This window comes from Betta splendens, chromosome 9 (genome assembly GCF_900634795.4).
Source record: "Betta splendens chromosome 9, fBetSpl5.4, whole genome shotgun sequence".
Taxonomy (NCBI): domain Eukaryota; kingdom Metazoa; phylum Chordata; class Actinopteri; order Anabantiformes; family Osphronemidae; genus Betta; species Betta splendens.
Genome location: NC_040889.2, coordinates 6,856,171 through 6,992,813, shown reverse-complemented (window position 1 = coordinate 6,992,813; position 136,643 = coordinate 6,856,171). Strand labels below are relative to the sequence as shown.

Below are 136,643 nucleotides of genomic sequence, written 5' to 3'. Positions count from 1 at the left end.
CTGAACTGTTGGGCATAAAATAAGCAGCTTTTATTTATACAGAGAAATTGCTCGCTTTAATTAGTTTGAACCTCAAATGTTTCTTTATGAAAACGAGCCTGTGAGCTAAAGTGTTTGTCGCTCGTGCATAAAGAGAAATAGATTAGTTTTGTTTGAAAGTGCCTCGTGCAGAGAAAAGGGAAGTGTTGCATATAATAAACATAGTTTGCTGTAAGTGAGCTAACATGGGAAGCTAAACACAGCAATGGTGACCTTTGCAGTAATAATCCGTGTGTCTGTGAAGATTCCCATCAGTCCTTCTATAAACACAACTTAAAATGTTATTCTAGATTTTCATGTCTGCTTTAATTCATTCCCTTTAATTCTGAGCATCGCTTCTGATTCCATCCAATGAGACCTTTCCACAGTAAAGCAAATCGTGTTTGCTCATGAATTCTCCCCCAATTTCACACATTTGATCAAACCGGGCAAGTTGCCAACACTCTAACAGGAATATGGAGACATACATTCCCCCAGAAGCAATTATCGGTGCCGATAAATATGCAGAACTCTCCCGTTCTCCTTCGGGGTTAATGGAGGTGACAGTCGGCTCGCTGGAGCCAAGATGGCGGCCGCCGCCTCCTGAGTCTGACCCAGTGACACATTTCCTGTCCCATCTGTCTGTGGGAGCAGGCGGAGGCGAGGGTCCCCCGGTGTGTGTGTGTGTGTGTGTGTGTGTGTGTGTGTGTGTGTGTGTGTGTGTGTGTGTGTGTGTGTGTGTGTGTGTGTGTGTGTGTGTGTGAGGCTGCATCTCGATGTGGACTTAGTGTTTGCTCAGCTCGTCTGAATAATTCAGCCTCCTTCGTTCCCCCCCGCACGCATTCGCACACTCTGCCGTCCCGCCGGCGTGGAGGGTGTGCCGTCGGCCCCTGCTGCTGATTCGTAACAGGCGCGAAAGGAGAACATCCAAATCTCCCTCTTTTCTTCATCACAATCGCTCATCATCTTTCGCCGCCGTGTCTTTGACCCTTGCGATCTCTCCCCCTCTCCCCATTTTCTGCTTTATCGCTCTTCTCATCTTTCTTCCTTTCTTCTCCTCTCTGGCCGCCATCCGACTTCCCCTCTGTGTCTCATACATAAGTCAATTAAAAGCAGGGAAACATATCGTGCTAAAGTTCTGCCTCTGAGCATTTAAAGATGCATAATTAAGTAGTCTGGACCGTGAGGGGAACAATAAAGGTCCCGTCCCACCAGAGAGCGGTGCAGTGAGATGCATTCCCAATATTCGGTTATGGAGAGTAACTGGGGTCGTTAGCGTGCACGTTGCTAACAGCCTAATGCTGCTGCTTTCTTTTCTGTGTTCATCTTTGTCTCTTTTATTCCCCCTCCTGCTCCATTCAGTTCAATGCAAAGTTAGTAAAGTCGATATGTGGCTGGGTAAACTTGGAAAGAGTTCCTCAGAGGCAGCCGGATAAAAGATTTGTGCAAAAGTGTAAAAGATCCATAATATGCATGCCTCGAGCTGACGTGGGGCTGGATAGTGGAGATTGCTAATGTGGGTAATATTTATGGCTAGAATCCAGAAAAAAGATTGTATAAAATAGACATATATATATATTTCTATATCTTTACATTTGTTTGCTTATGCACCACTGCTGCAATTAAATGGGCTTCAATGTGGTTCCTTCAATGTGCATATCTATTGCTCCACTATTGCATGTCCATACAGTACATAGGCAGCAGTACCAATACAAGTCGTGACTCAAAGTTGTTTTAAATGCTCGTGCTTCCAATGCTGTCTGTGTGGGGTTCATCCGCTAAATGTTGCTGCCATATTGCAGAATCTTTAAAGAATGTTATCCCACACAGAGTAAATCTGCATAAAGAAGGAGAAGGATGTAAATAGTACAAATATATATTTATATACAGTATATAGTAGGTGCAGACACAAGGTGAGAGCACAAACACTCCCTGACACAGTGATTTTCTGTGATCCCCATTTTAGAGCATCTTCAGCCAGAAATCCTTATAATCTCTCAATCCTCAAATCTGACTCGGGCTCAAAGTCTCTCTTCTTCAAACCTCAGTACTGATGGAATACAACAAGGCTAAAGTATGAATCAGTGTATGTGTGTGTGTGTGTGTGTGTGTGTGTGTGTGTGTGTGTGTGTGTGTGTGTGTGTGTGTGTGTGTGTGTGTGTGTGTGTGTGTGTGTGTGTGTGTGTGTGTCCTGATTGTAGCCTGATACAGCAAAAATGCAAAAGCATCAGCACCTTGCACTTTCCTTCCACTCTGAAGCTCGCTGCAGACATCAAACAAAGGTTTTGTGCGTTTAAGAACATACATCTCACCCCTCTGCTCCAAACCTCATTGCTTCGCCTCCTTTCTCCATTCACTTCCACCTTCCCCCTCCGTCCCTCTCTCCTCCGTCCACCCCCTTTTTCTGCCTTGCAACAGGGAAACTCTGCAAACGGTCCTGCAAATTGATTCAGAACTCTAATGTTTGCAGAATGCTATTTTTAAGCGCTGGCACGTGGTCTGCTGTACGTCTGGCCGCCCAGAAGTGGAGTGCATATGTTCTGACTGCGTGCATGTATGGGGGCACAATCAAAACGAGCTGATGAGCCCTTGAATGTGTGTGTGGGTGTGTGCCAGATGCATGTGCATGCGTAATGAATGGTTCTTGTCTGAGCTCCCCCACTGTGAGTATAATTGATTAAATGGTTATTATGAGCTAATCCACAGTTACACATACTGTCTATAAAGTGCTGCATTGGTTTCTTCAGGTGTTATCGGTGTTTGAGTTCTGTCCAGCACTCTATAATAACCTTGAAGTGAACGTACTCCAGGAGCATTAAATATGTATTCATGCAGGTCTGAATGTGTGCCAGCTGTGTGTGTGTGTGTGTGTGTGTGTGTGTGTGTGTGTGTGTGTGTGTGTGTGTGTGTGTGTGTACATGTAGGGCGGGTTGATGTATTTCTGTCCAATTAGCCACTGACCCAATTCTCTCTGGCTGTCTGAGAGTTATTCAGTGGTCGTAATGGATTCACTCTATCATCATATCCAATCTCCGTGTCCACATTACCGTTGAACACCACTCGATTTAACTCACACATGATGTTCCTCTTACCAGAGACGGTTCAATCAATATCTGTGAGCTCGATCCCCCTTCACACGTCTGTAGCAAAGCTTACATTTAAAAAGATACCAGTTTGGGATTTTGGTGGCATCTGAAAGTTGGACACTGCAAACCTGTTGTTATGTGCACAATTAAACTGCAGCAACAAGTATATTTGCACAGAAGGTTAATTACCAGCGTTACGTCATGATGAGCTTGTGAATTTCCATCCAAACGTGCCTCATATAGGTTTTGTATTTGTATTTACCATACTTCCTTTTTGCTCTTCTATCTTCTGCATTGGATTTCTGCTTTGTTTAATTAGCTGGAGGGTCCATAGTAATGCAGGGACTAAACTGTTACGTCTCCTTTCAATAGTTTCATTCACAACAGTGTGAAATGAAATGGAAACATAGAAAACAAATTTCCCAAACAGCACTGTCTAACAAAATGACTGCATGAGCGAAGTGGAAATATGTGCTCTACATAGGTTTTTCTAAAGGGATTAAACAGGCTTTTTCTTACACCACTCTCTGTTATCTGCAGGAAGTGAGGGAGTCAGCTGAAGGTGAGCTGAAGTCAGCATCACTGCCTTTCTCACAGACTCCTCCTTTACTCCGTTGGCAAGTCTTGCATTTATTTTATTTTCTCACGACACACAGTGAGCTGCACTTTTTCCTACGTAGTAGCTTCTGGAAAAGACCTGGAGTTTATTAATGGACAGAATCTGTGGCATCTGAGAGTCTTTTAATTCTCTTTAATATGATGATCTTGCATAGAAACACAAAGCCCTGTACTATTAGGATTATTGATGCATTAATCGCATTAAGACACGCTGCCTTGTACGGTTTGTCGCTGCCTCTCCTCCTGTATAGTTGTGCATATTCATGTGTGTGTGCACGTGTGTTATCTGTTCATGCACCTGTGTCAGCGACTGCATCCTGCTGCCCTACTCTCCTGTTGCCATGGTGAACTCCCCCTGGCCTAAAGCGAGCGCCGGTGTGTGACGGTGCGTGTGTGCATGACCATGAGTGTGCACCTGCGCAGGTGTGCGCGCGTACGAGTGCACGTGCACGTGCACGCACAGCACTTACAGTGATACTGGAGCGTGTTGCACTGGGCGCTTGCTCCTCTGGGATCAAGCATTGAGGCAGGTGTGGGAGGAGGGTGTGATGAGTCAGAGAGGTAGTAGGTGGAAGAGGTCCTTGTCGTGCTTTAGTCCGTTCCTCGTCCAGATGCTTCTCCTCAAATTCATTTCTTGCACCGTGGCTTGAAATATGAAGAAGCCACAAATCGTAAAAACGTGGGTCAGTGAAGTCCCAGGAATCTGTCAGCCAATCAATGGACAACTGAACTGAGCACGTGTGCTGTTTGTTTGGTGACGCTCAGGCCGTCACAAGGAGCCTGGGCGGCGTCTGTACTGGTGATGATCAGCATCACTGGGCTCCGGTGGTGGAGGAACACACACACTGACGTCCGACACGTTCACTGACTTTACTGACTTTGTGACGTTCGCTGGCTGTTTTTAGACAGAGACTCTGTGTCTTTTTCTTTTCTGTCACCATTTATCTCCTACCTGTGTTTTATTTTCTCCACCTGTCTGTGATCATCTGTGTCTGCAGTTCATCCTCCACGCCCGCTCCTCTACTGAGCTTCCCGTCCTTTTGTTTTATCTGCCTCTAACATCGTGTCCTCCTATTTTCTCGCCTCTCTGCTTTTCTGTCTTTTTTCTGTCTTTCTCTGGTTTTTATTCTAACCTCGCTCTCCGGCTCCCTGTGTCTCCTGTGCTGCGTGGGCTCCGACCTCAAGACTGCAGGTTGAGTCACACAGCCACAGAGTGTGTTATTCACTTCTGTGTGTGTGTGTGTGAGATGATGCTGTTGCAAATTTAATATTGAGGATATGCTAATAGGTGGGAATTTTTCTGAGTACGTCTTGCAAGTGAGAGAGTGAGTGAGGTTACAAACATCTCTGCTTCAAAGCATCAGCTCTGCTCCACCCAGCAACAGCCTACACTCCTGCACAGTGCACACGCTCCCTTTCTTCTCTCACTCGCCCCCCCTCGCCTCTCTCTCTCTCCCTCTCTCTCTCTCGTTCCTTCTCCCTTTCAACCCGACTCATGCTGAGACTGGGAGGACTGGAGCAGAATTTACATGCTCGCATGCAGATACCTGGCACACACTCCGCTCCCTCACTGGTCTTTAAGCAGATCTGGTGACGTTGGATTCGGCAGAGTGAGAGCTTCAAAAGAATGATATTCAAAAGGAGACCTTTTGGTTACTATGGCAATGACAGCAATACTGTACGACTGTGACACGTTCCCCATAAATGCAGTCAGATTGAGCACATCTCCATGTAATTATACCTGGGTTGAGAGCTCGCTTCACATCCGTGCACGGGCACACGCGTGCACTTCTCCATCGCACGCTGCTTTGTGACGAACGCACGAGTGCCGGCGCTCTGAGAGCGTAGGTGTTGTGACCTTCATTTTTATGATGTTGTGTCTCACCGTCTCCATCTCTTTGGTCTGAATATGAAAGAACGTGCAGCACGCAGACACGCCCCGCTAAAGTGGGACAGTCTAAATATAAAGGCTGATAGTGGGCGTTCAGGTGATGCTGTTATTTTTGGTTTTTGACATATAATCAGGATGAAATAAGCCAAATACACTCGCTGCACAGTGAAATGTGACATTGTGAGAGTGGAAGCAAGTGAGAGGTTTTCCTCTCGTCTGCTCGTATGCTCCTGTGCACAGCTCATGGTACAGAGCACTCAGCTACAGCAGAAACAGCTGCTTTTTTAAATCACTCTTTAGGTTTTGTTCTATTATCTCCTCTCCAGTGCTGAACAACTTCCATAAGAACACTCAGAGAACGGGCCGCCCGTGGTTTACTTCATATTCATGATTCCAGGATTGTTGCTTCACGTCTGAAGGGTTTTTGTTTGAGGAGCCTCTCTCTGTGCAGTTATATACAGTGATGGGTGGAGGCTGATTGGAGGGCGCTTGAGATAAGTTGTCGTCTATCTTGAAAGGCGTCCCCGTAATTACAGAGATGAGAATGTGATGAACTTGAGGCAACTCAGCGTCCCCTCAGTGAAGTGCCCTCCATGTGGAGCCCTGTGGTCTTCTCAGGACATAGACTGGACATGCTCGACTGAAGGTGATGAATTTAACACTTTTGAAATAAATTGGATTATGTGAAGAGATTATTAAAATACTGGAATCAGCCAAGTAGCAGAATTTGTGTGTCGCTTTTTTCAAATGTAATGTTCATGGGAATAGAAACAGCACAGGTTTCTATCAATAATATCATCATGATAGAGGTGGCCTCCATATTAGTGGTTGCTTATAAATTTGTCAAAATTTGAAAAGATGAAAGTCATCTCTAGTCTTACTCCTGCTACTAAATCAGATTTTAAAGTTACAATCATTAAAATTGACTACACATTGTCTCTTTAATGGGAAAAAGAACTTTCACTAATTAATTTGACCGGCCAAATATGTGTTAAACGTGTTTGTCTCTCACCTTGAGGAGTGAGACTGAGGGACCATCTGGGACGACCATATGTCCTCACACGTCCACGGGTTCAATGAGAGCGGGACATAGAAGTGGTGGAGGGAAATCTGCATCGCTGGGTACAAAGAGAAGGACTTGTTCCGTCCGTGTGTGTGACACTGACGTTAATGAGTTCAAGAACACTTGAGTCCATCTGCTTTTCCACTTGTTTCCATATTCGTGAGCAGCGTGCATGAGGTTGAGCTCACGTGTCGAATGTCTCCAGGCTCTGCATGTTCTAGGTGTGGTCTTCAGCCATTTGCAGCCCCAGCGGCGGTAAAAGGGTGTGTGTGACCACAAAGCGGGTCACAGCACGACACACAGAGGGAGTGAAAGGACAGAGGAATAAATGAACACGTCTAAGTTGAGGAACTCTTCTGAAGAACGGAGGCAGACTGGCAAAATGAGACGGAGCGGAGGTGGAACGCAGCGACCAGACAGCGGTGTCTGCGCTGTCAGATGCCTCCCACTGTGACCTTGGCTGCACCTCTTCCATTCCTCCGTTCACTGACGCACTCAGCACGCGAAGCAGCAACACACAAACACACACACGCAGGACAATGCATGCACGCTGGGTGCCAAGTCTCTGTGAATGGCCCAACTTTCCTTCCTTCCGCTCCCGATTGTGTGTGTGTGTGTGTGTGTGTGTGTGTGTGTGTGTGTGTGTGTGTGTGTGTGTGTGTGTGTGTGAGACTTTGGACCACAGAGCCTACATTTGTGCGACCTCCTGACGTATGGCCTGCTCGCACTCAGCAGCAGGAATGCCTGCATGCGTGTGTGTGGAGGAACGGCCGGCCGCTCGGGTCACTCCCACACGCCGTCGCACCACTGAGGTAACACAAACACACACAGCCACTATTGTTCCAGCTCGGTCATGTGACTGGAGGCCGCAGCTGTTTTTTCTTTTTTCACCTTCCACACTCACATTTGCTCACATACAATTGAACTGAAAAGCTAAATATTCCTACAGGCCCTGAATTGTCTTTCGTCATTGTTGCGATGTGTCCTTGCGCGTCACCCTGCACTCGGTTGCAGCGGCTGCTGATAGACATCACTTCAAAAGAGAGCAAGGATCTGCGTCCGTGTGTGGCACCACTCCAGTGCCAGTGAATCCCATCATGCGCATGCAGAAGGGCAGAAAATGTGATATTTGTCTATTAATATGTTCACATCTGATCCCTCTCTACTTCCAGGCACCGATCTCCATCTGCCCGTTTGTTGTGCGCTGCCGAGGCCAGCCTCACAGACGGAGCACACAATGAGATTAGCGGGATTTTCACTTTCGGAGCATGTTAGTTCTTGCTTTTCAAATCGCTTTTCGCCCCAGGAGTGGCGGAGTCACTTTAAAGGAAATATGTCTTGACAGCTACTAGACGGATTTCCATGAAATTTGTGACATTCGACGTCCCCAGAGGTCGAAACCCATTAGCCTGATACTTCGTGGACAATATTTACTACAAGCTAGAGAGCAGGAGTTATTCATGTCATTGTTGATTAGCATATTTTGATTAGCTTTGCTTTTGTTCGTAGCTATTAATCCATTAAACTAAACCAGGACTGGCTGACAATTATTATTATAGATTCATGGGAAGTTTGATTGAAGACAAAGCAGTCCATCAAACCATTATACTTGTTTTATTGTATTACTTATCTATTTGAATTCTCTAATTCTACTTCACAATAATTTGCACAATTTCATTCATCATTATTTAGTGTCATTTTACTGTATGTGAATGAAAAGGCCTCTTTGAGGTTGTGTGTAACTTCTGTGTTTCATCCCATTGTGACGCGTCCTTTTCTTCCTGTTGAACCCTTAGACTGTGGCCACGCCCCCCGATTCTTCCCATTCACACACACACACACACACACACACACACACACACACACACACACACACACACACACACACACACACACACACACACACACACAGCAGGGATCCAGTGATCCTCCCATTCTGTCCACAGCGATGACGCCCTCCGTCCCTTTTCCCCTGCGAGTCTGTCTGCACAAACACCTCACACACAGCGACACAGTGTCTCTCTGTGGTGGAAGGAAGCCCATGTCAGGCTTTGTCTGGTCTCGTCTCACTGTGTGGCTGTGTGTCCATCCCCTGGGTGCTGCTTAGACCTATGAGGTTGACAAAGACTTCTTGAACTACAGTTGTGCAAAAAAGGCCGAGGAGGAGGAATTATATGCACATGATTGTTAATATTGAGTTTTGAAGCTGCAGCCGTGTTTTGTCCACTGTACCGTTGTTTGTGAATACTGTTTCCCAGAACAGACTGCTCCCTTTTTGTATCACTGCTCATTTCTCTTCATCTGACATCTATGCTCCTATCAAAATGGATAACAATGAACTCTTTCTCTCTCCGTCGCCAGCTTTGTTCTCCTCCTCCTCTTTGTGTGTTATCTTTCTCCCTGATCAATGTTCTCATAAAATCACATGCTCACATTTCTCCCATTTCGGCGGCTCACGTGGACTTATTTGATTCAAAGTGGATAGAAACGTGTCTCTAGATCTTGAAAATTCAATGTGTGAGTTTGAAATGAAACTCTTTTAATTATAAATGCAGATCTTTCTTGTAACAATGATTTTAGTTAGTATCTCAGTACTGTGTACTGCTTTGTATGGGTGGTGCATGTGAGAGGCACAAAACGAACGGTCTCCTAGAAATCTGAGCGCTCGTGTGTGTCTGCGTCTGCAGATTGCTTCGGTTTGTTTGGTTTGTGCTGAGCGCATCTCTAAATACCTGGCACAGATGCTGCTGCTGTGTTTAAATGACTATGGTATTTCTATTTATTCCCCTTTGGAAGCTCACGTTCTGATTTTTGCTTTTGGAACAGTTTGTTCCCAGCACATAAATGCAGGTTTACATACTGCAGTGGAGTAGCTTTATTGTGCAGTTGTTTGATTAATTGATCAATCAGTCAATGTTCAGAACTTATTGCTATGTAATCACGGCCCAAATTTTACATTGTTTAATGATGTTTATAACAATTCAGTTCAGATTTGCAAATTTGCATGGCATTTTTAGTCATTTATAATCATTAATGAGGGGTGAGATATCCCAGTGACCTGGTGGAGCTGGTAGAGAGGAGAACTCCACACTTTACACTGGGAGTGCCGCTCAGAAAAGTGGATAACTGTTTGGATAAGTGGTTCCCCCTAAAATGTATGTTCTCTCATTTGCATAGTATTTGCATATGAAAGGAATTTTGAAGTGTTTGCGCCTGCATTACTTATGGATATATTACAGGGATTACAGCACCACGAAGACCGTGTTTGCTGCAACACACTGTTTAACTTCAAGTTATCAAAAGATGAAGGGATTTCTCAAATCTGATGAAAAGGCTGTGTTAATACTAGACTAGTTTGCTGACAGGGAAGTCAATTAAATAACGTAAGACCTCATATGTCGTTATGAGATCTGCACCCACATGTGGTCCACAGAGAAGCTGAGAGACCAGCGCCGGCCCAGAGGGAGCAGACAGAGGTCACACAGAGGATGACAGTGGTGCAGCATCTGTGTGTGTGTGTGTGTGTGTGTGTGTGTGTGTGTGTGTGTGTGTGTGTGTGTGTGTGTGTGTGTGTGTGTGTGTGTGTGTGTGTGTGTGTGTACATATATGGACGATGACCACTGTGCTGTATATACATGAGACCTTTACCGAGACGCGACGCAGGTGGTGGAGCACCCAATTACTCCAGCTGCAGTGAGAGTCCTTAAAGTGAAGGTGATGCGTGTATGTGCGATTATTTAGGCTAACTCCCTCCATGTTTGGCCCACTGGTGCGTGTTTAATGGTATGTGACTGTGTGAGCTGACAGGAAGTGACTCATTTTAAAATGGCTTTTGCAAACCACACACGCTATTTAGGACACACACCAACACATGCTTTGCGTGACCACACACACGCTCAGTCTGCCACACACGACCCACAGAGACCAGCAATACTAGGTCAAGCTGTCTGTGTGATTAAAAATGGATAACTTTGACTTTTGGAGTTTGTGTGTGTGTGTGTGTGTGTGTGTGTGTGTGTGTGTGTGTGTGTGTGTGTGTGTGTGTGTGTGTGTGTGTGTGTGTGTGTGTGTGTGTGTGTGTGTGTGTGTGTGTGTTTTCATTGTCCTGCCTCTGAGGAAATAAGACAGTCCCACATTCCCTCATCCATTTTCAGTGAATCATTGGCAGGTATGAAGAGGAGATTAGAGTAATGTGTGTGTGTGTGTGTGTGTGTGTGTGTGTGTGTGTGTGTGTGTGTGTGTGTGTGTGTGTGTGTGTGTGTGTGTGTGTGTGTGTGTGTGTGTGCGCGCCCGTACGCATCTGTGCGTAAGATGATGCTTTGAAGTGTGGTGGGTTGGCGAGTGTGTGGATTAAACTAATCTGTTCATCTGGTGTGTTAAAGGTAGAGGAGGAAGAAAACCTGAAAGTTAAACAGGGATGGAGGAGGAGCAGTGCCTGAATCTAACATGGAGGTAAAGCAAACCCACAATACAATGAATCATTTTGAATCCTTTAGTTATTTTTTCATCATGATTGCAGTTATTGCATTACTCCACCACTGTATGTCATCTTACGACCTACAGTACTACCTGGAAATATAAGAGTAGTAAGACAAGTGTTGCAGCAAGACACAGTTAGTGAAAAGGAAGCAGATGAAATCCCAGTCTGGGCCGAACAGTGTCTGCAGGCAGGGTCATGCATCTCTCAGCTAAATTTAAATCAAACAGACGCGCTGGAGTAGAAATCACTGTCTAAGTCAGGACGAGGAACGAGGATCCGCGGCGCAGCCTGCGCTGAAAGGATGTGGACGAGATGCTAGCAAAGAGAGAACCGACGAGGGAGGGAGCGTTCTCCATTTGCTGTCATAACAAGCCAGATTCTTCAAGATTTATGAAAAACATAACAGAAATAAACATTCATCACCATCTGAAGGAAAAATCAATCACGGGTGATACGGCAAACACACATCACTGTTTAAAGTCATTGTGTTCAGTACGAGCTTTTATAAATCAAGATGTAGTTGACGACATATAATGACTTATTTCTGGGTCTTGCTGTAGAATTGTTCTAGTGTTCCAGTGTTTTAAATGAAGTTCAGCTGTGTTGCTCGAATCAAGGAAAAAAACACATCAATACGTATCATACTGTGTTTGTGTAAGTTTCTTTGTTCATTGCCTCGGAGAAAAGTGAGAGAATAAGAGAAAGTATGAGAATGTCTTTTTAAATGTCTGAAGTAGATGTCAGAGACTCTGAGAGGAGGATGACATGTGATATAAAAAAGCACAGGCCAGTCATCAATTTAATTTCCCCACATAGTGAAAGATAAATTTTAGCCTAGCCGCCGAAATCGATTTTCATTTTCTGAAGTAATGCTTTATTATCTAATGTGACCCCAACATCAGTTACAATGCCCTGGTTTCTTATGCTCGACGAGCAGACGAGCAAAAGTCCAGAAATACATCAATGATCAGGTATATTTAACTTTTATGCCTGACTTAAGTCACCCCAGGAATACTCAGCCCGTGACCCAGAGCCTGCGAAATGTCAGGCAGCAACAACAGATTGAGGTGGGATGCGAGCAGGCGGCGCCGGCTTTGTCCACGACACTGACATTTTAGGGAGGAGAATGTGAAATATTGGCTGACATTTCTGGTCGGGGGAGTGTGTGTGTGTGTGTGTGTGTGTGTGTGTGTGTGTGTGTGTGTGTGTGTGCGTGTGTGTGTGTGTGTGTGCGTGTGTGCGTGTGTGTGTGTGTGTGTGTGTGTGTGTGCGTGTGTGTGTGTGTGTGTGTGTGTGTGTGGGTAGACAGAGGCGCGAGCCTTGAAGCGATGAGGAATAAAGAGCAAGGAGGGAGGAGACGCTGCAGATTAGCCTTAAAACCTAAACGCACACAGGCTGTCGCAGCGACGTGGACGTTGCTCCACTTTATGTGGACAGTGGACAATTTATGGGCTCAGCTACTTCTGTGCAGTGTTTGTCCTTTATTGTACCCATTGTCTCATACAGTCACCTCGTATCATATCAGGGGCGAGATACAGTGGAGAGATTGTGGCGATAAGATACGAGAATTGATTTCCTCTTTAGCTTTTATATCAGGGACGTTTGAATAAGAATGGTTATTGTTTTTTAATTCTGTTATTAAAATGTCCTGGTAGGACCTCGTTTTCATCAGACGGCCGCGTTCGATCGCAGCATTGATTTCAGCCGCGTCTGCAGCGCGGGGATAGAAATAGCAAAGCAATCTCTGGGCACTTCAGGTGATATCGACGTCCGTTCAGTCGGGCCGATAAACGTCTTAATCACCGGCGCTATCAGAGCTCCATCATCGTCGGCGATGACACCAGCAGATGTCAATAAAGAGCGTCAGGCGTGATGTCAGAGGAGGCGGAGGACTGGTTGAATTAGCCAAACGCTGAGACGCTCAGCGTGACAGAAAAGCAGCGAAGCGAGAGCCAGTCACAGCCTCTGAAGCACTTTTACGTTTAAGTGGATTAAAAAGCACTCACTAAAATTGAGGTTGAGCTTGACTCCGTGTCCAATAATGTGCAGTGTGACACTACATGTAGGACACACTACGCTGCTGCAGAGGTGCTGCAAGGCATTCTGGGACACGGTTGACAACAGCCGGCAGGTCTTTATAGTATAACACTTGAAATCTAAAACACAAAAGCCAAATAAACCTTGAGACACGGTTGATGAGATCGTTGCAGTAATAGAAGAAACCCGTGCAGCAGCAAAACGTCTTTAACCTGTTCCAACCCCGAAGGCCGGTGTTGGAACCGACAGTCAAGGACAATCCGATGCAACGCTCCAAGAACGACTGCTACGCGAGCTGACAGAGAAGCGTGTGGTGCAGTGGGAAACGGAGCTGCAGCGAAACACAGCCAGTCTGTCGGATGCATCGACACTGTTCTGGAGAGCTTGTTTTCATGCCTTTTGGCAGGTTAGCCTTTTTTTAAGACATAGTGTGTCTGCCAAGAAAAAAAAACAAAGTGTGTGTGTGTTTAACAGAGAGAGAGAGAAATAAAGGATGGGAAGATATGGGAAGAAGAAGTGAGACAAAGTGTTGTGAGGAGAAGGAAGAGGTGATGCCAATGCGCCCTGCTGCTTTCTGACTGACTAGAGGGCACAGTTTCTCTGTATGATTCTTTATCGCTCTCACACACACACACACACACACACACACACACACACACACACACACACACACACACAAACACGCACACACACACACACACACACACACACACACACACACACACACACACACACGCACACACACACACACACACACACACACACACACGTGCACGCACACATACAAACACACACAAACACGCACACACACAAACACACACACACACGCACGCACACGCACACACAGGCTTTGAACATTGCTTTCCTGGAAGCTGCACTAACCTGAATTGTTGCCTGCAAATCAACACAGCTAAAAAAATAAGAAATACAAGTTTTCATACCTTAACTGAAGTAAATGTTTTCAATGCTGGGACAGAAAACAGTGAGTCCAGGTTAGAAACATCGTTTAAAAACAGGTTTCCAACTTATTTTCCTGTCATTTCAAAAGCAGCCAAGCAAGCGCGATAGCAACTTGATGCACTTTCAGTTCGGCTTTATTCATAGTTTTAAAACGGCAACACTTCATTTTTGGTCGTAGGCTGCACAGTTTGAGCTGAAATCTAAACAGTTCCTGAGGGAACAATTTCCTTGAACGCAACCCTGCATAATAATGACTGTTTGTGGCTCAGTTATTGTCACAGAAAGCTCCTTCTGCAGCTAAAACAATGCTGATGAGCTCAATCAAAATGGTAAAGCTGCTTCTCTAAAGCAAACAAACATGGGGGATTGTAAGTCTGTATCCCATAATAGTCATTTAAAGTGTAATTAATATACTTTGAGCTATAGCAGCGTCTCGTGTTGCATAATGCAAGTTTATATAAGTGTTGCATTAAAAGTCTTTTCTTTCACAAAGGGAAGTGGAGGAAGGAACGTCTTTACCTACAGCAGCGCGTTGAAGCCGGTGCAGCGGCGGCGCGGCTTCAGGAATGCAGGCGCTGAAATGGAAGGACGGAAACGTCCCTTCCCATTTGTGAGCCCACCTGTTTGCATTAAGGGCGGAGGGACGGGGAGGAGGGAATAGTGGTGTCAGACCATCACTCAGGCAGGCGTCTCCCTCATCATGCATCATGTCCTGGAGGTTAGCTTTGCTCATTAGCTTTGCCTATTAGCTTTGCTCATTAGCTTTGCTCATTAGCTTTGCTCATCTTTTGCTTTATTCATCGTTGCATCTCTTCGTCACACTGAAACCAAGTAAAGGTGTCAGACGGCGGTGACAGCGGGTGTGGGCTGCCAGCCACTCCATACTGACTCTATGATGCCCGGGGGGGTTCTGGTGCCTTTCTGTGACCTTTGCCCTCTGCAGCAGGTAGCATCTCTCCAGGAGGATTCTGCTGCAGCAGAGCGGTCGCGGAGCAGAAAAAGCCGCTCCTTCTGTTGCGAGCGTCGCTGCACAGCCGGTTGCTGCACAGCCGGTTGCTGCACCAAATGCTATTTAACAAGATGGAGGACGTGAGGGGGACTGTGTCTTATTTGACGTCTCTCGCTGACTACAGCTGTATAGTTTTATGCATTGTGTTGTGATTGGGCGGATGCTAGAGTTGAGGTTTGCTGTGTAACACATTTAACCTCTAACCCTGAGGATGCTGAACCTTCTCTGCCTCCACACCCGCCACTTTATTATTCATCCTAGTATTTTGCTGTAGGTCATCTGATTCTCTTTCCAGCTCTCTTTTAATAGGTTTTCCAGCTCCCATTGCGTGTCTGTCTGTGTGCATGGGTCCGATGAGCTGTCCGTCAGCCCGCTTCTTTCTGTTTTTGTCTCTGCTGGGGTAAAATCGTTGCATTATCAGGTCCATTTATGCATTTCTCTCCCCCTTCCTGTCTTTCTTTAGCTCTTTCAGTCTCTTCAGCCGTCGCTGCCCAAACAATTCAGCCTCCTGCTTAGTCTTGATTTGTTCACTTTTGTCATTGTAGATTTTGTTTCTTTTCCATCACCCTCATGTCTGTTTCCATTCTCCCTGATTTCTTTTAGTCTCGTCGTGTGTGTATGTGTGTGTGTATGTGTGTGTGTGTGTGTGTGTGTGTGCGTGCGTGCGTGCGTGCGTGCGTGCGTGCGTGCGTGCGTGCGTGCGTGCGTGTGTGCGTGCGTGTGTGTGTGTGTGTGCGTGTGTGTGTGTATAGAGAGAGAGAAAGAAGAGGCGACAATGCGTTGAGCCTTTCAGCCAGTCTGAAGCCAATCAATGGGAGCTTATCAGGATGTGCTCTGTGGCTGTCTGCAGCTGAATCCAGAGGCAGATAGGACTGAGCTGGGTCTGTCTGAGCTGGACTCAACAGGGGGTGGAAGAGGGAAGACTTAACAAGTGTGTGTGTGTGTGTGTGTGTGTGTGTGTGTGTGTGTGTGTGTGTGTGTGTGTGTGTGTGTGTGTGTGTGTGTGTGTGTGTGTGTGTGTGTGTGTGCGTGCGTGCGTGCGTGTGTGTGTGTGTGTGTGTGTTTTGATGAGAGCATACTGGATGCCACAGACACATGCTGTGATGGAGGGAGGAGTGCGTTTTAAGGGTTTAATGATGATCCATGGTTGTATTTTTGTGCTCGGTGGAGAAGGTGTTCATGTGTTACTTGTAGCTGTACCTGTCATTGAATTTCACGTACGGGTAATTTCTTTATGACTCACAACACAGCTAGATTGCATAATCTGGTTAAAACACTTTACCCCATGGAGACATGGTTATACTGTATGTCCATCTTGTTTTGTTTTCAATCAGGAACCATGAGCTGTAACAGGCTTTTTAAAATGCTCTGCATGAGACTCTGAGACTCTGAGGTCTAAGGAAAAGAAGCAGCTTCCTCTCAGCGGGAAAATGCAGCTCTAAACGTGTGATGATAAAACGAAGCTATGACCCATTTAATTATCGACATGTGGAGGCGCCAACTCATTCTGACAGGTTTTTGGAACGTGCACGCTCACGTGTTGTCGCGTCGTGGGTTATTGGCATCGCTGGTGAGTGGCGGCACAGACGGACGCGTCAGGACGTCAGTCATCCTGATTGAACCATTCGCTCCAACGCGTGTTTTTAGTTTTGGATAATGCTGGAACGCAGATTTAGTTTGGACTAGACAACTAGAGTTTGTTGTCTAGTCCACAACCGTGTGCTGACCTTTCTGACGTTGTGTAACGGCTAAAGACTTCAACCTTTCACTTATCTGTTCATATATGTTAGACCAAATATTGTTCAACATGTTGAACGTCTCCTGGACGGACTTTTAATTAAATCAAGGGGAGGCTGAAATCCCTCCCTACAGTCTCACACTTTAGGCTCAACATAGAGTTTTGTTTCTGCGCTGAGCCTTTAATCCTTTGTGGTTTCTGGTCAAGTGGTCATTGGGTAGAGTTATTACTGGGTGACTGGTGGAAAGGATGAATGAATGTGTGTGGAGGCTCCCGGCCAGCTATGGCTAATTGTAAATCCAAACCATGCTGAGTGGGTTAGTTGTGTTACCCCCCTACAAACACACTCACACACACACACACACACACACACACACACACACACACACACACACACACACACACACACACACACACACACACACACACAAACCATTTTCAATCTCTGCATTTGTAAAAGAAAGAAACTGGAGCGGCTGCCTCTCTTGCGTCTTTGCCATCACTATGGTAATCACCAAGGCAACAAGTTACCTTAGTGACTTTTTTGTTGTTGTGTTTGTCTCGCTCAATTGCCGCCGCTTCCTGCTGGTAACTCCCAGACCAGATTGGGCCAGATTGGCTGAGGCAATTACACACTAAACCAAAACGGGGGAGGGTTCGGTTTTCGATTTACAACCCAAATTCATTTTATTAAAAGTCAAAGTAATCACCTCAGAAATGCATCACCTCATGAAAATATGATTTCTGGAGAATCCCTCGGCACCGACAGCCAGAGGAGACTAATTGGGGTTTCAATTATGACTCCACACCAGACGGCTCCTCCTCTCCCTCTAAATAAAACATCCAACGGGGTAATTATTGGGGGGGTGCATATACTGTAGGAGGTGAACTGCAGAATTAATGTAGGCTGTAGAAAGCTGTAGAAGAGGCGATAGACAGATAGAGAATTACAGTTGAAAGGAATGTGTGGAACAGAAGTGTGAAAGATAAGAATGCGGATGAAATGAAAAGCGGGAGGGAGGAGACGGAGGCGTTGGGCTGATGAAGTAATGGAAGGATGGGGTGGGGTGGGGGGGGGGGGTGAAGGAGGGGCGCGATGGGGAAAAGGACACAGAGGAGAAAGATCACTAGCCAAATGATCATCCTGCAGAATGGGGGTGGTCTGGGATGGTTGCCATGGTGATGAGTGGCACTTGATAGAACGGGGCCATGAAGTGGTGAGCAGCAGGTGTCCATCTGTGGCCTAGTGTGTGTCACATACTCAATATTTTATTAAATACTAGTATTTAAGAAAGGACTGAGATCAAGGAGATAGAAAATACCAACCTCATACACATGGTGTGTGTTTCTCCCTAATCCCTCCATCAGTAGCAGGAACAACTGCTGAGGACCTGAGGTAAACACTGAGCATTCACCACGTTTGCTGCCTCTTCGAGTCCTGTGTTTCTGTGGCTCCTGTGTGATTTAAGGCCGTTGCGATTCCAGGCTGTGGCTCCACGTGGTGGGTGCAGATTATCCCTCTGCCTCCTCACAGTACGTCTGCTGACTCGACAGCATCCAACCTGTTTGAGGATGTGCTGCAGGCGGAGCCGCCGCCTTCCCTGCAGCGGCAGCGGGGACAGATTAAGGTAAAGTCACGAGCCAAGATTTTCATAACCTCTATGGATGCTGTTGTTAAAGCAGTATTTTCTCTCAACAGAAAGTCTGGCATCTTCATTTCAAACAAACTCTGGCCCAAACATAAATAAGCAGATTTATTTTTTTGAATATAATTATAGTATTTTTACTGTTTGTGACGACCTGCCCATTTTCTTAATGGCAGCACTTGCAGAAAAGTGCCATTCACACACAAGTTCCCCCCTTTTTTGGCATCTACACATGCTATTACTTTGGCAGTCATTCAGTGAGGAGACTAATTATTTCCATACAAGCGCCCTTATCAAACAAGAGCCCAAACAAATGAGAGAACCTCCCATGCTGTGTTACTGCACATAAAAGACTTTCTTAGCAATGAAGTTGCAGTATTTATATCTCCAGACCCGCTGGAGAGACCCGTTAAAGCGTAATGCCGTTACCCATTGTTCCAAGCCTGTACTGTGCGTGCAGCTCTCTATGACTGAGCTGAGGCGTCCTGAACAATAAACGCAGCAGTTTGTCACAGTGTGAAGTTTCATGTTAAGGTTTAAAGGCTAGGATGACTGTGGTGAGTAAAGTAATTACCGCTCCACCATGAGCGTGTGCAGACCTGACAGTGTTTGTGATTGTAATTCCTGGAGCTCGCTGTAGTGCGTGCGCCGTAATCTCCCTGCGCCTCCATGCGCGCGTCGACTTTAATGCATCCCCGTGGGTTTCGCTCCTTAGCGTCAGTGCAGTCGGAGGCGTAGTGGATGCTGCACCGAGTTACCAGACGTCTGCAAGTTGTGTGAGGGTTGGGCCGGAGCCAACAAAAGCAGACTAACTACTAGAAGTGACTGTGTGTAGATCTGCAACCAGCCTTCTACATGTTCCATATAATAAAGGCAGTTTATCTTTAAGGGTCACGGATGCTATCATTAATTTCCCAGGAGACTGGCTCTAATGGTGAATTAAAGAATCTTGGCTCTGCCCGCTGCTGCTGTATCTGCTGGTGTGCGCTAGTTAAATGCGGAGATAATGAGGTAAACACTAAACGTTTGGCTTCTGGGTGCAGGACTTTGCTTCGAGACGTATCTTGCTATAAAAGCGGTTTCGTTTACCAGCGCTCGCCTTTCTGCGACTTGACCAGCGAATCGCAAAGGCTGCGGGGGATTTGGGTGATGGACGTGATCAGGTTTACGGTGACATCATCAACCGGCGGCAGGTGGCGAGCTGTCGACTCATCAGGTGGAGTCCTGCTGCCGAACGGCTGCACGGGGAGTTGTGGCTCAGCACCTTTTGGGCATGTTAGTAAATGGTATCACGCCTTAAACCGAACGCATGGCCTGTTATTATGGTTGGAACAGATGTGACGGCATGCAGCAGGAACAAAACCTGACTGTCGCTTATTTCTAAGAGGCTTTCCCGAACATTCTTCCTTTGTCTGGGGCGTCTTCATGTACAACTTAAAGAGCTTTTGACATAAAACCTGGGGATATTGGGGGAGTCTCTCCTCTGATCTCCTAATCTCACATAGAACAGCCTAATTGGAGCTAAACCCAGACAAAGCCCTCATCGAGCCTGTCCTCAGAGCTAAACAAGCATAATCTGCAGGAGGAATGAGCATTTCCTCTCTAGGTGCCTTGTAGTGGGAAAGCTTGTGTCCAGCTGTCCCAGGTATCAACTAGAGGTAACTTCATACAGTCTGTGAATGTATTGAATGGAAACATCAGCGAACATTATGTTTGAAAGCCAGTTGACATCATATGTGTGTGTGTTTGTGTATGTGTGTATGTGATGTAGGGCAATAACAGTTTAAGAGGATTTATTGCGGTTTGTCTGTGGTTTCATCAGTTGTTATGTAGAAAAAATACCTTTTGCCAATCCACAATTGAGTTAGAAACCCCTCCATGGTGTCTGTTCTGAGCCAAGCCATTCCAACCTGCTGAAGGGTTGCATTGTTAACTTGTTTGGTGGTTTTCCATCACTTCTAGATGAAATTTAAATGTGGTTTTGTGTTTGGCTGGAGGACTGAAACACGTTAAGAAGCACATTTTAACGAACGAGGCAAATATCTTCTTTATGCACTGTGTAAAGTTATTTTAAAACTATATTAGGTGAGACCCCAGTGGACTTCCTTCTGAGCGCTTATGTAAAGTTGATCGGTTCATCTTGTCTGATGTGCTCTTTATTGATTTGTGGCAACTTTCACAGACCTCAATAACAAAGTTGCAGTTGTTTTAGAACTTGCACTGCTTTTTTGCAGGTTTTGCAGCAGTATTCTCCACTTATCTTTAATAGATCCATCCACGTTAACGCCTGCACACTCACAGTTATAAAAGGGACCATGTTTTCTAGACTTTGCTTTGCTCCTAGGTTTTAAAAAACAGCCTTTTAGCTGATAGTTTACACTCAAGTGCTCAAGTGTGAGTTTGAGGCATAAACAGAGACTGGTGTGTGTGTGTGTGTGTGTGTGTGTGTGTGTGTGGGTGTGTGTGTGTGTGTGTGTGTGTGTGTGTGTGTGTGTGTGTGTGTGTGTGTGTGTGTGTGTGTGTGTGTGCCTTTTGGGTTCAGTGTGAAGGTCCTTTTGCTTAACTGCACCTGAGTACACATGGGAATGGTGATGTGGAGATCCTTCATTGAGCACGTCTCAAGGCCAGTCAAGCGTTCAGCTCCCCCGGTGACCCAGAAATGAATGGCAAGGCCAGCAAACGCTAAAATAGACCACCCTTTTTTGTAGGCTCACAATTTTGAGCAGAGTCTCCTCAAAAAGCATGTTTTCCTGGTGTGGGCAACCAAAGAGAATTATAAATTTCGCCTTTATTTTACATTTTGACCTCTGTACCACCTAAACACTGGAAGATGCTGAGCTAGAGCGCAGGCTGATCAGGTTAAGAATCACTGGGCAGTAGATGAGGCTGCTTTTCATACCTCCACATCATCATCAGACGTGAGTGAGAGAATAAAGAAGTAGTCTAGTTTGAGCATTATCGCAGTAAAAAGGTTCGTTTGGGTCTGAAAACGCTGAGCTCATCTACCGAAAGCTTGGGGGTTTGGTTCTTCAAGTGAATCTCTGACTGTTAACTCAATGCATGAGGCGTGTGGTGAGCAGCCACAACAACAGCGGTTCTCTGTTGCATTTACGCGAAACCAGAAACTGTAAAACACTTCTTAAATAAGAGCTGGCAGCCGCACACAGCTCAGTGTCTCATCTTTGATTAAATCCCATTCTACCCACTCCTCGGAAAGTGAAATATTTATCTTTTTTTTCCACAACGCTGAGCAGAAGTTGACTTGTGTTGCTGAATTATGTATTTATTCAACACCAGCGGACACATTTGGATGTTTCCCTGACCAACCGGATCAAACTGCTGGTATTAAAATGTATGAGAGGGTAGAACGGAGCTCAGACAGGATGAGGAATGAAGGCATGGTGAGACAGAGGGAGCCAGAAAGGTGTAAAAAAGAGATGGGGAGATGGAGGAGACGTTATTGAGCAGTTCCCAGTGGACAGGTGCAGGATATCTGTGTAAATATCCAAAAAACTGTATTACCTTAAAACTACAGCTCCTGAGTCGTGTGGAAACATACTCTAGGTTATACACAGCTGTTATCACTGTTATATTTATAAATTAATATAAGAGATAAGTGAGATAAATCCCTATATTATAGCTGAGAAACACAGCAACATTGATTTGTGACTTGTCCCAACTGTTTTAGCATAAGGCTTATTGTATTGCCAACATAAAGCTATTGCTAACATTAACGACAGCTTCACAGTTCATACAGTAGTTATTAATAATGTAAATTAATGTATCCTCTATGAAAAGCTGGTTTAATACAAGCTAAGCAACAGAGAATAACATGATTAGAAAAAGCTCATTTAGAGAGATGGTAACTTTACTCCCTGGTTACCAGGCAACCGTTTATAAAGCCCAGCCAGATTGCTTGGCTGCAACTTCCTGTTTTAATCGATGCCCAGTCGCACTTGGTGAAACAGAAAGGTGGTAGGAGAAGGGAAATCGCTAAACAGCCGTCTGAAAATAGCCTTTATGTGCCGTTTCTACGTGGATCGTTATTTATATAGCACACAGGCAGGGAACGATAAGTGCACGACACAGTTCAGTGCTATTAAGGTGTTCACAGCAGATCTGAGTAGATGCACTAAAAGCATGGTGTCAGGATCTGTGGCAGTCGCCGTTTTGACTCGTGGTCTCTGTCGAGCCTTTGGATTCTGTGTGATTCAAGGATGAAGTGCTCAGACGTTCAGCCTCAGTTTCGTTTTGTTTTCAACCTGGCTTAACTTGTAACTGGAGGCAAATAACAATGATCTTTTTAAATGATGTAACTTGGCAGGTTGAATACTAAGATAAGACCATGACTGATGTTCACAGCCAATAATAAAATGCTTCTTATTTTCATCCAAACTAATCCTGGAAGCAGCTGATGCTTACATTAAGTCTGTTTAGAGTGTATATGTCTATTGTTGTGTAACCACGCAGACGCATAGAAATGATTGTGTAGAGCTGAAAATAGCAGCACAAAAAAAAGAGATTCAGAAGAGACACTGCAAAAAAAACACTGGATCAGAATTTGTTTGATCATGAGAAGGCTTTGCGACAGTGGGAAGTTGAATTAGGGAAAAAAGGCTTTTGAAGACAATCACATAATGAATCAACAAAAAGCCACATGAATAGCCACGCACGCACACACACGCACACAGTCTGGGCTGCGAACACTCCAGCAATCGGCGGCTGATTGGGGCTGATTGAGCGCGAGCGAGTGCCGTGGCAGGACGCCAACTGTTTTTGGGGAAATTACAGAGATGAGTGGCACGTTGCCTGTCAGCGCTTCTGTGACAAGATGCCCCGTAATGCACACACACACACACACACACACACACACACTGTAACTCGTCTCTGACGGAAGGGAGGAGACAGATAAGAGCTTGAAATGTGGCACATTTCAAAGTGAACTTTTTGTCAGACATTTCATGATTGGGCTTTTTCATTTTCCACACGTGATAGAGCTGATTTCATTCGAAGCGCTTCATTTGACAATATAAAAAAACAATTTAGATGCTTAAAATAGAACAATGCCATTTTAGTAAGTTTAACATATTTGATTCACTTTTTCTCACGTCTCTTCAACCTTCACTTTCTCTCTCGACGTCAAACCAAAAAGAGGATGCGTAAGAAGCCAAACACCGCCTCCTCACATCTGTGGGCGTGGGAGCGAGCGCAGCATCTCCGCTGGCTTTGCCGAGGCTCCCTGGCTCCGGCTCAGCGATCCACGCGGCGGCTCGTTCCGTTGCAGCAGGTCTGAGCTGTTGTGCAGACTTATCGCAAACACAGAGCCGGGACGTCGGCGCCATCGTCATCGTTGTATAACACTGTGAATGCAGCAGAAAGAGAGAGGGGAGAGGCTGTGTAGGATGTGTTGGGAGACAGAGCACAGTGATACATCGCTGATGAATATTTTAAAGGGTCCTCTGTTATGTGAAGAGGAAAAATGGAGAGACTTTTTGCTGTAGTACATCTGCAGTAGGATGAATGAGGATATAAATACACTCTCTGGGACTTTTTCCTCAACAAGGACCAGCTGAGAGCCCTTCCTCTCTTTTTTTTAAGTGACATTCATATTGGAAGGATAATAATAAACATTAAATGTCCTGTCTGCTTTCTACAAGACAGCTTTCCTCTGAGCCTAGTAGCGAAAGCGTGGCATGACCTCATCTGTCACAGGCGTCTGTGTCACCCATCAACCTCATTGTGTCTTCTGCCGCTCCTACTGTAACTTCACCCGCTTCTTCATTACTTCTGGAATGGTGAATTCTGAAGCTTGACACAGTCTGAATAAATCGGTCCGTGTTGCATTATTTCTGACCACTTTGCTCTATCAAGGATTATTAAATTGCCTGAGTACCCATTTAATAGTAATTGTATCCATAGCAACAGCCCTTTGGCATGGAGGAAAGAGGCTGTATAATATCTTGGCTTTGAATTTTCATTAGTGGGGGAGCTTTTTGGACTGGACTAAGGCAAGGACTCCAACACACCACATTTGGTCTCATCACAGAAATACACTTTTTGCAAAGCTCCAATGACAAACAGTTGCCTTTTACCACATATTAATCAACACCACAGTAATGGGACATTTAGGGTTTTAATACACAGTTGTCAAGATAAATTTCTTTGATAAACAAAGGGACAGGTTTTTGGCTATATAAAAAGCTATTTAGAAACTAGTGACTAGACTTGGAGACAACAGTGGCGCTGTGCTTACAGTTTCAGGTATCAAATACAGACATGTTTTGCTCAGAGTGAAGAGAATAGTCACAAAGTTCAGAATAAACGAGAGCACGAGTTATCACTTCATCAATATGTCGAACCACGGTACTACACACTGAGCCATTTAGAATGAGCTATGCTCCCAGAAATATGCAGAGAAAGTAGGGATTACAGGTCAGTTTGCACATGAGTACCATCAAAAGACAGGCGAGAAAAGGGGCCTGTGAACGCAGGCTGAGATCCCTGGTACAGTAAATGCTCCGACAGTGTAATAAAAAGAGTTGTCAGACTGGTTGCGGGGCATTGCATTGTGGAGCTGCATTGTTCTTGGCCATTTTGCTCTATTAACTTGAATAATGGCAGGCAGCAGCAACCAGAGGTTACGTCCACCTAGATCTCTTGGAGCTCATAAAGTGGAGTTCATTAGAGCCTGTGGTGTGGCCGCCTCCAGCTGTAAAAGGAAAAAGCACCATTTATCCAAAGTTTCTGCCTATACAGGCCATATATAGCTTGGTTACGACTGGCCCTGGGTGCTGGCACACCCCGCGGGGGGAGCGGTGGGCATTTGTCCCCGTTCATTGATGGAGCTGCAGGCAAACTGACCGCCATGCTGAAATAGACACCCAGAGATAGTGTGCTACTACCACACGAGCACGAGAGACGGGGAGAAGGTGTTTGGCAGTGCAGGATCATCATATCATCAAAAGAGTCATTGTAATATACAGTATACCAACAAACATCACACCTGGGTCATCACAGAATTCACCACCAGTAAGTAGCTGTCCACACTTTGTGTGTGAGCTGAAGTGTGGTTTGAACCACGCTCGGACCCAGGTCTGATTAGAGGGATTAAGAAAACAGATTTACATGACAATACACTTGTAAATGTTGACACCGTGAAAAACATTTCAATGGTTGCCTTTAAAAACTCAAGTAATAAAACTGCAGAGGGTAAAAGGTCAAGAATCGTCAGGCGAAGGCGCACCGTTTAATCGGGAATATTTGGTTTTGGGAAACATAGAAAACAACCTCCTAGATGCTGAGTTCCAAAACTCCACGAACCCACTGGTGTTTTATTGCAGTGGCTGAGCTGAAAGTGGAGACTCGATGGTCAGGGCTAAAAAAAACAGAGGTTCTGCTCTAACGTATGATTTGCTTGACACAGTGATGGTAGCACTTTATTTTAGCATTTATTAATCAATACCGTTACATGAAATCTGTGGTGAATGTTGGTACAAAAATATAATCCAGCTATAATTACAGTTTTTATTGATCCCTATTACTGTATGTGTAATGTGATTTTATATATTAACTTATTATTATGGATAGTTTTTTTGTTAATGTGACACAATAAAAGTAACAGCTTGTAATTATATTTCTGTACCAATGGAGTAGATCATAGCTAGTTATTGCATATGTTGCGCATCTGTCCTTTAAATTAAAATGCTACCACACTGTACAGTAGTTTAGCAGGCGCTAGAAATAAAGGCAGTAGTTGTACTCCAGCCTCAGTGAAGCCCCACATTGATTTCTACCGCCTCTTACTTGATAATTGAGTCCCAGATATGTCATCTGTCTTCTTGACCTGAAACACAGCACGCAGCTCCGTTACTTGCGATTCTTGGTCGAACCGATGGATTTGTTGTTTACAGCGCATTCATCATGAGAGCACCGAGGGAAGTGTACAGTACATATATGTACAGCCCAAAGTGTAAGGCGGAACACGATCCCACTGTGTAGTGCAGATATCCATTCATAGTCCATCCCATTTAGTCCCATGCCACCGTCTTATGCTTCACTGGTTTTCATTCCGTTGATATTAACACCATTCACTTTAATCTAGTGTTTCACATGATTCCATCCACTCCGTTCAAATCTAATGTGATTTCAGCAATCGGCTCCAAGGCATTTAATTCCACTCATGTCCATGTTTGTTGTCTGAGACCAGCCCAGTTGTGTCGGAATCCCCTCGAGATTTCTTAATATACAGTGAAAGTGTTCGCGTGTTCGCCTGGATTCCCTCGCGCGACATCTTAGTTTTCTTTGGCCGTTACTGCAAAGTAACGCCCTGCACTGCTTTAATTACCAGTCAGAAGCCTTGTTCCCGTGTGTGCACTCTTACAGTATGTGACCTGTACATTTACAGCAGATGTAGTCTGTGAACCTAGCACTCCTTGAGGCAGTGTGAGCCGAAAGGATGCTGTCTTTGTATTATCGTACAAGGATGCTCTGTGATTCATTAGCTGAAATGTTGCTGGGCGCACGGGACGTTCGTTGGCTTTCACAGGTTCTAATATTACAGATTATTTCTGAATACATAAATATTATTTGTGATGGCCAAACATAAAATGTTTTGAGGTTGTTGCATCATATTCTGTACAACAATTTACATGTACATTGTACAGAAACAATATATTAGCTTTAGCTGTTACTAATAGCATGAGGCTAACGCTTTTGTTTTGTTATTACCGTGACAAAGTCAAAGCTACAATATGCAAATTTTAGCAATCAAGGCATCAGGGGCACATGATGTTCAGGTAATTGATTGGTTGAGGTGGAGACTTGCTCATGATCCTCATCGCTGCTAGACTTTTTTTTAACATAAACTTGATTTGGGCAAAAATAACACTTACTTACACTTAAAGTAAAGGTCACATATTGTAGCTTTAGCTTAAATAAATTAACATCTACATGGAGGGAGGTTCGTAGGCTTTAAAGGTTTCAGACAGGAATGCTAAAAATATGTGTCGACCCTGTTTTGAGAGCACCACAGGGCACGACCAGAGTCTGCCTTCATTAGCTTTCATGGAAAAGAGGAGTTAGTGTGAATGTACAGTTTTATAAAAATGAAAGCTGACTTGAACGTGATTATTCAGTATCCAACGCGGTTCGTGCACTCATTTCAACCGTTGGACGGGCTAGATAAGGCAGGCTTCTCTAGCCGGGTCGGACAAACGCTAGCGAGCGGGCTAGCTTAGCAGTTGGAGCCGGCCGGCGTGTAGTTGCTCAGCTCCCTGCGGATGGTGCTGAACGGCGACAGCTCCAGCTCCGTGGTGCACTCGTGTTCGTTATCGTCGCTGGCCGTGGCCGAGGAGGGCGCGCGGTTGCAGCAGCAGCAGCAGCAGCAGCAGTCCAGGAAGGCCCGGCCCAGGGGCCGGCACAGCAGGAGCAGCAGCGCCGGCGTCACGGCGGCCCGGCAGAAGAGCAGCAGCTGCGACAGGAGGTGGAGCACGGCCATGGTGTGCTCGGGAACCCCCGCCGCCATGTAGGCCGACACTATGTTGCAGATGTTCTCGGGCACCACGCACGCGCCGTACACGATGGCCAGCGCCACCACGGTGCAGTTCATCTGGCTCTCCAGCCGGATCTGCTTCTTGTTGCTGCGCACGCTGGCCTGCTCCGCGTGCCGGATCTTGCGCGCCGTCACCAGCGAGCAGCCGATGGTGAAGAGCGTGGGCAGGCAGAAGTAGCAGCCGAAGCACCACCACAGCCTGGCGCCCTCGTAGGTCAGGCCCAGCACGTAGAGCATGTCGGGCAGCGAGGTGGAGATCCTGATGATGCAGCGCTCCACGGGCGGCTCGTCCAGCATGGCCGCGTCCTCCCTCACCAGCTGCCGGATGAGGAGCTCCGGCAGGGCCAGGAGCAGGGCGCCGATCCAGATCACGGCCAGCTTAGCGGTGGTGGAGGTGCAGTTCTCGATCATCTCGTAGTACATCTGGACGTTGGTGGCGGCGCGGAAGCGGTCGATGCACAGGGCGCACAGGGTGAAGGTGGTGACACCCAGAGACGCCACCTGAGGAAGCAGACGGGCAATCATTACATGCATGTGCTGACGTTCACACACCCGAGCCGTGAAACACGGCGGACGAGGCGGCGCGGCGATAGCGTAGCCGTGGCAACTGACAGACAGGCTGACGTGTGCGTAATACACTTTTTCCGCGATGTAGTCGAGGTTGTCAAGGTTCCAGTCGTTAGTGAATAAAAGGAAGTGACAAAGTGATCTCCCGCGTGGGGAGGCGTGCGCGTCACCCGTGGCCGCCACAGGTATCTTAAAGCATAAACAGCTGCGACGGCAGGGAAACCGATTCTGTCCGAGTCCAACCGGCGGCACCGCAACACAGCGCGGGACGCCCAGTAATGGCTGTGGCCCTCGGGTGCCGCTGAGACGGCTGTGATTACAAGTGGTGGAGCATCAGAAGCACAATGGAGCGCCGCAAGCCGCAATTATCTGTGTGTGGCATCGGCGAACGTGTGCGACTGTGTGTGAGGGAAGCGAACGCACAGACGCAGCGAGCGGAAGGGTTAATGACAGTCTAAATGTATGGAACACTCCCAGCTTTGCCAGAGCTCGATGCGAATGCATCTGTTGGACTGACAGTCGTTTTTGGCATAGCCGCAAAATATTCCTCTGCAGCTGGAGTGTGAGGGTGTGCGCATGTGTGCGTGTATGTCCTTACATGAACCAGCGTCTTGGCTGGATTTGCCTCCGGCGCTAAATCCACCCGAGGAGCCACTGATCCCCCCCGATCACGGCTGACCCTGTTTAACCTTTATGTCCCCTCGTCTCCACCCGCTCACCCTATGTTCCCTTCCTTCCTTCCCTCTCTCTGGACCCCTTTCATATCAAATTTAATTAAAACAGCCAGCTTTCCAGATGGCCTCGGTGATCCATGGCTCGGGCGCTCTCAACACGCACTTCCTGCGCAGATAGAGTCGTACGATGCACACGCTGACCCGCTGACACACATGGAGGACCCAACCAGCCTAATGAAGGGCGACCAAACGAAGCAGCGAGGGGTAAGCGGAGCCGACAAACCACCCACAGGCTCCAGCTCCCAACAATAACTGTGATCAATGCGACAGGCTTTTTGAGCAGGAGCCTTTATTACCTGCTGTCACGCCACAATCTTGTAACTGTAATTGTGGTGAATTGTTCGGCAATTTAGCCAAAGCAGAACGATCATTATTCATTAGCTTTTAAAGTGATGCATGGTTTTCAAAACACCGCGGAACACGTTTCAGCCAAGAGAGATTGTGTGTGCGGTTTATTCAAACCCTGCAGGGATTTAACCCTTTGGGTTGATTTGGGCTGATGTCAACATGCGCACGTGTCTGGCAGATATTACGTTACGACCAGTTATCCGTGATTGGAAAGCCAGGCACCGAAAATCAAATAAAGGCAGGAAATTGTGCAGCAGTCTTGAGCTAAGCTCATTTTCAGTGGGTCTGTGTTCTATAAATGCATATAAGCAATAGAAAAGGCGACTGTTAAGAGCTTGCAGCGGGAAAAAGTCAAACGTAGAGAAACCCAGTTAAAGTGTGGACGTGTGCTGGATCAGAGCAGCAGTCTTCATTAACGAAGGAACAATATTCACGTCATTTATCTAAGGATGTTGCCTTGTATTTGCTGTATTTATGTATTATTGTATCTGTATATCTGCAATGTCTGGTCTGCAGCTGTGATGGGACTGATGTCTGAACTGGGGTTTGACAACTTCTTGAATTCACTTGCAACGTTGTTCAATTATAGACGCAGCAGTTTCCTTGAGTCTGATTGTTCCATCAGTGTACATGTAATTACCAGTCACTAAACTCTTAGTGACTGGTAATTACTGCTCACTCACTCTCCAGTTACACAGTAAATCATTACGGCCACATCCTATGTGACTTAGAAATACTGACCTGCCTGTGTCCATCTAAAGCCACAGGTTCTATCCTTCCTGAGTTTATTAGTGAAATAAGCATCGTGCACATGAAGCATACCTGCACACACACATCCAAGGCGCCTGGACAGATGCCTGCATAGGCTGAATGCCTCACGGCTTAAACAACAGGGTTGGAATGGCTTGAAAGACTGTCATGAAGCACCAGAAAAGCCAGCTTTGATCAGCGTGTCAAGGCAGGGAGAGCAAGGCCAGGGTGAACAAGCATAGCTTTGTAGTGGAGTGGGGGGGGGCAGTCCTGGTGGGGCGATGAAGCTGTGTGTGTTTGTGGGGGGGTTATGCAAATGAGAGCATGAACAATAGGGACAGAAGAAGAATGGGAAAATAGGGAGGAACTAAGAATGACAGACAAACCCATTCAAAGCCAGAGACAAGAAGCCACAACATCTTATTCTACTGTGGCTTCTCGTAGCGTAACGCTAATGTGGCGTCTCTTCCAAACAGCTGCCGTCACCCTGTCATGTTCATTTTACCTAATGGCACGATAAGAGGACTGCTAGCCTGCGGGATGGAAATTACGCCTCTAAAATATGATCCAAGGGACCTCGAACCATGATTATGGCAGTAATGTGATCGTGTGACAAGCTTGGGTGCGTTTTTAGGATCTGATGTCCCACTCGCGGGAAACTCTGAGTCCATGGATGGCTGACGGTCATGTGCCCACCAAATGCAGGCCATGCTAGGCTAGGCTAGCTGCTTTGAGGCAAGGCGGCTTTACCAGCTTTAATGTGGGGTTCATGCTTCCAGCTGCTTCCCCCAGTTGCCAAAATCGGGCTTTATATCGCTTTTCTCTTCTCACCCTTGGACGTCAGTGGTTCAGAATAAAAGGAGATGAAAACGCCTTTCATCCGGAACACCTGCTTTTCTGTATCTGTGCAGCAGGTGACAAAGACACTTTTCCCCGGTGCTGTTTTTAATAACAGCCCATTAGCTTCCTGATTAAAGGTCCTGTGAGCTGCTGGCATAAAGGCCTTGTGCTATTAATTGGATCTTAACAAGGACTGGTGGAGCCTGTGTGGCCGTACTGTGACTACAGCCACTGTCAGCAGTAATGGGTCCTATCAGGTGATGAATGGGCCATTGGTGCGATGCAACAACACACACACACAGTCGTATAGTAATGAGTCGGGGAGACAAAGGGTTATTCCAGCTGCAGTGGCTCTTCTAGGTTGAATGTGACTCAGTGCAAGCTCTGCTAGAACATAACTCCAACCCCGAAGCCCTGACAGCCTCCATCCATCTAACAGGGGATGTGGGCCATGCATGCATTCGTGAGTCTGTTTTTGCACGTCCACATGGATGGGAGTTTATTAAAATTCATACATCACGGTGGGTTTGCATGAGCGGGGTGAGTGGTGCATGCATATGAGTATCTGTGTGTGGGATTACGGCCGACAGACTGACTAAATCCATCCTCGTTTTCTGATGATCTTAGAGGCGCTTCAACAGGCTAGCTCTTCCATTTACTCCTCCCCTACTGTATCTATTATAAGTTGACATGTCCTGTGAGGAATAGTAACAGAAACACGCTTACAGTACATTTCGTGTTAGGTCTCAGGGTGACAGGTGGTTTTGAGGTCCCAGGCAGGCGCCATAAGGCTTCTTGACAGTCTTTGTGACAGTTGACCATTTCCATCCTCAAAGAGGAACTTTGAGTCTATTCTCTTCTATTGTACGTTAAAAAGAAGCTGTCTCCACCAGTCAGGAACAAAAGATCCATAGTATTCACCAATAAGTAGGGCAAGCCTCCTTCTTCCTTTTGCTCCTTCTTTAATTAAATTAATAGCAACAATCCATTGCAGTATTCTGCTCTGTTCTGTTGCTTTATTCTGTCTCCATCTTTTTCAGCATGTTGGCGCAGTTGCTTCCAGACAATAAATTTTTCTTCCATTAAATTATTTCCTGACCTATGGCAGATTTTCCCCAGAGATTAAAAAAAACTTCTCTGTGTACAGTGGCTGCTGGAAAAGCTCGTTCCAGGTCATTGATTCCTGCCTGGAAGTGTAACGTTGGCAGCGATACAAAATGCACTGTTGTTTTCTCTTTGTATTCGGTGAAGGCTGCCTACATGCGACCTGAGATGCTGTTCATATTCATTCCACTAACACACCAAATTCATCAAGGGACCCATCCAATGAATATTTCATATTTACATGGGTAATTATCAATTTGGTTAATTGCATCCAACAGCAAATCTGATCTCTGCTTCCTGATGTTGGGTGGTTTTGTCTCATCACACAAAACACACTATCTACTCATCCATGGACAAAGACCTGACTGAACGGACTCATCGCGATGCATTATGTAGAGCGGCTAATTATATACTCTGAATAATTTACCTATCTTCCAATTAACTATAATTCCAGCACCTAATAGACAAGCTGAGTATGCACAGGGCTCGAGACCTTGTGTACCCAGCATGTGTGTGTGTGTGTGTGTGTGTGTGTGTGTGTGTGTGTGTGTGTGTGTGTGTGTGTGTGTGTGTGTGTGTGTGTGTGTGTGTGTGTGTGCCCAAATGCTTTCATACTGTGTGTGAGTGTGTGCCTTCCCTTGAGGCTTACTTCTAATCACAGATAGCTGATGCAGAGAGAGTGAAAGAAGGAGCACAGCCATGGGCAGTGATCAGTGGAGAGAAGGCCATCCCGCCCATCTGGAGGATCAGCACACCCTGCTGCCTGCATGTGTGTGTGTGTGCAGACACACATACTCATGAATGCATACAGTATAACTACCGTATAGGAGGAGAAATAAGGAGATTTAAATCTGCAAAGTGGCCCTTGCTGACTTCATGCTCCTCTCTTCTTTCTCTCTCTCGCCACCAGTCCCTCTGTCCCGCTCTGCTTCACTAGTCTGTTTCCTCCCTTCTGCCTGCTGTGGCCCACAGAGCCATAGCAAAAACAACCTACACTTATAGTGACGAGAGCACCTCAGAGGGCAGATGTGGGAAAGAACCCACATAGGATGTGTCTTTAAGTAGCCGTTAGCTGGTGATGACACAGTTATTCATGTTACATAGGTGTGTTTACTTTTTGACTATTACATAGTAAGTACCACGTTTAACTTTTGAATCCACATTGACAATAACACTTTCCACAGACTGTTTACTGGATGTTAGTTGCCCTGCTTTTCAGTCAGTGTCAGGTGTAGACCCAATTACTGCCCATTAGCTTTGCCTGGGTTTGCTGTTGTGCACCACTGCTTTGAGGGTTCATGTGCAGTGTCGCTAGCATGAAGCAGGAGCGTATCTGATATAATGCCCGCTGGCCGCAGTTCACATTTTTGTTTTGTGCCGCATTTGTAAAACTTCCCCCGCTGTGTTTGCTCACATCTCACACCTCAAATTGCTTTCTCCCCCTGTTTTAGAGAAGTCCACGCTCGATCAAACACTAAATAAAACAAGATTCACTGAAGGCGGCTCCACTGAAGGCTTCTGTCTCCGTGGACGCTATCTATACTGTACCACCGTGTCAGTACGACAACATGAACAGGTGAAGTTGTGTTCCATGTTTGGTGTGTGTGAGTCAGGCAGATGAGCATGTGTGTGCGTGTGTGCGTGTGTGCGTGTGTGCGTGTGTGCGTGCGTGCGTGTGCGTCACTCAGTCTCCTAAGACAGAATTTGGGTTAAGTGAAGAATATAGTGACTCCATAGGGTTTGTGTGCACGCGTGTGTGTGTGTGTGTGTGTGTGTGTGTGTGTGTGTGTGTGTGTGTGTGTGTGTGTGTGTGTGTGTGTGTGTGTGTGTGTGTGTTTCACTGAATGTTCCACAGGGAGAGAGTGAGCCCCAGGCTGCATTACTCACGGCCTGTTTTGACACATGCTCACGCACGTGCATGTGCGTGTTGAATCCACTGTGTACCTCATAGAAACCATACTGTATATACAGTCTGTATGCACCAGTGTGCTAAGGAGAGGTACTTATTATAAGCACTTGAAGCATGTTATTGAGGTTATTAAATAACACCCTGTGGTTCTGGAGGGGGTGGTCTTCGCTCTGATCCCTCAGTAATTAAACATATGTGCGCACAAGGTGCCTGCCACATACTGTGCAACAAATATGTAGCAAATGGTGATTTTGGATGTGAGGATGGTGATGCCGACACTGATGCTGACTCTATTTTTGTATACCTCTAGTTGTGATCTGTTTCCTTGTAGACCCAATATGTATCTAATGTTAACCGAGAGATAAATAACAACGAGCTGACCCACATTATCTACTCATAACGTAACAACCCTCCCCTCCGGCAGGCCCCGTGGTGCCCAAAGGGTGGAGTCAGACCCAAATTGCGGTCACCTGTTCTGGCTCGCTGCCAAGCTGGAGGAGCTTTTTCCCCATAAAGTCTAGCTTGAGTCGCGTAAGAGTTGGGGCGAACACAGAGATTATGAATGAGCTGGAAACACCTGTTCCACGTAAAAAGGCATCACCTTTAGATGAGCGAATCTGATACCGGTGCTGCACAAAGGGACAGCATAAAAGAAGAGAACGTGTCTGAGACCCCTATGTAAGAGTGTGTGTGTGTGTGTGTGTGTGTGTGTGTGTGTGTGTGTGTGTGTGTGTGCGTGTGCGTGTGTGTGTGTGTGTGTGTGCGTGTGCGTGTGCGTGTGCGTGTGCGTGTGCGTGTGTGTGTGTGTGTCTTGTCTACAGGCCTTTAGGTGAGGCTCTCGCGCACCGGCAGCCGGAGGTGTTCAGTTGACAGCGTGTCCTTGTTACAGGTTGAGGTGTCGTCTTATAGCTGTCTACTTTCTGTGTGGGGGCGTTACAACTGAAACTCGGCTCTTTAAGCACGGAACGAGAGTGTGAAATTTAATTTCATAGCCTAAAGTGGCACAGATTACGTCTATTGTTGCTGTAGAGGTGTGACTACACTCAGACAAGGTGGGTGACATAGTGGAACCCCATTCACCAGCTGTCATCTCTGGAGCTATATTGTCTGGGTTTCTTGCTTCATTGTAGCTCATGGGAGTCAGGATGAACCAAGCACTGGCTTACCTCCACATAGGGCACTACTTTGCAGGTGAACTCCCCCAGCAGCCAGGACTTGGTGAGCTCATGGAAAACCACCATGGGGAGGCAGAAGAAGATGAGCACAAAATCCCACACCGCCAGGTTGGCCAGCAGCGAGTTGGAGATGCTCTTCATGTAGTAGTTCTGGCACACGATGCAGAGGATGGCGATGTTCCCCGCGAGGCCCGCGAGGAAGATCACCCCGGAGACGCACGTGATGGCGTAGGCGCCGTACGTCTCGCTGGTCACCGGGTAGAACGGGTTCTTGATCTCGTCGCCGAAGTCCTGCGAGCTGGGAGGCGTGATCGGCGTGGCGTCCCAGGGGTTCTCCTCCCGGAAGGTGAAGAGCTCGCTCCTGCGGGTGAAGAGGTCGAAGGGGAGGTCGGTGGAGGTGAGGGCCACCGGCTTGGGGAGGGGTTCCCACGGCGACGAGTGCGCCTGGGCCAGGAGGACGGAGCTTTTGTTCGGGCGGGTTCTCCCCCTCTTCCACGCTTTCCTCTGCTCGTCCTTTGTGCCTCTCTTGTGCCGGTCGCCCTCGTCGGGCCCCCCCCCCTCGTCCCCCCGGCCCATTGACGGCAGCTTAAGCGCATTGTGGCGTCCACCTGCCGGCGTCCCCGTGCTACTGAGACCGCCATTCAACTTTATCCTCTTATTGTGGCGGCGCGGCGGCTCCTCCGCGGGGGTCACGCTCCCGTTCCAGTCGTGCCTGCCGTGTCCGGGTCGCCTCGCTTCTCCCGCGGCCACTCTCTTCCAGGGGTGAGTGGAGTTCAGGGTCGCTCTGAGAAGCGCCCGCTGCGGCTGCGGCTGCGCCTCCGCCGGAGACGCACCTGTGGCGCGACCCCACGAGAGCGCACGGGTGCGCGCTTTGCTTTGGTGGCTCTCCCCGAACGACGCATGGAAAGTCCTGGCGGAGGACGCGCCGGTGCTGGCCTCCTCTTGAGTTGGTAGTTCTCTATTGTTTCTCACACTCAGTAACACATGCGCATGGGCCAGTAACACAAATAGCGTCCTAGGCGGCAGAATCTGCATGGTCCACGAATTAGTTAGCGCAGTTTGAATTCTCACAAGTGCCTCCTCGTGCCCCGGTGGCAGCGCGGAGACTCTTCCATTCAGTCAGCGCCCGCACTGAGACCCGCGCGGCGACGTCGCGGCTGTAAGTCTGCACCGCAGCTCCATCCGTGGCCGCGCGCTGTGCGAACTTGGAAGTTGTATCCCGGCGTGCGCTATTCGTGCCGCAGCCGCAGCGATCTCCTCCCGCACGAGTCACTGCCGCTTCCAAAGTCTTGACATCACCGCGCAGGACGGCGAGTGCGAGTCTGGAGCCAGAGGCGAGGGAGCGGGGAGGGAGAGGTGGGGGGAGAATTGTTGCATATCGGCGCACATAATCTGCCCGCGTCCAGTCTCCAGCTGCGCTTCGAAGCGCCCCGCTACCTGCTCTTTGCGCTGTGTGGACGTGGGTGCGCTAGTTCTGTGGGTTGGGTCGGCGGAGGCAGCGGCAGCGGCAATGCGGTGCAGCCCGGGTAAAGCCCACTAGGTTGTGATGCACGGGAGAGAGGGGGAGAGAGAGAGAGTGACAGAGAGGCGAAGGGGGGAGGCGTGGAAATGAGCCGCTCCGCTCCCCGCGTGTCGCCCCTTCATCCGCTCCGCTCCACTATCTCTCCTCTCCTTTCTTCTCGAGGAGGACCGTGCGCGGCAAGAAAATGGACTCCCCCGGCGGCTAACCCCGATCTGTCACTCCCCATCCATCACGGAGCATCCTGCGGCCCCGCAGCGCGCCGCGGCTACGACACCGCCGGCAGACGAGTCAGCCACGCCCGGCGAAGCGCGCGGAGAAATCTGTTACCTCGCTTTCCATCTCTACGCACAGGCGGCGCTGTGATATCGACGCACTCGGACAACACTGAGGAAGATGCATCATCTAATCTAGACTAATCTTATGTTTAAAAGATTGAACTAGAACGATTGTGCATCTTTCAAATTAAAAGCAACTCCCAGAAAACTTTATTTTTATTATGTTATTGTGATCTCATAATTTCCACTGTCAGCTGAGAAGTTAATCTGCATAAATGCTCTCATTTTCCCTCCAGGCATATATTTATCCATGATAAACACCATATATTTTCAGACTAAGCCTCACACCCCAGATAGTTCAGATTCATTATTCATTCATTAATTAAACAACAACGCTCGGATAGATATATTTATAATCTTTGACACCCCTCAACATCCCTCTTCATCCCCAGGCCCTTGAAATCACCCAGGTCCACCCCCCACACACACACTGTGCCAGGCTGCAGGCCTCACTATTTCTGAAAGTGATCCTTATCTGGTTTCTGTTGTGATCTCGCTGTAGAGGATTTGGACATTGATTGTGGCTTATTCTATAGCTGCATGCATCAATAGCTGCACCAAGTCTCCTTAAAAGATGTGGGGAGTCACTCAATGGGCCCATCAAACTGATATTTGACCAAAAGTAGAAGAGGCTGCGAGAAGATGCTTTTATGAAGCGCCAGTCTGATTGTCTTATTCATTCCCAACAGGTGCTGGCACTGGGGGGGTGTTTTTTGATGGTGTCCATGTAAGTGATTAATATCTGATTTGACAGCTTGGTAGTAATGGTTAAAATAAATGCTGCTCAGAGGAAAAATGATTAAATGCTCCCAAACAACAGCCCACAACAGTGGCTGTAGTAAATACGTCCAGCGGGTCAGTCAATAACTTAAGAGACTCTTAGGACTAAATGAAGTGTGCATGTTATGTCTCAAGTGCGCTAAGTGCTCTGAGTGGCCCTTTCACACTGCTAGAGTCTCAGACCGCAGTCTGCAAGAATGTGTGCTGACACATGCACAACACACCCCACAATGGAAACATGCGCCTAAATACAAATATATCCATTCTAAAAATCAAACAAAACTATTATAAATAATTTAAATCTGAACATTTTCGCGGCCATGTTCCTGCATATGTTTCCCAGAATCCTGTGCAGGTACTGGGAGGGAGCGGCGCGTGAATTGGCAGACGCGCTGGAAATCTAACTGGTGACCTTCTACATCAGACAGGTGATCGCAGCCAATTCCAGCCGCGGGAGTCCACACAAACACAAACAGAATCCCCGCACACGCAAACACCGTGCGATTCCCACACAGCCAAGCTTTTCACGGGGGGCGGAACGTGAGAATAAACCGTACGGGGACGAGTTGATCCTGACAGTGCTTTCATCTAACCTTGATTTGACTTTAAAGAAAAAAAGTTCTGCATAAGAATATTCTGCAGGGTGTCTTTGGAGTCAATGAAAGTTTAATGACCCCTGAGGCAAAACCCAGTGAAATAAGGCATAGTGTTGAAACATGTTAAGGTCAAAGGTTTTGCATTTGCTGCTAAAGAACAGGATAAACATTTTCATTCACCTTTTTCATTCATATTTGCATCATGTAAACATTCGATTTGTCCTTTTCATGTGTATATTTGTCCTCTAATTGTGACAAATGCTGGCTCTTTTGATGCTCAGCATCCATCAGGCTTCACAGGTTTAATCCTTTAAATTACACTGACCTTGAAAACACCACCGCAGCAAGTTGTACTGTTTTAATAGGCTTGAAGGCAAAGGGCAACACTTCACATGTAATTATCATGTCTATTGTGCGTGTAGTCCGGGGAGGCTCGGTTAGCTGGCGTGTGTGGGTGGAGATAAAGGGGAGAAAATGCGGTCACGCGTGGAAACATGCAACGAGACAGAGACCAGGGGACATCAAGGGCACACGCCATGCGTGTACACAGGAAACAAACAAGGCAGTAAATGCAGAGGTGGAGACAAAGACCAGCACACACACACACACACACACACACACACACACACACACACACGCCTTTATGATGAGTACTTTCTTGCAGTATTTTCAGTCTGTGGTACTGGAGGCTTATTCATGATTCCTGTAGTCATCACAAATTACTGGCTCTCAATAAGTCAGCACTGAGGAAATACAGTCCAACGCTGCCATCTGGTGGTTCACACCAGCTTTTTAAATAGGGCTTCAAGTGTGATTAAGTTTCATTAGTTTTTGAATAAAGATGAAGAAAAGCTAAATTATGGGAAAGTTGTTCCCACAAAAGTGAGCAGTTTAGAACGTGCACGTCTGAAACAACTGTCTGTGTCAGACCTGAGATTGGATCTAGTGACACTAACACTCAGACAGGAGGCCGTTTGAAGAGACTGAAGTGAAACCCGTGCACCTGCGGTGAAGTGATAAAGTGGCTGCTGAGAGGAGTCTTCACAGGTGATTGTTCCCGTCTGTTGCGTGGCTGGAGGGGACGGGCCGAGCTCACAGTCGCGGGTAATGATGGCGGCTCCGTGGTTGACAGTGTGTCATTAGCCCCCGCTGCTTGAGGAGCGCCGAAGGAAACTGCTGACAAATTGAAAGTGGCCGTTAATCATATGATGCCACTGGATGGCACTGAAAGCAAATCGATGAAAGTGGTCTGTTACCGAGGGCGAGCAAGTGTTGCCCTGCATCGCCTGCCTCTTTTGTTCTCCTGTGAGTATCCTGCTTTTTAAGGTTTATTGCACTCTGTAGACATGCAGAGCACATGTTACTTTACAGACTAGATATACATTTATAAATGTATCAAGAAAACAGTTTACAGCAATGCATCCACCTAAATTCAGTCCCTGAACAATAACACATATGCAGAAAATGCCTTGGTTTACATCTCAACACAGATCACTCGTCAATCAAAAATGTCAGGTGTAACCGTAACCATTGTAATACATTACATATGTTTTGTACGACTTGAATCCCTGGGGTGAAGCAATGAATACACACTACAGGTTCTCCTGGTTGACATCATGGTCAGGTCAGCCACCCACCTGATGCTTTTCTTTCTCAGCAAGTCTCCGGTTATGATTCAATAAAACACAGAGGGGTCACATTTCACCCACAGGCCACTTAAACACAGCGTCAATACTATTTCCTGCTCTACTGTGGAGGCCAAACAGAAGCACAGGCTTCAAGAGTGTTTTTGTCTTTTGTCCATTTCACACGAAGACTCGGTTTGTTTGTGGTGATGATTATATTAAATGTTTAGATATGTTAAAACCTCACTTGCTCGGCGGGTGTTATTGTACTGTTTACGCTTGTAAACACTTGTTGAAGGAGCTACTGTGTTTTTTGAATAGGAGCTAATTATAATGAGACAGAGGCCTCATACTTCCTACAGCCTCTAGAACATACAGACTGACAGACACGACTATACAAAAAAACATCTTGTTGGCATTTTGCATCTCAACTCATGTTTTGGCAAAGCTTTTTGAGTTTCAGGCATCACTTATCATCTAGCACCTCATACAGAGATAAAAGATTAGTTACATACATCAAAAATAATGGAATAGTCAAATGTGTGGACTTCATGACCAGAGGGCCTTTGTTTCATACATGTATTTGAACGGTGCTGCGTGTGCTTTATATTCCTGTCTCTGACACCAGTAGACTTTTTGGTTCTGTGTGTGGTCGGTGCTGACTCCACAGCTCATTACAGACTACCAGTGGCCTTGAACTAGTGAGGGGGAGAAGAAGTGTCAGACATGAAGAAAGACTCTGGGCTGTAGAAGCTCACTCTGCTGATGCCGCTGGGCGCACTGTCTCCTGTCTAATGGTCTCAGATGGGCAGAAGGCTGCATTTCTCCTGCACCGCGCAGCAGTGTGGATGGTTTTACCTTCTAATCGCATTCTCTCCACTGTTACTGCATGACAGTCTTGCATCACTGAATAGTTACTTTGCCTTACTTTGCGTGACAGGTTTTAAGTGTGGCGCATTTAGCAGCTTGTTGTTTTAGGCGACGCCCTGACGAGCCCAGTTGTCATTTAATGTTAAAGTAAAGTGCAGCTCAGTCCTTTGACAGGTTCTGTCAGGTAAACCTGACCTGCAGTACTGACAGGTAAACCTCCAGCCCAGCTTCTGCAGGCGTGTGGTTCTGGACACGTATGACCCTAGAACTGTCTGGCTTTAAATGGAGATACTGACTGGAGCTGAGGCTTTTCAATGCATAATATGAGCTCAAACAACCAGTGAAAGTCGTTTTCATAATTATTGCAGAGCCATCCACTCCAGACCATGAGCAGGTATTATCATTCAGCAACAGAGGCTCCAGGATTATCTGATTGAAGCTCTTTGTCTGTGTTTGACTAACTGCTGTCACTAGTCGTGTCTTTCAGCAGTGCGGTATAAGTGTGTGGTGTGGTGTTACCTAGTATGTACACCAAAGAAACCAAACTCCTGAGTGCTGAAAAACTGCAGAAGAAACCTAAGATGTACCCAGTCTACTCAGCTGATGAGGTGTTCCAGTTTAAGCGCTGGATTTAATTATTGACGTTGGGTCAAACCCTGGGCCGCTTCATTTAGATCCTGTTCTGATCAACGCACAACAGGCCGAGTGTGAGGGAAACAGCTGCTGTTCTTTTTCTAGGCTGGACATTACTGAAGCTTCCATCAGCTCTGGGATCATCTGCCTGAGAGGCCTCCAAAGAGGGAAGGGGTTTAGGAACAACATGCACAAAGTAGATACAAGGCAGGTAGATGGATGGCTGGAGGACAGTTCCTCCCTGTTTATCACAGGCAAACCTCCCTGAGTGGTCACTGGACAGATATTAACTGTATCAGAAACCAGATTAGATTAGATTAGATTAGATTAGATTAGATTAGATTAGATTAGATTAGATTAGATTAGATTAGATTAGATTAGATTAGATTAGATTAGTAGTTATCTTTAAGGAGGATGTCACGGGGTGGGTACTGTAGTTGGCATGTAATGATTGTGTAGACTCGGTATGAGTGTAACACTGCCATCTTGTGGATACAATGTGCAATAGTACAGATTGCAGTACAATAATATAATCAATATCAATATCAGTATATTTATCCATTAAAAAGAAAGAATTCAGAGCTGGTGAAAACATTATAATATGTAAATACAAAGAACCGTGTAACATCACCTTAAACTGTAATATTATTTACATAAAGCCTTTGTGATACTCCACAAAATCCACATGGTCGAAGACACTGAGAAGAAATGGAGGGGCTACCTGTATTAAATATTCATACAGAGGCCTGTGGGGGGTGCCTTCTCCAGAATTCAAAATATAATATTAATGTTGTCCTCTTCCTTCCTTCCCTCACGTCCTTGTTTCTGGTTTGTTGTGCAAAGTGGGTCAAATGAATTTGTTTGGGGAGCTCTGGTGTGTCTGCAGCAGTGCAGAAGAGGACGGCTGTGTTTAAGGACTTGAAGCATTACTTAATGTGTGTTGCAGCACGCACGCAGTAAAATCGATCACAAACATGCACAACAAGTATCTGTCGCGTGAGTAACTGCATACCAAGCATATTAGCCCTTAGTATCGCTGTGGGTGTACTGTAGCTGTGCTCGCAGCATGTGACTTCACTTCCTTACTCTGCTAACCATATAGCTGTGTCATGACAGGCTTTGGGAATTTGGGGTTTCATGCAGGCTACAACAAGAAGTCTAAAAACCATGTTCCATCAACCAGTAGGAACTGAATCCACTGGCGTTCTCTTTTAGTGTCTCTATGTGAAGTAAGGAAGGTTGTTGGTTGTGACATTAGGAGTTGTAAAGTAATCAAACATGACACTTTCATCATCAACTCACACTACAATCATTATAATGAAAGACAAGATTTCACTGAACGTTTGTTTTCTCAGCAATCATCCCCGTGTTTCTCTTAAAACATAAACTCACTTAATACACACAGTCCAGATGAGTCATCCCTTACACTCATTTTCCTCCGTAAATACATTCTAGGTGGAGTAATGCACACTATCCTGAGGTGTTTCTCTGCCTGTCGTGCGGGTTTTTCAAGTTCTTCTAGTCTCTGTCAAAGAGTAAAGACGTTTCCAAAACCGTGTGGAAATACATGAAATTATGTGTGAAAAAGGATTTACAAGATCTGTTGTATTTTTCCTCCTTCAAATAAAGATTTGATTATGATCTTAAGTTTACATGAAGATTGGATTTCACACACAAGCCCTGTAAATAATGTAGCAGCCAAAGAAAGGAGTTCCTTTAATTCCCCGGCCTATGTGGCAACCGGCAAAACTCCAGCAATCCGCCCTTTACTGAATCACCTCACACCAGAATGAATGCACAGGTGGGATAAGCTCCACAGAAACCAAACAGTCAGAATAAATGTCACACGGCGCAGTAGTATGACATCACTCACACCCACACCTGAATAGACATTGTCTTGTCACCATATCAGCCATCTCTGCGGTGCAAAAGTGAAACAAAAAGGCCTTTTTTATCAAAACAATTGGACACGTTCTACATCTTAACCTTGAGATTCATTTAAAGACTTCAAGCTTTATGCCCATCAATTTTCAAGCGCCACCTCAAATGCTAAATTAACGTTTCTCAGCACAAATCGCTTCCAGCACCTGATATCAGACAGCTTGACGTACGAGGACTAAACAAAACAATATATTTTAAGCGCATTAGAAGAATACAACAACAAAGTAAACAAAAGTTAAAGCCCTTTAGTCTGAATCACAAATCGGAGGCCTCTACACTTTACACTTTGAGCCTGACTGAGCATGTTGCAAACACCCTTAGGACACCTGTTAAAATACGTACAACCCTTGTATTACTATAGTGTTTACTGTAAAGGTATATTTGTTATATTTACACTGTGTGTAAGACAAAATGAGCAGTCAGAGTGTCGAGGCCCACAGCACTTTGAACCATATGTCTGCGTGTTAGTGTTACCCTGCCGCCCCTGAGGCTGCGGGTAGTAACTGGAGCACTCTTAATTTTATTATTCATAGGCTGCGTATAGTTTATCTGCGATGAAAGGAAGGAGCTTTATATTAATCTAGAACCATCTCACTTCATGGGGCAAATCATTCCATATCCCACGAAGTCATAGAGGCTCTGACACAACATCTGAAGGAGGCTCTCACTTCGTTCACTGCGATGATAAAAGTGCACCTTTTCATCACTTGTATCTGGATTAAAGTTGAATATTTAACTCCAGCCATAGCGTTGCGTTCATTTCCATTTTACTAATCCCAACAAGGAGAGTTGTTATCTTGGCAGCTCGCACCTTATTCCTTATCTCCTCCCATTCTGCGCTCGCGCACATTCCTGTCATAAAAGCCACGGGCGGACGGGACGGAACCATCTGAGCGGAGGGTGCGCTGAGATATTTAATTCTCTTTATTTGACTTCACCCCGTTGCATTTTGTTTTATTTGTACACATTGAGCATGAGTATTGAGGTTCGCATACACTTCCCGCAGTTTGCCCGTATCGTTCCCTCCTCTTGTGCTCATGCGGGACACGTCCAGGAAGGGGGCGCCCCCCGCTCCCGGACAGTGGACTCGCCCGCGCTCTGCCATGTTGGATGGAGCTGGCTCCCAGCTCGCTGGCGCTTGTACTTCCCAGGAAAGTTTTTATGGTTTAGTGTCTTCGCCCAGTCGCCGCAGTTTTGCCCTCAAACCCCGGCGTTTTGATCGCGTCGGGACGCCGCACCGAACTCCTCGGGGGGCACACGGCTTTTGTCGGGCTCGCGAACCCCCGGGACGAACCGGGCCGGTGTGAGGGGGGTCGGGGCAAGGCCACGGATGACCGCGGGATTGTTGATGCACCTTTTCGGGTTCAGAGAAGCAGTTAGAGTCGGTGCATAATTACAAAGTCCTCGCCGATAATGAGCGGAACTGCGCCCGCGCGGCGGCAGACCAACGCCGCCTCGCAGCTGCTGAGCGCGCAGGAGAACGACTGCGTCTTCAACTACCTTGGCAGGAAATGCATCGTAAGTTTTCTCCATTAAATCGTTGCGGCTGCTGGCCGAGGGACGAGGCTAGCGGGGCTAACCATTTAAGCTAGCTACGGCGTGTGGCCCGCTGTGCTTAACGTGCTCCTCCGCTCTGGAGAGCCCGGCGGCTTGTTTGGACAGCGGCGGCTGCTCCTCGCGTCCCGTTCGGGAGCGTGACATCGGGGGCACGTTACCCTCCAGCCCTCGGCCTCCTCCGAGGCACCTGAGGGCAGCCCAGGACCCCCACGGCCCCCTGTCAGCTCAGGGCCCGGGGTTCGGAGCTGCTCGAGCCATCAGGAAAGCAGGGCGAGGGGACGGTCTCAAACGCTGGCATTACATAACGTAGCCGGACCTTGATTGTCGTCGGGAAGTGTGTGAGGTGCACGGTGGGAGTCTCCTGCCGTACCGGTGCGGCTGCAGCCAGCCTCGCCGGCCGTGTCACGACCGAACCTGGTGACGTAGACGCGTTTAGCATTCAGCTGACTCACATTCGATGCCCACCTCTGTCAGCAGCCAGCCCCCTACCCACCGTGTGCAGCTGCATCAGCACTACTGGGCCGTTCAGGCCCGGCGTGTGTGTTTGATTTCCACTCTTTATGACTTTGTCTGGTAGTTGTGTTCCTTTTTGCTTATTAGCCAGACACCTCTGCGCGTTTACAGAGGGAAAAGTAATATTGAAAGACTGCAGGCCAGGAGGCGTTGGCCTTTTTATTGTGGCTCTCCACAGTCAAATATGGGCTGCATTTAACTAGTGGTTAGCCATTACACACACACACACACACACATACACACAATGAACAATGTGTATAGATGTGATGCAGTAAGTTCAGGGCATACTGCTGCTTCTTCTATGCTGTTAGAGGCTTCTTATCATGACCCTTGGTCTCCTTTGACCACTGCTGTGGTACATAAATGTCACGGGCCTCCCTTAATGCACTGATTGGGTCAGCAGTAAGTAAGGCATTTCCTCATCAGTGGTTGGACAATGTGAGAGCTCGGTTAAAATGTCCTGAGCAAGACTTTCCTGATCGATTGTGAAAATGCTGTTCGCTCAGGACCTTTGCTCACCCAATGATGTCGGATGTAAAGAATGTTGCACCTGCTATAAATTGGCTTTACAATTAGGAGATGGTTTACAGTCAGAGCGTGTTAATATGTTTTGAGTGTTTGTGTAAAATAACTAAGTTTCCTGGAAAGGTCATTCTGAAAGGTGCTGCGTGTACCGTGCAGGTGAGACACGAGTGAGTGCGCGTCCATGGCGTCTTCGTACTGTCGGCTTAGGAACATCGTCTTCTCAGGTTACTTCCCCATAGCCAGAATAGTTTCCTGTATTTGTGTATGGTTGTGATGGTGTGCTTCAGGATTGTGTCTAGCTCACATAATCGCTGAACCGGCCACATTGTTTTTCTTTGACGCGTGCGCTTTGGAAAAGCATACATTTCCTGTCCCTTGATCAAATATGTCCTGTCAAAGTAGGACACAGGTTGCTGAGGCGTGACATCATCCCCAGTGATGATGTTCCTCGGGCATCTTCGCAGTTTTGTCATTCAACATGTGATCGAGACGAGGAGCATTCCTCGCAGTCCTACGCGCCTGTGTGTTCCTGCACGTCTTGGCATGCAGAGGGAGAGACAGACATTGTGTTTGTGTCCCTGACCGATCTAATTAGAAAACCCTCCGGAGATTCAGTGCCTGACTGAGCGATTGTGCGCTGCCCATGCACTGATTAGCTTAAAAATGTACACATTTCAGTCACCTTTAGGTTGTTTTTTTTTTCACTTCCTCGTTTGTGTGATGCACAGCTTTTAGACTACACAACTGAACTAGACTAAATTAAATGTAGCTGTAAAACGTCTAAATAGCAGCAGTAATTCTTTGAAAGTAACAGGGCTCTCCACATACACGCACACACACGTGTAGGTGTAGACACCATTGTCTTTCTCCTTTGGTTTTATTCTAATTGATATTCCTGGTGCCGTTTTCACCATTAGCAGCACTGTCTGACTGGGCAAAAGGTGGAAGGCATCCAATACACACTCCGTGAGTGTGTGTGCAGACTGCCTAATCAGCAGTCCTGTCCTACAGGAAGTCCCGTGGTCGGCCTCCTCTGGTGTTTTGTGCAGGAGAAGTGGAACATGACTCCTTCTCCTCCATTTCTAGTTGTCTTTCTCTCATGCCATCCATATTTCCCATGGCCCATGTTAAGCTTTCTGAATCGGTTTCTTTATTTCTTTCCTCACTCTACGTTAATTCCCTCTGTCCTTACACCTCCATATTCTTGTCAGCCATTTCTGTATCCTCCAACGACTTCCCGTCTTTTCTCCACCTTTTCCTTGCTTCCCCCCTGTGAGGTCTGGTGAAGAGGTGCAACCTGCCAAGATGGAACAGCTTGGATGACATTCAAATGTAACGTCAGCTTCAGAAACAGCATAGGACGAAGATTCATGCCTTAACAAAAGGTGTAAATATATATTTAGAACTGCGCTCAACATCCCACGTCTGTTAATGTCTCATCTAATAACTCCTACCTTAGTTCTGTCACTTTACCAAAAATAATCTTTTGTGTCTCTTTAACTTACTGTTGTTTAATGATATATTTAGGTGAGAAATAGATTTGTGTACCTATTGTCATACAGGACATATCGCTATATAGCTAAAATACTGTGTAGTAGTCCAGAGAGTCCATCTTTATATCAATAAATTGTATACTTCTGTGTGTGTTTGCTGAATGAGTGAACAGACATTGCATCGAATCAGAGCATTGTTCAGTCACTTTGGTCTGAAGCAGTTTGAGAAAAAGCACATTAGCGAGATGAATTATTATTATTATTTGTAAGGGTGAGCTAAGACTCTTGTTGGGTTGTGACGACACTGCAGACAGAGCTGCACGTCCTGCAGCCTTTGGCCCTGTCAGGAGCGATCAGCGTGCCGTGTGCGGATGCAACCCTAGGCCCTGAGAGCCTGAGCGCCGTTAAAACCACTGTCAGAGGAATTCTATCATAAAGCACAATGTGTGTTGTTCTTTACATCTTGTGGAGTTTTTATCTGGAACTTTTGTTAGCACCTTGTTAGTCAAAGTCTGTATAAACCTTAATAATGAGAAATTAGAAGGCTAAGGGGGTACATGTAGTTGGATGTGGAGTTTGATGCTTGTAATGTATTTTAACATTTCAGTGAAGGCTAATGGGGAGATGTGTTGTTCAGCTGCATCTTTCATTCATGGTGGTCTATACGCACCCTGACAACTTCACCATGCAGTGACATACTGTGCTGCATGGACTAATTTGTTATCATGGAGTGGACTTAGTATTACACAGAGGTTTATTTGAGACAGTAATGCAATTGAGAACCTGATAGTTGCCATGGCATTTCCTTAAAAGCAGGGGCTCAGTGATTTTTCTTGACTGAGCTGATTGCAGTTATCTACAGCCAGTGGCTTCATACAGTATAGCTGTTTTTTGTATTATATATATTTGTATTATTAGAAGTATAGTGTCAAAGTAAACACGTTTGGGGAAAAAACAAGATCTGTACTTGGCAAAATAAGAAATGAAACTGGAGAACAGATATGAAACAGTAGACTAAGTTCTGAAACTGAAAAATAAAATCTTTGTTGACCATCTAACCTAACCCTGAAGGTATAATGGATCATTTAGTTCAGTTTTTCAGGTTACTAACTTTTAAACTAGTGAACAGAGCTTTTAACTAACATTACTGTGATTTAATGAAAGCAACGGGACCTTTTAAACCTACTGATGTGCTTTTGTTACCAGATCCCTAGAAAACATGTACCACCAACAACAGCCTTGTGTCAGTGTTTGGAAGGGGATGTGGGAGGAAGTAGGCATGTTTTCCAGGGACCTTTCATAAGAATTAAAGAGATGTATCTAAACAGTTCAGATCATTGGGCTGAGACTCAAGCCTTGAGCTAGCTAAGGCCTCATACATAGTGTAAGCAAACACTAGTTGTTGCTAGTATCAATATTGGGACTGGGAACAGGTATATCTAGTAATGTCATCGATGTTTAAACAAAGCTGTAAAGATTAGAAACTAAAGTTGAGCAGGATGACGAGCACAAGCTTAAAACACAAGGGCCGTGTTTTGTCTCAGTAGACACAAAAATGTCTTTTAAAGATGGCGATGTAGTTCCTATACACCCAAAAATCATATCGATGTTTCATCGATACCTTTTCTTGCTTCTGTATGGGAAGTTTCCAGGAAATAGAAAGTAGGCTGCGTGTGTGATGGCAGAGTCTGGAAATGTCTTGAGACCTGGAGGGATTGTGGACTTCGTGAAGCTCAAACGCTTGCATATTAATACATCTCCATTTCATTCTTAGCAGAGGGCAGTGCTGACTTCCTGTGTGTGCAGTATTGGTGTCACCAGAGTCTAACAAGATCGGCTGTGTCTTTTCAAATTAGGATTTTCTACAAGCCTGTGCTTGAAGCCTCCTTTCCTTGAGCAAGACTGTAGATAACCTAGATGTTTACAGCTGCTGTGCTTTATTGTGGGTTGGCACGATCTCTTGCACGCTCTATCGCCCTTCAGTGTGTACTGCTGTGTGTTCAACATTGTGGCTCACATAATTAAAGTTTGGCAAACATGAGCTTCACAGGTTTAACCAGATCATTAGTTCACAGAAACCTTATGAAACAGCTGTTTATATGCTCTGTCTACTTTACTGTTCATTAAGCATCCCATCATTTGGTGACTGCCACTCTCTGCCTCCTCCTCCTCTCCAGACACTGTCTACAACCGTGGTCCAGGTGTTCCAAGCAGACCGGAACTCCAGCTGGAACAAGAAATGCTGTGGCGTGGCCTGTCTGGTCAAAGACAACCCTCAGCGATCCTATTTTATCAGGGTCTTTGACATCAAGGTATGTAAATGAATTATATTTTTATTCCCTTTATTTGTATAGCCACACATCTCAGCTTATGTTAACGGCACACCAGCCTGTTGATCATCATTCTGTTCACCGTGTGTTTCCACAGGACGGTAAGATGATGTTTGAACAGGAAGTGTACCACAACTTCCAACTCAAGTGCCCCAAACCCTACTTTGTCACATTTGCTGGAGATGTGAGTTCTCTCTCTGTAAAATGTCCACATTTCTTGTTCTTTGTGACTTGCTTTTAATTTGTTGTTGTGGTGGTCTGTGTGTGTGTTTACAGACTTGCCAAGTGGGTCTGAATTTTTCCCATGAGGGCGAGTGCAAGCATTTCTACAGCCAGTTGTCAGACGTAATGGGTAGAAGACAGAGGAAAACTGGTACCAGCCTACATCTGACTTACCTACTGACCTAACGCTGAGAAAAATGACATGTTTCACACTGTCTGCCTTTAAATGTTAATTGGCTTGACTCGTGTAACAACAAGGTCATTTTCTTTTAATACTTGTCACTTTTATATAGGGCTCAGCCTAAGTCTCTGGCAAAAAGACAAAGTTTTAGTGCATTTTCTCAGAAGCTTATGTTCTCAATGAGACATCTTCTCACCGGGAGTTTTTGGGGGTTCTCTGAACCAATACTGAAAGTTTGTCTTTTTTGCCCGGTTCTGTTTGCTTCCCCGTCCGTGCCTCCTCCTCTGGTTTCCTGTGATCTTGTCACAGTTCTCTGAACCGTTGGTAACACCATTTCTAAACCTGTCCGTCTTCCAACTCACCCACACCTCCAGGCATTCAGGTGCTGCTGTGTAGATAAATATGACCAGAGTTCAGAATTCTCCCCACCCCAACTTTAAGTTTCTGTTGATGTTTGTAGCCAAACTGGGACGCGATGCATCACAAAATAACACTCTCTCAAATTCAGATGAGCGGACCAGGGGGGCACTACAGCTTCAGTTTAAATGAGCGAAACGGCTTTGAGGTCCTTTCTGTCGCAATATTCCCAGTGTCCGTCACAATAGAAGTCAAGAGACCTAGTCATGTAGGCCTCAGAGTGTAATTTGACATTTTTTTTTTTTTGCATTTGCTATTCTCTGTGAGGAAATTGATTCTTAGCAGAGCCATACAAATGCGTTGTTAAGCATATTATTGGCTCAGTCTTTAATTCTATCATCACCTGCTTGATCTCTAACTTCTCTGTTTCCTGTCGTCTTCTTTGCGGGTCATTTCCTGATTCAAGTTCCTTCAAATTCAGATTTACTTTTCAAATAGGATTTGGTTCATCATTTCCTCTTCAGTCTTATGCATTGGGTGCCTAACCTTGTCTACGTGCTTCTTCTGTGTGACCTTCTAACGCTGGTTAAACTAAAGTCATGGTGTGATCGTGTGTGGATACGGGGGTCTGATTTTCATCTCCTAAACATACTAACTAAACACACAGCTGCATTTAAAAACCCAGTCAACCTGCTTCTCTCACTAACCCATCCTACTAGTCAGCACAAGATTGTAATGATTTCATTTGTTTGTGTTCACAGAGAAGAAACGCGACCCTCCAAATGGTATGTGTCCCATTTCCTGTTGATAAACTCCAGTAATGGCGCTAAACCAGAATCAGACTTGTGTCTCGTGGTACTTGGGAACATTTGTGTCAGTATGCTTGGTACGCTAGATAGGTGGAGTTTCAAGATCATTCACAATTTTGTACCGCAGCCCCAACCTGGCCCCGCATATATATATTTTGCCTTTGTAGCGTTTCGTAATGTGTCTGTGAAACGGTGTTCATGGGGACAGATGGAAGACATTTGCCCGCATTTGTTCCTGGACATACGGCACACAGGCTCGCTTAAGACAGAAAGGGCAGGAGATGAACCAGTTTCTGACTGACAGGCAGCATAATGTGACCCAGCTGGCTTATTAATACATCTGTCAGTCTGTGTTTCGGTGCCGTGTAGAGTTCCTGATGACACAGATGACACATTTAAGCACTCATGTGATGCTCACTTTAAAAGCTGCTTAATTAAACTGGGCCTGTGGATGTTTTGCTTCTGGTCAGATCATCAAATTTAATAAATAAATTTATATATATACTGTATATGAGTATTGAAGACCTCAGAGTACTGCCTTTCCTGTACACCACAAATTGACCATGTTTTAGAAACCACTAAGATTAATGTGGGATTACTCCCTGGCTGGGCTTTAATGGTTACGTAAAATCCAGCTGTAAATCCAGAATAACTTGGTGGGATTAGATCCATTTGAGTGTTTAGCATGGAGTGAGAGGGGACGGCAGTGGCTGCAGATGGGGGCATCGTCCCGGGGAGCCAACCCAGACATCATAATCTAACCTTGTATCCTGCTGAGATAGAAAGCCGAGGGTGCAGAAGAAAGGGATTGCTAAATGGATACACACACGCAGAGCTCGGACAGAGAGATGCAGCGGGGAAACAGTAATTTGGCGAGTCGGCACCGAGGGAAACTGCTGTGGTAATGGAAAGAATTTAGAGACCGAGCGTCTGGCTGGCTCCTCCTTCTGATGGCACTTGTGGATGTCTGCTTTCATGGCTCAGACTGTCTGCGCGTGAACTCCGCCACATGTCTGATGAGGATAACGATGCAGTAAATGCACACTGCTGCTGCTGCTGCTGGTGTTTGGGAACCTTTCAGCAAAGGAGAACCCTTCATTCGTGAAGCAAGTGGATCGTCCTTTTCCTGCTGTCAGTGAACATCTCCAGAGTTTGCATTCACATTGTTATTCGTCAGCGTCCTCTTGGTGTGAGCTGGTTCTTCTCGTCGGCACCATGATGTTCTGCACCACTTTTCTGTCTGCTCCCTCTGAGGAGCTCGGCTGTGAGGCTGCTGCAGGAAGAGCTCCGTTAGGAGGAGGGGGTCTGGGCCCCGCGGCTTGCTTGTCCTCCCTGCACTGCTTGGTTCTCCCACAGGACGAACTGTACCCGCCTCTGCCCGACCCGGCCCGGCCGCTCTCGAGCAGCCGAGACGAGCGGGCTCAGAGCTTTGTCGGAAAGGTGCTTCTCGATGTCAGCGTGAGCCCCTGCAGGGAAAGAGGGGGTGGGTGCATTTGGGACAGGGTGAGAAGGCAACGCAGTCGCTCGGCCTCGCCGTCGCCCAGCAAATCTCCCAAAAGTCCTCGTAGCCCGGGTGTTAAAGGTACACGCTGTTTACTAAGCGGAGAGAACTAGTTTTACAAAGCTTCATATCTCAGGGTTGTACGTTTATGCTGTTGTACGTAACGTTTCCTGAGCCAGTTTTGCATTCTTTAAGTCATATACAATTCAAATGTATATTGTAAAAACAAAGTGGGTAATAGAATAAAAAGCATTACAGAAAAAATGGCACACGGCTGGATTTCAGGTTTGGAATCACTGTAAAGATGATGTTGTTCTGTGAGTCAGTGGTAACTTCTATGTTCACCGTCATCTCCGCTGTTTTTCAGGTCCCACGCTACACATTGCCACGGTCGACATTAAAAACCCCGAGATCAACAGTGTCCATCGCAGTGGCGTCCACCACAACAAGCCTCAGATAAACAACATTATTCCATCCTCCTTACCCAAGATAGAGAAGAAGGTCAAGGGAGGCAAGCGGAAGAAGCTGACCAAAGCAGACATCGGCACACCCAGCAACTTCCAGTGAGTTAAAGGTCCCAGCATGGTCGGTGATAGTCTCCATAACTGTATGCCTACAGCAGTTATGTCATTCCCACTGCTATGATCCCAAGCAGTTTTCACTCTGTGTCTAATCATATGCTGTATGAGATAAATAATGCAGATCCACACATCATGTAAGACATCAGTTGCTAGTTCAACCTGGGATAAAAGCATCTCATTCCTTTATGTCTCTCTCTTTTGTTAAACCCAGTGTACTGTATCTCTTCTTTTTTTTAATATGTCAGGACTTCAGTTAATCCTGTTTACTTTTCTCACAGGCACATTGGTCATGTCGGATGGGATCCAAACACAGGCTTTGATGTAAGTACAACTCCTGGACCTGTCTGTCTATGTACGCTTGTACGCATGTCGCCTGTTCAGCTTCTCCGGCCCATACGTTTTAGTTTGTCAGTCCGATGTCCCTCTTCCAGACAGATTTTTCCAAATTCGATATCGTCTCAGAAATACTACGCCGAGCTTCGTGTCCAAGTTAATCGGAGAAGGGTTACACAAGGAGATTTTTGGAGGGAACAGAATCGACCTGCATCTGCATAATCCATGGCCTGGCTCCCAAAAAGCATAATCAGTAATTATGCAGGATTGTGGATGATAAGTATGAGATCATGCAGGTCAGAGGTCTTACTCTGTCGGTAAATGAAAGATGAAATTCAGGCGACTAGGCTTCGTAGGTTAATGCTTTCAAAGGACTTAGATTGATTTGAATGGGTGATGTCATTTGGACAAAGCTTGGTCACCTCACATACCCTTAAGCTTATACTGTAGCTGAGGCACAAATGAGAAAAAAGGGCATTTTATAGGCTCACCATTTAAATGTGACTTTGAGTCCTCATACAAAGCAAATATTTAAATTATTCATTTTCAGATATATCACAAATAAATCATTATCATCAAAACATTAAGAACCATGTAGGGTTAATGTTTCTGTGGCTGTTCTAAGGGAGCTGACCAGATGTTTTAACTCACTGTGTTAACCTACACCGCCACCAGGTGGCGCTCAGTGGCAGCCATTGTGAGCTGTGTTGATAAATAGCTCCACAAATAAGAGTGCATTGTCTGGAGTGTTTTTCAAGGGTTTGTTCTCACGCTCGCTGCTTTCTGCATTAATCATCCTTCTAATCTCGACTGAACCAAACCCAAACCACAAAACTCTTATTAAATCGCATGTGATTGATAATCACATCTGGTTGACGTGACATGACAGAATCCATGAGAGTCAGTGACAGCTCTACTGCCTTCATCTAATTCTCTCCTGTGTTGTCATTCCAGTTGAATAACCTGGACCCGGAGCTAAAGAACCTGTTTGATATGTGCGGCATCTCTGAGGCTCAGCTGAAAGACAAGGAAACCTCTAAGGTCATCTATGACTTCATAGAGAAGAAAGGAGGAGTAGAAGCAGTGAAGGATGAGCTACGGAGGCAAGGTGAGGCAGCCGGGAAGCCAGATTGTCTGATCTGGCAGCAGTCGAACGAATCTGGGGCTTTTAGAAAAGGTGCATCTTTGCACTAAACATGATGTTGACGGCGAGTGTTAGTGATGTGAGCCCATGTTCAATTATCTGTGTGAAATGTGTTTGAAATGGTTCCTCTGCGATTTCAGACAGTCTAACTAGTCTGGTGGTTCTGTCCCCAGGTCCGCCCAGGTGGAGTGGTAGGTTTCTATGCATGACCTGCTGCGACAGCTCATGACTGTGCATGTAGAGTCACAATGCAAATTCAGACTGCGTGTGAGGTCTTTGCAGTTATCCCACATCGTTAGCAGTTTTATACTGGATGCTGTGTCACTGCTGACTCTGAGCCATTAAGGCTCCAGCCTGAGACGTACCAGGCCGTTTAGTGATAGAGTCCCTTTGTTTCTTGTAATTCTTGCTGTGCAGTGAGACTTCTTTGCTGTTATTTCTTACATGACACTTAACATATTCTGTAAGTTCAGCGTCTGGTTTGCCTGTTTTAAATATTAACTCTGTGCATGTAACGTTTGAAGCGGGTCATAAAAGGACTGGGTCCAATGGTCTTAAAGCATGTTTCTAAACCAGCCTCCACTTTAGAAGTTTTAGAAGAGTTTAGAAAGGAGGCTTGAGTTCCAGTTTATCTTTTGAACATCCCGGCTGCTGGTAAAGACGCTTCCAGTCCGTTTTCTTTTCCCCAGTTAACACACGGTAAAGGGGAGAAGGCTGCTCCCTGTTGCCCAACCTATAACTGCATGGCTTGGTACAAGCAAATCCTGGAGAACTCACAAGCATCTGGACCGATGCTATGAAACGTCATGCCTCACAAACAATCACTTTATTTTTGATTAGTTCCTTTTTAGCTCCATCAATAATTTGAAGACTTTGAAATGTAAAAACCTCAGTGATAGTGACTTTTTGAAACGTGTAAACTGTGTATTGTTTTTTCTATAGTTTACTGTTTACTCTTTCTCTCTCCAGCTCCACCACCTCCTCCATCCAGAGGAGGCCCTCCTCCCCCACCACCACACCACACCTCAGCCCCTCCACCTCCCCCTGCTCGTGGACGCGGTGCTCCACCTCCTCCTCCTCCCTCCAGAGCTCCCAACTCTGGGCCCCCACCTCCGCCCCCATCCCGACCTGGCATGTCCGCCCCACCGCCGCCCCCGCCGAGCCGAGGCTCTCTCCCGCCGCCTCCTCCGCCAGCCCATGCCTCAATCACTCCACCACCTCCCCCGCCGCCGCCTCCAGCATCCTCAATTCCATCCAGTACTGGAGCACCTCCTCCCCCTCCTCCTCCACCGCCGCCAGGCCCCCCACCCCCTGGTCCCATGTCAGAGGCTAACGGAGGGGAGCCAGGGAAGTCGGCACTGCTGAGTCAGATCAGGGAAGGCACCCAGCTGAAGAAGGTGGAGCAGAAGGAAAGGCAAGCATCCAACACCGGCAGAGATGCGCTTCTGGACCAAATCCGACAAGGAATCCAGCTTAAATCGGTCTGTACCCACTCATCACGCACAGCCCTTCAGCCACTGAACTACACATTAAACTTTGACTGTTTATGCTGTTTACAGAGGGATGACAATACAGAGTCAAGTCCTCCCACCCCAGCCCCGTCTTCAGGCATCGTTGATGCCCTGATGGAGGTGATGCAGAAAAGAAGCAAGGCTATTCACTCATCAGGTACAAAACACCCAAGTAGCATTCAGTCCAATTTCAGTTACTGCCAAATTAGCAGGAAGTGTGACCGATGGGCCTATAGCTGTTCAACTTGCCAATAATGAAACCATAAAATGTTTTGTTTGACTAACGGCTCAAAAACCCAGATTTTTTATCCCGTGTCTTCCGCTATAGCACTTAATGCTGCGGCTCTACATTAAGACTGTGCTTCATTTATTTAGTGTGTCAGATGACTTTGTTGCCTAAATATAAAGTAGACATTTCCTCATCCCTCTTAAAACAGGCATGTGATCCTTTTTTCCATTTGAACCTCTGTGTCTGTAAGAGCATTTATTCTCTGAAACATTTTCATCTCTTCCACAGATGAAGATGACGATGATGAGGACGACTACTCTGATGAGGAGGAAGAATGGGAGGACTAGTTTGTTTTTTGTTTTTTTTCCCCTCCCCTTCACGTCTCTGGATGATTACGACACTAAAATTGTTCTTGTCTCTAAAAAGAAATCTTTAATTTCAAAATTATCATAGTAAATGTTCTGTCGATTTGCTGTATATTTTTGTTGCCTTCATGCTTTTTTTTTTAATTATTTGTGCAATACCTCATTTAATCTGTAAGTGTCATTCTCCTATCTTTCTGTCTTTCTTTATCTTCAACATGTCTGCTTTCCTGTCTGCTCCATCTGTGTCTTTATACCGATGTGTCTCATCTCCCATTTCATTGGTCTCCTCTTTGATGTTGATCTCCTCCATCTGTGACTCGGCGTCCCATCACTCATGTTCTCTCTCTCCACGTTCCCTCGGATCCCAGATTAACGTGCAATTTTACACAAAGTTGTCTCTTGAACCTTAGAGGTGAATGTCTGTTTTTTATTTTTCTGGGTCAAGGACTGAGTGGAGGATTAGCTTCCATCAATCCTGCATCAGTCATGTTATTATTTTTCGTCGGGAGGAAAAAAAATTGAACTATTTTCATACCCTAGTGCTCTGTAGTTTATTTTTACGTATTAAAAGGATCCTAGTTTAGCACTCATATTTTCTTAATACAAAGGAGGAAAAAAAGAAAATGCTATTTACTGTCATTTGCTGTTGACTGTAAATTTGCTCCAGAGTCGGAGTCTTGTTATATTTTTGCACAGATTGAAAGATGAGGCTTGCTGCGTAATTAAAGGACATTTTCAGGCCATAGTTCAAAAGCATACATGCTTCAGTAATAGGGCAAAATACATGTAGACAGTTAGCATTTGTAACCGTGAGCAACCACATGACAAATGGTAAATACATGGAGGTAGCCTACGTTGCTAGGGACACACTACACACTACGCCACTCTACCACCCCAGTTGATTTTTTTTTTTTTTTTTTAAATGTAACTTTTTCTTACAGTATGAAGGTGACTGTTAATAAATGCCTGTTTGTTGGAATGAGGTGATTCATCATGTACAGCTTGAGGAATAAATACATTTTAGTTTTACACACCTGATGCTTATAATGGGTTTTAATGCTAAGTTACTTTACAGCAGTGGGCGAAAGTAGACTTCATCTAGTAGACAGTAACCGTAAAATGTGGGGCACTGTTTAAACCACAAAGGCATTATGAAGTGGAACATACAGTAGGAATCACCTGTATCTGCATACAAGGACCAATTAATGTCAGTAAATTAAGAATCCTAACAATCATACGATAAATACTAAGACATACACCATTCCACCAGACTAGTGGCTGATGGTTAAAGTCTACGCTGACAAAATCATGCTCATACTTTCAGAAGCATATTAGCCTTAGACGTGTTAGAGAGATTTAATGACATTTACTGAGGGGATTGTTCTTTAAATATCCTGAAAGTATCACAACACTACAGTTATTTTCGGTCGCTTTTAGAGAAGCGTCACCCCCCACTGTGACGCAGGCAGCGAAGACAGGTTCCTTAATGCATTGACTTGTGTCCAAATGCCTTTTTATTTCCTTTTCTGTTTGCGGGTGAGCAAAAGGAGGCGTGAACTCTGCCTTTGAGTCAGATTGCCATTTGTTGGATGTTAAGGACTTGCCTCTACTGGCCATGTTTTTACTCCTAGCTTCTGTAGGTAACTTGGTTAATAGGATTCTGTGGGTGCTGAGCCGTATCAGAGGCTGCACAAGTAATGGATTCTTACATTGTACACTCCAATAAAAGGTTGATATTTACATGACCAGGCATTTGGTCTTTTTTACCTTCACTCTGTCGTCTGGGATGTTTCCTTCTATACTTTGAGGAAGCTTCGTTGGGGAAATAAAACAATTTCTACTGACGCTGCTGTTTTATTCTTGTCTTTAATTTCTCTAACTTGTTACTGTTACACAGGATTATAGATTAGACCTCTTTTAAACAAGGTAATGTGATCCCAACAGCATACACATTTAGGTAGAGCATTTACTATGTATCTTGAGCATGTTCATGTGTTTGGCCGTGTGTAGGGAGCGACCACAGGCCTCGTCACCTGCATCAGACAGCTCACGGCGCCCGTACCAGCTGACGGAATCACAGCCGCTTCACCCACTGAGCCAGGTAGAGGTGAAAACAGGCAACATGACGCTAGGAAGGTGAATGAGCACTGATTTAGGACCTGTGTGTGTGTGTGTGTGTGTGTGTGTGTGTGTGTGTGTGTGTGTGTGTGTGTGTGTGTGTGTGTGTGTGTGTGTGTGTGTGTGTGTGTGTGTGTGTGTGAGACAGACTGAATAACAAATGTCCACGGTGCTTGTTTCACATTAGGACAAAGTGAGGAAATCGAAGGGCCTGGCTCCTCGCTCCCCTGTGTAACAAACACAATGACCACAATTCAGTGCGTGTACTATTTATTTTTAGTCCGTGTCCATCAACTGACACTCCACTGACCCCATATCAGTTCCCTGCTGCCGAGCTTATGAGAAGGATTAGAGCGAGTATGGCACTTTCCACCAGTCAGGCCTCCACAGAGACCCCCATCAACACAAGCATATTTATAGAGCTGAACATATGGTTCATATGTGCTTGTTGTGTTTTATAGTGCTTTAAATACACCTGAATCCAAACTGTAATTTTTAGGTTTCCAGCAGCTTAGGTTAAGCACATTTATTTACGTAATAGCACTGCATGTGTGCAATAATTCCCAGGGGTCAAGGGGACTAAGCTTGGCGCTATCAGGGATCCACTGCAGCTTAGTGTTGAAGGAACACTTAACATTTGCACCAAACGATCGTTTCCTCCTGAAAATATCTGTCCCTCCTAAAGCAGTGGCCAGTGCAGCATTACATCTGTGTTTCATACACGACAGATGGGACAAAGTGCTGCACTTGACGCAGGGAAGCTGGATTCTCGGTCCACTCAGTTAAAGGCTTTCGGACGCGTGTTTAACAGCTACTAAACTCAACTGTGTCTGTTTACAGTCGGCGCTGCTGTGATGTCGGCGCCACTAATGACGAGGCCCTGTTGTCTCGCTTCGCTCGTCACGCGGCGTGAGCTGTTGAGGCCGAGTGCGCAGGAGCTGCTCTCTGATGCGCGCCGGCTGCAGTGGGTGTGCGGTGAATGTGTCGGAGTGGGAAGATGCATCAGCGGCGCTCGAGCGGCCGCTGACGCACAGGTGGAACCGCGGCTGCTTGTCTTCCACATCACACAGTAGCTAAGGAATGAAAAGGAATCACACGCGGCTGTATTATAAACTCCAAATTTAGCAGATATTTACAATTTTACACAAACAGTGAAATAGAAAACAGTTCAGTGAACTCTTTGAAATGAAAATACAAATATGCATGAACATTGTCCAAATGTAAAGCTTCTATTACAGTGCAAGCTTCCAGCATATTTAGCTTTCATGAGTATTCGCTTTGTGCCTCCACAGTCATGCTGTCATGTTTCCAACTCTTCATCATTGGTCACTCCATCGTCGTCATTATGCAGATTTCCACAGCAACCAATAAACAGCTCTGCTCTCTGCTGGTGTTATTGCAGATAATGTGGGAGTTCCACCTGGAAAGTGACAGCGAAAGGTCAGAGAAAATCATGAAAGCAAACGCATATGACGCGATGGTAGCAGTTCGGAGCCGTAATTGTTAGAAGACTGGAGATTTGTAACTTTTAAAGCCGTGCCGCCGGTTAAACTTGTCGAGAATGCGGAGTTGCAGGCATCAGCGGACGTCACGCTCAGTGTGTTACTTTGGTAGAAGTGTTGTGTGCGCAGGCCGTGGTCACCTATCTGTCGCCATTAGCGCTGCAGTGGAGAGCTGCTATAAATATCCACACTAAGTGGCAGGAATTTCACAGCGAGGAGGACCCCGCCATCTGAGGCCGCGGCTGTTTTCCACTCCAACAATGTAACAGGCTGCGCTGGAGCCGCAGCCAAACCAACCAACGCTGCGTCCGTCTGTGGATGATGTAGTGCAGAAACATGTCTGCGATGACTCACATCACTGACCCGCTGCCAGCCACTAGTTTGCCTGAAGAGGGGCTCTTCAGCTTTGCATTATGTGCACGGCTCGAGTGTTTGTGGAGGAGGGATGTTTGGCCACAGCGGCGCTGACAGCACCCAACATTATCTTTGCACGTACCCGTCTCAGGCTGCGCGTGCTGCTGTTCCGGATGGACTCCATCAGCTGGTCGTGGGCCGACCTCATGGGCGTGGAGGGCCTGCTTCCCTCCTCGCCCCTCCGCTCCACCGACACGGGCCTCAGGGCGCTCTTCAGCTCCTTGAGGATGCTGCTGGTCTCGTCCGCCTCGGCCCGCTTGCCCTTCTTGCCCTTCCTCCCCTTCGCCTTGGCCGGCTTCCTGCCGCCCGCCTCGTGGGCCTTGATGACCTCGGCGATCATCCTGGTGGGCGCCGGCTTCTGGCGCTGCGGGGGAGGGGGCGGCGGCGGTGGTGGCGGCGGCGGGGGAGGGGGCGGCGGAGGGGGAGCGGGGGGGGTCTGCTTCTTGGCCGGGTCGCTCCGAGGTAGTTTAGGCGAGGACCAGGGAGAGGATCTGGGGGAGGAGTAAGGTGAGGAAGTGGGCGTGGCCCTCTAGAGCAGAAACCAAAGCAGACAGGTTTGCTCATCACTTTTAGTCTAGACGTTGAGATGTGACGTCATTGTGGAGCAAAGCGTCGTACCAGTGCGAAGGTCCGGGGGTTCACGGCCCCCTCCGCCCCCCCCTGATGCTGCCTCTGCTCCTGCAGCCGCCTCTGCCTGTGGCGGTCCTGGTTTCTGGTCAGGATGCCCGTCATGCTCATCCTGGGGCCCGGCAGGTTGAACTGGTAGCCCAGCTTGATCAGGGTGCAGTTCTCCCTCAGAATCTTCACCATCTCCATCTCCACCTGTGCGAGTGACCCTGGGGATAATCAGACTGTAGGAGTGAAGCGGGGCGCATGTATGTGGAGGGCGACGACCCACCTGTCCTCCGCACATGTGTCTCTGGTTGTGGAAGCGAAGCTCCGTCAGGGTGTTGTTTCCTGGAAGCGCCTGCACCAGCGCCATCACGCCCTTCCCCGTCACATAGTTGGACTCTATATTGAGACTGACGACGGACGAGTTCTCCCTCAGCATCTTGGCGATGGCCAGGGCCACGGGGTCATCGGCGTGAGTGTTGGCCAGGCTGAAGACTCGCACGTGCGTGTTGGCCCTCAGCGCCTCTGCAAATCTGATGAGGGTGTCCTGAGACGGAGACCAGACGAGGGTGTCTCAGAAAATCCTTTCAAACAGCCTAAAGCATTTTATTGGCTACTCTTTGATTGACTGCATGTCGCTTCATTCTCCTGTGACATCATTGTTCAGTCTGTACCTGTGAGATGTCGTCGATGTTGTTGAGATTGACCTCGGTGAGTTCGGGGTCGTCGTTGAGAACCCGCTGCAGAGCTTCGTCAACGACGGTCGGGTTTCCAGTGGCGCTGGCGTCCGCGGGCGGGGGCGGGGCTGGAGGCGGGGGCGGGGTTCTCCTCACAGGCTCCGCCCTCTGAGGTTTGAGTAGCGCCGCTGCCTCGGGCTGCCACGTCTGCTCACCACAGTCCTTTGAGGGTTCAACTTTTAATGTGTTCTGTTTCTCCTCCTCATCTTCATCCTCTTCCTCTTCTGTCACAGCTTCCTCCTCTTCTTCGCTCTCCTCCTCCTCATTCTCCTCTTCTTCCTCTGTCTCGTTCTTTTCATATATTTTCTGTTCTTTCTCATTTTCATCATCTTTTTCATCCTCCTCTTCGCTGTTTTCTTCAGTCACACACTCCTGTTGCTCTTCATCCTGTGTTATTATACATTTGATTCATTTAAACATATTAATACACCGAATGCAGAGCTAAATAGAAGCAGATGCTGTATTGTATGTTTTTCTATCTAAAGCCAATAAAATGATCTGACCGCTTTGAGGTCTCCTCCACATATCTCGTCCTCCAGCAGTCTGCGTGTCTCGTTCTCCCAGTACTTCATCAGAGCCTCTCTGCTGAACGTGCCGGTCGGGCTCTTGTCCGTCTGGTCTCTCTGTCTGAGTCCAATGGGCACGTTGGCATCAGGGTCGATGTCCGCCAGCTCCTTCTCCAGCTCGGCCAGCTCCTCCGGGCTGAGCGAGGCCAAGAGCTCGTCCTCGTCCACATCTTCGTACTTACTGAGCTCTCGACGGTATCCGAAAAAACTCATCGCGGAGAGCAGTCACAAAAAGTCAACAGACGCTCTTCACATATGAGCCGGTGCGGATCTTAAAACACAAAACTAAAGGTCCGCCGTAGGTTTGCTGGAGATCTAGTCATGGAGGTTGAGATAAAAAGGCCGCTCTCCCTGGGAAGCTGCTCGTTTGAGGCTAAAAGGTGCTTGTGTCGAGAGCCCTGTGTCTGAACGTGAGTCCAGGCCAGCGTGTGCCTCCGTCCTCCCCTGCTCTAATCTCAGCAGCTGTTATTCAGGCCTTAAGAGCAGGATCAGCGAGGAACGCACCAACATGTGGGCCTCATGATGCAGCGTCTTTTTTTGGGAGGCGCTGCTCTGAGAGACCGAGCCACAAAAAGGACGTGAGCTCAGAGACCGTCTGACAGTGTCCTGTCACCAAGGTCTGGCCGGCTTTGTTCACGGCCAAAATAGAGATACACAGACGCAGATAAACAGCCAGCCTGTGTTCGCCTCGCTGGTTGCGTTGGGCGGCTCGTTAGCATGTAGCTCGAATCGTAGCCTCTCGTTTCAGGTGTCACGTATTTTGAGGAGTAAAAATAGCGGCCGCATCGCGCGATTTCTGCTCCAGAGCTGATGCAAACCTGCATTAACGGAGCGAACTCTCCCACGTACAGACGCACGAACAGATCATCGTCACAACAGTCATCGTCCAAATCTCTAGTCTGGCACGAAGAACAAATGAAAGTAGGTGAATAATGTTGATGTCACCAATAAATCTTACAGAAAATAACAGGTTCTTTATTACGAAAACAACCTGGAAGACTATACACTGAAGTCAAAGGTGCTGTTGCCCAATCAGGAGGTTGTGGGTCACAGCAGGTTTCAGTCACTAGCGTATAAATACAGCGTGTTCACACAGAGAGGTCCAACTCCCTGAAGGTCAGGTAGCTCTTGAGCCTCGGAGGGAAGGGGACGGCGGCCATGACGGCGGGGTCATTCAGCACCCGGAGGCTCATGTGACGCCTGATCAGCAGCCTGCACAGGTGCTGCAGGGACCTCGGCCCGCCTGCGAAACAGAAGCACACACGTGACCCGGGAGCTGAGCCGCCGGGCGGGATCTCCCGCGTCAGGCTCTTACTCAGGAGCTCCGAAATCTCCTCCCACTCCGGCGCCCTCTGCAGCACGCGCCTGAGGCCGGGGCAGATGCTGACGTGGCTGACGTAGTCCAGCAGCGTCCTCACCACGCCGCCCGCCACATGCGCGAGCCAGGAAACGGACACGAAGTCGCAGAACTGGGGGAAAAGGTGAGAGGGCGCTTCACGAAGAGGCCATGACTCCTCGCGCGCGGGGCATTTGCCACATGACGGGCTCTTACTGGGACCGGGTCGGGTCGGCTGTAGGCGTCGTAGGCCTGGTGATGGAGGTCGGCCCAGGCGGGGTCTGTCGCCTCCTCGTTGCCGTGGCAACACTGGAAACACCTGCCAGGAGGGAGCACAGCTCAGCGGCCCGCGCCATCGCGGCAGCGTATGCTAACCGTGCATGCAGACGGACGTGTGCGCCTGGTATCCGCTGTTGAGCAGCAGGCGCAGCATGAGCGGGTCCCTCAGGCAGTACTGCAGCGCCGTGGGGAACGCCGTGTCGCACACCACCCGGAAGTAGCAGTTCACCTCGGCCCCGTGGGACAGCAGCAGCCGCACCAGCTCGTACCTGGGGGGAGGTCACCTGTCAGAGTGGGCGTGGACAAGCACGGCGCCGGGTGCACGACGGCCCACACCTCTCCGCCCGTATCGCCACCAGGATGCACCGCAGGGGGTCCAGGTCCGTTCTGGCCCCGGCCGCCAGCAGCCTCTCGGCACAGGTCACGTCGCCGTTGCAGACGGCAAAGTACAGGGTGGACTTCCTCAGGTCCCCGTAGTTTTCTGCAAGCGGACCAGCCCATTGTACTTCTCCAGAGGTGACGTTTGGTGTATGAACGAACCGTACCAGAGATGTGAGCGCCCAGCAGCGCGTTGACGTCGAAGCCTCTCTGGATGAGCAGCTCCAGACACTGGACCTGTCCCCCGTCTGCCGCCGAGTGGACGGGGCTCTGGCCCGACAGGCGGATGGCCCTCTTTGTGGTGACGGGGACGAGGGTCCTCAGGACTCTGTGAGGAGGAGAGCGAGAGGGAGAAACAGGAAGAGGCAGACGAACATGCTCCCAGACTACAACGGAGCAGAGAGAAACGATGGCCGCGCTGAGGCTGCAGCTGTGGTGGGAGACACAGGCGTCTCTCTGTGCAGAGGCTCTGGTTTCGGCCTGGTTCGCTCACAGTGCGTGGCCCTCGTACGCGGCTCTGTGGACGGGCAGCTGGTGGGCGTAGCTGGCCACGTTTGGGTTGGCGCCGTGCCGCAGCAGCAGCCGCACGCAGTCCAGGTTCCCGGACCCAGACGCGTCGTACAGGACCGTGTCGCCGTTGCTGGCCTGGGCGTTGACGTCGCCACCTGGTGGAGGGCAGGGGAAGTACAGTGTGCCACTGATGCGGGCGGTTACGTGGGACTGCGGCGCGTACCGTGCTGTATAAGTATGTCCAAGGCTTCCGTGTTGCCGTGCTCGGCTGCAATCCCGAGGGGCGTGACCCCGTGTCCGTCCCGGGCCGTCACCTTGGCTCCGTGTCGAAGCAGCAGCATGAGGACAGCAGGGCAGCCGGTCTGAGGAGGAGGAGATGGAGAGGAAGGTCACAGGCCTCAATCACGCGTCTCCCACGCCCTTGGCCGTTCTACCTTCGCCGCTTCGTGGATGGCGGTCCACTTGGTGAGACACACCTGCTCCACAAAGGCCCCGCCCCTGATGAGGGCCAGGACCATGTCGCACGAGCGCTGCCGCACGGCTGCAAAGCGGAGAGGAGAGCTGCGGTCACGACGGAGCGCCGGCGTCGCGCGCCCGCGTGCCCGCGACCTACCGAGGAGCAGCGGCGACTCGTTCCTGCCGTTGGTGCTGTGCGGCGAGGCCCCGTGCTGCAGCAGCGCCCTCACGTGCTCCGGCAGGCCGGCGTCCGCCGCCAGGGTCAGCGCCGTGTCCCCGTCCTCCGTCGGCTCCTCCAGCGACGCGTCCGCGGCCGCCAGCGCTGCGCACACAACGCGGGTCACGGTGCGCCCGCGACGCCGCACGGGCGCGCGCGGCGTCCGGGGGGCACGGGCCCTACTCTCTCACCTTGCAGCACCGCGTGCAGGACGTCCCGCCGCGGCTGCGCGGCCGCTGCGTGCAGAGGCAGCCGCCCGCGGCCGTCGGCGTCTCTGAAGGCGGACGCACGAGACGACAGATCCCGCAGAGCCGCCACATCACCTGCGCAGACGCGGCCAGCACGTGTGACACGGTCCACAATGAGTCAACGCTAAATGCTTTTAGGATGAACTCACCTTCGTGAATGGCAGCAATTATCTTCATGACGTCATCACTGTTTGACGCTTTTCTAATGAACCAAATCCAAACGTGTGTCAGAAGCGCAATAAAGCAGCGTGTCTTAATCTGTCGTTAATTGGATTGTTTTTACATGCAGTTGTTGTTACCTGTCGGGCTGTCTTGACGGCGGCTTGTAGGCGTCTTCAAGGCTCTCTCTCAGAACGAACTCAACCAGCTCCTCGTCTATTCCTTCCTGCTCAGCGGCATCCATTTCTATATCGACTTACAAAACACGGGCCTGGATGCGCGCGTCTTCTTCTACCGCTGATCTAAATACCAATAACAGGCTGTAATGAACCTTTGCCTGATGTGCAGGCGGTCGTGTCAACATCTGTCCGTGCTTTGCTTATGAGGCCGAGGCGGCTGGTTTAAAATGGCGTCAGAGGACGCGTTAGTGTAAATCAGCCAAATGAAGCCATGCAGTTGAGTGCGGTGCAGTCTGCACGCGCCGCCTCACCTGTTGGTCTGAATCCTTGCCTTTGGGAGCTTCAGCTCGCAACCTCTGTGTGTGTGCGTGTGTTTGTTTTGCAGGGTCCTGAGCAGTCTGGGTTATATTTAGATGTGACCTGCTTTAGACGTCCTGACTCAGCTCACAGCCTCCGTTGCTACTTTCGACTCCACTGAACAAAGTAGTCCTTCATTCAAGTGAGGTAATTCCATCACATGTAAATGAAACGCGGGACACAACCATTATGTCACTTTAGTCTGATTTGATATTTTGCAATAATGGAATTATGCAACTAAGCTTCTGGACATCTTTTAGCAAAATGTGGTAAAACAATAAAAGTATTAATATGATATGATAGAACAGTGCACACAGTTACCAGCTGATCTACCTGCCCAAACTCTACATCTACCGCCCAGCGTGTTCTCTCTGTATAGACAACAGCTTGGGGATTAACCTTGACATATTCTAAGCAAAATATTCCCGGCGAGAGAACAAGCGCCCACTTTCACCAAACACACACGATGATACGTGGGAGTTTATGGAAAAAGTCTCAGACAGCGTCAGTGTGTGACACAGTGACTCAGCCTGTAGGCGGACTCTCCACCACGTCAAAGGACTCCATCAGTGAAAGCACACTGCCAGCCCATCCTCAAGTTTCACTACACGCTGGGCCACTACACACACACACACACACAGATCAGCTCTGTCCTGGAACTGAAAGCTGTGGATTTCATGAAGTGGACTTGAGCAACCTCAGATTCGTGCTCCATATGAGGAAAAAAGTAAGTAGGATGTTTTTTTTTTATTTTATTATTATTTTAACCACAGGTAGTTGAGGGTTTTCTGTAGATGAGCTCCCATTGTGCGCTTCGTAAACAGACAGAGTAGATGTGGATGGAACGTGTTTTGAAATCTCTGAATTGGAAATTGTAGACAGAAAAAAAAGTGAACCTTGTGAGGGACAGGAAAAGATCAACTCATTCATGTCTATCATATATCACACGTCTGCAGGATTTACACACGTGTGCACGTGTTCTGACGTCCACATAACGTAGTGTTTCTGCACAGACACAAACACGTGTGCGCATTTCGTTTTCAGTCAATATACGGAAAAACAAGGAGCATTCGCACGTCCAGCTGCATTTCCAGTTCATTCTCAGGGTGATGATAGTGTTACACTTCATTCTGCTTGTAGCACCGAAAACACTTCCTCTATTAAGCCGTGTCACATGAATGCTTTGGCGTCTTTGCATTTCGTTCATTTGGTGTTGATTGTGATAGATTTACATGCACTCGCTGCAGGAAGGTGGTTCACAGGTTTCACTGTCAATCTGCTAATTCGTTTTTTTTACTATCTGGTTTAACAAATGTGTCATAGAAGCAACAGGGGGATGATACGCACACTAATATGAATAAATGCACACAGTAAATTACAATGTAATTATAGTACATTACTAGAGAAGTAAACTAAATTTCTTTGGTATTTAATTAACAGCCAGTTTGCCTAATACATTTAACACACAATTTAAACAATGTTCAGAAAAGTATCAGTAACCTTCGTTCATGTTGTCCTTTATCAAAATACATGATGCTGTAGCTCAAAGACATGTTGGTATTTTTAATGTTAGTGTAATACAGTGTTACAGTGCGTTACAAATACAGAAGACATTTATGTTTTCAATTTTTCCCACAGATTTTGAAAGCACCTTGTCTCCTCTTGAGTCTGTTCACAAGTCTGAATCTCTGCTCTGCAAAATTTGGGACCCCGATAACAGATGATGTGAGCAAGCTGACGTTACTGGTGAGCTGCTGTCGCCGTTCACTGCTGTTTATTGCTGAAACACGAGCTCGGTCTTTGTTCCGTGTGTGTTAAACCAACGCTGTGGTTCCTTCTCTTTCATTTGCGACATGCAGAAGCAGAATATCCCCTCTGATTATGAGATTCCCATTAGTTTCATTCCCAGGGAAGTGGTGAGTGTCGCGCTGTGTGAAACTATCAGTCAAATGGCAGCGACGCGAGGTGTTAAGTGCTTTTATGCGTGCGTTTGCAGGCTGGCACGTGCTGGGTGGTGCTAAACATCTATCCTTTGGAGCAAAGCCTTCGGAAGCTGGCCGGCATGTTTGGTCCCATCTCCTCCAACAGGGAAAACATCCTCGTTTTCATTGCCATGCTTAAAAGCCTGCGCTTCACATTCGACCACGAGGAGCTGGTAAGAAGTCATCCACACTTGCCGCTTCTCTCTCTCTCTATAATTGAGTTGTTTTGTGGTCGCTCGTCCCGTCTGATCCCCAGGAAACAGCGATGCAGGTCTTCCAGTGTCACTACCAGGAGCAGAGCTTAAGGTCTGCGCTTTACTTCGACTACATCAAAGACGTGTTACACGCCGCCGCTCGAGGAACATCTGGCTTCGCGTGCAAGCCTCCACCCTGCCTTCACCCGCAGCAGACGCCAGGTGCTTCCGTCACTGCCGCGTTTGCTTTGAACGTCTAGTGTGAATCATGGTCAGATATTGATTTGGGGTGAAGGAAACGGCCAATAGACTTCACACATAAAGACAGTAGATGTAGTTAAAGGCTCAATGTGCTTAAACCTCGCAAAACTGAGCATAATCATCAGCATAGAAGCATCATTAACCTTCGTGGGGTTTCTAATGCGTCACATGACCTCCCGCCTTTCAGGGGGTCAGGAGGAGAACCGTCAGCACAGCCTGCTGAAGAGAACGCCTCTGCTCCTGGTTCTCATCCCCTTCATCGCCTGCGTCGTCCTCATAGTGTGGCTGGTGAGTGCGTGCACGGTGCAAGTCAACCACTAACGCCACGTAACCTGTATAACGTATCCTGTCTTTCGCTGCAACGCCGGAACGGTAGTGGCAGCATTCAGCCGGATAATTGCCTCTAATGGCAACAGCAGCCGGGCGGTTTATACAACAAGCAGCACTTAATTCCATTTCACAACTGCCCATTTTCAGCGTGACTTCCATGTTTATGCCGCTTCTGGGACGAGCACTTGTTTTTCAGGACGGATATCGTTCTGTACAAATCAGAGCATTATAGGAAACCAGGGCCTCTACTAATAAAACGTTCTCCGTACTAAATTGTCCATAAACCACAATGACTCTTTCAACCTTTGGGCCCCAGTGGACCGGCCTAATAAAGGCTGCTTGATAATGTGCCTTCATTTTAGTGAGCACTTCCAGGAAGCCGGTTCCTGTAGCGTTAACAACTGCATCAAATATTCAGTAGTACTCAGTTATTGCCTAAAGTAATGACATCCGCTTTGCCGAGCTGTTCCTCGTAGACAGCAAGCGAGGCCGTGCTGCGCGTGTGATTCGTTGTCTCTCTTCTTATTGTTTGTAGGTGAAGTCTAGGAGGCGTTTACCGCTCTGCAACGCTGAAAATAGCCAAATGGCACCTCCTGACATGATCCCTACTGTGTCTGTCTCCATCCCACTTCAAACGCCGGCCCACGCCGCTGACACCCGGCCAGCGGGGGAGGCGGTCCTTGAACATGAAAGTGGATGAGCCGCGATTAATAACCACAGGCAGAGTCGGTGGAGCGGCGCAGCGGCTCGGCGCAGGCTGCCCGGGGCCTGCCGGATCCACCGGCGCGGCCCTCGCGCGCTTCCTCCGCTTTCACCCGTCTGTGCGCTCGGACCCGCGCTGCCAGAGAAAACTCACCTGCCGCCAAGATGGGCGAGTTTATCCCCCCGGCGCCTCTAATGCCTCGCCCTAAGAGAGGAAGGACTCTCTACTCAGTGGCTGGTTTGCTGCCAGTAGGGATGGGGAAGTGCATTAATTGTTTCCACTTGGCCTCTGTTTAACATCACTTGTCTGGCCGGCGCTGACCAGACCTCGCTGATTTATTTTTTTCATCCTGCCCGTGTGAGCTGGAGCGTTTCTGTGCTCCAGCTGTGACCTGCAACTCAAAGTGTAGCTGGAGAAGCAAATCAAAATAAGTTTGAGGCACGTCATATTATTCTGAACAGGACAGAACGCGGCCTGGCTCAGCGTCCACTGAAACGCATTAGTCTTTACACTTCTGCTTTCGAGGCATCAGAAGTGACTGAAAGCTGCGCTTGGCCGACTTCAGCTTGTTTTATACTCGCTGTTGACATTGTTATGATCTGTCATCTGTCACAAATTGCAAACATGCTCCTCGCAAACAACACGCCGAGCAGCTCAACAAGCGTCCTGCTTTGTGTATCAAAGATCTGACCAGATGGCAGACAGCCATCGCCAGGGGCACTTTGAATCCCGTCATTGTATCTTAAAGCTGTTGCCCAGTGATCTATAGCTGCTGCTCGGCCACAGCAAGTGTGTTAGAGATTTTAATGCCTTATTCACCGAGTCAATCATGGTCAGTCATGAGAACATGACTCCTGGAGTGTGAGCGCTCTGGTACTATGTGTCAGAGAGAGAGGGAGCGGGAGACGGGGCAGACGGGCGAGCGAGAGCGAGGGAGATAGGAGTCGATGGATGGACGGATGAGCTCAGTGAGAAGCATAAGGAGGGCTTGTTCTCGTCACAAAAGAGCTGGCCGTAGGCTGGAGGAAATGCCAGTTACAAACACGACTGATGTCGACAGATGCCTATGAATCAACAGGCTAAGAATCCCTCCTGACCACAAGCTCTGTAGCCTCATCCACACAGGATGGTTAGTATTTCAATAACAATTTTCTGTATCTGAATGATTTACTTCAAAACACAAAGATATATCTTTATTAACATGTTTTCCTGTTCTAATCTAGTGTGCTGTGCTTTAATGTCTTATAGTGAAAAATAGTTGTATTATGCATTTGTACCGTAATTGAAATATTTAATTTATTCCGTTGCTTATCATTTCCTAAAAGAATGTATTTTAAAACGTTACTTATTCTAGTGAAGAATGTAAATGAGGTAGGCAAAATACTGTGAATACTATATTATTATGAACATACACTCACATTATGGCCACATATTCTGCATCAGTGGGTTATATTAAAATGGATGTTAATAGATGCATTTGTGCTTCTCTTTCACAGAATATCCCAGGTAGTTGTTCCATCCCTTCCATTTTGTAAAATGATTTACGTTGTCTATCCCCGCATCAAAATATAAAGGCAGCAAATCATTTAGCCTCAAGGCATGAATTATCTGCATCCCATTTTGCATAGACCTTATTTTTCTCTGCACTATTAATGAATAACAAAAGACAATGTTATTTTCCCTTTATCAGTATTTGTGTAAATAATCAATGTGTTTGTAGAAGTCAGTGTGACAGTGACAGACAACATGGTGCATATCCCACTATTGTATCTGTAATAAAATACTCTCGGTTTTTATGTCCGGTTAATGTTCAGTGCTTTTATTTCATAAAGAAACATCCGCCGGAAATAATCGGACTTTTGTTTTGGAAAGCCGCTGACTAGCGGTCGCCATTATTCTTCCTGGCTTGACGTACGACCGAAAGACGGTTTAACACATTTTAACTATATAATTTGTGTTAAGCCGCAACACTGTTGCCCGACTTGGCGCAGTCGGTTGATCAACCCATGAAATAGTGATACATCGTGTGCACCAGAATGGATAAACGGTCCGATACTGCAGGTACGTTGCTAAGCTAATACTAGCAAGCTAACAGTAGCTGCCAACGAGGTCGCCGGAGGGAGAATGAGACGCAGCGTAGTTTAAACCATTGGCCGCCTTCAGCGCGCTGCTTGCGCTGCATCGCCGGTTTTAACACTCAAGCCGCAGCGTATGGTGGATTTTTGGAGACGATGTGTGGTAGTTAGCTAGCTAACCTCAGCTAACAGGCAGCAAGTGCTCTCCAGCGATTTGGGTACAAATGAAGTCGTGCCCCTTAGTTGCACGAGTCGACGGTTCCGCTGTGTGACGCCCGCTGCTGCGGCTCCTACAACAGCAGCCTACTGTCCTCGCCACCGGCAGAAAACGAAGTCAAACTCTGCTGCAGTTTGGCGCTCATTCTCTTAACGGCGGCGCGTGCACACACAGGCGTGCACGTTTTCGATTTCAAATTCCTTTCGTGAACGCACAGGGCCCTGCAGCGCCCCCTACAGTATTAGCTTTAATACACGTTTACTATGACGTCACATCAGGCATATTGATGTAAGATTTGTAGTGCGTTTGTTTGGACTAAGACGCAAAACTAGAAACAAAGAAACTATAACTGGTGACTGTAAAAGAAATTAAATATAATGTTACATCATACATTGAGAGACTCTGTAAATTTTATTTAGTAAATACCCAAAGGCCCATGTGATGTGATGTGATGTGCCAGTCACACAGTCTTAGTTACTAAACGTATGTATTACAAAAAACGTTTTCAACAGTTTCATTTGTAAAGTTTTAAACATTATAATTTTTATCCCCTGGACAGGAGGCGCCCTTTCTCTTGCGTCCCTTCGCTTGATGGCGTCCCCTCTGCAGCTGACATACTCATTCCTATGGCAGGTCGTACGACAGAGGAACGTGAAGCAGTACGGGAAAGTGGAGGAGTTTGTCACCATGGTGACGCAGACGGTTCCCGAGCTCATGAGTTTCAAGCAAACTGCTCAGCTCCTCTTGGGGCTGAGAGCAAGGGTGAGAATCTGTTGACATTCACTTTACTCACCAGCTTAGAAGATGACGAAGATGGAAGCATTGGCTGTGCAGAATTGGATGATGTTTGTGGAAAAATACATTACAATTTTGGAAATAATTTGTGTTCTTATGGTACATTTGTTTCTTTTTTCTTCTGCTCAAGATCATTTTGGATTTACTCCAAAAAAAAGGCCCACCTGATTCCCGGGCTATTCAAACTCTCATAAACAAGTTGAAGGTTTCTTCATCTTCAGTGGTAAGAATGCAGACTTTTTAACCCTGAAAAAACGTCTTTAGTTTACAGTATCTATGATTGTGTTTCATTCTGTGTTACAGAAGGACACAGAAGTAGAGAAGTCTCAAACGAACTTTATGGTGTTAGTCCAGAATCTGCTTAAGAACCCTGCTGAGCGAAAGCAATTCTTCCAGGTATCTGTGTTAAAGTGGAACAATAGCCATTGATTGTTGTCAGACAAAGATGTTTTTAAAACAGGATGCCCATTTAGATTCTGTTGATGTTATTTGAATATAATAAAATATATTCAAATAATCTGTTTTGTGTCTACAGGAAGTGTTCCCTGTTCAGTATGGTGTAAAGTTTGACACAGCACTGCAGGCTCTGACTGCAGGCCTGGTATGCAAGCTAGAGCAGCTTCTTCCCGTCCCCAATCTTTCCCAGGTATGTACAATGAACATCACATACAGACTCCTTCAGCTGAATCATATTTAGGAAATTTTACATAATATTTGAAAATACTGACATCTACAAATATGGTTTGTATAATCAGGTTTTGAACTACAGCTATCTTGAAACTGGCATAGACAAATCTTGGCATCAAAATATATGAAGGAGTAACATATACTGGACCATGCAACTGAAGATCCAAATTAAAGACAGAAACATTATTTGTAATGAATAATTTCTCAATTTCATCTCAGCTTGGAGCCATGATCTCAGTGGAGCCTACTGTATTTGAGGCCTGTGGAAACCTCATTCCCGATCATAAAGACCTGAAATCTCTGCTTCTACACCAGCAGGCAAAAGGACTCCTGGGTGTTAAAGGTATTGCTTTAGGTTGTGCTTTGTATGAAGGAGAATGATTAATATATTTAAAAAGAACAGTGACAAGTGTTCCTTCAGGTCTAAATACAGTGAAAATTGAGTGTTTTCTTTTTGTGCAGCGACTGTCTCATCTTCTGTGGGCGACTGTGTGCTTTCTTCACTCGCCTTTCGGCCAAAACCAGCAGAACCACCACCGCCGCCGCCGCCACCACCAGAATCCCCAAAACCATTCGAATTAACACTCAGTGAAACAAGCCCAGCCTCCTTTAGTGATGCTGAAGATTTGGGAGTGATGTCTGATGACCCAGACAGCCCACAGACCCCTGCTGCTAGATCGCAGCGCAAAGGAAGATACAGCGATAAAAAAGCTGATGGCAGTGCAAAGGAAAAGAGTGTCCCAGCAGCACCTCACAAGGAGAACATAGTTCAGGAGAAAAGCTCAACACATGAGGAGTCTGCTGCATCTGTAGAAAACAGAGAAGATGACGATGCGTCGGCAGCGACAAAGAAAGCAGATCTCCAGCAGGTGTCTTTAAAGTCAATCCCATTCAGGGTGGTTCAAGTGCCGATCAAACCAGGTCCCACTGTGCAGAATACCAGTAGTCCAGGAACAAAAGATGGCCAAAAGCCCAATACTCAGCGAGTCACATTGCATCAGTGGGTGTCACACATTGCCACTAATTCACTCTCACTCCCGGCCCTGCCACCACTTCCTCCAATGCGTCTGACCGCGTTCGATGACCTGAAGCCAAGCATAAGGCGAAAAAAGCAAATCAGGCCTCCGGCAGATCGATTCACTTGTGCCGTGTGTGACAAAAGCTTCCCTTATCAGTCCAAGCTGCTGGACCATGAGCGCATTCACACTGGGGAGAAGCCTTTCAGCTGCTCGGCATGCAACAAATGCTTCAGAACACAGGCCTTCCTCAACAATCACCTGAAGACACACAGCACGGCACGCCCATATGCTTGCGGTCAGTGTGGAAAGTGTTTCACCAAACTGCAGAGCCTGACCAAGCACATGCTCGCCCACACCGGTCAAAAGCCCTATTACTGCACCATCTGCAACAAGGGCTTCACGCAGTCCACCTACTTCAGGAGGCACATGGAGTGCCACACGAGCCAGATGACGTTCCCCTGCAAGCACTGCAACAAGAGCTTCCCGACAGCGTTCAAGCTGTCAAACCATGAGCGATGGCACACTAGAGATCGCCCCCACATGTGTGAGCGCTGCGGGAAGAGGTTCCTCGTCCCCAGCTTGTTGAAGAGGCACATGGGCTACCACATCGGTGACCGCCAGTATCTCTGCTCCCAGTGTGGAAAAACCTTTGTCTATTTGTCTGATTTGAAGAGACACCAGCAAGACCACATGCCCAAAACAAAGATCCCATGCCCGGTCTGCCAAAAGAAGTTCTCCAGTAAGTACTGCCTGAGAGTGCATCTGAGGATCCACACCAGGGAGAGACCTTACCGTTGCTCCTTATGCGACAAGACATTCACTCAGGTAGGCAATCTGAAGGTCCATATCCGGCTGCACACCAACGAGCGACCCTTCAGCTGCGACGTGTGCGGGAAGACCTACAAGCTGGCATCTCATCTGAATGTCCACAAACGGACGCACACATGCAAGAAGCCCTGGACGTGCGACACCTGTGGGAAAGGGTTCTCCGTGCCCGGCCTCCTGAAGAAGCACGAGCAGCTGCATACGAGGGAAGATAACCCTGACTTCTCTGGTAAACGGAGACACAGGGGTAAGCACAAGAAGCACTCCCTCAAGAGGAAGTATGATGAGGAGGATGAGGGCAGTGATGATTATTAGTCTGAGGAAAATGTCATAGTAAATAGTTTAGATCATGGTTATATCACCAATGTAGTTAAAGAAGGTCCAGAAAGCTACCCAGTAAGAACCTTGTCAGAGTATCACATTTTATTGTAGTAGCGATGAGAGTTTGAAAACAGTCATTTGAATGTTGTCTGGATCATTTTTGCCAGGTCAGTGCATAGAAGAACTTGTATTATATTTTGTTGATCATTTTGATTTGATCATTTGATCATTCTTGGTTCCACTTGTTGTCCAGATAATTAGGCATTTTTACCAATAAAGACCATTGTTTAATCATATATTAGTGCAGTTTTTCACTGTCTAATTACACAAACTGTGTTGAGATTAGGCTGTTACTTGAAGAATTAAGTACTAAAGTACTAAAACTTTCTATTATTTCAGTCATTAATCATTTCAGAACAAACATGAGATTTTAAATAAACAATAAATCATGTCAAGCTTGTAAATTGATGTCTACTGTGTATCAAAAACCTTGTGTTTAGCATATCCTTGTGAAAACTTGTCCTAAATCATTTTAACCTTTCAACTGTAAATAACTACACTGTTTTAAAGTTTTCATTTTAGCATGTTTTTATTAAATTTGTTTAAGGATTCAGCCTTTTTTCTAACAGTAGTTGCAGCATTGTTGCTGTAATATTGTTGAATTAATGCAAGAAACTGTTAACTGTAAGTTAGGTTTGTCACAGTAATCATTTAACATTATGTGCTGAGATTATTCTGAGTGTTACCTGACGGTTACTTGTCATGTGATGGGCAAACATGTACATAAACCATTAAGTGATGTACTATTCTATGTTTTCTCTTTGTTTTTAATATTTTGCAGAAAAATAAACACACAAAAACCTGCTCTCTGATCGGTCTGACGCACTATTATTATTAAAAGGTTAAACGGAACTAACCAACCTCCTGCTTGTATTCACGTAAGTACATTGGTCAGCTTCTATCGCGGTAGCCATGGAAACAAAGCTGCCGCAAATGCGCCAATCAACAGGTGCGAGAGACTGCCGTAAAATGTAGCTAAGAAGTTTCCAGGAATTACGTAGACACGTCGTTACGTGACGTTCTGGTACCTTTCGTCCATGAATATAATGTGTTTTGTACTAAATAATTTTGTGTTTACTATAAGTCAACCCGCATCTACAGGTACGCACGAACGAGACAGGAGGAAGCAGCGCCATTTTGAAACAAAGCCGAATGAGTCCAGATTTACAGTGTTCCTAGTTGTTCCTGGAGGAAGAACCGGTTAAACAAGAAGACCATGGGCCCAGTGGTGATAAGGACAGAGGACACCGTCCTGTTGGGGAGTGTCAGGGAGGCTGAGAGCACTGGGGATGAGCAGAGGAAAGAGGAAGATGAAGCAGCATCAGTCTGCTGGAAGCTCCAGCTGGCGGTAGGGACGTGTCACCATAACAACGAGGCCTGCCTGCTCAACATCCAGCCCCACCTCGAGGTCAGTGAACGCCTCACTCTGGACTCCACCTGGGATCTGGAGGTAAGTGAATCCAGTGAAGCTAGCGCAGTTTCACCTGTTAGCAAAGCGCCGCCCGTGTGTGCTAGATATTGTTTTATTACTGCGTGGTGGAAAAAGAGACTGAAGGTCTGAGGTTAAAGACAGACTCCAAATTAAGCACCAGTGGTCTTTTAAGCACCCTTTTAGGAAACCACTTCCTCAATTGATCTTGACCCCGAGGCAATGATCTCCACCACTCTTAAATCTTTACAACCGCACTCTAGTTTTTTTGTAATTGCTCATTTATTCCCCTTAGGTTTTTAGTCCAGACTTATTTCTGCCTAATGTTTTATTGATGTTTTGTTGCATTTCCTTCCTTTCCTTATTGCTAGAGCATTTGGTGCCTCTTAAGTTGTGTCACAGCACAGATCCTGTTATTGATTATTAGCTGTTGTACGGCTGTGCAGGATGTTGGTGGTGTTGGCACCATACTGGAGTTTACACACTGTAGCCTCTGTGCCTGCTTGGCTTTCCTGCGGTTCCCATTGTACGTTGGGTTAATTGGTGACGTTAGGTCACCTTTAAATGTGAATCATTGTCAGACTGCCATGGGTGTGCCTTGGCTCTCACCTATTGATAACTGGGATTGGCTCAAGGAACTCCGTGACCTTTAAAAAGGAATAGTGATGATGGATGGGTGCATTACCCTGCCATGTGTTGTTTACTCATTAAAGTGAATTTTGCATGTGACACGATTCATTTTTTCCCATCACATTTATTATCTTCTGCATCTGTTTATAATAATTCACAAAGCAAATTCAAAAGCAAATCTTGAAGAGATTGTTCACACTGACATTAAAGTAGTTGCTAATGAAGTTTTATCTTTTTTTTTAATTACATAGTTTTAGGAAATACGACCATGTGTGTTAAGATCGAGTGTTAATTACCCTCCAGGAGGTCTTTTGCCTCTGATATGGCCAAGAGTATCATTGCACACATCAGTATGGAAATTCACCTCTAGACTGGACGTCCAGGATAGATAGTGTTTGTCAAAGCTTTCTTATACTGTACGTGTTTATTGTCAGTTCTTCTTCTGAATACACTTTTCAGACAGCACAGTGGCTCAGCGCTGCTCCGTCTTTCATGGAACAATGTAGGCAATTCATTTTGAAACAACATCAACTGAAGACACTGATAGACTTCCAGGAACAGCAATCAGCATACAGAAACACATGTGACTGAGGGATTGTGTTAAAAGTGGTTACTTCCTTCAATGCGTGCTTTGTTTTAGGAATACTTCATGTTTTACACCGTGTTGCGACACAAACCTTTTTATGGGTGTGTTAAATTATTACCACAAGTTTACGGCATATGAATAAATTAGCTTGTTCCATTACTCATCTCATTGAGTAGAGATGTTCAGCACCAGGAGACATCTTCAGGCGACGAAGCTAAAGACTCGTTTGATCCAAGTCACAATGACGAGCAAATGTGAAGATAAAAGAGCTGCGTAGGATGTTTGCAGCTGCAAAATTGCTCAAATATGATTGCGTTGATTGCATTGTATGATTGCGAAATAAAAATTATTACTTAGAGACATTTATATTTGTGGTACATTACTTCAACAAAACCTCCTTATTGTCTCCTTCAAATTCAGACACACTTCCTAGACGTCCGACTTGCTCTGGTCCAGGAAAGACATCCACAATGTGAACGCTAAGATGTGCATTCCTCAGGTGAGGAGCACAACACTTGAGCACTGTGGGAAAGGTCTTTAAGGTCTGACTGAAAAATGTTCGTAAAACATTTTATTTTGATTCCTAAAGAACCAATTGAGGTTAGTCTGATTAAATGGAGGCTTAAAAATAAAACATACAATTAAACATCATTAATCAGCATTTTGCTTTGTATAACAAAAGTCACCATCAGACAGCGGTCCTCTAGGAAACTGATATAGGTGCTTATGTCACCTTTATAAAATATTCAGGCTTTCAGTTACACTTGTTTCCTGAGGCTTTTCTGCATTCAGTCTTTGGGTTTCCTCCCCGTCCGACTGCTCAGGAGCTGTGTGATGCATGTTCACGTCCTTCTTGGCATCCCTGTCTTTCTCCATCAGCCTTTTCTCAGACAGCCACGCAGCAAGGTGCGATACAAGCAAAATAGTCCCGCTGGTGACTAGCATGATCGCTGTGCGAAACGGGAACAAGCGCTGCCTGCGACCGTCCTCCTGTATCTTATCCCACGGCAGGGGCAGAATGTCTGGCAGGCCTATTGCAGGTTCCCCCACCAGAGCTCTGAGAACTATGGCCAGAAGAAAGCCAGAACAGGCCCCGTACTTGTTTACCCATTTGGATAAAAAAAAGGTGCAAGTAATTTGCGGCGTCAACATTGAATAGACGACATCTGCCCCAACGATCCAGAGCAGAAAAACAGAGGTTGTTGTCATGGCCAGGCCTGCTCCCATCAGTCCACACAGCACCACTGACACTTTAACCACCACAAGAATCATTCTTTCTGATGCCTGAAACACAGGAAATACTTTCAGATGCAATGAAGTCACTTTTAGATGTGTTTAATAAAAATCTAGATCAGAAGGTATTTGAACATGGAGCTAATCAACTGGTCACTCAGCGCATTGGAAAAAATGGTTTCACAAAAAAAAAAGAATCACAGGGAGCCGCTCTGCCCCTCGGGGACTTTTGCCTCTGGTTACGTGTGGGACACGTGGGATTCCAGGTGCCCTGTGTGTCTGGAGCCACTGTACATCGAGGGCGCAGAGCATCTATTCATATTTTGGACTTTGATAACAGGGCTACTCATGATTGACCTTGGTGGTGCCCTGCTTTATCGGAAGATTGGAAAATCTGCGTCCGGCTCATTGGCGCGTCCACCGGCCATGGAGTTACAAATGGACCTGGGGTCCAGGGGTACACGGCTGATGGAATTACACCAGTGGACGGCCGGACTGATGGTTCAAATACAAATAAACAAATAACATGTCAGCCCGTTTGGAGGGAGACAAGAGACAGACGGATAACGCCTGCAGACAGACTGAACACTTTGTTACTATGGCGACAGCCTTGTCTGACAGGCTTGAATAGATGTCACGGGACCCCCTGGACCCTCAAGAGGTGCTGAAGCCCTGAGTTCTGACCGTTTGGACGATTCATCTGGACAAATTAGTCATGGATGGTTAAAATGTTACCAGACTTGGCTGTGTATTATTCTGTCTCTTCTCACTTTCACCCTCCCTTCCCGGATCCAATCTAGCTCACTAGCTGTGCCTCTATCCTCTTTCCCTTATTGTGTCTTCTTTCAAGGACAACTGTTAGACTGGCTTGTAAACAACTTGGTCGGCCTTGGTCATACTTCTATAAACAACACTTCACTATACTGATGCAGATGCACCCCCCACCCACCTTACAGTCTCACTGTCTGCTCTCTGACCTTCTGTCTGTCCTGATGTATTGCAACTTGCTTCCACTGTCAGATGGGACGTGGCCCCATAGACGGCTGCCTGGGTGTGCCAACACCAAGATAAGTTCCTAGCTGTGTGAAGTGCATTCTACAGGACCTGGCAACAAAGCTCTTTCTGATTCTGAGTCTGAAATGGGCATTACCTTTTTGTAGATGATGTTTTTGAAGATGTTTCGGCCCAGCTGGGAGGCAGCTGACAGCAGTGCAGAGTCGACCGATGACATGACGGCTGCAGCGAGGGCTCCCATACCGATCAGTGAGATGTAGAAAGGGCAAAGATGCTGAAGCGCAATAGGCAAGATCATACCAGCCTGATTTTGTTCGTACGGGCCTGGTGACCCATAGGTAGTCTGGTTCCAGTCTGACAGACATCATCACAGCTCATTAAACATCAGGTCCGTAGTATATGTGTGGGATTTAAGGACCTAAGGTCACGTACCCGTAGATGCTGCCACTGCTCCAATGATGAGTGATGGGATGGCAAGGATTGGGCACAGTACTGCTCCTGCATAACAGGTGATTCTAGCCTGAGTATCAGAGGCACAGGACAGGACTCTCTGGTAGAAAACCTGGTAGCAGATCCCTGAAATGGCCTTAAAGAGGGGTAAAGAGGGTAGATAGGGATGACTTAGGACTTTACTGTTGACCATGCATATTTACTGCTGTATAGATTCCAGTGTTGGTCCAGTGTGGGTTCCTTACCAGTAGCAGCACGTCGTCTAGCCAGCGACCCGCATCCTCCAGCTCCAGCTTGCCGAGCCATGGCTGCTGGTGCAGCTTGGTCACTGCGCTGGTAGTGAAGTTGGCAGAGGTTGGGCTGGTCAGGATGAAAGGCACACACACCCACTGAAATCACAAAAGAGGCTAATATTACCATTAATCATTTCATCAGGTGCACACGGATGGAATTTTATCAAACTACAACGCTTATACCAGGCCAACTAGAATGAAGCTTAGCTGGATGACGTCTGTGTAGGCCACAGAGTACAGTCCTCCCATCAGTGTGTAAATGATGGCCACAGCAGCAGAGATGCCCACAGCCAGCAGGGGTGACACGTCTATGATCACGCTTACCGTTCCTCCTGTAATAGGAGGGACGGTAAGTTTAACAGGTCAAATATTTGTTGCCTGTTTGCAGTATTTGGTAGGTTTTCACTTGTTTCTGACTCACCCAGTGCACCAAGGATGCATCCTATCCACAGAATGTCTCCTAGGAGAGCGGGAATGAAGAGCACAGCCGCCACCGTGTTCCCGTATTTCTCTTGTAATGGGTCCATGAGTGTTACGTAGTTCTTCGACCGCGCGGGTTTGATGAAGAAAAGTCCACCTGAAGAGAAACGCTAGAATAGTTGTTGTGCCTGAGTGTAATGTGCTCACTGCTCAATCTAGTGATTGCAGTTACTTACCTATAATCATATTTAAGGAGTAGCCAATGGGACCGATAGCCCACACCAGGCCTTTTGTTGGATCATAGACCACCTCGGCGCTACCCAGAATGAAGCCTCCTCCCACCCAAGTGGCTGCAAAAGATTAAACTAATAATGTAAAATACATTATTTTAGATTTGGGGATATAGTATTAATATATATACACTCTATTCTCACCCTCCGCGGGTGGTCTCATCCACTTTCCAAGCTCGGGTCCTCTACCAGAGGCCAGGGAGCTTGAGGGTTCTGCGCAGTATCCTTGCTGTTCCTAGGACTGCACTTTTCTGGACTGAGATTTCGGATGTTTTTCCAGGGATCTGTCGTAGCCACTCCTCCAGTTTGGGGGTCACAGCCCCTAGTGCTCCGATCACCACAGGCACCACTGTGGCCTTCACCTTCCAAGCCTTCTCCAGTTCTTCTCTGAGCCCTTGGTATTTCTCTAATTTCTCATGTTCCTTTTTCCTGATGTTGCCATCGCTTGGTATTGCCACATCCACCACTACGGCTTTCCTCTGCTCTTTATCCACCACCACAATGTCTGGTTGGTTCGCCATTACCATTCTGTCAGTCTGGATCTGGAAGTCCCACAGGATCTTGGCTCGCTCGTTCTCTACCACCTTGGGAGGTGTTTCCCACTTTGACCTTGGGGTTTCCAGTCCATACTCCGCGCAGATGTTCCTGTATACTATGCCAGCCACTTGGTTATGGCGTTCCATGTATGCTTTGCCTGCCAGCATCTTACACCCTGCAGTTATGTGCTGGACCGTCTCTGGGGCCTCTTTGCACAGTCTACACCTTGGGTCTTGTCTGGTGTGGTAGATCTGGGCCTCTATGGCTCTGGTGCTCAGGGCCTGCTCCTGTGCAGCCAGGATGAGTGCCTCTGTGCTCTCCTTCAGCCCAGCCCTTTCAAGCCATTGGTAGGATTTGTTGAGATCAGCCACTTCAGTTATGTTCCGGTGGTACATCCCGTGCAAGGGCTTGTCCTCCCATGATGGTCCCTCTTCCAGCATCTCATCCTCTGTTCTCCACTGCCTGAGACATTCACTCAGCACTTCATCTGTCGGGGCCTTATCCTTGATGTACTTATGGATCTTGGATGTTTCATCCTGGATAGTGGCTCTCACGCTCACTAGTCCTCGGCCTCCTTCCTTGTGTCATGATTCATGTTACGTGTCACATCCTGTTTTATTTTGTTAACTTCCTGTCACGCTCCGGTTCTCATCATCCACACCTGTTGCTAATTAGTAATCAGCACCTGTACTTAACCTCCACCTCTCACCCACACCAGTCGCCAGATTGTTAGTTCATGTACTCTTTCCAGCATTCTATTGTAGCCATTCGTGTTTTGACCGTGACCGCCTCGACCTTTGATTCTTGCCTGAACCCTGTTGATCCCGCAACCTGTGAAAGACCTGTGCCTGATAATCTGACCGTGAGTTTTTGCCTGATCCTTGTCTGTACTGTCGCCAAGTCTGCTCGTGTACCGAACCCTGTCTGGACCTTGATTCTGAGATTGCCTGCTCCTTTGTATATTGCCTACTGGAACGTACTGTGTTTGACCTGGACTGCCTGACTCTGATTCACCGAATAAACCTGCACTTAATCACATCTGTGTTTCTGCGCCGTGCATGTGGGTCCGACACCTGCCCAAGCCTGACAGAACAATCTGGCCAGAAATGGACTCCGCCGGTGCAGAGAACCTCCGTGCTCAGCTCATGGCTCAGGAGCAGCGCGCAGCAGAGCAGGAGGAGAAAACCAACGCCGCTCTCCAGAGATTGGCCGAGTATGTTTTGCGACAGGAGACGGCGATGGCAGGATTAACTGAGGCAATGAATCGCCTGACCCAGAGCTCGACGGGAGAGACGAGACCGACCCCGAGCGCCACTGCCGCGGCAGCGCCCCTGGCAGCAGCGGTTCCCATGGCCGTCGCTCCAGACGCCAGGCTAGGCGCCCCGCTACGGTTCTCTGGTGAGTCAGGAGACTGTCGAGCATTTCTCACACAGTGTGAGATTCATTTTGAACTGCATTCACCCGCGTTTCCCTCGGAGCGCGCTCGGGTGGCATACGCTATTTCGCACCTGACGGGGGACGCGGAAGCGTGGGCGACAGCGGAGTGGCAAAACGGCTCTTCCTGCGTGTGCACCTTCGCCGCCTTCGCCACCGCATTGAAACAGATCTTCCAGGAAGTCACCCCGGGACGCGAAGCGGCTCAGCGGCTGGTTAATATTCGACAGGGCGGCAGACCGACGGCGAAGTACGCAATCGAGTTCCGCACGCTAGCCGCAGAAGCCGGCTGGGACGCCACCGCACTGGGTGATGTATTTATCCGCGGACTCTCTCGGCGAGTCAAGGACTGCTTGGCAGCGAGGGATTTGCCCAGCAGTTTGGACGCTCTGATCGCCCTGGCGATACAAATTGACCGCAGGCTGGGGAGCAACGAACGGGAGCACCACCGAGAGGAAAGCCTGCGGGAGAACCGTCGACTTCGCACCACGAGCCCCAGGAGGGGGCAGCGTGAGCCTGGCGGTCAGTCCGTTCCTCGGAACCCGGAAGTGGGACCGCAGCCAGAGGAACCGATGCAGATCGGCCGCGCACGGCTGTCAGAGGAGGAGAAGCGACGCCGACGCTCCCATGGACTGTGTTTGTATTGCGGTCAGGCCGGGCATCTTGCCCTGCGCTGTCCACTAAAAGACATGGCTCATCGCTAGCACGGAGGGTAGCGGTGAGCCGAACAATTTTAGGTAGCGCCTCCGCTCGCTCATTGCCTACGGTAACACTAGTCTCCAGTACCCGATCCGTCCAGCAGGCGGTCCTCATTGACTCCGGAGCTGATGCCAGTCTGATGGACGCCGGACTGGTGGAGCGACTGGGCATCGCGGCCATTCCCTTGGCGTCTCCCGTGGAAACGGCCGCGCTGGACGGACGACGGCTCTGGAGAGTCACGCATCGAACTGAACCGGTAATAATGACTTTTTCTGACACGCACACCGAGAAAATCACGTTTTTGGTCGTGGAATCGTGCTACCACCCGGTGGTACTGGGCCACACGTGGTTGAGGCTACACAACCCCACACTGGATTGGCGCAAGGGGGAGGTGAGCCGATGGGATTCAGACTGTATGAACACTTGCTTTCAGCCCGCAGTCTCCCAACAGGCACCTGCAGGGGCGACGGCGACAATCGGTGAGGAGATCGAGCAGGCCGATCTGACGGGAGTCCCCGATTGCTACCACGACCTTCGCGCTGTGTTTAGCAAGGTCCGTGCGACCTCCCTTCCGCCCCACCGAAAGCATGACTGCGCGATCAACCTGCGCCCAGGGACCACGCCTCCCAAGGGGAGGTTGTATCAGCTTTCTCCCAAGGAAACCCGGGCCATGAAGGAATATCTGGACTCCGCGCTGGCCTCGGGTATCATTCGTCCCTCATCCTCTCCTGCAGGCGCAGGTTTCTTCTTTGTGGGGAAGAAGGACGGTTCCCTGCGGCCCTGCATTGATTACCGGGGCCTCAATGACATCACTGTAAGAGACTCCTACCCTCTTCCCTTATTATCCTCCGCGTTCGAGTTGCTAGCAGGAGCTACTCACTTTACCAAGTTGGACCTCCGTAACGCCTACCACCTGGTTCGGATCCGAGAGGGGGACGAATGGAAGATGGCCTTCAATACCCCGAATGGACACTATGAGTACCTCGTCATGCCCTTTGGTCTGACCAACGCGCCAGCGGTCTTCCAGGCGTTTGTAAATGAGGTACTCGGCCCCATGATAAATGACTTTGTCTTTGTATACCTTGATGATATCCTGGTCTTTTCCCGCTCCGAGGAGGAGCACATTGCTCATGTCCGCCAGGTCCTCAGGAAATTACTGGAACACCGATTATATGTTAAGGCAGAAAAGTGTGAGTTCCATGCAGACCAGGTCTCGTTTTTAGGATTTATCGTCAGCAGGGACAAGATCGAAATGGACCCAGCCAAGACCCAGGCAGTTCAGGAGTGGCCGGTCCCACAGAGCAGGAAGGAGGTGCAGCGCTTCCTAGGATTTGCCAACTTTTACAGAAAGTTCATCAGGAGGTTCAGCAGCATTGCCGCTCCATTGCACGCACTAACCTCATGTAAGACTGCTTTTCAGTGGACAGGCGAGGCAGAGGAGGCGTTTCAACGTTTGAAACGCAGTTTCGTCACGGCACCCGTGCTGCGGATGCCCGACCCACAGCGGCAGTTCGTGGTGGAGGTCGACGCGTCCAACTCCGGAGTCGGGGCCGTGCTGTCCCAGAGGGATCCCACGGACGGTAGGATCCACCCATGTGCCTTCATGTCCCGCAAGCTATCTCCCGCGGAGCGGAATTACGACATCGGGGACCGAGAACTGCTCGCGGTAAAGGTATCCCTAGAGGAGTGGAGACACTGGCTGGAGGGGGCAGACCAGCCTTTCCTAGTATATACAGATCATAAGAACCTTGAGTACCTGAGAACGGCGAAGCGGCTGAACTCACGCCAGGCCCGATGGGCACTGTTCTTCAGTCGCTTCAATTTTCACTTGTCGTACCGTCCTGGATCCAAGAATGTGAAACCTGACGTTCTGTCTCGTCTGCATGACGCGCAGCAGGAACCAGCAGAACCTGAGTCCATCCTACCGCCGGGATGTCTGGTGGGGGCAGTCACCTGGTCGGTGGAGCGTCGGGTACGGGAGGCCAACCGCGACCGTCCGGTCCCACGCGGCGCCCCGCCCAACCGGCTGTTCGTGCCACCCGACCTCAGGGGAGAGGTCATCCAGTGGGCTCACGCCTCACTAGTAAGTGGACACCCCGGGGTGGCTGGCACTCTGTTTAGGCTGGGGGAGAGGTTCTGGTGGCCGACGGTGAAGAAGGACGTCCAGGAATACGTCGCCGCATGCCCCACGTGTGCCATGGGCAAGGCGTCGCATCAGCGACCGGCCGGTCTGCTGCGTCCTCTGCCGGTGCCGCACCGCCCCTGGTCACACCTAGCCCTGGATTTCGTCACCGGCCTACCACCCTCCCAGGGGAAGACAGTCGTCATGACGGTGGTAGACCGCTTCTCCAGGTTAGCCCACTTTATATCCCTACCCAAGTTGCCGTCAGCCAAGGCTACGGCCCAAGCCATGCTCGAGCATGTTTTTAAACTCCACGGCTTCCCCTCAGACATTGTGTCGGACCGAGGGCCCCAGTTCGTCTCGCGATTTTGGCGAGAGTTCTGTTCTCTCCTAGGGGCTGAAGTTAGCTTATCGTCAGGGTACCACCCCGAGTCCAATGGACAGGCCGAACGGGCCAATCAGCAGTTGGAGGTAGGATTGCGGCTCCTCGCCTCCAGAAACCCGGGGTCATGGGCCAGCAAACTCGTGTGGGTGGAGTTCGCCCACAACACGCTGCCCTGCGCCTCCACCGGACTGACCCCGTTTCAGTGCGCCTATGGGTTCCAGCCGCCATTATTTCCGGCTTCGGAGGAAGAGGTCCGCGTCCCGTCGGCGCACGCCCTGGTCCAGCGTTGCCGTCGCACATGGTTGCAGGCACGGCGCACCATGTTGCGGGCACGGGACCAGTACAAGCGGGCGGCCGACCGTAAGCGGATACCGGGCCCAGAATACAAGGTGGGCGATCAGGTCTGGTTGTCCACCAGAGACCTCAGGTTGCAGGCCCAGACCCGTAAGTTGACTCCGAAATTCATTGGTCCATATACGATATCGCAAATTATTAATCCTGTTTCTGTGAGGCTCTCATTGCCCAGGACAATGAAGATCCACCCCACATTCCACATCAGCCGCCTCAAGCCCTATCGATCGTGCCCCATGGTTCCTCCACATCAACCGCCTCCTCCTCCTCGGATCGTGGACGGAGGGCCTGTCTACACGGTTCGGGACCTCCGCGACTGCAGACGTCGGGGGCGGGGCTTCCAGTATCTGGTCGACTGGGAGGGCTACGGGCCGGACGAACGCTCTTGGGTGCCGGCCCGGGACATACTGGACAAGTCCCTTATCAGAGACTTTCATGCAACACATCCTGAGGCCCCGTCCCCGGACGGGATGGGGCAACACAGCCACGGCTCTGCGGACGAGGAGGATTCCGGCGCTGGACCCTCCTCCTGATGTCCTCCCTCCTCCCACCCTGCTTCATCGCCCGGGCGAGGGGGGGTGATTCGAGCCCTCCTCCTGTTTCCTCCCTCCACCCGCCCTGGGCGGAGGGGGGAGGGGCTCGTTGGCGCCGTGGAAGACGCCATAGGGGGGGGGGTACTGTCATGATTCATGTTACGTGTCACATCCTGTTTTATTTTGTTAACTTCCTGTCACGCTCCGGTTCTCATCATCCACACCTGTTGCTAATTAGTAATCAGCACCTGTACTTAACCTCCACCTCTCACCCACACCAGTCGCCAGATTGTTAGTTCATGTACTCTTTCCAGCATTCTATTGTAGCCATTCGTGTTTTGACCGTGACCGCCTCGACCTTTGATTCTTGCCTGAACCCTGTTGATCCCGCAACCTGTGAAAGACCTGTGCCTGATAATCTGACCGTGAGTTTTTGCCTGATCCTTGTCTGTACTGTCGCCAAGTCTGCTCGTGTACCGAACCCTGTCTGGACCTTGATTCTGAGATTGCCTGCTCCTTTGTATATTGCCTACTGGAACGTACTGTGTTTGACCTGGACTGCCTGACTCTGATTCACCGAATAAACCTGCACTTAATCACATCTGTGTTTCTGCGCCGTGCATGTGGGTCCGACACCTGCCCAAGCCTGACACCTTGCGGCTAGCGTACAGTCTCAGGGTGCTGGATTTGGGGTGGAACCCTCCATGCATGGTGAGGAGCTTTCGTGTCTTAACATCTGTGGTCTGTATCTCTTCCTTTGGCCACCTTATTATTCCCGCAGGGTATCTGATCACTGGCAGAGCGTAGCTGTTTATTGCCTGGGATTTGTTCTTGCCATTGAGCTGGCTTCTTAGGACTTGCCTTACTCGTTGGAGGTATTTGGCTGTTGCCGCATTCCTTGTTGCCTGTTCAAGGTTGCCGTTTGCCTGTGGTATTCCAAGGTACTTGTAATTGTCCTCAATGTCTGCTATTGTTCCTTCTGGGAGTGAGACCCCTTCTGTGTGGATTACCTTGCCTCTCTTTGTCACCATCCTCCCACATTTCTCGAGTCCGAATGACATCCCGATGTCCGAGCTGTAGATCCTGGTGGTGTGGATCAGCGAGTCGATGTCTCGCTCACTCTTGGCGTACAGCTTGATGTCATCCATGTAGAGGAGGTGACTTATGGTGGCCCCGTTCCGGAGTCGGTATCCATAGCCAGTCTTGTTTAATATTTGGCTGAGGGGGTTCAGACCTATGCAGAACAGCAGTGGGGACAGTGCATCTCCTTGGTATATGCCACATTTGATGGATACTTGGGCAAGTGGCTTCCCATTGGCTTCAAGGGTGGTTCTCCACAACCTCATCGAGTTTGCAATGAAGGCCCTTAGAGTTCTGTTGATGTTGTACAGCTCCAAGCATTCAGTGATCCATGTGTGTGGCATTGAGTCATAGGCTTTCTTGTAGTCGATCCAGGCTGTGCACAGGTTGGTGTGTCGCATTCTGCAGTCTTGGGCGACTGTTCTGTCTACCAGGGGTTGGTGTTTGGCTCCTCTGGTATCCTTACCAATGCCCTTCTGTGCTTCGCTCATGTATTGACTCATGTGCCCACTTATCTTAGCTGCGATGATGCCTGACATGAGCTTCCATGTTGTGGAGAGACAGGTTATTGGCCGGTAGTTGGATGGGACTGTACCCTTTGAGGGATCCTTCATTATCAGAATCGTTCGCCCTTCGGTTAGCCATTCAGGGTGAGTCCCATCCCTTAGCAGCTGGTTCATTTGTGCTGCCAGGCGCTCATGGATTGCAGTGAGCTTCTTTAGCCAGTAGGCGTGGATCATGTCAGGGCCAGGTGCTGTCCAGTTTTTCATACCTGAGACTCTATGTTGGATGTCTGCCACTGTGATAGTCACTGGATTCTGTTCAGGGAGGTTGCTGTGGTCTTCCCTCAGATCCACCAGCCACTGTGCATCACTGTTGTGTGATGCCTCCTTTTCCCATATACCCTTCCAGTACTGTTCAGTTTCCAGCCTTGGTGGGTTTGCTCTGCTGTTATTACCCTGCCATTGAGAGTACACTTTCGCAGGTTGTGTTGCGAACAGCCGGTTTATTCGTCTGGCTTCGTTATCTCTGGTGTATCTCTTTAGGCGGCTGGCCAAGGCTTGTAGCCTTTGCTTGGCAGTTTCGAGTGCTTCAGGTATGGTCATCTGGCTGTACCTCTTAGGCATTGGTCTTTTCATTGCACCTCTCTGGGTCTCTGTCATTTGGCTCACTTCCCTCCGAGCTGCCTTGATTTTTGCCTCCAACCTTCGTTTCCATGGTGGGTATTGTTTCTCATGGCTCCCATGGTTGCTCTTATAGCCAAGCACCTCTAGGATTACTGATGCTGAAGCGTATATCAGCTCATTGGTTTCTGTGATTGTTGTGGTAGGGATCGCTCTCAATGCTGCATTCACATCTTCCATGAGACTTTCTGATGGTACTTCACTTAGCCGTTGTAGTGGGGTTCGGGGTTGCCTGTTCAGTCTCGCCATGATCTTATCTTTCAGGTCAGTTGCTGCCTCGCTCAGCGTATCTGTGCTTACTGGGGCTTCGTACCCAATTTCCGGTTGGGGAGATGGTGAAATCTCCCCTCTGACCTGGCGTCCTGGCTCCCCCTTGCCGTAGCATTTGTGTTGTATCTCGTCAATCTCAAGTTGTGATAGCAGTTGCCGTTTGTGGATGTTGGAACACTGAGCTACTAGTTGCTTCGCCGTCAGCCTTGAATGTGGGTTTCTCCGTTCCCATTCACCGCACATTCTTTGGGTTACTTGAGTAGTAGCATTCCAACAGAGCCTTGTTCTCGCATCTCAGCCATTTCTTTCTTGTTCCAGTAGCCCACTTCTCGCCAAGGTGCTCTGGTTCCCCAACACCTGACGCAGACCTTGTTAGACCGGGCGACGTCTGAGCCGGTATCTCATGTGGTTTATTGTCTCTCATGATATGAGGTAGGCGGTAGCTTGAAGGGTCTTGCCCAAGGACCCACACTGATGCCTATTCGCCCTAACGGGGATATAGAAGAGAAGAACTGGAGAAGGCTTGGAAGGTGAAGGCCACAGTGGTGCCTGTGGTGATCGGAGCCCTAGGGGCTGTGACCCCCAAACTGGAGGAGTGGCTACGACAGATCCCTGGAAAAACATCCGAAATCTCAGTCCAGAAAAGTGCAGTCCTAGGAACAGCAAGGATACTGCGCAGAACCCTCAAGCTCCCTGGCCTCTGGTAGAGGACCCGAGCTTGGAAAGTGGATGAGATGAGACCACCCGCGGAGGGTGAGAATAGAGTGTTTATATATATATATATATATATATATATATATATATATATATATATATATATAAACCAGTGTTATACTCATTACCATCTTACCTGTCATTGTAAAAATGCTGACCCAGATGTTTAGATTCCGTCCTCCAACCATTGCAACCTCACTGCGGTTTCCTGTGCACTTCTTTTCCTCATGTTTGGACTTCTTGGAAGCCCAGACACCCGTGGCCAGCACAATCACATAGAACAGCCCAATGGACACCAGTCCCGGCCAGTTTACAGCCATCTTCACCGCCTGCAGGGGGGTGACAGACAGATTCATTTCGTATCTGCTCCTTTTAATCTTTGCAACTAGTTTTCATTCTCTGAAATCCAGGAGCTCGCGACAAAGCATTGACGTGACTGGTTTAACAACACAGTGTGCTAATGTATGGATTCAAACCCTTTTTAAGCCATAGTGACTCGTAAGGGCTTGCTTTCTGTTAGAAACATTGAGATAAGCTGTCAGGCTCTGCTTCCCGTCTGCTGTAACTATCAGCGAAAAATATTTCCCTTGTAGGCACGTTTCCTTCTGCTGGAAATAGGGTCAGCCAGCGTTTTAATGTACACACAATTTATTATTTACTATTTGAAATGTTTAGGAATTACTAACAAAACTCTCTAAAGTTTTTGATAAACATGTGCATCAAGTCTGTCTTACACAAACTTTATTTCTCGCTGATCAGCACACAGTTGCCTCTAAACTACTATAACTACAATATGCCACTGATTTAAATATACTTTTCTAAATATAAAAATGAATAGCAAATGCAGCAGGAAGTTTAAAATCGCACACATCTGTAGCATTTCATGGTTTAAAATTAGACAGTGGAACATCAAAAAGCCTTTCACCTGCATGTGCCCAGCGCTAAGAATGATCTGTTCTGTTTCTATTACCTGTGTTTAGGAGGTGTTGAAGGTGAAAGTGTGAGATCCTTAAAGACAACTGTGACAGCAGTTGAATGGAGGCGCGGCTATTTATCCCGCGGCTGCAGGGCCGACCGGCTCTACATTTAACCCTTCTTTGCCAAGCAGTTATCCAAGCTGAAATACACTTTATGGCAGAAGTCCTGCAGAGTTTATGCTGCAGACGATAGGCGTACACCTCTGATGCATATGACATCACATTATATTATCACGGGGTATTAAATATGCTCATTTGCCCAAATGCCGCTGGAGCATTCCCTGCTGGTTGCTGGCCTTTCCTTCCATTTGCCACATGATGCAGTTCTGGGCAGGAATCTAATCAAATTAATCTTTTCCACCTCACTTTCACTTTTTAGGTCGACCGAAGAGGCCAGATTTCCAGTGGTTATGCACTTTGTACCCCAGGTAATTTAACAATAAAGCTTGTCATAACTTTTGATGTCTTCCTGCTGTACTCCCACAGCTCTAACAAGCACTTTGTGCAGTGGGAAAACTGCAGGTAAGTAGGAAGAAATGTATTTCTCCTTGATAACATGAGCGTTACTATTTCATTTTCTTGCTTAAACTTCAAGGATTTAAGGAGAAAATGACTTCAAAGCCTGTTTTTTTTATTTCACTTGAAAGATCTTTTCCTCTTCTTAGAAGAAAAAGAGAAAGGTGTCCTGTCAGTGGCCACTGGCTCCGTGGGGCTTCTGTGACTAATTCTGCACACCCACAGCACAGCAATAATTGACAAGCATGCAGGCAGGTGAGAAAGCAGAACAGCACACCGCAGACCTCTCTAAGTGACATGTCACACAATGAGAGGAGTGCCCATCTAGTTTAGGATGCTAGTTGGCCTCACGTCTGGTGGCAGCCATCATGCTGTTTGCTTTGACAATGTGTCGCAGTGAGAATGTTCAGGGACACGGGGAAACAGTACTTCATCATGAATTAACACCAGTGACACTGTTCTGTTGGCAGCCGTAAACTGCCTTCAACGGGGTCGGCATGATGTGGTGACTCTTTTCATACATACATTTATTCTGGGTTTCATCAAGTCATCCCGTGCTTGTAGATTTAAACATAACGTGTGCCTAAATGTTTTTACCTTGTCCCAATCTAGTGTCGCTTCTTCTGGTGTTAGCAGTTGAGTCGTCAAAGCTGTCAAATTGCGCTGCAGACAAAATGCAGACTTGTTTGTCTTTGCAGAAAGGAGGTATTGCTCAACGGACATTTGTCCTGGAGTCATGAGGTCCGTCTAACTCACTGTGAATGCTGATGGTCTGATATCATTGTATTTTTATTGTTGCTGGCAGACTAACATCTGATTCATATACGTATGCCATATGTATAGAATCATACAGTATATCTCCAAAGGGGAGGTATAGGTACAAACCTGTGCATGTGTAGATAAAGAAAGAGAGACAGATTATTCATGTAGCAGCAGGCAGGCCCAGGTGTCAAAAACAAAGATCCATGAGTTTTCGGTGACGCTGTGATCTCCTCTCTTGTCCTTGAGGAAGCCTCAAAGGTGTTCCTTAACAGAAGAGGACATGAAGTCTTTAACATATGGCAGGATCCTCCTAACATACGCATCACAGTAAAACACCGGAATGGAAAAAGTGGAACTAACAAACTAAGGGCCACATGGTTGCTTGACGCACCCGGAGCCATTGGCTTAAAGTTGAACCGTCTTTGAAGGCCCAGAGTGCGGTGTTGCCTGCGAATGATCTGGGAACGAACCTAAAGTCGGGACCCATCAATCTGAGTCTTTGCAAAGCACAGTTCTCAGAAAAAGAATAAAGCAAACGGGGAAACAAGTATCAACAAGCAAGTCAGAACCTGCATCTGGGTTGTAGAGGTTCCTAAATAAATCTTCCTTACACCTGTCAGACGGCCACAGTTTTAACATGGTTTCTTCACACAGGGTTTGCTCCTCTGCAGCTGACCCCCAGCCTTTTACAGTCGCACTTCCACGCTGATACATGAGACTGTCGATTGACAATTACCCACCAGTCGTCTGACCCCCCCGACCTCCCCTGAAGGAAACCCCCCTCTGGACTGGGTCTCACAGCGCCAACCACACTGACTCACAGCGGCAGGACACAGTGAGCTCACAGGGTAAGTCTGCTGCTGCTGACCTCTATATGACTGTATGTGATTGTTCTGGGCACTTAGTCATTCAGGTCATGTGTTTGAATGACTTGACCCTGTTAGAAAGGGAGCCCACAGCTGGATGGTGTTCATGATGGATGCATGAATGGAGGAACATATGGCCTAATGTAACGATGGAAACATGAGAAGCGTGGATGAATGGTGTTATTTTGACACATACCATGTAACACACAAAAGACACAAAACTACATGAAATCATTTGTCGCATTATAGAAACAAATTATATGCCATGCATCGCTTATGTTTCCTGTTACGTTAATCAGTACAACAAACTGCTAGCTGATAGAACAGTATTCTTTTGTTTTCCTGATTTTTACAGATGCTTTCGTTGATGTGTGTTGATGGGTTTTCTTTTTCATACTTTAAATCAATCTGAGGGGACTGCTGACAAACCCGGCACCACATAACCTGCCATCTGTTTTCTATCCACCTCTAACAGAGACTCATTGACACCACATCAAAGCCGGTACAGTCACCATCCCCGCCATCAAACGAGACACCGGCTACTCAGCCACTTCCAGATGTGTCACCAACCTCGTTTTTAATGAACGCGCAATCATCAGTAACTCAGAAAACAGCCCGTCTGTCCCCGGCTCCATCTGGGATGAATCAGCTCGTGGAGTGTCAGCTATGTATGTAACAACTCCGAACGAGTCACTGACTGCAATAACAGGTCAGCATCTGGCTTATTTATGTATAAATTAATCTGGAGTAACACAAACACTTACCTCAACTTTTGAAGAGTGCCACTATGCCTTCTGAAACACACAGATAACTTTAACTACATCCAAAGATGCATCATTGGAAGGAAAACATTTGTCAGATCAAGTCTGACCACAAATCATAACAACAACCACACAATACAAGAAGTGCATTGAGACCGCAGCTGAAGGACTCTCCTCACTTCATCATCCCTGCGAGGACTCTCTTGATCCACCTGCTCCCTCTGCTGCTCAGAACCAGTACATGACACCCACCATCCCTCAGACACAGCTGAGCTCAGTCCAGCCATGATGTCCTACAGCTTCTGTTTAAAGTAAGCAACAACCAGACTCATCACAACTAAAACCCAAATGTCCAGATTTTTTTGACGATTACCTTCATATCTGCATGTGTTTGATTGCATTATTTTACACTACTGTGATGTGCTGCTGCACCAATATTAGCTGTCTAACAGTAGGAAAGTTAATTCTCCAAGAAGAGATGGATTGATCTGTAAACCCTACATTTAGAGAGCCATGAACACACAGGCTGCTGATACCAAAGTCAGATCAGTCAGCTTCACACTGTTATTCCTAAGTATGTAACCTTAAAATCTGACAGCACTTTACACTTTGATAAAACATTTGTTAATAAATCTGTATTTTTTTTGCCATGATCCAGTATTTGTTCATTTTTAATCAGTTTAGTCACCGTGAAATAAATTCATCTTATGTTGAGTAGGTTGTTGTTGTGCAAAAGCCAACATCAAAGTTTTTTATTGACATCATTTATTGTGTTGCACAACATGTGAACTGTATTATCTACAAAATCATAGGTAAAAAAAAGTATAAATGTATCCATTAAAGATCAATGTCCATTTCATTCCTCGTTTTGGAGAAGATACCAAAGTCTGAAAACACTGATCCATAAAAAAAGTTGAAGCATGAGACCATGTGGATACATCATCTGGAAGCTTTCCCATTTTCATGGACGTCCATCCTGTCAAAAAGCAAAATGTTAAGTTTGATTTATGAACAACACAGCTGTAACTTAGACACAGACTGACAGGAATGTTACGCCCATAAAGAGGCAGGTGATGAAACATTCACACACCCATTCTCATCTTTCAGGTGCTGGTACAACTCAAACTTGTTGTTGACTGAGCTCGCCCTTCCAACAAACTCCTGGTGCTTCCTGGAATTGGCTACAGTGATTCGATTGGTCCACATGGTGAGGAGCGAGACGGGACCTGCAGAGGCAGGGAGGTGAGTAACGCAAATAACACACACATGAGGTGGGAGGGTTCACCCAAACCCATTTAGAAGATATGAGAGGATGAGGATGTTTGGTACCTTTTGCTCTCTCTGGAGGCTGAACCTCCTCTGTAGAAAGACGAGGCTTCTTGTTGAGTGGCTCTGGAGAGTCTGGGGAATCCTTGATTACTTCTGACTCCTGATCTTCTTTATCTATTAAACCCTTGAGCCTTCAGATTTAAAAATATGCAGTGTGGCAGAGCCATAAAGTTAATGATCTGGAAAATGGTTCTCTCCAGCAATATGTTTAACTCCACAGTAGTGTGCACTACACACCGCCTTACTTACCTCTCTGAGTCTTGCCAACCTTTGTCATCTGTTTCCTTGCTGCCGTTTTTCTCTGCCCTGTCCTCCCTGTCCTCCCTTTTCCTCCCTCTCTTCTTCCTTTCCTCCTCCTCTGGAGGTTTGCTGCGGCAGGCAGTGATGCAGTCCAGAACTCGCTGGTGTCTGTCAGAGGCTGCAGCGTGGGTTTTCACTAATGTTTCCAGCTCGTTCCACATGATGCGATACTGCTCATCCCTGAAAATGACAGCAGTGCAGAAGCATAAGCAAATCTGGTCGCCGTTCATTAACTGTGGTGCTGATGTTCATTTCTGAGGATGGAAGATAATGAAGAAAGCTAAATGCCTCTTGGGGCCTTTGCCTCTGGATCCCACAGTGGAGATGGGGAGAGGGTCGTTCTTTCTTTCCATGTCCACCAGGTTGTAAACAGTCTTCTGACAGGTCAGAACATCCTCTTCAGTCAGAGTCTCCTTCACTATCAGGTTGGCAAGAGGAACAACCTAGCCGATAAATAAACGTGAAGAAAGATTGATTGAAGAGTGATGTTGGCCAACATGGAAAACTGCAGTTTCATATAAACCTATATGTTATTATCATGCATAAGCTGCCCAGGAATTAAGCACAGATCCCCATAAAGTATGTGCATGCTACTCACTGCCTGCATGTTGAAGATGGTGGTCTGGGAGATGATCATGGGCCAGTATCGAGTGTGTCGCTCTAGCTGAGCTTTGGCCCTCTCAACTGGAAGCTTCTCGAAGGAGTCAATGAAATATTCTGAAACTGGAGTCAGTCGGTTCTCCCTCATGAATTCACCAAAATCCTGAGGAAATGAAACCAGTTACTATCACAAGCATCTTAAAGAATTCTCTCACTAGTTTTCAGACATAGGTGGAACCCACCGTGATGCGGTAGTCTGTCACTCTTCCTCCACAGCCCTCGCTGATAGAAGGTGGGTCTTCAAGAGTGGAGCGGTTGCTGTTGAGCACGTGAAGGAAGATCTCACCACCATGGCTGCTTAGCATGTGGCTGATGACCTTTGACCCAGACTTCCTGGGTTGCTCCAGCAGCACTGACCTACCTGTGGATAATCAGACAATAAGCCAAATTCATTCATCCATGGAGTAGTATCACAAAACAACAACAGACAAAGCAAAAGCATGGAAAAGGATTTGCGTTAGTCTTACCATTAAGCAGAAAGTTTGTCAAACATGATGATGGACGACTGTTAACGTCTGTGGGGGAGATGCGATAGGCTCCTGTACAGTAATGCAGCTCTGTGGTGGGGGGAAAAAAGCTTATGTTGTGTTTTCATAAATCCTATAAAAGTATTTTGTGGTTCCCAGCATGATAAACAATGAGAAATTCAATGATAATTATAGAATAAATAAATAGGAAGCTGACCATTCCCACCTATGCTGTTGGTTCGCGGGGTGCACCATTTCAGCGTAACGGTCTCTTTCAGCGTGTTTTCTCGAGTGCTGGTGCCCGCCATGTGCAGGTCTCCTGCACAACGTAGGTGACATCGGAAGGATTCATTAAATTATGATGACCTACTTTAGAAGATATTCCACGTCGATAAAATTTTAGTGGATGTTATAAAGAGAGTGTGTCTGAGTTTTTATCCAACATAAACTTTGTAAAATTCACTGAGCATCATGTAAGTTACCTTTACACTTCTGATAACTGTAGCTTCTTCTTTCTGCATTTATATCTGCAGCTTTTAGACATAAATAATGATCAACCAATATGCAAGTCCACTTCCACATATTTACCCACCGCTTTTAATGAACTCTAGGTGAGCATCTTTATGATGGAGGAGCTCGACGTCATAATTGGCCGAGGTGTTGGCGTGTTGCTCTTCCTGCCCATCCGCAGACACAACAACAAACACAAGTAAGTGTGAATTTGCAAACTCATACAAACGTAGACAGACTTTAACACTGCTGATTTCATGACCCAAAGGGTAAATGACAAGTAAAAGGAATAGTAAAATGACTTTTTTTTTTTTATCAGTAACATATCAGAGATTAGTGCTTCCTATAAATGCACTTGCTGAAAATTGCTTGTATATATTTAAAATCCTACTAACTCCTGATGTAAAAATAACTTTCAGCTAATGGAATTACGTTATAACATCTAAAAGGATGGTGGTTTAAGACTAGTTATCCAGACAGCACAATGGATCACACCAAAACACTAAAGGGGAGTGAGTGGGGAACTGAATGGAGAAAAGTTTGGATTTGTAAGGTGAAAACACCTGACGGACACTGACAGTTTTTTATAACGCAGAAGAGGCAACGCTGGTAACAGATGTTTGGACATGAAACAGGCTAAATGCATCATTTATACTTACAAATACAAATATTCTTGGTTTTACTAAAGTAAATGTAATTATTTCACAAGTAGAAGATAATATTTCATTAGATTAAACAAGAGTTAATTTAAGGTTTTTCAGCTTTTTCTGATTGTCCACTTGAGACAAGAGTTGCCTGTCCTTCACTGGAGCCTCACCAGAGAATCTGCAGGACAACTGTCATATACAAAATTATTTCAAGACACTATGAGCATGTTTGCAGCATTAGATGTCAAAATATATACACAACAACTTTGCCCCTTCCTCACTTGCATGTGTGTGTGATCAGAGTACTAACCTGTTCGCAAACATTTAATGTGGGCTAGCAAAACAGAAAATACAGCATGAAACCAGCAGCAGGTTCACAGTCATATCAACATGCAGATGAGACAACCAAACTGATGAGATCGTAAGGTTTTATGGAGTCTTTATAGGTGAGGAAGAGCTCACACATAAAGATTTAGCAAGCACAAAGAGAAATGTGAACACAATAAAAACAAAGCAGTCAGTCTAGTAAAAAAGAGGAAGTCGTACACTGCACTCTGTATGTGACACTATTGTATACTAGGAAAAAAAAGTGCTGATGTTCATGTGAGTTTTCATATTGACAAGGCATGCACAAGGCCAGGCTAAACAGCAGCGAGCCCCTCACCTTCATGGGGATATTTGTTATGGTGGTGGAGGCCAAGTCAAAGTGTTGCTGAACCAGAATGTTGAGTTTGGTGGCCAGGTGCCTGCCTGCACGAACACTGTGAACCTCACTGGTGAGCAGTGGAGAAATCTGACGGCAAGAAGATTATGCAGTGAGTACCAACAAAAATCAGTACATCACAACTGATATTACATTTTCTATACATTTAGCAGTGTATTTCATGGTCTTTCTATGTCTTTTACGTGACTGAGTTCTGAGCTTCACGCCAGCACCAACCTCTTTCTTGGGTCGATCAGACACCAGCGTGTCCTCGCCCTGGGGGTAGATGTGCAGTAAAACCAACTCACACTGCTGGATGGCCATCCGCCTGAAAGACACAACAGAGGTGATGTTTGGTAAAGCACTTGGGTGTATGTCCTGTCATGAATGTGACATTCTAGAACACGGATGTCCAATCCTGGTCCACTACCCTGCTTGTTTTCCAATGTTGCTACAACACGTTGGAGAGTTTACTTAGATCTGTTATGTACTAATCAATCAGCAGTAGGAAGGAGGACTGTGCCTCCCAAAGATTGTACAGCCTTATGACAGAATTTAGCCCATTTGTCCCGACTTTGAGATTTTTCTTTGGACATCATCATGTACTGACCTGTCTGAACTTGCTGCCACCTTATTTTGCTCCAAAATGGTTTCCTGGACATAATCTTCCAACATGCGGACACTAGTATCACTGCATAATAAAACAGAAAAGTGGTAAAATATAATGTGTAATTGGAGCTTCTTTTATGATGACCATCGACCCTTGTTAATTGCATGGTAAATGCTTACCTTTTAGCATTAGTTAGGCAAATTATTCGACCTCTATTGGCCACTCTCTCAGCTGTGTCCATCAGAGCGGCGCGCCTCTCGTGCTGCAGCTCTGTGATGATGCATAAGGACTCCACAGCTGCAAACAGCCCATGCAGAATGCTGCAACACTCAGGGTCCTCATGTGGGTTAGGTGGCCCAACAGATGCTAAACCAGACATGAGCTGCCAGAAAGGTGGAGAAACTACATTATAAGACTGCACGTCTGACTTCCATGAGGCCTTCTGCAAAAGTGAGTTTACCCATGTAAAATGTTCACTTCCCCAAAATAAAAAACAGAAAATGTCCTTATAGTAAGATAATGAGTTTGAATAAGTAATTGATTACCTCATGAGTGCCCTGCTCCTCTCGCTTCCACGTATTTAGTATGTGGAACTCTGAATCACTCACAATGTAATTAACCTGTAAGGCAGAAAGTGTGAGACACCATGAGTTGAAAACTAAATGACATGAGAATAATAATAATGATGATGATGATGATGATGATGATAATAACCAGTTTGTCCTTGGGATAAATGTCGTAGAGGATCCGGCAGTACTCCATAGAACACTCCACAGCACAGGTCCACAGGGACTTGGACACTGGAGCCAAAGGAATGACTCCCTGAGCTCGAGTCTTTGTCAGCACATCACATTCTACTTGCTGACGACTGGACTCAGACATGTACGGACAGTGGTCCACTACAAAGACAGTCTTGTGAGACACCGAGAACATCTTCATTCTGCGAAGACAACATACAAAATTCCAACAATCAATTGAGCCCTCTGTAAAATGTTTTGTTGTGAAGCTTCATATCCTCTAGAACAGCTTGTTTTTGCATTTTTGCTGTTGTCATTAGAACAAGAACTTGATTAAAAGAAATGTTCTTATCGTACTACGTATCCTGCATCTCCCCACCAATTACATACAGTATATGTCCCATTTATATATATATATATATATATATATATATATATATATATATATATATATATATATATATATATATATATTACTTTCAGTCAGCTGATATTAACTCACCTGACGAAACGATGGCGAGTTAACGGCTTCGCGGTCAGTAAGTGAACTTGACCCTTTAATAATGTATCCGATCTCCGTTGGGTCACGTGCTGGACGTTTAACTGGTTGTCCGGCTACTTTGAACCCGTTTTAAGACATGCTATTTGCCTTTAACTCAAAGTCATCAGCAAGCTAACGTCGCACTACTCACACCACAATAGCGTGACAGTCGACTGCGTTAGCTCACACTGCGCGTTTGCTGATTCACATTTATCAACCACAGCATAGACGTCTAGCCATTACATATTCTGTATATAACTAGAAAGGTCGCCAAACTCTCTTTCAAATATCCATTAGCTCATGTTTCACACATTTGAAATGGCTAGTGTAGACAATAAACGTATTAGCCGTCATGAGCTAGCAGGTTTGTTATTTGCGGAACTATGTGCAGCGCTGTTCCGTTCCCGTTTTCCTTCCCCCGCCCCTTTGAGCCGCAATGATATATGGTTCCTATCAGTACTGTAGGTGGCAACTGCGCAGCTGTTTAAAGTAGCTTAACTATAAAGCAACGAAGAAATGTGATTTTGCACAATTAAACGACATACTGCCATACCTGTTATTAGAGGGGTTATATTTTAGAATAAAACAAAGCTTTAATGCTTTAACATGTGATTGAAGTCTTATCAAAAAATATTTGCCAGATGTTTTTAATGCGCAGTTATAATCAAGTTTACGGTATAAAAACATTCCACTTTCCACTATCTCATCAGTAGGCGTTTGAACATGCCTCATGATGAATGACCTGATATGCAGAATTGTATAAAAGGCATAATGTCACAGTCACTAAAGCAAAGGCAAATCTCCCCAAGGAAAGTTATCAAATGAAAAACGTTAGTTTCCTTTTTGTTATTACTCTTTGTTATTATGTAAATGAACGCGCAAACAAACCCTTAAGCCAGCTGTCACTAAACCAAAACGAACTATCGCTGTATGAACAACAAGAACACGCAGCTTCGTTAATTGTGCGTGCGGGAGCCTTCTTAAAAGTGGGCGTAACGCCACATTGTGTCTCGTCGCGGACCCTCCTCGTCCTCCGCCTCCGACCCCACCCGTCCGACTTCCAACAAGTCGCAACTTGAGCGAAACTTTGTGATGCTGAGAAGCGCAGGCCGCGCGTTAATCCCCGCAGCTTCTCCGTGCCGCCGGGACGTCTCGCCGTCCAGTGCCATGTGAATGGAGGCACCCACGAGGAAAATGAGCGAAAACGACATCCTGGAGATGGAGTCCGTGTCTGACGCGGACGAGTTGGACGCAGATGCGAGGCTGGAGATGGTGGACGAGGAAGTCGGTGAGAGAGCGCTCGGCTTTCGCGGCAGAGCTGCTGTGTCGTGGGACCGTCTGGACTCTGTCCACACATTTCTCGTGAAAACGTGCACGTGACATTTGGAAAGGCTCTATTTAGGCATAATAATCTGGAAAAGTCATCACTAGTCTGTGACGTATGCTGTTTTGAGAGTGGGCAGCGATGCTTCAACTTGTGTATCACTTTATGGAGCAACATCTTGTGTACATTTATAAATATAGTTCATAAATAGATAATTATTCATCATTCAATACCTCACTGCGCAGATGTGCTTATCACTTGTTGGACTTGGTGGCTGCTGAATAAAGATGGCAGAAGCTCACATCTTATGTAAAATGCAGGCTACTGATCTTAGGTCAGACTTCTTATCAGTTAAACTATTCCTCTCTCTCTGTGGAGCTGTTTAGTGTTTCATATCTTGCATTCCTGACATTTGCCTTTGAAGTCAATGTGTGCCCCTGAAACATGCAAATACGTCTGTCTGTCTGTGTCTTCGTTCACAGTGATACATATGTAAAATAGGACAGTACTTTTACTTTAGCTGTACACCAGCAGGCATCTCGCTTATACAGGAAGTCTGTCGGGTTCAGCGCTCATGTACTTGAGCTGCAGTTGGTGCAGTAACCCTGATGTTTATCATCTGACAGGTCACTGTAGTTCAGTGAATGTCAAGTGAATATAAGCGTCTGCTGCTCATCTCTGAGATCCTGAAGTTACCTTGTATGTGTTCCCTAATCCAGCAAACGGTGGGGAGTTGTTGCAGATTTCGTATTTTGGCGTGTCTGCTCGTTCTTCATTATGAAGCTAAGAGGATGTAGCTACTCTAGAAAGGAAGCGCTCGCTGGGTGGGTTCCAGGCATGTGGGCATCGCTGCACCGTGCTTTTCAAAAGAGTCACCCTTGTGACTCACTACACACTGCAGAGGTTTTGAAATCCCGAATGACTCAATAGCGAGTGCTCATTTTACTTTGACTAACGTCAAATTAAAAAACAACTAACAAACGCAGCCAGTGGAACTTGTTTTCCTGTTTAAACACCAGGCCTTCTGCTTGTTGCATCTGGCATTAGAGTGAGAATACTCTGAGGATTTATATGTCACCATTCACAGCAAGAAATAAACAGCTGCTCATACTGTACAGTGATTGTTCGAATGCCTCAGTCAGAGGGGCCACATATTCAAAAGCCCAAGTGTCGACTAATGAAGTGCCACACAATGAGGCCCGGTTGTTAAAGTTCTTGGGAACTGATTCCGTTTCTGGTATGACCGGCTTTGTCAGAGGCAGAACCGTTAATGTGCGTCGCAAGAGGAAATCCAGCGTGTTTGAAGTGCAGTGATTCCCAGTTCCAAGGGTGTTGCTAAGGCCAGAGTTTTCATAACAACATCTGTCTTCACTCAGGTTTTTCATAATGGAAAACTCGCAGGACTTTCCACATTAGTGTTGGTTTTATGAAACAAAAGGGAAAGATTTACGGTGTCATCAGGGGGCAGCAGAGAAAACAAATTATTGTGGACTCGATGTGGGTCACTGGTGTGAATGCTGATTTCTTGGTAAATGCCTAAACAGTGCCGAGGCGTCCAGCAGAGAGTGACCTATTTCTTTCTTTACCCAGGAACATGTATAACTCTGTACCGAGTGGGCAGTTTTATGCAAGTGAAGGTCACTGGTGGAAACCACCAGACTGGACGGTCAGAAAGTCCCACAGCGGGCTGCCTCAGTCCTGCTGAAGTCAGGAAGCAATGAAACGCCCCAGTTGTTAATATTCATTAACTACCATGAAACATGAACTGGAGCTGATAGAAAAGTTGTTTATCTGTGTTATTAATAGTTTGTATGCAGCCTGTATGTCTCGGTGGAAGCTGTTAGAATTAATAGGAAACATTAGTGCGTCAGGTTACTGTTTCTTTTTGCATATCTGAATACACTGTACATGCTCATAAAGAAATATATCCCTGATGACCGTGTGAATTCTCTTTCTAGGTTTCCTGCTCAGGCTTCAGCAGCCTGTTTTACGTGTCTTTGTTGTTTCTTTCACAGTTTACCCTGAGGAGTTTTTACCAACATATAATTCTCTTAAAATTAAAGACGGACAACTACCCAAAACACAGCTGGTGAGTCCGCAGAATCTGTTGGTGTCATATTCAAATGTATGATTCTATTGTATTTTACATAGAGACGAAAATATAAATAAACACTACATATGTGTGTAAAGAGATGCTTAGAGAATTGTTGGCACAAACCTTACTGGAGGATCCAGTCTAGCCAGAATTATATATTGTTACTGTAAATATTATCAATAACACAATCTACTTTTTAAAAGTCAGTTCTTAAGTGAACTCATTAAGAAAAGAGACAGTTGAGTTACTACAGTAATTACAGTTAAGTACAAAAAAACACTGGGCTTTCTGAATTGTGTAAGTAGGTACACGCACTGTTTGCAACAGCTTCATTAATGAGCTGTAGAGAAGTTTATTTGAGATAAAGAGAGAGAGAGATGGAGGTGAAGGGCGGGTGTCACGGCGTTTGTTGACTCTTCCCTCTTCTCCTGCATGATCCACATCAGCGGTTAAAAAGGCTGCTGAAGGTCAGACCTCAGTTCTGTCCAGCATGTACGGCACTACGGAGCAGGAGGAGTACGAGTTCCACGCCACAGCGCTGCCTAATAAGCTTTGTTTTTCCCCCCAGGCAGAGTTCAACAACTGCCCCGACTCCTTATTTTTCAATGATGGAGTGAGACGGATCGATTTCATCCTGGTCTATGAGGATGAGGACAAGAAGGAGTTTGATAAAAAACATGTTTCCCAGAGGCGCAAGGTAGGTTTCTCACTTTAAAATCTTTTGGAGCTTGTCACTACAGTGTGAAGTATTTTAGGCTAATTTGTGCGCGCTTCTCTTTATTAGTAACGACTGAATATTTAAATTTCAATTTTTCACTGCGTCCAAGGAAAGGACATCTAGTTTTAGTGGGGTGTAAGCGTATATAAAGTCATGTTCACACACTTCTGTGACTTTAACCTTAAACTAATGACATTTTTTGGGCTGATGATGAGCTGTGAATGGTTTAGTATTGACTCTTCCTATTTGTAAAGGGAGTTCTTATTTGCACCTTGAGGAAATTAATACTGCAGCCTGATAGATTTTATTAACCGTTTCATGTCCAGATCACTAAACAGCTGAGCACACACTGTTTTCATGCTGTTTCACACAACCAATTTTAATTAGGATCTGTGCAGTGCAGCTGGTGGCTTAGACAAACATAAAGAACAGAGACATGAACTGACATATCCAGGTATGTCGTTTGTTGACGCCTGTGCCTTTCACAATAGATTTACAGTGAAGGACGTGATCTCCAGATCCTAGAAACTGTCTGAGGTGTTGCAATTGTGGTCCTCAAGTGGTTTTGAAATAGTCGTAACATGCATAGGCCAAACTCCGACATCACTCATTTGTAAATAGAAAAAGCGTGAATGCCTAAAGGTGGAAAAAAGTGGAGTTCTCCTGTGGCAGCTGTGAACGGATGCAGTGGGTGTGTCCACGCAGGACACACACTACGCAGCTCAGAAACGAATCCGTGAAACCCGATCAACCCGTTTGAGCCACTTCATCCATGCGTCGCACATTAGAGCTCAGCCAGAAATGTGTTGCCACAGATCTTCTGGGGCTGAAGCAATTCCTTGATCATAATCATCTAGATCCATTACTGGTCCATCCTTCAGATTAGAATGGATGTTGAGCAAGTTTAACATGTTCTTACTAATTTAGCGCGCGGTAAAGTCGACTGGTGGTCGGAGGATCTCGATGTAGATCCAGGTTTTAAGTCATGTGCTCAGAATCCTTTGTCTGAGGGTTATGTGGTGTGAATAATTACATTATTATTTAAATCCAAGCTGTTCCAATGAGCTGTCACCTCGGATGCCGTCAAGGCAGCGAGGATTCACTGTCTGAGTTTGTTAGAAAGCAGCCGAGAGCATTCCAGCTACAAACCCAATGGCGCCTGTTTGTGGATTCTTCTCTGCAGAGACGCCGTGAGTTTTTCGAGGCCAGCCTGATGAACATGGGGCTGGAGCTGGAGGCCACTAAAGCTGTAAGTGGGTCGCCCTCCTCAGACCGCCGCGCGTTTCACGCACTCTCGCTAAACCCTTGGCTCTGCAGGTGCAGGACGACAAGCTGATGTTCGTCAAGGTCCACATGCCGTGGGACGTGCTGTGCACCTACGCCGAGGTCCTGCACATCAAGCTGCCCATCCAGCCCAACGACCTGTCCACCCGGTCGTCCCCGTGGCGCTTCCTCTCCTGCATCACCAAGCACTTCTACCCCGACGAGAAACTGATCAGGAAGGAGGCCGAGTACTTCACCGCCCCGTTTGAGAAGAGCCGCCTAGGTCTGTTCTGCATAAAGGAGAGGGATCTGTTCTTCACTCCGTCCATGAGGAGCAGGATGGCAAGTGGTCAAATGTTGTCTCAGCCTACAAATAGCTTTTACCCAACCACACCCTCTCTCACATCTCAATCCTCCCACAGGCATCTTACATCCTGAGTCGTGCCCCCTATGAAATAAGAGGAAATGTGAAAAAGTTTGGCATCACCAAACTACTGGATGGTGGCGTGTACAGGGCTGCGTATCCCCTCCACGATGTGCGTAGCTGTGATCTGCCTTCTGCGTGGCCGTACCGTGCTGGAGTGTGTGCGTGGTCTTATGGTAACAGTGTTCTGTGTTTGCTGATTCAGTGCCGGTTTAATGTCAGGTCTAAAGAGGACAACTGCCCCAACGAGAGGTTCCTGCTCTACCAGGAATGGGCTCATCCCAAGTCCTTCTACAAGATCCAACCCCTCGACCTCATTCGGTAGTGGTATTGCTGTTCTGATCCTTGGGGTCAAGAGAGGGGTTTTTCAGAAGTATATTGGTTATGAATTTTGCAATGTTCCTTTACGCAGGAAGTATTATGGGGAGAAGATCGGCATATACTTTGCCTGGCTGGGCTTCTACACGTACATGCTTTTCCTGGCTGCCGTTGTGGGAGTGTGTTGCTTCATTTATGGGTACAAGACTCAAGAAACCAGCACGTGGAGGTGTGTGGCATTTTACCTGTCTAGCTTTTTTAAAACAAATGCGTCATCTGATCGACGTCTCCATCTGCGCTCCGCAGCAAAGAGGTGTGCGACCCTGAGATCGGGGGACAAATAGTCATGTGTCCACAGTGCGACAAGTTCTGCAACTTCTGGAGGTTAAACAGCACCTGTGAAGCCTCGAAGGTCAGTGGGGCTTTATTCCCAGACGAACTTCAATCTTCGACTTCAATTTAACGTTGTGTCTCCAACTAGAACCCTAATATCCACAATACTTTAAAAAAAGTCGGGAAAGAAATAGATGATTTGAGTAGGATGAAAGCAGCTTTGTGTTAGAGGATCTCACTGTGGCTGCTGGTATTTGCAGTAACGTGGTTTGGTTTGAGTTGATTTGCATGTTAGGCAAATAAAATGGTGCTAACTGTAACATCCTTGTTTTAACTTTTTTTTAGAACCTTTGCATTTTTGATAACTTTGGAACCCTGGTGTTTGCTGTTTTCATGTCAGTCTGGGGTAAGTTGCGCTTCTTAAAACACCACACAAGGCGCATACCGACATATTAAATCCATTAAATCCCCATATCCTCGCTGTAGTGACTCTGTTCCTGGAGTTTTGGAAGCGTTACCAGGCGGAGCTGGAGTACGAGTGGGACACCGTGGAGTTTCTAGAGCAGGAGGAGCCGCCTCGACCGGAGTATGAGGCCAAGTGTGTCCACGAGAGGAAAAACCCCATCACAGGGGTAAATCACACACAAAGCACAATTTATTCTGCAGCTTTTGTGGTGTAACAACAACCAAGTTAGGAATTGAAACAGGCTTGCGGTGCTGTTGTTTGATGGTGTTTGTCTGTGATGTAGGTGAAGGAAAAGGTGCCGTTTACAGCCTGTGGACGATGCATTCGGGTGTCCATAGGAATCGGGACAGTCTTATTTTGGGTAATGTACATGGAATTAATTTGGTTCATGTACAGCGTTATTTGGAAGCATAGTGATCATAGTTTTAGGATTTCTCTCGTACACTAATGCTTGTAATATATAGCCTGTGTTCCTGTGTTCAGATTTTACTGATCGTGGCGTCCATCGTCGCGGTCATGGTCTACCGCCTGGCCGTCTTCTTCGCCTTTTCGACTAGACTCCGACAACAGGACCTGAAGACGCTGGAGCCGCTGAAAGAGTACGTCACGCCTCAGATGGCCACTTCGGTCACGGCCTCCCTCATCAACTTTGTCATAATCATGATCCTCAACACTCTGTATGAGCGAGTCGCCATCTGGATCACTAACTTCGGTGAGTGTTAATCGAACCGCTCCCGTTTCCTGACTTGGACGTGGTTTAATCTCCCGCCTTGGTTCGACTGACCCACAACCACAGAGCTGCCACGGACCAAGACTGACTACGAGAACAGCCTGACCCTGAAGATGTTCCTCTTTCAGTTCGTCAACTATTACTCCTCCTGTTTCTACATCGCCTTCGCAAAAGGGAAAGCCGTGAGCTATCCCGGAAACCCTGTTTATATCGGACGGTACCGAAATGAGGAGGTGCACGTTTTAGCCTTGTAGATTTCCAGCATGTTCACTTTGTCGCACGCGACGCTAACCCTGTGACTTGCTTGTGCAGTGTGATCCTGGCGGTTGCCTCATCGAGTTGACTACCCAGCTGGCTATCATCATGGGGGGCAAAGCCATCTGGAACAACATCCAGGAGGTCTTGCTGCCGTAAGCCCAATGTGAAACCCGCCCTTTGAGTTCAGACCAGCGCTCCGCTGTGGTCCTCAGCCGCTGACGCCTTCTTGTCCACAGGTGGGCCAAGAATATGTTTTTCCGTCACTGCCAGAGGGGCGATGCAGAGAGCACGATTCCTCGCTGGGAGCAGGACTACCACCTCCAGCCCTTTTCAAGCCTTGGACTTTTCTATGAATATCTGGAGATGGGTATAAAAGAAAGCATTCTTCATTTATGATGTTCTCAAGCTCACCTTTGAACTGCGTACCTCAACCTGGACTGTGTCTCTCCCAGTCATCCAGTTTGGCTTTGTCACCCTGTTCGTGGCCTCCTTCCCTCTGGCCCCAGCCCTGGCTCTGGTCAATAATCTGTTTGAGATCCGGGTGGATGCTTGGAAGATTGTCACTCAGTTTCGCCGCATTGAGCCAGAGAAGGCTCAGGACATAGGAGCCTGGCAGCCCATTCTTCAAGGCATCACCATCCTGGCTGTTGCCACAAACGTACGCTTATTTGTAGTATTCGCCAAAACAGTTCATCATTTACATCCATAGACTTTTCATGCATTCTCATTCTGCTCGCTGGTGTTCCAACAGGCCATGATCATCGCTTTCACTTCAGACATGATTCCTCGCTTGGTCTACTACTGGTCCTTCTCTGTGTACCCGTATGGGGATCATACAGATCACACCATGCAGGGCTACATCAACAGCTCGCTGTCTGTATTCAACACCAGTGATTTCACTGAGGATAGCAAGCCTGAGGGTCTGTACAACATCACCACCTGCAGGTACACACACCAGCCCTTTAGTGTGGGGTGGACTGAGGTTTAGGTTTGTTGGACTGGGGGCAGAGAAACAGAGGCCGCCCTCTATGGGTCCGAGTCTGGTTCTGGTTCTGATGGAGGTTTCTTCTGTTCTATGTGGTTCTGTCTTAGGTATCGTGATTTTCGGTTTCCCCCCGGTCACCCCAAGCAGTACGAGCACAATATGTACTACTGGCACGTCATTGCCGCCAAGTTGGCTTTTATAATAGTTTTAGAGGTGGGTGTGAAAATTGAAGTTATTATCCTGACATTTATTGGCGACATTTATTAACGGAGGTGTTTTCTCTCCTCTCAGCACATTGTTTACCTCACCAAGTTCGTCCTGGCCAACATCATCCCTGACGTCCCGTACGCTGTGAAAGAGCAGATCAAGCGGGAGAAATACCTGACCCAGGTTATCCTCCATGAGACCAACCTCAAGCTGGTGACCAGGCGTTTGAAGGAGAACGAAGAGGAGGCGGCCAAGGACACCGAGGACGACAACTCACAGAAGGACCTGGACCTTGATTTCTGACATGACTACACATATACAGACCAACACGACCAGTGATCACATGTAGCAGCCAAGAAGAAAGAACCACTATTGTTCTGTTGAGTCTGGATCTGCCCAGCGTGTTTGGCTCATGAGAGGCCAGTGACAGATGATGGAACAGTCTTTTTCACTAACTTACAGTTTAAAAAGGTGTCCTTATTTTGAAACACAACAATATTTAGCTTTGTGTAGGTTTTAACAATTTTAAGCATGACATTTTGTGAATAAGTTATATTTAAACACAAAACTTCCAGGCTGATTTTAGCATCCTGGTTAAAACAATGCGACAGAATGAGATCAGCTCAGTTCTTTTCACGGTGACACTTCACACCTATTAATAAAAGCCATCTGGTGAGTTGATCATTAGAACACAACACAAAACAATCTCAACTCAATGTCCAGTTGGACTCCGGTTCCTATCTGGCAGCACATCATCACAGTCTCCTAATCAGCAAAAAGGATTTTCCATAGTTTTTGTGAATGTGATTGTCTGTTTTTATACATAGTAAATAAACAAGCTGATTTTAGACGCTGAGTTGAGATTGTTGTATCAATAACATTTGTTTTATATGTAGAATGTATAAAATCTTAACACGTGTGCAAATGTGTCTTTTTTTTTCACCGTCCATTGAACTTTATTTTGGGAGCTGCACTGCTGGATGATTATTTTTATACAAATGCTGTCAAAAAGTATCAGTATTATTATACAAAAGGTGTAAAACATTAATGCAATGCAGGAAATTACGTTTTTTCCACTTCATCCCTCCAAGAGCTGTATTGATTTGCCTAATAGATCAGTGTTATGCAGACAGTTAGAACAGACACACTACCGTGTCTACAGTCATGTCTTTATTTATACACTTAATCATATGTGTTGTTTTGTCCTGTTGCATGACCAAACTGCACTGGCATGCACTGGCATGTTATCCTGTTATATAATTCTCACCTGTGTGATATTGGACCTATGACCAACTAACATCTCTGCCTCACCTTCTATTTTAAACTACGGCAGAGTTCTATAGCCACTGTATGTAGATGATTTCAGACACAGCAACTATGAAAACTATGCAATTTGTTGTACAAACTAATAAATATTTTGTATTAAAAAATATCATGTACTCATTATGACTATATTTTTATAAAGCCACAAAACCTTTAATCACCACAAAACCTTTCTTTTTGCCACAAGAGGGAACAAAGAGGGAATTAGACCACATATAATTCATTGGTTGTTCCTTGGCGATTAAAGCTGATTCTGATTCTGATTCAAACATATGAACATTGTTAGTCAAACCAGCAAACTACAGAGAATATTACTCACACACTGGAACAAAAAAGGCAGGACTGAAAACACAAACATATTCAGTTATGGTCTGTGCGAGTGTTTGTTTTTCTTGGAATTGTTCATTGCTAGGATTTCAGATGTGTAATACATTGCATAATAAGTACTTCCCCATGTACGTGGAGGTCAGGGACCTTATGAGGCCAGAGAATGTCTGCCCAACAATAACCCACAGCTGGTCAAGGCGGCACTGCCCAGTTAGGAACAGCCTCAGGAGGCAAACAGTGGTGAGGACATTCACCAGAGGTTCTGAAACACAGGCTATAAATAACAGCAGTGTGACTGAGTGGAACCTGGCAAGCCCAACAAGTTTAACTGGTTCCTCGCAGGTTCATCGACAGCACTGCTGCAAAGCTTCAAACTCAAATACGAAAGCTTTGTTGGGATAAAAACAGTAAACAAAGCCATGTAGTTATGTAAATAGGTAGAAATAAAATTCAGTTAAAAGAGTTATACAAGTTATAATAAGTCAGTGGTAGAAGGTCACTTAAATACATTTACCAAAGTTGTTAGGGAAGTTGTTGGTTCCCTTTGTAAATCTTAAATAAAGCAGACACAATCAGTTGAGACCTTCTTCAGGATTTTACTTGCAAGGAGTGAGCAGTTTACAGCAAAGGCAGCTTCCTCTCACTGAAGAGAAGACAGGGATTCAGCGCATAATATGTATTGCATTCTGGGAGGTGCATAGTCACACAGTACGTAGGAAATATTCTCTGCACAAAGCAAGCATTGGGCTCATCAGATAAGGATGCTACACACCGGTACTCCCTATTTCTTGCAGAGCAGAAGGGAGAAAACTTCAAGGCTATAGCACAGCTAACAAGGCTTCAGCAGATCAGCAAAATAAATTCCAACAATGTTTCAATGATTAAATGCAGTGTTTTTCCAACAAAAGTACTCCATAATTATCTAACATGATATTTGTATTATATTCCTATTTTACCTAAATGACCAGTGGATGTTTGATACACATAAAAAACAATAACTAGCGTTTAAAAAATTAAAGCAGGACCTGGTACATTTTGTATCAGCTCAGTTACGGTTTGTAATCTGAATTTTGATCAGGCAGATTGTGCAACGCTCTGTTGACGTCATCGAGACGCGACACTGTACTCACATGCTCACTGTGTGATTATTAGAAGTAGTTTGGGTACAGTTGTTCGTGTTCGATATTCCATTGTAGTTGTTAGACAGCTGACGAACACTGTTTTGCCAGAATGAGTTCCCAGATCACCTGTGTTGGTTGGGTCAAACGTGGCATCGCCAAGGAACTCCCGGACAAAGTAAGTGGCTAAAGTTAGCCTCTGGTGGCTAATCTGTCAACATGGCAAGCATGCTGTTCAAATGACCACAGTTCTTAGCTGTCAGTAATTTGTAGGTGGTTTACAGGTAATGTTTATATGTATAAAATAACTTTTAATGACTAAGTTGTACAGTGTCTAACAAAATGTTTGCATGTATAACAGTAATGTTAATGTCCCAGTTTGAGGCCCATTAGACATCAGTTTGGTTTGTTCTTTGTTTTTCTTGAGGTTGAGTTGAGCCAAGAGGAGCTTCATCGCATCATAACTGAAGCGAAAGAAGAACTAGGGTATGTTAGGATTCAAAAACAGTAAAACAGTACACACACACAGACACACACACAGACACACACACACACACACACACACACACACACACACACACACACACACACACACACACACGATTTGAATTGGATGTTTGTCTTTGATACCAGTTACAAAATAGGATAGGAATAGGATTCATCTGGATGAAAAAATTAGACCATAACAGCAGATCATCAACAATAAAAGTAGTTGTTAATGTTGGCCTGGTTTTAAATATAACTGTAATTGGTGCAATGTTCGTTAATCTACTTGCATACATCAGAGATCTAGAAGCTGAGGCTGAAGAAGAGGATGAAGAAAGAATGGCCCCTGAGGGGGTGAGTCCCAGTGATGCTACAGCAGATGTTGCTGAAGGGCCAAAAGATGAGAGGAAAAAAGACAAAGAGGAGGAGGATGAGCTTGCAGAATATGGCCTGGATAAATATGATGAAGAGGATCAGGGTGAGAGCATGTCTGCACAGTTCTGTGTCTGTCTGTCACTCCATTCACACTGACCCTGTGTCTAATGTTGTCTGTCTTTTATTTTAGTGACTGCTAACCTTGGCGACAGTCTGGCTGGGCTCACTGTGTTCAGCTGTAATGAGGAGGATCCTTACATCACCATCAAAGATACAGTAAGTTTCGAAAGTTGAAGTGAAATCCAAAAAAATCATTACATCTGTGTAATGTATGTTTACTGTTTTTTATTTTCTGTGTAGGACCAGTATGAGCGAGAAGACTTCCAAATCAAAGCTAGTGACAATCTCATCCTGGCAGGACAGGCAGAGAAGGATGCCTGCAACTTGGAGATCTATGGTGAATATTTTCATTTGACATAACTGCTCTCGACTGTTCCTGGAACACAGGAAAATGTCCTCTATTATCTGTTTTCTTCCCAAACTGTTAATAAAGGTTTTTAATGTCTTATTTCACAGTGTATAACTCAGAAGAGGACTCTCTGTATGTTCATCATGATATTCTGCTGCCAGCCTACCCACTGTGTGTGGAGTGGCTCAACTTTGACCCCAACCCAGCTGAAGGATCTGGTAACAATCTGAATTTGTGCTGAAGTTCCTCTTCAAACTGAACATTTATTATGAAGTTATATATAATTTTATTGTAAACCAAGATGATTCCTAACATGATGAGTTACCTGGATTTGTTCTGCTCTGTCCACTCTGTAGCAAACTATGCTGCTGTGGGCAACATGACTCCTCAGATAGACGTATGGGACCTGGATGTGGTGGACTGTTTGGAGCCCGTGTTCTCTCTGGGGAGCAGGAAGGCATCTAAGAAGAAAAAGAAAAGCAAGAAGGTTCCTACAATATCTTATATAAAGTGATTTTTTATGTCACACCTCTGCAGGTTTTAAGAGGAAGCAGGTGTTAACAGATTGTTTCAAACCTACAGCATAGTGGAAAAACACATTTCACTAGGATTTGCAAAGATATCACTGTGTATACTGTTCTTCTCTCTCTCTTGCATTAGATATAATTAATGCATACCTGTGTATTTTTGATGGCATCAGGGGGCAGCAGCAGATCCAGGACAGGGGCACACCGATGCAGTACTGGATTTATCCTGGAATAAACTGGTCAGGTCAGTATTCTGATCGTTTCTCATGTCTTAAGTTGGACATTTTGAGGGCATTACTGTGTTTTAGATTAGATTTGTGTAAGTCCACATTAACTCAACCCTTCAGTAGAAGAAAACAGCTGAACGGATGGAGCTTCTTTTCCTTAGGAATGTGTTGGCCAGTGGCTCAGCAGATGAGACTGTTATCTTATGGGACCTGTCTCAAGGAAAGCCAGCCACAACTCTGCACAAGCACACTGATAAGGTATTATTTATTTATATATATATATATAATAGTGTTAAATATATCACAGCATATACTTGTTATTACATGCCCGTTGTCGTCTTTCAGGTTCAGACGTTATCGTTCCACCCGTTTGAGGCACAGACTCTGATATCAGGATCATTTGACAAGTAAGTGTCATTTTCGGGTGTTAATAAAGTTTTACATTCACACTGAGGTCATTTAATAATTAATTTATTTACATTGTCTCTTCCCAGGACAGCTATCCTGTACGACTGTCGCAGTCCAGACAACAGCCATAGAATCTGGAGGTTTAGTGGTCAGGTGGAGCGCCTGGTCTGGAACCACTTCTCACCTTGCAACTTTCTGGTGGGTGCTTGACTTGTTCTGCTAGATTTTACTAGGTTTATATAAAGGTTTCACTCTTCTAAATTAATTTGAGACTATTTATTTTGCATTAATAACTTGTTTATCCATGTTCTTCACAATGTCAGCTCTCCACAAAGACAAACAAATCTTAAATGCTAAAATTATGTCACATAATCCTAAAAACCTGAAAAGGCATGAAGACAACAATTACATTCTCTGTAGTGGTTTAAATTGTTCCATCTTCCTGTGGTCCACAAACCTTGTTGTTCTTCTTCTTTACCAACTGTGTGGTTAACATAAGAGTATATTTGTTTTGTGTGTGTGTTTGTGTGTTTGTTTGTCAGGCCAGCACAGAGGATGGTTTTGTCTACTGTCTGGATGCTCGTTCAGATAAGCCTGTTTTCACACTGAGAGCACACGATGAGGAAGTGTCAGGTTTGTAAGAGATTGTTAAACTAGAGACTACACACAATGAGGTTAATTGACTGTACAGTTATGAAGTTACATCTAAATGTCTGTAAATGTTTCTCCAGGTTTGGATCTTAGCAGCCAGATTAAAGGATGTCTAGTCACATCTTCAGCTGACAAACACGTTAAGATATGGGACATTATGGGTAACAAACCAAACCTGGTACACTCGCGGGATATGAAGATGGTAAGATCACCGTCTCGCCGAAGTGAGGAATAGAACAGAATAGGACATTATTGTTGAAGGTTGGTATAAGAGTGTCTGTCCTTGGCTGTCAACAGGGTATGCTGTTCTGTTCTTCGTGTTGTCCTGATCTGCCCTTCGTTTATGCCTTTGGTGGACAGAGGGAAGGCTTAAGAGTTTGGGATATAAGTGACGTTGCAGCAGGTAAAATTTATTTTTTACTTATATTCTATATTTCACATTTTGTATTTGAATTCTGTTTATTGTTAGCAGAATGTTAAATGCATAACCGGTGTCTGTTTATTGATACTGTAACTTTTAACCTTCAGTTGCCGAGGTTTTTGGCAGTCGAGAGCGCTTGGTGGCGAACACAGGATCACAAGCATCCAGCAGTGCAGCCACAGCCGAGATGGAAGTTTCTTGATTTTCTAAATGGAGCAACAAGAATAAATAAACTCAACTTCTCTAAAAACACATCCAACTGTTGGTTGCTGTGTCCCTTACAGTCCAGTGCCTTATTTCACATAGAAATAAGTTGATTAGAAGAAGCTGCATCTTTTAAGAATCGTCAAACACCCAAAGTAAATCAGTATTCTACATTCTGAAATGTATTTACAATAGAAAATAACATATATTTTGTTTATATTCATACATTTATATTCTGTTGATTATTTGAATTGCTATGTTTGAACTGCCCACATCTTTTACATCTTTTTCGATTTGCCTCCTTGAACATTTACAACATTTAGTGTAACATAATAATACTATTTTCTCATCCAGCCTACAATGCAAAGATTTACATATGTAACGTCTGGATTTCCTGGTTGTTCTTTCCTGGAGCAGAAACTACCCAAACATATGTACAAAAATATGTGTACAAATTAGTCTTGTTAAACTGTATGTAAACAATCAGTAAATAAACGAAAATCTACAGTTTAAAGAATTCAATAATCTGTTTTCATAATTCTCTCACTTCCACACAGTCTTTTTTGTCATTTGCCATCATCTGCTTACCTGGTTAACACAAACATGAAAATGGATCAGACTGAAGAAAAATTTTAACTGCCCAATTCTTTAGGCTTGGTAAATTTAATAAGGAGACTAAAAAATGAAAATAATATTAATTTACAGTAGAAGAAAATACCTTTTTTAATTATTTTTTCAATTGTTATTGTGGGTGGTAGTGTGGAACTAATGTGTGTCATAAGTAGCCGGAGCTATTTCCGTGACGGACACAGTTTGAGCATGGCGTCAGGTCATCTGTGTAAACTGCACAGTCTCCTAACGCGGTTTTCTAACAGCACCTCGCTTCGAAATGTACAAAGTAAGTTTGGTCGTTTTTTGTTTGATACATTATTTATTGTAGGTATGTTGGATGTGTGAATTTACAGTTTATTACCAAAACGCATCTGTGTTAGCAACGAAAGCTAACTGCGGCTAACCTTGAGAGTCTAAATTATAAAGTAAATTATTTTATTTGGCTGAGAATAACTATATATAATCAAATCCACATTTTCTGTGTAACGTACAGTAAAGCAAATCTGTTCTCGATCAAAGAAAGTAAATGAGGTTTGACAGCAACATCCAGTTTCTTCTTCATGTATTAATGTTAAAATGAATGATGGGACTTCATTGTATAGCTAAAAAGTTGAATTTATGTATTTGTGGTTCCCTTTCGCAGAAAGTTTGGTGCCAATTCAGCTGAAGTCCAGCGTTAGTGGCCCTTCAATCCATGGCCCAGAATGGTATGGCAAACAGTCTGAACTCAAAATAAGTGCAAGTGAACTCAAAATCATTGCAATTGATGCAATAAACTCCCCATATTTTTGACATAGCAATGTGGAAATCGCTGTGACTTCAGATGAAAAAACTATAGTGTGCTACCATCCCAGTGCTGACATCCCTTATGAGTTTACCCAGGTAAGGGGTTATCAGTGTGTCATTACAGTGTCAGTGGCAGAGTCTCTTGGAAAAATCTTTAAAAAATTAAACTTTCATCATGATACTACTTTCTTACAGCCTATAAAACGCCCAGACCCCACGACTAACCCGGCAGAGACCCATGACCAGGTTTTAAAGACCCACCTGAGCAAGGAGGTGCTGAAAGATAAAGAGGGGCCTAGTAGAGAGGAGCTGAGCAAGATGTTTTTCACCACTAAACACAGATGGTTTCCAAAAGGACAGTAAGTTCATGGTTAAAGAAAACTGGCATTTCACATTGTTCTTATTAGGTTTTTATTTGTGTGGTATTCCTGAAAGATTATACAACAGTTCAAAAAGTTTTTGGACCCTTTCATTAACCAAATAAATGAACAGACAATAAATGTAAATTTATGAACAACGCTCAATTTCTAAAAATTAATTCCTTACAACCCTTTTCAATGTTGCTACCAACATGTAATGAAATAATGAGTACTCTATTCATTACAATTTAATTTTATAAACTAACATCTCCAAAAAAATGAAGGGGTCTAAATATTTATGAAGTCACTTTATCAGAAAATCTAAAAATCCTCTCAGACATTGGTCAAACTTTTTTTTTTGTGTTTCACTGTTTGCAGGTACCACATGAGACGCAGGAAAATGGACCCTCCAAAGGACAGATAGTTCATGTTTGAAGTAACAATACTTCAAACAATTATCTTTTTTGTTAATATCACAATATATGTAATAAACAGTCAAATGTTAACTTGTCTGTGAGTCAGTTAGGCAATTAAAAAAAACACATGACATTCTCTTACATATATGGATTGTCTATAAATCCACCCCACTAGAATTTAGCACCTTTTAATATGGCCATGTAAATATTGCCAAAAGTATATAGTATTTCAGTTTTGTATGCTAACATCTCAGGTCCTTGTATTAAGAACTCCTATCCTAAAACTTTCAGCAAGATGTTCTAAGTAAATGTGTATCTTTGCGGTGAGTGTATGTGAAGCAGCATAATTGCATTATGACAAGTAAGTAAGTAAAACTGATCAATTGAAAAGCTAAATATACCAGTAATTGTTGCTCTAATATATTAAATATGCATCCAAAGAGAATGGTAAGACACTATAATAACCATTAACTGAAACAAAATTAAATGAATCATTAATCATTCATAATATAGCAAATATAAATGTGTCCTACAAGTACTTACCGGGCTGGAAACCACCAAGGCAACTTCACATCTTCACCACAGAATATGAAAAACCAACCATGAGGTTGATAACGGATCTGCAAAGCCAAATTTTGTGTCCTGTGTTCATATTTTTGCAAAACACAAGACGCAGACACAAGCTTTATTATCTGCCCTGCATGAGTATGCTTTCAGTTGTCATTGGCTCAGCCTATAATCGAAAAAGCAGAGTTACATGGTAGTTTTGGAGAGTTTGTACTAAGCCTTCTATCAAGACAAAAACCACTGACACAATGAAGAAAAAATAAAGGCAGTAAATTCAAGATTTAATAATAAAAATATTTTTGAGCCTATAAATATTAATATACCCATAAATATTGTTTCCCTTTTACATTCAGCAATAGATTAAATGTATTGTTTATTTGATATGTGGACGTATGACTCAAAAAATGTGTCTTGTTTTTTGAGATTGTGGTTTAGAAATGTTATATATTTATTTCCTTGACATTAGTTCCCTTTCGAGTAAAAATAATCATAACTCCTTACGTCATCTGAAGCCACCGGAAGAGCGAGTTATCTGTCCCCGCCCCGGCAACTCAGTCAGTCCGACCTGAAGAGAAGGCGAGTCTACGGCTAAAAATACAATAGCTAACACAAGATGGCCGGTTTGCCTCGTAGGATTATAAAGGTACACTTTTCGTCGGATATCCTACACATATACACGAATGAGCATGCGTGTGGTATTGTAAATATTACTGAATGCGATTATGGAGCTAGACCTGCTGCCCTCCAGCGTGTAGCCTGACGTTAGCATGGTTAGCTTCACTTAGCGCTTGTCGAGCTAGCTCCTGCTCCGTGTTAGTAAGTGTTTTGTTTGCCACTTCCGTTTACTCCCTTCTGCTTTATCCGCGGCTCAACTTAGTTCGAATAGACTTGTTATCGGTCTTATATCGTAGTTATAACACCTATACGCTACCAATTTCCAGTATCAATCGGCAAATTATGACACTTTGCCTGAGTCGCCATATGAATGGATTCGCTAAGTAAGCTAAGCTAACAGCCGTAGCTTTGATGATTTGTACACATGTCTGGCGCTGATATATAACGCTGCCCTCGTCTCGAGTCGCAAAACAACTCGTAGTCCATCGATCGCGGCAATATTGCCTCGATTGCGATAGTGAAAATGGAAAAGTGAGGCAGTGAGGCGAGGCCTGTTGCGCTGCGGTCTCCTCCCTCCACCTCTCGGCAGGGCCAGGCCCAACTGTGGGCGCGATCGGGCTTTTCCGCCACATCCAGCAGCTATTTCTCAGGTTCACCCGGTTTCACAGCCAGCGACATGACGCTAGCGCAGTGAAAGCGCCGCTTTGCTCCTAATACCGCAACCTGCAGCCTCGTTTCTAATTACCAGGAAGGAACAGTCGTTCGCACAACACGTCCGAACCAGTTCCTTCCTGTTGACTGCAGATGTTATGGTGCACCTGCCTGATTGAAGGAACAAATATGAAAAATGTTGCGCTTCTAGATCTCGGTTCTGTGTTGCGCAGTAAAACTCTGCTTTCCTATAAAATGCCACGAAAGGGTTTATTAACAAAACCTTTATTGGCATCTAGTGTAAAAATATCACATTGTTTGTCATTAAAGTAAATGTTAGAAATGAAATACTTCTACTTTTTACTGTAGTATTTGTATTTATATATAAATATGTATCTGTTCAAAATATTTAATTATCATTTTGTGACAAGTGTTATGAATTTGATTTTAGATAATTAGGCTCAAAATCAAACTTCAGAGTTCATGCTTAACTGAAAAATATTTAGCAGGTTGATCTTTAATGCAAATGAATCAAAATAAGTCACTCGACACTCCAGTGCTCAGCTACCTTTCAGTTTATACTTAAACAGTAGCCGGTTGGACGTTGTTGTGTCTGTATGTGGGTGAGGATGAAAGTGTGCGTACGTACGTTCTCATCTATTATGTACTTGAAAGTGTGTTGTCTGCCGACACCTCCACAGTTCTTCCTGCAGCTCTGTCCTCTTAATTCTGAATTTGTCAACAAAATGGTTTGTCTCTCCCTCCAACCACACTCAGGAGACACAGCGATTGATGGCGGAGCCTGTTCCAGGGATCACGGCTACGCCTGACGAAGGGAATGCACGTTACTTCCATGTGGTCATTGCAGGGCCTCAAGACTCTCCCTTTGAAGGAGGCACATTTAAACTTGAACTATTTCTTCCAGAAGAGTATCCCATGGCAGCTCCCAAAGTGCGATTCATGACCAAAATCTACCACCCCAATGTCGACAAACTGGGAAGAATATGTTTAGACATTTTGAAAGGTAAGGAAGGCTATATAAATGATTTTATGGTTTCATTGTAAGAAGTGTATCCTTATTATTCCAGCCTCATGGGTGAGTTTAAAAAACTCCTAAAGTAAAAGACATCATATATTATATCACATCAGCTGTAGGAAGCGTAGGTTTATTGTGATTGTTTTTATTGCACTCCTAGAATGTGCTAACAGTTCAGAATTTGCCTTTTTATAATATGAGTTGGCTGAAAAACAGCTGGCTATGTTTGCCGAAAGAGCTGAGACAAGACAAAGCCTCAGGAACCAGACGCAATTACAGCCATTAAATCAAGTTTTGAGGTAAACACACTCGAAGTAATGTTTATTGGCCAAGAGCAAAGCAGATGGCAACACAGGGTTTGCACATGCTTTTGAGGAAATACTGCAGGTACATCAAAGTTATAACAGTTTTTTATACTTTCTTACAGTTAAGTCCAAGAGAGATTCTTTTTCATGTTTTACATGATCACTCAAGGAAATTTTTTTTTTCCCCTCCATTTTGATTCTTATAGATAAGTGGTCTCCAGCCCTGCAGATCCGCACAGTGTTGCTATCCATCCAGGCATTATTAAGCGCTCCCAATCCAGATGATCCCCTGGCAAACGATGTCGCAGAGCAGTGGAAAAAAAATGAAAGCCATGCCATTGAGACAGGTGAGAATGAGATTAAAACAACATAGGATCTGCATGCTGAACTGCCACAGACTTCCAGTGTGAGCAATATTTCGCCAGATGGCAGCAACCATTTGCTCACTGCGAGACCTTTGAGTTGCCACCCACATTTGAAATTCTCTCAATTATCGAAGCTCAGGTTTTGCTCTCATGGCAGTTTTCCCAGTTGGAAAGAAAAGTCTGTCAGTAGTTTTGTGTGTGTGTCTGTGGGCCTGCGAGAGATACAGATAAACACGTTAATAAGCATTTCTTAAGGCTGTCAGATTTAATCAGACACACAGGAAACGAAATGATTTCAAAAAAAGAAAAGTGTATTTGTTGTTTAGTCTAAACTGCAAACTTATACTCGACCAAGTTAAACATTGTCAACTTGTTGGAGCATTTAAGTTAAATTAAGGAAAATGAGCTGTAGCTAGTGCTAGTTAGTTATGTACTGGTTGTGTTGTGGTGATTGAGTTTTCTGTTTTGAGCATAAAATTCAAAGCCTCATAATTCATGTGTCAATGTTACTCAATCTATATGTACATGCGCCCGCTTACATTCTGTTTGGTTTAAAGCCATTCAAAAGTTTTCACAACCCAAATAACTGTTTACAATAGTCCAAATTTAAGCAGCAATGATTCTAAATATAGGTTAATTTTCTCAAGATATAACAAAATGACCTAATAACCTTTCCTTTAAGATCAGGCCATAAATTGAGATAAAAGCCTTGTAAAGATTGAACCAAGTAAATGGTGATCAGGGAGACTATTGCTCCTTTTGAGCACACTCTGCCATGTAACGCATCTGGACTCTGCTTGTCTCTTACACCCTCCGCCCCTGTTTTGTTTTTGTCTCCCCATCAGCCCGAACATGGACCAGGCTCTACGCGGGAAACACTGAAGTATAGAAGAAGAGCGACGAGGCGTCTGAATGTGATCCACAAAATGTACTCCTGTTCTGTCAACATTTGAATTTAACGGACACAAAAAAAGAGAAAAAAATGATTAAGTCCAAATCTATTTGAAAGAAATGACAAGATTTACTGCTGCAGACCTCTGAGTGACTTATTTTCCTCTCTAAGACGCGTTAAATGTGTGTTAGCCTTTTGTTTTTCCTGTGTTGCTATTTAAGTGCATGGACAGAGAATGACACCCTCCCCACCACAGTCTTAAAAAGAACATGCAATATGTTGTCTTGAACTAGGCAAATACTGGTACGTTTGCAAAATATACACCCATTAAAGCTGTCCTTCTTTTAACACATGCATCATTTGTCAACACATCTGTATGTCTTTTTGTGAGATGACATGTTATTTTCAACATATAGAAGTAGCGTAGAGCTCTGTGCTTCACCTGCTGCCGCTAGTACGAATCTGACAAGTCTGAACCTAAAGGATGAAATTTCTCTCTAGTTGTTTTAGTGACTATCATGAGCTTTTAGGGAATGAGCCAGTAGATTTGTCAAATCCTTCCCAACGTTGACTATTAGCTGGTCAACTACTGTAGATGAGCATTATAACAATATGAGATTTTATTTAATAAAATACATGTAGCCTCAAACCTGACAACACGCTAACATCAGCAGAAATAAAGTGAAATTTGAAAAGATCTACAATCAGAAACTTGCTGAATTGGAGGTGGATGTTCTGATCTACTTCTACTGTCCTATATGAAGCTCTGAAGGTTGTTGTATGTTTCATTACTGCTGCTTCTTCACCGGATAGGTAATGCATATTACCTTCACTTAGTTGAGAATATGCCTCACTAGTCATGAGTTGTGATTTTCTCTGTAAGTATGAAATATTGCCACATGTTGAAAATTTCTGGGAATCACAGGATTTCACATCTGTACCAATTGGAGTAATAGCTAAGTGTTTGGACGGTTAGGGGAGGGTGAACAAATCACTTCCACGCGCTTAAAAAGACAACTGTTCCCAACACATCCAGAGGAGCAGCAGCTGAGACAGATGTGTTGCAAACATTTTTTAAGAGCGTGGAAAGCTAAACTTTTGGTTTTTAAATGTGCTTCTTTTAGCGTCTGTTCATGCTCTGTATGTCGTCTGTTCTGTTTTATTTTCAGTGTTACTTAATTTTAATGAAAGGGCAAGTCTCATAAGTAGACTGACACCGCCACGGTTCAGACCAGTCGCCATCACGGGAGTCTGTGACACTTGGTGTTTGAGGCTTTTTTTTATGTCCAAGTTTCTTTTCACCTGGAGTTTTCTCAAGTCGGTGTTACCTGCTTCTGCTCTTTCTATGATACAGATCTGTGATGAATATGCAAGTGAATATCGGTGATTATTGAGGGATTTTTGGGTTATTGCAGTAGCAAGTGATATTACAAATAAAAATTGCTCAACGCTAACGCTTCTTATGACGCTATTACACTTATTTTGTTGGCCAGACACCAGGAGTCATGGTGCACAGGGAGGCGTGAACCTCCCTTCTTAAGGATACTGTATGATGGGATAGAGGGATCAGCGTCCACTAGCCTAGACGTCCATCATCTGCTTCTGTGCGGCTCATCTTAGAGAGGACTGTAACGTTATGTTGTAGTGAAGTTATATTTGTTGAGAGACTTTTTTTTCAATCTCTCTTCTGGCTCTTTATTGGATTATTGCTGACTCGCTGTAGCTTAGACCCATTTGTGTCCTGTGCCCACTCAGACATATAGTACCTGTTTCTAACCGCTGCATTTACTCAAGTCTGGAAGATGGATGAGAACTGGGTTCATTTACTGTTTCCCCAAAGGACGCGACCGTTATCGAAGCAAGCAGTCATCCTCACTGGATAGTCAAATGGTCTAGATCAACATACTGACGGATCAAACTCTGAATGATCAAGTCTCTATGTCATAAAAATATGAATTCGGTAATTTCAAGTACATTTGCATACATGGCTCTTCAAATACTCTGTAAATAAACTCAGTTGAGTAAGTAAGTAGAGGCTCGTCTGCTTTATGTTGTGTGAAGTCCTTTCCCCTAAGACTTGACTCCTAATCAGAATCTGAAACTAAGTTAGAATGAAATCTAATTAGAGCAAATGCAAAATCATTTACAAGGTGGATGTAACATGTCTGTAGTTTGGACCATCCATGTCCAGCTGGGGCAGCGTGAGACACTCAATGAGGTCTCATAACAGTCAATCAGTGGGGTCTATCATTCACCTTAACTAACTAACTAAGCCGTGATGCCGTTTCCTCCTGTAGCTTCACATACGTCCACTAGAGGGCGCCATGGTGGAGTTTTGCTGGACTACAGAGCTGGCACCCTGCTGTCAACGGTGCTGCCATTGACTCATCTGTGCTGGGTTCCTCCTGCAGGATGTGTGCAGCCTCCACCTTCACTTGGAGCAGCTCTGTGCGTCTGCTTTCATGCAGGAGACACCTGTGTTCTGTCTCTGGCTTCGTTTACATGGCGGCAGTGACTCACTTCGGCTGGTATGCAGCCATTGTCTGAGTGTAGTTGCAGGAAGTGATTCCCCCTGATTATCTACACTATCTGATAGAACATTAACCAACCTCAGAGGGTGTTGACAGGCAGAAGCATTAGTGACTTTTATTATTGTTGTTGCTGTAAATGCAATAACTATGACAAACTGTTTTAATATGGTGTAATGCATCATGTAGGCACATGACAATACAGAGCTGTCATAAACTTAGCCTCCGCTGGGGCAGATCGCCTCTGGCCGTGATCGCCGACCGCAGGTGAAAACATCCTCATCACATGCTGGTGACGCTGAGCCGCCAGGTCAAGACAAACATGCTGCTCTGGACGTCGCGTGTCACTGGGATCAGCGCTCATGTGAAATGTCACACCTCTTGGGAGAGGGTGCAGTGTTCTGTGTGGAGCGCGTGTTGAAATGTGTGTGAGCCGATGTCTCGTCTTCTTTCCTAATCTTAAAGCTTAAATCCACATTTACTCTCATCTCTTTTCTCTACTTTCACCCTCTCTTTGTGTCCCTTCCTTCCTTCCTTCCTTCCTTCCTTCCTTCCTTCCTTCCTTCCTTCCTTCCTTCCTTCCTTCCTTCCTTCCTTCCTTCCTTCCTTCCTTCCTTCCTCTTCCAACTCTCTCTTCCTTCCCCCCACACCCCCTTCCCCTCCCTCCCTCTCACCTGCAGCGTCCTGATGTTATGTAACCACCCCTTTTCCCCTCTCTCATGCGTGAAGGGATCCCTTCTTTCGGCCACAGCCACTATCTGGACAAACCAGAGTCTAAATGTGTGCGCTTGACGCTCTGATACCGATGCTTTTACAGCCACGGTGTCAGATGCAGGACGCGTTTGCGTTGTTGCGAATGCAAATTCATCTTCAAACTCGGAAAGAGCAGTTTAGGAACCAGTCTCTTCACACAGGCTCCTAAAGGTTGGACGTTCACAGCCGCATCATGTGACCGTCCTTTGCAGACGGACACAGCTACCACACTAAATGAATGGCGTTTTCTAAATGTTGCAGTTTCTGTGTTTTGCACAACAGCAGTTCCTTCCACTCAAAATTATTCATGAAGGTCCGTGTAAGACATGCACAGCAGTGATACTGGGGACCGAGAGGCCTAAAAACCCCCAATGTCCGTGTCAGAACTAATGTATAGTGAATGAAATTCCTAACATCCCGTCATCGCTGCGTCTCATTCATTTGGGCCTGCGTGCGTCATCAGACAGGGATTTCCCTCCGTGTGCCTTCCCTCCACGGTGAGAACAGCGTGTCCTGGTCCATGCACCACTCACCTTCCCTCCAAGTACACCGGCCGCTGGGGGACGAGTAAAAGCTCTGGCCTGTGTTTACTAGCGAGCTGCAGCACTTTTGTCCTCACTCGCCGGCTACAGTTAAAAACAGCGCGTCCGTTAAAGATGTCAGAACCGGAGACGTCCTCCGCTCGTTTAGAGGCTGTGGTCGCGTTGAATGCAGTTGGTTAATGTTTCATCTCTCATCACAGATAAAGGACAGATGATGGAATCACAGCGGACAGAAAGCAGCCCTGCTGATCAATAATTTAGTACTCACTCAGCGCTCGGGTTCCTGTCTCTTTGATTGAGCGACTGGATTTACATGGGCCGACCTGTTGGTGGCGCAACAGGTTTCAGTAGCCGGTTCAGGACCTGAACCCAAATCTGAAATTCAATATTGCTGATCTGTAAATGAAATCACACAAATGCTTCTATGTCCAGTTTGCGTCCGTCCTGCTGATGTGTTGCTGTGTTGGTCAAGATCAGGCTGGATTTGTGTCAAAGACAGCACAGTGCTTGATTTACTGTAGCTGTGATGGAAACGTCTCTGTGCTCAATCATTTCCAAAACAATATTCAGCTTATTGTTTATTGTAGATTTCATAACTTTTGCAGCAACATTCATGTGAGACCATTGTGAGCCTTTTTAAAGTCCCGCTCTCTCCCTCCACACTCCCATCTCTGAGTAAAGAGAAACATTTGCCACTGGCAGAGATGCGAAGTGGCTTAAGTGGATTTACCTCGCGAGGCTGCAGACACAGTTCAAGTATTCGAGCCCTGAGTTGGTGAGTAACAGATTATCCCGCTCCCTTTGGACCTCGCGTTTCCCACTGCGTTATCAGCTCGTTGTGATGGGTCCAGAATGGTCTCCGCCTGTTTGTGACGGGAACGTGGCCTCGGTCACGGCGTTTAGCGTAGCTGCAAACAACCACAGCGCAAATGAATCAGAGGACGTGCGACTGTTTTCTCAACACGCTGATGTCACTTCAGCTGCAGCCACTGCACTCTCAGCCCCCCCCCCCCCCCCTCTCTCTCTCGCCCCTTCTCGCTGTCTGTATTCAGGTCACTCTATCTTGCATAACAGCTCATTCATAAAACAGCACCACGTCTCAGGGAACGGGGGTGAGGGAGAGACTCCATAATGCAGACTTATAGAAGGGGGGGGGGGGGGTGCTGCAGTGGGAAAAGCTGCGTGAGGTCATGTCAAGACATGGCGCAGTGTATTTACTGTAACACCTTGGGCTTTACAGTAGCAACATGCTAACGCCTTTATGTGGCGTACGTGTTACATAGATGGGAATGAAACCCCCAGTCATCAGCGCGATGCAGCTTTTCTCTGAACACATCGAACATAATCTAACAGGAGAAGCCAGCAAGTTCATAGCTTTACTTTATTTGGCTTTAGGATGACGTCCAGTATTTTTATAAACAGAGTGACCCAGCTTTGTGTCCAGCGCTTCCCTCCTGACGGGTTCTGGTTGTTGTGGTCACAGTGAACGAGGACAGGAAGTGCGGTGGAGGCGGCGTGTGAGGGTCCGTGGGTGATTTCAGCGTGGGTCAGTTCAGTGCAGTCACAGCCTCAGACCTGGACTCTGTTCACCTGCACAGGTTTCTCTCCCGCGCTCGCGTCATCCTCGCGCTGGGGATCGGTTTCCCACAACGTTCCCACGTTGTGAGAGTCGGGTTTGTTTATGCCCCTCAAAGCCTAATGTTGATTACAGCGGTTCTGCTCCACCTTCAGGACACGGAGGCGTGAAAACATTTCATCAGCGCTAATCAGCGGCAGCAAAGATGCGCGTCTTGATATAAACCTGCACAAAGACGCGTCCACATCTCTAAGTGCTGTTTACCTGTCGCGTCTGTTTATGTTCAGCTTTCGTAATGACAGGTTTTTAACGTGCACCTGCAGGAGCCCATTGTGTCCTTCAACCCGCTCATCCCACTTCCTGTTGTTCCGGCACCCACAGCCGTGAGGCCTGTTTACGCGGTCAGAGGGATGACGACGGGAGCCGTTCTCCACCGTGATCTCACGCAGCCCACGCTTTTTAGACCTTCGACTCTGCGGCCGCTCCGAGCACCGATCAATATGTTTACGTTGCCAGTGAGTCGGATGAGTGTCCCCTCAGCCGTTCTGGATCGTTCTTTTTGTTGTCCCACTCCACGCCACCACTCAGCACCGGGCCGGCAGCGGATCAGCCAGTAGCTGCTGAGCACAGCCCAGAAACTCAGCATAGTTTAGCGGAGGCCAAAAACTATTCAAACTATTTCTAATGTTGCAAGCTCAGAAACTGTTGTCGTGCACTGGTTCAATTTAGTAAAACCGCATCCACCCCACTCGGTACCAGAACCGGGCCCGTTATTCACAATTATCTCTCGATCAAATCCACATGAGCCGAGATGTTCAGACGACACAATGCTGCGTGTGGACCTGCCATTAGACAGACCCACGCTGGCTCATGAGGCGTTTCCACGTCTGCCTGACTCCTAATAAAGAACCCCGCTTCATTCGCAGAGGTGGCGCAGGCTGCACACGGAGCGGTGACAGCAGCACATCCATCTGAGCGGCCTTGGCCCGCTGACAGGAGCCCGCGTCAGAGCTGGACCCAGGCGCTCACCTGCCCATTCTGACTTCAGTGCAGGTTGCTCTTAATAACGGACGTCAACAGATGGTGCGGGCTAAAATTAGCCGATGGCTCCTGCACGATGATTATCTGCGGACTAAATTTAGAAGTGAATAAATGCTGCATCACTGTGCTCTAATATCCGTGTGGCAGGCAGCTGAGCCGTGGGGCTCCGCTGCACCGGCCCCGTCTGGCAGACCTCCACAGCCTCACATGACTGAGGTGAAGAGACTTAAAGGTGAGCTAATCAGCTCAGGATCGAATACGCGTGATGGAGTTGGCTGCAGACACAGAGGAGGTCCCGAGCAGGTACCGAGCTCAGGTATGGATCCGTGGGGGCGCTTCATGTGAGACCGCTGTAGCCTGGCCTCACCGGGTCGCCACAACGCAGACGTCCCCCGACCCGCGGATCCGGCGACGACAGCGAGACACTCCCTCGGTCCTCCGTCTGTGTGCACGTGCGCCAGGAGAAGCTGAATCCCTCCGTTCCCTCGCACCTTGGAGCCTCCTGTTGCCGCCTAATTCACTATGCAACAGACAGATGATCATCACTCCAGGAAGCCTGATGAGAGGGAGATTTGTTTTCCTCCGATGCGCCTGAGATCTGTTGCTATAGCTGGAAGCAATGTTGAGTTCAGCGGGTCACGTTCTAATTTTAAATGATTCATAAGCTACTTACCAACAATGTTACAGTTAAATAAAACACCTGACTCTGACACAGTTGTACTAAACACGGGGTAAAGCATCAAAAAGATCATGACAGTGTCTGTTTCTTTCTTTTTCTGTCAATTGTATCAGTGGTTATTTCTGTGTTTACCACGATTACTGTTTTTTTAATATTTGTATTATGTTGAGTTTTAATTCTAGTAATGATATCATTTCAGCGAAATGCCAGTATAACCCTGCTAAAATAATATAATGATGCTGCAAGACTATATTTACACAATGAGCTGACAATCACTGTAAAATGATGACCTAATGTTATTTAATCCAGACTTACAAATCACTGTTTTTTAAAGTAAACTCACGTAACAGGAGTGATACAAACCCAAAGAGGCACAAATCATCTGACTCTAATCATGTAAGATGACGAGTCAGTGGGATTCAGATTGCCTCGGTTTGACCCACTTCCATCAGTGTCCTCCTTTGATCGGTCTTTGTCTCCTGCAGGTCGCTTGCTGTTATCTGAGGAGTTACAACACACGAAGGCCGCAGAGCAAAGGTGAGCCGAGGGTGACGGAAGATGTTAAAGCACCCGGACACGGATTTATTGGAGTCTCATGCTCCTACATCACCAATAAATATCATTCTATGAGACATTATTACAAGTGTGATTGCCAGTAATTGTTTAATTAGTTGCACCAATATGTTGCACCAGCTCCAAAAGCCCCACCTTTGAAGTAAAGAACGGCACCAGTCATTCGAACCCACATGATACGTGTTTAGCGTAAACACAATCACACCACAGGAGCGTCAGCAGATATGATTTGAGGCAGATACTGTATTACTTTAAGGAGTTTTGTCAGGAGTGGTGTTGACTCCCACTGACAGCTGCTACTATCAGTCTGTGTTACAACACACAGACCTCTGACCTTGAGTTTAAACACACAAACTCTAGATACTTCAGTCAAATACTCATTAAAAGGATTGTGTAAATGTTCTTGTCAAGCTGAGACAGACACACTCAGAAGACATGACCTCAGCTGTGATGTCAATTCAGTGAAATAAAGGAATTGCCACTTGGCTTCACGATTCACAAAATACTACGATCATCCCATTAACTAGTCGAATAGAATACAAGCATCACGGCAGATCATATATTTATTATATTACATTAAAGTTCACATTTAAATTTGAGAAAACTCTTAAATGCTGGGTTTGACACTAACATCCCAGCATTGTACTGCAGTACTCGTGTACTTATCGGTACCCTGCAGCACCAGTTAGGTGGAACCAGCACCAGTTTGGTTGCTGCCACTGTTTTGACCGGCGCTGTGGTCCCGCCCACTAAGGCTGAAGCAGCCAATGGGCTGATTCCTGCCTCAAACGCTCGCGCTGGATATGTTAAACTCCAGCCATTGTACTGAGTCAGCGGCCATGCGCAAATGGGTCCAGAGGAGGGCTGTGCTGTGTAGGCTGTAGTCTACATAAGATCGCAGCCTGCGGGACCGCACGCGCACACCGCTAGCGGAGCTCACCGGCCGCATCTGGCCTGGCGCATATCTACGAGACGCACCGACTTGACGAGCGCGCCTGGCAGCCGGGGATCGTGCCGGCAACCCTCGCTTCTTCTAACTGACTGTCTGGATGCAGGCGGCAGCAGCGATGTGGCGACCCCGCTGTTAACTCCCCGGACCCCCCAGCTGCGCGTATTGACCCCCCCCCTCCTGCCGGTTCTCTGTGTAGGAGGCAGAGTGAATCCAGGATGAAGCTCAAACCGAACCAGACCAGGACGTACGACGGCGAGGGCTTCAAGAAGCGAGCGGCGTGTCTGTGCTTCAAGAACGAACGGGAGGAAGAGGTAGGAGAGCGCGCGGCGCGGTGCGGCGCGGCGCGGCGCGGCGCGGCGCGGCGCGGCGCGGCGCGGCGCTGCCGCCGGACCGGGCGGGCGGGCGTGCGTGACTTTGTGGCCTAGTCTTCCCCCGTCTGCGCGCACACTCAGCCGGCGCAGCGGCGATCATGACTGATGTCGACAGGGTGCTTTGATGATTTATGTGCGTTATATGTGCGGCTGCGTTTGCGCCGTCTTTGTGTCGATCTCACAGCTGTCGCGGTTCGCGTTTGCGCCTGCTGATGCGCCCGGGGCCATCCAGTTTGGGCTAGTTTCGGGAGCACGTAGCGAAAAGACCAAAATGACAGTTGTCGAGTTAGCCGTCGGCACGTCACCTCTAACGGCGGCGACTTTCTAAATAAAAGCCCCAACTACGCGCACCGGTTGAGGACGTGCGCCCCCGTTGGACTTGCGCGTCTTATTTCGAAGTGATTCGCCACACTTCCGGTTGGCTTCCCGCTAGCTTGACGCGACTAACAGAGGGGGCGAGGTGCTCTCCGTTAATAGCGGGCTTTAACAGCGGCGTGTATTGAGTGAGGAGTTAAGCCTGTACGACACACATCTTTTACCCAAATATATCTACTGCGCGTGGCGTCATCTCGCCACATTTAATATCGCCACAGAGTAAGCGTCCACGAATAGACTGGCCATTCATGACCGCTGCGTCCCGCGGCTCGTGAGCTTTTAAAGGAGCCTTCACCGCGTAAATATTGAATGTGCGCTGGCAGACTTGTATTGTTGTCCCTTAAAGACTCCGCTCGCTGATGTATAATACAGGACCTGTTGAAAAAGCACGTCCCCGACTCCCTCCTGTGGTTTGTTTCCACTCCAGACCGTGTTACATTAGATATCTTTGAGATTGAAGGAGAGAACGCATTGTTGACTTTTCACATATCTGATCAAAATCATCACAAGATATAAAGGATGCAGCTGCTGAACACGGATTAAACACATTTAATTTAAGAAGGTTTAATTCTGAGTCAGTCGGACAATTTGCATGTGACATTTACTAGAAAAAAGCTTTTTCATTTTCTCCCTCTGTCTCTGGATGAAACCCGTGAATTAAAGCAGGCAGTCTGCACTTGAAGCCCATCTTGCTTATTTCATTTCGAACCCACTGCGGTGGCCTGAAGAGCCAGAAAAATTCAGTTGTCTCTTCGCATGTTTACGGAGCTGACCGTAAGTCAAAACATCACTGCTATTATGGAATATTGTCGCCTGACTAATTTTAGCCTCTTTCGGCGTGGCATAAACAAAGCGTTACACAAGCTGGAGTGCAAATTGTTGTCCCTAGACAGACCCAACGCGCTGGGCCCGGCTCCATCACAGGAGTGCGTCCAGTTCCAGAGCGAGTCCGTGAGTGAGGCCTGTTGGACCCGTGCTCCTGTATCTCCCTCCGATCCCGTCTAGAACCTATGATTGGGTTCCTGTAACGTGTAATTACAGGAAAGACGCTCTGCGACTATTGTGACAACAGCTCTGTGTAGGTGCGACAACCACTCTCTCTGTTTTTTTTCACGCTTTCGCCAGGCGTGTCTGCTCACGCAACCGCAGAAATGTCAGCGCCGAGCGGGTTCTGGCCCGCGTGGTCGCGGCCGGCTCTGGCCAATAACAAAAGCCTGAGACGTGGGCCCTGGTGTTATCAACGCTTTTGTTAAACACATGCCCACGCAAACACACAATCAGGTCCTGGACACCGGAGACCCGCCTGTGGTGAAACTAGAGCTGCTCACCGCTGCCGAGCTGTTTTGGACAGGAAAGGAGAAAGCCGAGCCCTCGGGTGAGGTATGACGGCAATTAAACTCCAAACGGGGGGAAATGGAAATGTGACGGCGCGGAGGGAGACGAGCAACAGCTCCGAATAAATTGGGCCGCGTGACTTTAAAGGCACTAAAGCGGGCTGGGTTCTTTTAATTATCTGACATCATAATAGCACAGTGACGGGTTGTAGGAGCCCATAAGGAAATAAACAATCTCCGCACAAGTATTGGAAAATGTGAAGCAGGCAGTCAAACCCATATGATGAAATCGTTTCATGGAAGCCGAAGAATACATTCTGTGAAATGATTTCAGGAACTTGCACAACTTCCTCACCTGAGGTGCTCCAACGCCATCTCGTTCTAGTTAAACGTGCAGCTTGTAAAGCTGTTGCAATGAATAACTTGATAATCAATCGGAGGATGTGTCGTATGGAAATAATCCCGCGTGTCACGTTTTTGGCCGCTGGAGTGTGTCGTTACCAGTGGGAGCAGGCAGCTGGTTCCAGTCTGACCTGTGCAGCTAGCGTTTGGCGTGGAACGTGTTAAGGCGTTCCATCTACTACATGAAGAGCATCAGACTTCAG

General features: G+C 46.4%; 13 protein-coding genes across 22 annotated transcripts in view; 8 read left to right on the top strand and 5 right to left on the bottom strand.

Moving 5' to 3' along the window:
- Window positions 1-24,660: 24,660 nt before the first annotated feature.
- gpr37b (G protein-coupled receptor 37b) lies at window positions 24,661-37,382 on the bottom strand. Its single transcript, XM_029161371.3, has 2 exons — window positions 35,515-37,382; window positions 24,661-28,597 (listed from the first exon to the last, which is right to left on the bottom strand). The coding sequence occupies exons 1-2, from the start codon at window positions 36,556-36,558 to the stop codon at window positions 27,779-27,781; spliced, it is 1,863 nt and encodes a 620-aa protein (XP_029017204.1). The 5' UTR covers window positions 36,559-37,382; the 3' UTR covers window positions 24,661-27,778.
- Window positions 37,383-44,883: 7,501 nt separating this feature from the next.
- Window positions 44,884-59,221, top strand: waslb (WASP like actin nucleation promoting factor b). Of its 4 annotated transcripts, XM_029161372.3 has the most exons (12): window positions 44,895-45,343; window positions 50,091-50,225; window positions 50,341-50,427; window positions 50,520-50,616; window positions 51,765-51,788; window positions 53,681-53,876; window positions 54,173-54,215; window positions 55,182-55,335; window positions 55,545-55,562; window positions 56,341-56,852; window positions 56,931-57,039; window positions 57,400-59,221. In XM_029161372.3, the coding sequence occupies exons 1-12, from the start codon at window positions 45,239-45,241 to the stop codon at window positions 57,456-57,458; spliced, it is 1,539 nt and encodes a 512-aa protein (XP_029017205.1). In that variant the 5' UTR covers window positions 44,895-45,238; the 3' UTR covers window positions 57,459-59,221. The 4 variants fall into 4 exon arrangements, with proteins under 4 accessions (XP_029017207.1, XP_029017205.1, XP_029017206.1 ...); XM_029161374.3 differs by lacking the exon at window positions 51,765-51,788 and having other exon boundaries at window positions 44,884-45,343; XM_029161373.3 differs by lacking the exon at window positions 55,545-55,562 and having other exon boundaries at window positions 44,902-45,343.
- A 1,477-nt stretch (window positions 59,222-60,698) lies between these two features.
- Window positions 60,699-63,639, bottom strand: lmod2b (leiomodin 2 (cardiac) b). The gene is made up of 6 exons (XM_029160785.3): window positions 63,363-63,639; window positions 62,797-63,246; window positions 62,409-62,669; window positions 62,129-62,332; window positions 61,593-62,039; window positions 60,699-61,014 (listed from the first exon to the last, which is right to left on the bottom strand). Exons 1-6 carry the CDS (start codon window positions 63,636-63,638, stop codon window positions 60,988-60,990), a joined length of 1,665 nt encoding a protein of 554 aa, XP_029016618.1. The 5' UTR covers window position 63,639; the 3' UTR covers window positions 60,699-60,987.
- A 740-nt stretch (window positions 63,640-64,379) lies between these two features.
- asb15b (ankyrin repeat and SOCS box containing 15b) lies at window positions 64,380-67,642 on the bottom strand. 2 transcript variants are annotated; one of them, XM_029160781.3, is made up of 14 exons: window positions 67,499-67,640; window positions 67,149-67,310; window positions 66,999-67,051; window positions 66,793-66,924; window positions 66,542-66,706; window positions 66,363-66,469; window positions 66,152-66,290; window positions 65,912-66,083; window positions 65,586-65,746; window positions 65,377-65,521; window positions 65,154-65,309; window positions 64,978-65,080; window positions 64,741-64,894; window positions 64,380-64,668 (listed from the first exon to the last, which is right to left on the bottom strand). In XM_029160781.3, the coding sequence occupies exons 2-14, from the start codon at window positions 67,250-67,252 to the stop codon at window positions 64,514-64,516; spliced, it is 1,746 nt and encodes a 581-aa protein (XP_029016614.1). In that variant the 5' UTR covers window positions 67,253-67,310; window positions 67,499-67,640; the 3' UTR covers window positions 64,380-64,513. The 2 variants fall into 2 exon arrangements, with proteins under 2 accessions (XP_029016614.1, XP_055368002.1); XM_055512027.1 differs by having other exon boundaries at window positions 64,741-65,080; window positions 65,377-65,746; window positions 67,499-67,642.
- Window positions 67,643-67,656: 14 nt separating this feature from the next.
- On the top strand, window positions 67,657-72,821 carry LOC114861500 (uncharacterized). Its single transcript, XM_029160786.3, has 7 exons — window positions 67,657-68,271; window positions 69,183-69,290; window positions 69,404-69,460; window positions 69,541-69,699; window positions 69,783-69,942; window positions 70,169-70,269; window positions 70,847-72,821. The coding sequence occupies exons 1-7, from the start codon at window positions 68,011-68,013 to the stop codon at window positions 71,009-71,011; spliced, it is 1,011 nt and encodes a 336-aa protein (XP_029016619.1). The 5' UTR covers window positions 67,657-68,010; the 3' UTR covers window positions 71,012-72,821.
- On the top strand, window positions 71,046-77,825 carry si:dkey-14d8.1 (zinc finger protein 54). Of its 2 annotated transcripts, none has more exons than XM_029160773.3 (7): window positions 71,046-72,143; window positions 73,866-74,068; window positions 74,232-74,324; window positions 74,405-74,497; window positions 74,637-74,747; window positions 75,008-75,131; window positions 75,251-77,825. In XM_029160773.3, exons 2-7 carry the CDS (start codon window positions 73,898-73,900, stop codon window positions 76,945-76,947), a joined length of 2,289 nt encoding a protein of 762 aa, XP_029016606.1. In that variant the 5' UTR covers window positions 71,046-72,143; window positions 73,866-73,897; the 3' UTR covers window positions 76,948-77,825. The 2 variants fall into 2 exon arrangements, with proteins under 2 accessions (XP_029016606.1, XP_029016605.1); XM_029160772.3 differs by lacking the exon at window positions 71,046-72,143 and adding an exon at window positions 72,888-73,075.
- Window positions 77,826-79,176: 1,351 nt separating this feature from the next.
- On the bottom strand, window positions 79,177-93,773 carry LOC114861498 (high affinity choline transporter 1-like). Its single transcript, XM_029160783.3, has 9 exons — window positions 93,638-93,773; window positions 92,804-92,996; window positions 83,305-83,418; window positions 83,070-83,225; window positions 82,832-82,980; window positions 82,601-82,744; window positions 82,338-82,491; window positions 82,042-82,259; window positions 79,177-80,942 (listed from the first exon to the last, which is right to left on the bottom strand). Exons 2-9 carry the CDS (start codon window positions 92,985-92,987, stop codon window positions 80,394-80,396), a joined length of 1,668 nt encoding a protein of 555 aa, XP_029016616.1. The 5' UTR covers window positions 92,988-92,996; window positions 93,638-93,773; the 3' UTR covers window positions 79,177-80,393.
- A 3,491-nt stretch (window positions 93,774-97,264) lies between these two features.
- On the bottom strand, window positions 97,265-103,428 carry ints13 (integrator complex subunit 13). Of its 4 annotated transcripts, none has more exons than XM_029160774.3 (18): window positions 103,015-103,428; window positions 102,490-102,715; window positions 102,321-102,395; window positions 101,955-102,157; window positions 101,776-101,856; window positions 101,403-101,493; window positions 101,127-101,255; window positions 100,773-100,796; window positions 99,898-99,982; window positions 99,523-99,624; window positions 99,306-99,395; window positions 99,021-99,199; window positions 98,777-98,941; window positions 98,467-98,621; window positions 98,128-98,358; window positions 97,879-98,009; window positions 97,640-97,775; window positions 97,265-97,525 (listed from the first exon to the last, which is right to left on the bottom strand). In XM_029160774.3, exons 2-18 carry the CDS (start codon window positions 102,712-102,714, stop codon window positions 97,489-97,491), a joined length of 2,139 nt encoding a protein of 712 aa, XP_029016607.1. In that variant the 5' UTR covers window position 102,715; window positions 103,015-103,428; the 3' UTR covers window positions 97,265-97,488. The 4 variants fall into 4 exon arrangements, with proteins under 4 accessions (XP_029016607.1, XP_029016608.1, XP_029016609.1 ...); XM_029160775.3 differs by having other exon boundaries at window positions 99,532-99,624; window positions 103,015-103,427; XM_029160776.3 differs by lacking the exon at window positions 100,773-100,796 and having other exon boundaries at window positions 103,015-103,427.
- Window positions 103,429-104,074: 646 nt separating this feature from the next.
- ano6 (anoctamin 6) lies at window positions 104,075-113,606 on the top strand. 2 transcript variants are annotated; one of them, XM_029160770.3, is made up of 20 exons: window positions 104,075-104,341; window positions 106,393-106,466; window positions 107,041-107,169; window positions 108,374-108,439; window positions 108,508-108,795; window positions 108,876-108,989; window positions 109,083-109,198; window positions 109,290-109,424; window positions 109,502-109,607; window positions 109,874-109,934; window positions 110,015-110,160; window positions 110,278-110,355; window positions 110,478-110,706; window positions 110,791-110,957; window positions 111,037-111,134; window positions 111,219-111,349; window positions 111,435-111,640; window positions 111,734-111,927; window positions 112,075-112,180; window positions 112,259-113,606. In XM_029160770.3, the coding sequence occupies exons 1-20, from the start codon at window positions 104,227-104,229 to the stop codon at window positions 112,475-112,477; spliced, it is 2,778 nt and encodes a 925-aa protein (XP_029016603.1). In that variant the 5' UTR covers window positions 104,075-104,226; the 3' UTR covers window positions 112,478-113,606. The 2 variants fall into 2 exon arrangements, with proteins under 2 accessions (XP_029016603.1, XP_029016604.1); XM_029160771.3 differs by having other exon boundaries at window positions 104,134-104,341; window positions 107,045-107,169.
- Window positions 113,607-114,911: 1,305 nt separating this feature from the next.
- pwp1 (PWP1 homolog, endonuclein) lies at window positions 114,912-118,760 on the top strand. The gene is made up of 15 exons (XM_029163987.3): window positions 114,912-115,120; window positions 115,370-115,428; window positions 115,728-115,906; window positions 115,994-116,079; window positions 116,164-116,260; window positions 116,380-116,490; window positions 116,629-116,759; window positions 116,973-117,043; window positions 117,188-117,284; window positions 117,372-117,433; window positions 117,521-117,632; window positions 117,977-118,067; window positions 118,166-118,287; window positions 118,383-118,488; window positions 118,614-118,760. The coding sequence occupies exons 1-15, from the start codon at window positions 115,055-115,057 to the stop codon at window positions 118,706-118,708; spliced, it is 1,485 nt and encodes a 494-aa protein (XP_029019820.1). The 5' UTR covers window positions 114,912-115,054; the 3' UTR covers window positions 118,709-118,760.
- Window positions 118,761-119,490: 730 nt separating this feature from the next.
- mrpl42 (mitochondrial ribosomal protein L42) lies at window positions 119,491-120,973 on the top strand. Its single transcript, XM_029163141.1, has 5 exons — window positions 119,491-119,608; window positions 119,966-120,029; window positions 120,120-120,204; window positions 120,304-120,467; window positions 120,846-120,973. The coding sequence occupies exons 1-5, from the start codon at window positions 119,530-119,532 to the stop codon at window positions 120,889-120,891; spliced, it is 438 nt and encodes a 145-aa protein (XP_029018974.1). The 5' UTR covers window positions 119,491-119,529; the 3' UTR covers window positions 120,892-120,973.
- Window positions 120,974-121,937: 964 nt separating this feature from the next.
- Window positions 121,938-127,343, top strand: ube2nb (ubiquitin-conjugating enzyme E2Nb). The gene is made up of 4 exons (XM_029163140.3): window positions 121,938-122,093; window positions 123,494-123,740; window positions 124,264-124,404; window positions 125,268-127,343. Exons 1-4 carry the CDS (start codon window positions 122,064-122,066, stop codon window positions 125,309-125,311), a joined length of 462 nt encoding a protein of 153 aa, XP_029018973.1. The 5' UTR covers window positions 121,938-122,063; the 3' UTR covers window positions 125,312-127,343.
- A 6,475-nt stretch (window positions 127,344-133,818) lies between these two features.
- The window catches only part of nudt4b (nudix (nucleoside diphosphate linked moiety X)-type motif 4b), a 9,368-nt gene continuing 6,543 nt past the window's right edge, over window positions 133,819-136,643 (top strand). The window contains exon 1 of the mRNA XM_029163241.3: window positions 133,819-134,269. Coding sequence (XP_029019074.1) covers window positions 134,174-134,269 — 96 coding nt within the window. The 5' untranslated portion in view covers window positions 133,819-134,173. The remainder of the gene's footprint in view (window positions 134,270-136,643) is intronic.

What these genes read in the sequence shown, in the direction of transcription:
- gpr37b (XM_029161371.3), bottom strand. Translation starts at nt 36,558, where the DNA reads ATGCAGATTCTGCCGCCTAGGACGCTATTTGTGTTACTGGCCCATGCG. An exon ending in AAGTAGTGCCCTATGTGGAG is followed by an intron (nt 28,598 to 35,514) that starts GTAAGCCAGTGC and finishes CTGCTTCCTCAG; the next exon opens with GTGGCGTCTCTGGGTGTCAC.
- waslb (XM_029161372.3), top strand. Translation starts at nt 45,239, where the DNA reads ATGAGCGGAACTGCGCCCGCGCGGCGGCAGACCAACGCCGCCTCGCAG. An exon ending in GGCACACCCAGCAACTTCCA is followed by an intron (nt 53,877 to 54,172) that starts GTGAGTTAAAGG and finishes CTTTTCTCACAG; the next exon opens with GCACATTGGTCATGTCGGAT. An exon ending in CAAGGCTATTCACTCATCAG is followed by an intron (nt 57,040 to 57,399) that starts GTACAAAACACC and finishes TCTCTTCCACAG; the next exon opens with ATGAAGATGACGATGATGAG.
- lmod2b (XM_029160785.3), bottom strand. Translation starts at nt 63,638, where the DNA reads ATGAGTTTTTTCGGATACCGTCGAGAGCTCAGTAAGTACGAAGATGTG. An exon ending in ACATCGACGACATCTCACAG is followed by an intron (nt 62,670 to 62,796) that starts GTACAGACTGAA and finishes TCTCCGTCTCAG; the next exon opens with GACACCCTCATCAGATTTGC. An exon ending in ACCCCCGGACCTTCGCACTG is followed by an intron (nt 62,040 to 62,128) that starts GTACGACGCTTT and finishes TTTCTGCTCTAG; the next exon opens with AGGGCCACGCCCACTTCCTC.
- asb15b (XM_055512027.1), bottom strand. Translation starts at nt 67,252, where the DNA reads ATGGATGCCGCTGAGCAGGAAGGAATAGACGAGGAGCTGGTTGAGTTC. An exon ending in AATTGCTGCCATTCACGAAG is followed by an intron (nt 66,925 to 66,998) that starts GTGAGTTCATCC and finishes GCGTCTGCGCAG; the next exon opens with GTGATGTGGCGGCTCTGCGG. An exon ending in GCGTACGAGGGCCACGCACT is followed by an intron (nt 65,747 to 65,911) that starts GTGAGCGAACCA and finishes TCCTCCTCACAG; the next exon opens with AGTCCTGAGGACCCTCGTCC.
- LOC114861500 (XM_029160786.3), top strand. Translation starts at nt 68,011, where the DNA reads ATGATACGTGGGAGTTTATGGAAAAAGTCTCAGACAGCGTCAGTGTGT. An exon ending in CATTCGACCACGAGGAGCTG is followed by an intron (nt 69,700 to 69,782) that starts GTAAGAAGTCAT and finishes TCTGATCCCCAG; the next exon opens with GAAACAGCGATGCAGGTCTT. An exon ending in TCGTCCTCATAGTGTGGCTG is followed by an intron (nt 70,270 to 70,846) that starts GTGAGTGCGTGC and finishes TATTGTTTGTAG; the next exon opens with GTGAAGTCTAGGAGGCGTTT.
- si:dkey-14d8.1 (XM_029160772.3), top strand. Translation starts at nt 73,051, where the DNA reads ATGGATAAACGGTCCGATACTGCAG. An exon ending in TAAACGGTCCGATACTGCAG is followed by an intron (nt 73,076 to 73,865) that starts GTACGTTGCTAA and finishes TCCCCTGGACAG; the next exon opens with GAGGCGCCCTTTCTCTTGCG. An exon ending in AGGTTTCTTCATCTTCAGTG is followed by an intron (nt 74,325 to 74,404) that starts GTAAGAATGCAG and finishes TCTGTGTTACAG; the next exon opens with AAGGACACAGAAGTAGAGAA.
- LOC114861498 (XM_029160783.3), bottom strand. Translation starts at nt 92,987, where the DNA reads ATGGCTGTAAACTGGCCGGGACTGGTGTCCATTGGGCTGTTCTATGTG. An exon ending in CTCCTTAAATATGATTATAG is followed by an intron (nt 83,226 to 83,304) that starts GTAAGTAACTGC and finishes GTTTCTCTTCAG; the next exon opens with GTGGACTTTTCTTCATCAAA. An exon ending in AAAACATCATCTACAAAAAG is followed by an intron (nt 80,943 to 82,041) that starts GTAATGCCCATT and finishes CCTGTGTTTCAG; the next exon opens with GCATCAGAAAGAATGATTCT.
- ints13 (XM_029160774.3), bottom strand. Translation starts at nt 102,714, where the DNA reads ATGAAGATGTTCTCGGTGTCTCACAAGACTGTCTTTGTAGTGGACCAC. An exon ending in TAACAAATATCCCCATGAAG is followed by an intron (nt 100,797 to 101,126) that starts GTGAGGGGCTCG and finishes CTGTTTTGCTAG; the next exon opens with CCCACATTAAATGTTTGCGA. An exon ending in GGTTGGCAAGACTCAGAGAG is followed by an intron (nt 98,010 to 98,127) that starts GTAAGTAAGGCG and finishes TTAAATCTGAAG; the next exon opens with GCTCAAGGGTTTAATAGATA.
- ano6 (XM_029160770.3), top strand. Translation starts at nt 104,227, where the DNA reads ATGGAGGCACCCACGAGGAAAATGAGCGAAAACGACATCCTGGAGATG. An exon ending in GCACCTGTGAAGCCTCGAAG is followed by an intron (nt 109,608 to 109,873) that starts GTCAGTGGGGCT and finishes ACTTTTTTTTAG; the next exon opens with AACCTTTGCATTTTTGATAA. An exon ending in GGAAAAACCCCATCACAGGG is followed by an intron (nt 110,161 to 110,277) that starts GTAAATCACACA and finishes TCTGTGATGTAG; the next exon opens with GTGAAGGAAAAGGTGCCGTT.
- pwp1 (XM_029163987.3), top strand. Translation starts at nt 115,055, where the DNA reads ATGAGTTCCCAGATCACCTGTGTTGGTTGGGTCAAACGTGGCATCGCC. An exon ending in CAACCCAGCTGAAGGATCTG is followed by an intron (nt 116,491 to 116,628) that starts GTAACAATCTGA and finishes TCCACTCTGTAG; the next exon opens with CAAACTATGCTGCTGTGGGC. An exon ending in AGAAAAAGAAAAGCAAGAAG is followed by an intron (nt 116,760 to 116,972) that starts GTTCCTACAATA and finishes TGATGGCATCAG; the next exon opens with GGGGCAGCAGCAGATCCAGG.
- mrpl42 (XM_029163141.1), top strand. Translation starts at nt 119,530, where the DNA reads ATGGCGTCAGGTCATCTGTGTAAACTGCACAGTCTCCTAACGCGGTTT. An exon ending in CTCGCTTCGAAATGTACAAA is followed by an intron (nt 119,609 to 119,965) that starts GTAAGTTTGGTC and finishes TCCCTTTCGCAG; the next exon opens with AAAGTTTGGTGCCAATTCAG. An exon ending in AGATGGTTTCCAAAAGGACA is followed by an intron (nt 120,468 to 120,845) that starts GTAAGTTCATGG and finishes CACTGTTTGCAG; the next exon opens with GTACCACATGAGACGCAGGA.
- ube2nb (XM_029163140.3), top strand. Translation starts at nt 122,064, where the DNA reads ATGGCCGGTTTGCCTCGTAGGATTATAAAG. An exon ending in TGCCTCGTAGGATTATAAAG is followed by an intron (nt 122,094 to 123,493) that starts GTACACTTTTCG and finishes AACCACACTCAG; the next exon opens with GAGACACAGCGATTGATGGC. An exon ending in AAGCCATGCCATTGAGACAG is followed by an intron (nt 124,405 to 125,267) that starts GTGAGAATGAGA and finishes TCTCCCCATCAG; the next exon opens with CCCGAACATGGACCAGGCTC.